Below are 121896 nucleotides of genomic sequence, written 5' to 3' on the forward strand. Positions count from 1 at the left end.
TATTCTTCTATGATTATCGGTATCTAGATATATTGAAACTGACAAATGAAAACAGTGAGTTTTAATTCACATAACTTGTAGTTAAAATGTTTTTTGGTTTGCAAACTATTTCTTTTTTCATTTGACCTATGCTGAAACTCAATCAGTCATTTATATAAAATATCTGTATTATTATAGATTTGTTTTAATGTAATTATCAAGCTGATAAGAAATGATCTTTAAAATGTATAATAATAATTTGCCAAAATGAGTTCAAATGTAATTTTGAAACACTTCATTCTCGTTCATTAATTGCTGACAAATCTGCTTTCTTAAGGACTTTCTTCTAAATATTATATAAAAAGTTGATGGAGACATATTGAGAGAAAAAGAAATACTGGAAAGAAATGAGAGTTGAAATTATAATCAGTGTTAAAATTATAATCATGGGGATTAGAGAATCAGGCAAAAAAGACCACATGCTGTTTTGAATAACAGATGAAATTCAATGACACACAAACCCATCATTTTAATATTTAAAGAAAGCTACAAAAGACAAATATACTGGAAATTTTAAAAGCTAAATTATTAAATAGCACAATATTAAATTGTTGCACACCATATTTCTGGATAAGCAGCAATAAATCATATCACACTGTGTCCCAAAATTAGACCAAAGTACAAATAAATTCAGGTTTATGTATGTAGACAGTGTGATATGTGGTCATAAAGAAACTCCCTCTATTTGAATGCACAAACTATTTGTTTATATTTGTCTGTATTTACTTATTTCCTCTTCATATTAAAATCGTGATTTTAAAAGGTTCTGTTTTTACAGAATAATTGCAAATCTCAGATATGGTTTACTTTCCTTCCCTCACTGAGGAAATCGGATAATTCCCAATACTTTTTTGAGCATTGTATATGGTATCATTATCTTTGTTTATTCAGTTATTATTCAATTGTCAACTTCATGGTGACTATAAAACAGAAGCTAGCAAAAAAGAGTTTTTCATTTTGATACCAAGAAGTCATTAGGATTAACAAATTAATATTTATCAAATTACTTTGAACACTCAAGTATACGGTTTTGCATTACTACAGAAGATTATCTGGTAAACCAAATTAACACAAGTGAACAGCACGATAAAACCAAAATCATGTACTTTTAGGGATTAGGCAATTATATATAATTAATGGAAAAGAATACACAGTACTTACACAATAATCAGTTAACACTTGAAAAATAATTAACTTCCTTAATGACCATTTTCAACAAAATTAATGTAGCTTGCATGAGTAGCTGGTGACAACTAAAACACTAATAGCTCCTCATTACAACACTGCCAGAGGGGGTGGAAAGTGTGGCGAGAGAAAACTTCATGTTTTTCATTAGGGTATTCCTTGTATTTGAAAATAAGTAATTCCCCTCCACAAAATTTAGCCTTGGTTGAATTTATATCATAAAAATACATGCATATACACATATCATACTATGTGTGATGTATACATGTATATTTACAATTACTACATTTAAACATTATTTCAGAAGTAATTTGAAACAATCTTAGTATCATCACTGACACTTTCCATTTCCATATTTAATCACACCTCTCCCTAGCTTTCTTATGCTCTCTCCCTTTCTCTATATGATATATAATATATAAATGTGGATAGATACACAAATAGGTAGACAGTTCGATAGATATCCCTCTAGTATCTCCCTCTAGACCTATTTCAATCTTTCCTTTTCATATATTCTTATCACTACATGTCTTCCCTCCTCTAGGTATCTTGCTTCAGTTTCTAACTCCTGCATTTAATTTTATAAAAAGCCAGAAATCTTTGTTCTCCTGTAAAATATAGTGTACGACTAAATCCAGTTCCCACAAAGCATCAGTGGCTTCCACTGCCTATAATTCAGCCCAAACAATTCAGCTTGACATACACTCTGATCAAAATATAACTCAGCTTCCCTCTCACATCTACTTCACTTTTCTATTTCTACATTTTAACTTTCTTCAGTGAATTGAAAGGATACCTCATTTTTCTAAATTTAGTGTCTGAGATATCAAATAGTAAAATGATGTTCAGATTCAGTAGTTTCTAAGTAGCCAGTTATTCTAACGATCTTCCAACCTAGGTTAAACTTTCTAATTAAATAAGGCACTATGCCAGAAGTTTCTATAGGAGTCAAATAAATAACTGATCACTAGCTAATTTGTAAAGAAAACTAAGTCCTAGTCAGGGAAACAATGAGTCAAACCCTCTCCCTATTGTGAGGATACCTAAGTGCTCTGCAATTATTGCCAACTCTCCCTAGGACGGTGAATATAATCTATGGAAAGTTTTCTTCTCTTTCATCCCTGACTTTTAGGTATGTATGTCAGGATCTTACCAATTAGGTGGCCCTGCTCTTAGCCATTTGAAACTCCCACATACTGTTTTTAGGAAAACATCCATTTTAAGTCTTTTGGAAAGAAAGAAATTTTGCTAGAATGTAAGAAAGTAAAAAGATTTAAATGACAGTGAATCAGTCCACAATATTGTTTTTAAATCTGTTGGACAACAGTACTACAATAAGAGAGAGAAGACAGTAAGAAATGTTTTTCCTGAGAAGGTGAAAAGACAAAACAAAGAATTCACCATTTTGCAATATTATATCCAGCAAAACCTCCAAGGTTATTTAGTCCAAAGACCTTATCTTATAAACAAACTCCGAGCCGATAAATTAGAAATGTAGAATGATGTACTTTCTGCCCAAGTAGTAGTTCACCTTGGTTTGTTATACTAAACTGTAAATACAACAGAGCATTAATAAATGTCTCTGGTATAGCACCTTTAAAAATAAAACAAATGCCTAAAAGTATGGAATCACTAGTACATTATTCTACAGGGAATTAGTATGATAAAGTGAAAAAATAGTCAATGTTCTTACTGCTAGTTGGCTCATAAATTTTTAGCCAGTTCACGCTGTAGGTCAGGAGTCTTCAAAGTGGAGTTCATGCACCCTAGGATGTAAGTGAATCAAGTCATTTTACCAAACAGAAAATATTATTTGCACTTTTCATATTTAAGAGAGAAAATGAAATATTAAGCTCTACAGGATTTTATAAACACATTGACAATTGTACCCTCATTAGGGTCACCTTCACCTACTGTGTTCAAGATGTGCTGAAGACAGGTAATCACAACTACAAAAATGTTACAGGAGTAACTTCCTTTTCGTATTTACTTTTATCTTAATGATACATGGCACAGTCTACACTTGCACCACAAAGTGCATTTATATATTACATTAATAAATTTAATCAACATTTAAATTCACAAATTATGTTGTCTAGTTTCAACTAAATTAAACCTTCATAAAATGCGCAAATAGCTTTCAATAATGTCTTCAATTAAAGCAAAGACTGAAGACATACTAATGATGTAATTATTTATTACAGCAAAAAGAAAAAAGAGAGAAGACAGTGGGAAACAACAGAAAGGAGGCACAAGAGAATGTTCTAGGGTAATGAAAATGTCCTGTCTTGTTTTGGTATTTGCTACACAGTTACTTATATTTATCAAAACTCACCAAATGGTACATTTGAGACAAATACATGTGACAGCATATAAAATTACCTCAGTAAAAATGCTGAAACACGAGAGGGCGTGTGCGGCGGCCGCAGAAGCCAGCTGTTCCTCCAACGTTTGCAGGGTCTGCTTGCTCTCTGAAATATGCAAGCCCTGGTTTCTGCCGGCCACGTTTGGGGTGCCCCTTTTCTGCCTGGCTGCTCCATGTTGTTTCCTATGCGCCCCAGAGGTCCCAGCCTCGCACGGTAAGTAGGCCCTGCAAGTAGGCCCTGAAAAAAGCGATGGCGCCAAGGGCTGGGTTCCCCCAAAGGGCGGGTGCGGGCCTGAGGGACCCTTAAGGCTCCACACGGGGTTGCAGTGTTTCCCAGGCCCTACACAATTTTAAAGAGTGAGTGTGGAGTGGGAAGGTCATTAGGCGTTATCTGAGTCTGCTGATCACAAGTGACTGTTCTGGCCTCCAAGGGGGAAGGCAACAAAAAATTTCAAATACCGCACTGGGAGTGGTGACTGCAAACCTGTAATCAATCCCAGCCTTTGGGAGGCTGAGACAGGAGGATGGCTACAAGTTAGAGACCAGCAGGGGCTACAAAGTGAGCTCAAGGCCAGCCTGACTGCATAGTGAGATCCGGTCTGGAAAAGACCAACAAAAAAAATCAAACAATGCTAAAACATTTAAATATGTAACACCAGCTAGAATATGTCGCATTTCAGTCTGAGGCTCTGGTAGCCTAGTTCTTTCTATAAAACATTGTAATTTTCATTCATATGTTTGTCTTTCCTTCTGAGCATTAAAACACTTAAGTTTTCTATAATTTCTGGGTTTTCTTCTGCCTCACATAGAATTGCAGGGGTTGTTGAACAAATGAAAGAGGCACTAATTTTTTATTTATTAGTTGTTTAATATACTTTAATTAATGAGAAGTTCCCCACAATAACTTCATAAGGAAGCTGCTCATTGTTTCTAAGACAATAGTAAATGATTTTTTACCAGGTCTCTGAAAACACCTTGACTCTTAAGTCAATCAGTTTTAATTCACAATTCCAGACAGATGGGCTTCTTATTACCTACGAGGTCTTAGGTAAATCAGGTAAACTCTCTGGACCTATTTTCTCAGCTATGTAAAGATAATAAGATTCAAACAAAAGTTGTTGACAGTTATAAGTGAAATTTTAAAAAATACTAGCACACACAATGCACAATGCTTAAGCACGCCATAAATGTTAACTTTATTCCCACATCCTATAAAATCAGTGTAGTTTTCCTATAGTCATGAAAATAATTCAGCCTACTGCTTTTCTCAAATTTTTAACATGTGTACAGATGGCCAGAGAAGTTCAATAATTAAACTCTTGTTCCTGCATAATTTAGAGTTGCCAAATTGCTTCTCCCCAGTTCTGTTTTTAATTTGGTGTGATTGGGTAAATGGAAGTGTTAAACCCCACACATTTTATGACTCTTGTGTCAAAACTCTTTTAAGCCTGCTAGGAACTTCCTCCTGGTGTATGCCACAACTCTTTCAGGATGTGACAATTTAATCAGACAGCTCCTTGTAGAATTCAGTTTTATGAGCCTGCTGAAATTTCTAAGGAGCATCTCCCCTTGCATTTACTGTTTTACTGCCTACCTTACCCAAGAATGTAGTGTCAGTTGTTTCCTGCTAAGTGCCTCATAACGTGTCCATTAAAAAGGCAAAAGCTAGTGGGAGAAGAACCAGCAGTTTATATTTGTTCTGTTCCTTATGAGTATCTTGTTAAAAAATAAAGACTAGGCAATGTTTTTATTTAGTGTCATAAAACTGAATTCTAAACTGGGAGAAAATCTAAGAGCTATCATCTAATATTCACAAGTCTCTGACAAGTCTTCCTTTTCTACTTCGGGTACTTTATAACTAAGTTTACAGACCACCCTAAAGTTTTAACTCCTGTAAAATAATACTTAGCAACTCTTTCATTTATACAACACACAAATTTAATATGTGTGAATTCAAGAAAGAAAGGTGTGAAATAGGAAATATCTCTTGATAAGAATAGATTTTACTGTAATGGAGAACAATTTTTCCTGAATCGTTCCAAGTCCACTATATTTTTAAATTGAAATAAGAAAATAATTCAATTAAGTTAGCTAATTTCAATTAGAAAGATGATCTTTGTTTAATGGAAAATGTTTTTACTAGACATGCCTGATGGAGGGAAATCCACATAACCTCAGATCACTGCCAAGCCCACAGTGTTCTGGTAAGGAAACAACCTAAGCAGGTCCTGCCCTGCCTATGGTGCTTTCCAATGTGTACTGAGTGAAACCAACCTTAGTCCTTTGGCCCCAACTCTGAGATGGCTGAAACAGTCAGTGTAACAGTTAAGGCAAACATTAGACTAAGAGAAAAGTGACGCCAACCATCTCTAGCGCGCTTGAAATTCTACCCAATCAAATCTCTCCCTGTTGAAAGAAGTAAACCAAGCCAAACAAAATCTCTTGTTTTTAGAAATACAAATGTTAAATGGTATTTCTTGTTCCAATTTGATCCTAAATAATACTTAGCTAAGGCCTCAGTTCTCCAGATGGATAGTATACATCAATCTTAGAATTTTCAACCTAGTATTTCTGTATAAACTTAATTAGTCCCGTTTGTCAAAGGCATCTTCTTTGTGCCTCTTTGCTGCAATATTATGTAACATAACAATAACAGAACTGGGATAATGCATTTATTTTTGGTTTAATATAGTAATCTATATATATTATAGATCATATTTCTTTCTTGCCAGTCTCCTTACCATTGGGAACATGTTTAAAGAGAATACAATTTGAAGGAACAAAGGAATTAATTTAGCAAAGCAGTTGACTGTGAACATTGTATAATTAAGAGAAGAATTCTAATTGTAAATAAATAAATGGCCTAGTTCATTATACTAAATTTCCATTTCCCTTAGGCTACATAGAGGTTAAAAGTGGAGTTTTCTGTATTAAAATAAGTTGGTAAATAGCAAGTAGAAAATTCTCCCTAATTTAGTTTATAAACTAATTGTGATCACTAGTGATACCATACTAACAAAATCAGACAGCCAAAAATAAGAAAAACACAAATTCCAGCCCAACAAAGATAAAGAAAAACAATGAATTATAGCCAAAATTTTTAAAAACTTAGAAGGAAGTATAAACTACAGTACAGATCATATCAAGAACTAAAATGAATAGTAATTAGGCACACAGGCATTTTTAGTTTAGCTTAACTAATCATTATTGCTGCCCTAACTTTATTTTTCTCAATAATGTAATCCCTGACACAATTTGTGCAAATGTCTTACACTTATCCAAAATAGACACTACGCTATTCATAATGCAAATCTAATTGCAAGCCTTTTTAGTTAACTAGTTACCTTTCTTATTTGTCCTACTTCCCTATCTCCAATGGCTGGCATCCTTTTCCTCCTTTTTACTTGATTGTCCTAACCTAAACTCTGAAAACTTGTGTACATTTGTTAGTTTCTGTATTGAAATGGGTTGATTATTTCTCTTGAGGTTGTTTTTTGTTGTTGTTATTGTTGAAGTTATACTCAAATTGCTGAGTGGATTTATCATGGGCGGCAGAGAGAAGCTAAATTTCTCAAGAGAACTGAAAACACAAGGCAAGTGTCAAAATCTTGTTACAAAAAGCCTCTGATTCTACTTGCAGTAAATTAAATGAATTAAACTATTTGAAGGCACCAACCTAGAATCTGAATTAGTGTTAGACTACAAATTAAAAAGCAAATTGGAAAAAAAAATAATTGCCCAAGGGGCCAGGGATTTAGCTCTGCGGCCTAAGCGCCTGCCTGGCAAGCACAAGATTACGTGTGAACTCATAGTTCAATCCCCAGTACGCGGGGGATATGATTGCCCAACTCCTCCCAAAATGGCAAAACAAATATAGTTTGGTTGGTTGGTGAATATTAAGCGCTCTTCACCTACAAACTATCTATCAAATGGCAATTTAATTCCGTCAGCCTCATCAAAGATTTAAACTTAAACTTCTGTACGTTCTGGTCATCCATGCTCAATTCTGTCAGAACAATACTTGCAGTGTAAACAGATATTAAGCATTCTAGTGGTCTTCTACATTTAAATTACAGTCTCTTTTCATGAAGAATCCGATACTGGATTTTAAACGCAGTTAGCTGAAGTTGTATGTCTTCCTTACTTTTCTCTCATTGTTGAGACAAAATACGGAAAGCCCAAAGTGAAGTAAGGAAAGGGTTTTTAGCGTAGTTTTGAGAGGTTTCAGTTCACATTCGGCTGGTTCCAAGGCACAGTGGCTTGGCTGAGGGGCGGCCATTCACGGCATCCGCAAGCGATAACAGCGAAAAGAAAGGCAAAAAAAGAAAGAAAAGGAAAAGCACTTCCGTCTCCTTTCCTCCCTTATCCTGTACGCAGGCTCCCTGCCTCTGGGCGGGTGCAGCATTCACGCAGCCAATCAGAGCTAGATAATGAACCAATCACAATCGCTAGATCCAGCTGCCTCTCAGACTGCATGGCCTGATAGACGGGCTGGGGGTCGAAAGTGCCTTGGACCAAGACAAACCATAACAGTGTTCTACGCCCTGGATCTTGACAATCCCTAGTACTTAGTGATGAGTGATACAATAAGAAATCAGACTTCAAAACAGTTAAGAGTGTAATGGAAGCACCAAGTAATCTTTGTTTTCATAGGAATTAACTAAGAAAAAGGCCATCTTTTGAAATTCTAAGGTCCTGAAATGCGATAAAACTAGAATGTTCCTCAAAAATCAAGAGTTCAAGATACACTGAAATTTTACCATTTTAAATGCAACATTTTGGCTTCATTAGTAATAAATATATTTTTCTCAAAAACAAGACAAAATGATGGGAAATTCCAGTGGTCACCTCAGAGTCTGAAAAGATTGATGTCTGATTGAATTGGTTTGTTGTACTCATGACTTTTGACACATTCTCTAGATCAATATTCCTAGAAGAAGCAGTATGAAAGAGGAAAGAAACCATGGAAATCATCTGCACATGGTTTAGTGACAAAAAACTGAATCTCTTGACTAGTTCAGTGAGAGAAGATCCTAAAACTGGTTTTTTCTGCCTGTTGGGCAAAGATTTTTTCTTGTACTACACCAAATACACACAAAAAGCTTCCATCAGGTAAGGAAATGAAGAGATAAAGATCAGAGTGTAATGTAGCACATATATGTCAGATGAAGAAGTATAAAGATCTAATGTAGGACATGAAGGCTATCATTAATTTTAAAAATACATCATGTTTGGAACTCCTGCTGAGGCTTTTTAGCAATATTTGCCACAAAATTTTTAAAAAGGACAACTATGTGGCATGATGGATGTGTTAATTGGCTTCACTGTAGCAATGATTTTACTATTATATTACTTCCTGTTGTATGTCTGAAATATACACAAGTTATTTTTTAAAAAACTTTGTCTGCTTGATAATTTCATTTATTTTTATGAGCCTAGAACCTTTTGCATCTGGTCACTACTTTTCAGAGAACTTTAAGCTCTGTGGTAATGTTCAATGTTTTCTGCTGAAATTACTATTCAAACAAAAATAATTTTAATTGACTATTTTTAGGCTTGTAAGAAAATGGTACACTTTGGGCTCATAAGAAAATGTACCATTATTTTGAAGCATGAATGTTTTATTTAAAGTAAAATTACATTTCTTAAACATATTACAAATGATTATTCCAAAATGTGATAGAAACTCAAAACATTACATATTCAAAAGAAAATACCTTTTTTCTGCAAACGCTCCAACCAATCTAACAACTTCCACACCAATATTGTATTAAATACTTTGAAAATATACTCTTACATTTTTTCAGATGAAATATATAAATTTTCTTAACAATTATTTTATAAAACGATATGAAAAGAATACATATAACAAGGACAGTATTTCTGTCATAAGGAATTGCCCATAATAATAGACCTGAGGGGAAAAAATAATCAATATAGAAAAGACAAATGCAATAGAACAATTAAATCTAAGTACAAATTTTAAATGTGTTTCACTTTCCTAGAAGCAAAAAAGTGAATACAGATTTCAAATTCCCCAAATTGTCAAGCAATGTAAATTTAACTGAAGTACAAGGAAAGGCCAAACAAAAAGCATGAAAGGAAAAGATACCAGAAAAAAATACTTTTTCCTAAAATTCTTATTTATCTGATGATGAAAACCTTGATTCTCCACTGTATGTCTGTTTAATTTTGCCATTTCTATCTGACAGTAAGAAATCAAATGAAGAAAAAAAATGTATGAGAAGTCTTCTTCTTAGCTAAATTTGAGGGAGGAAATTCAAGGGAACCGACAGGAAGAATATGTGAATGGAATGGTAGCTGGATTCAAAAAGGCTCAGTCAGCCTTTTTGATCATATCCAGTAATGACTAATATCACTCACACTGGACCTGCAAACCTTCCAGCCCTGCTGGGTAACCATCTGAGTATTGAACTAAATGACCCACTATGATTCTCAAATACTGTCGTAGATCAATTGTGTTTTAGCATTTGCACAGCTGGTTATTTGGTTAAATGTGGGCAATTCCCCAAGTCCTCATTTGATTTTGGAATGTATCTGTTCATTTCATGCACACTGCAATGTGCTGTGCTGGATAGTGTATTTGTACAGGGAACTTAGCTCAGCAACTTTGTGCTCCCACAAAGACATTCCCCTGTGGGGAGACAAGCTCTTTGGTGAAACTCTGAATGCAGGCTGACAATGGTTATTTTTAAACAGACTCTATTAAGATTAACAAAATAATAATGTTGCCTGAATTTTTGCACAAGTAAAGAGCAAATCTATCAAAGAATTGGATCCCAAAATATCAGAAAAATGGATCATATGTTCTAAAATAATTTAGTAAATTAAGTCGGGTTGTTTGGTGGTGAAGCACTAGGTTGCTGAAACAGTCATGCTTTGACCTGTATTGTTATATTGTTATGTCCTGTTTTATCTCAATCTCTCCCTTATTCCTTAAAAAAATTATTTAGTTGTTTCTTATGTTTGTTTTAATTAAGGGGAAAAATTTTAAAAATTGGCAGGATATATAATGGTAACTTTTTTTGATTTCCTATTAACTTGTTTTGAAGTCCTGTAATACTCCCACCATCTTGTTTTGACTGATTAGACTCTGTTCCATTCTGTATGATAGTATCAAGTTTGAGGGTATAGGCAACTACTTTGAAGGCAATAAGATTCACTAAGATGCCCATTCTGGTTTGACTATTGTCTCCTTTGGAAGTCCTGTAATGTTTACAATGCTTAAGTTTTATTGGTCTTGTTCTCCACTATTTTGTTCAACTTTATAATATCTAATGAGATAGACAATTCTTTTTAAGGAAACAAGAGACATTGTTGATAACCATTGTTGATAACCTTGTACTCTGTTTTACATCATGTGCTATGTCTATCCTTGGTTTTGACTGACAGCTCTGTTTTGCTATATTTGACTTTATTCTCTCCCCCCCAAAAAAGTAATAAGAACTAAGGAGTAATAAAACCCAAAATGTGTAAATTTTGTTGTAAAAAAAAGAAGTAAAAAAAAGAACTCTAAAAGATACAACAGCAAGTGTGTTTAGGGGTGTTAAATAGCTGACCATATTAATGTTTTTGGTTGGATCATTGAACACAACTGTTTGCAGTCTCACTGTTTGAATGTCCACTTTGTATGCTTTGATACTGTGATTTGAGCAACTATCTCTAAGATGATAATATGTAATCTATTAACTGGTGATTTCTTACTGTTTTTTTTTTTTTTTGTAGTTCTATATTACTTGTACCCTTACACCACTTTGTTTTGTTTTGTGTTTTTCTCTTTTTCCTTTTAAATAAAATTTTAAAAAAAGAAAATAATTTAGTAAAGCACATTACAAGATTTGTTACCAATTAAATGTTAATATATGCTATTTAAGTTTATTAAAAGGACAATTAAGCCTTATTTTTTAATGTACGCTATTTATAAATTCTTATTAGGTAGGTACTTCTTAACAAACCAATAAGTAAACAAAACCAATCTTTTCATCCCCCTCTAGAACAGAAAAGTGATGCGATTATAGAATCTGTTTAATTTAATATACACTCCATAGCTGCTCCTAGCAATAAGTCTCCAAATTTTGCTCCTGCTCTTGTTGCTACTATTTAACAGCTTAATGTCTGGCTCTAGTTACAATTTTCTTTTCCTAAGACAATAATTACAGTGTCTTTTTCCTCATTTGCTTTAGCTTCAGAGGTTTTGCTTAGAGAAAATTTCCTGATAACGCATTAATGTATTTATTTAATTATTCTTTAGGATACACTTAAATGCTGTTTATTCTTAATTGCTCAATTGCTCTAAGTTTCAGAATCTCTCTGCATAAAAGGAAATGAAGGAAAATATAACTCAGTCTTCGCTCAAAATAAGAACTAACACAGGTAAAGTATATAGCACAACATTTGCCAGTTAAAACATGTTCCAAGGATGTTACTATAAGTGCTCCACTAAACAACAAAGAGGCACATTAAAAATCTAAAGAGGAATTTGTAGCTTAATAGCTAATGAAAAAAGGAGAAAAACACCGAAGGTAAGAGACAGTTTAATTCACTTTAATTCATGGTACTATACCTGCTTGGTGATCTGCTTGAATATAAAAAGAGTGAAATTAGAGTTCTCCACTCCTTCTCTTTTTCCCTAATACAAACATTCTATATGTTTTAAGCAGAGTCTAAATAAATATTCCATTTCTGAATGTAATGGAAATTGGCTACATCTATGATTTTTTTTTCTCCACCAAAAATAAACAGTAAATACAAAGTTGGTACCAAGGTGATATCACCAGTGGGTAATGAAGAACCTTACAGAATTGGCAACAAATACCTAAAAGAACTCTTTAAAAAATCTCAAGTGGATAGAGACAGGTGTACACATGAGGATTTTCTTTGGGCAGTGGGATGCTTCAAAATTCATGTTTGAAAAAGTAGCTGAAAATGAAGATAGATATGGTTACATGAGTATGAATTTAAGTAGGCTTCTGTAGAATTATTAGATTATTTTCATTTTTCCATTTTTTTCTAGAAAAGCCTGGAAATTAAAGTTTTGTTCCCTTTTCAAAGAAGTAAAAAAGATACAGACAGTAGAAAAACTGGAACACATCCCAAGTGGTTAATGAGGATTTGGGGAGATGGAAGGGAGTCAGGACTAGGTAGCCGCTACAGCTGGGGATCGTTAATAGCAATCAAGGGCCACTGTAAACACATCAGCAGGAAGTAGAAAGGCTCTACATTTTCCTGGCTTCGTAGTAGGAGCCATCTGGACAGAGGGAATTTGGCTTAAAATCCTCATAAGAGAACTTGGATTTTTTTCCCCCGTTTTAAAACCACTCCAATATAGTAGGTCACAGAAGTTAACCAGTTGAACCTGCTTATGCTATAAGAGATTAAATTACTAACACAAAATATAAAATGCACAATGAATTATGACAAATTTAACATAACAATATAGGAAGAATTTTATAGCTAGGGAAAATTATAGCTAGGGTGTAATTTTAAAGTGGCCAGAGAAAAATTAAATAAAGAATAGGACTAAAGGAGGAATTGGTTTATAATATACATATGCTGTATTTTCCAGGAATCAAAACAAAATTGCTTGTTGTTTAATAGTATTTAGGTCAGCAGAATCGGTTTACATGATCAGCTTTGTTTGGAAACATCTTGTAGACAGCACTGGGCAGCAGAGCTTTTAATGAGAGTGGAAGTTAAAGGACAATCTGGAAAAACAGAGATAAAAGGCTTTCACTCCAGCAAAAAGAATAGCCAGGCACGTTAAAGACAGCAGCAAACAACCAAATGGCGTCTTTTTCCAAAACTCTCCCACCTGCTTTTCACTCCCAGATCTCCATCATCTGTTTCATTTCCAAATGTTTACTACATCCAATCCAGATTGAAAATATTTTACGTATTTTTTTAATTTCTAGCTTGAGGTGCTCTACTTCTCTATGGGTTCCTTTGCTTCTATGTGGAGGATGGAAGATCTCACTGTCAAGGGGATATCTTGGCTAATCTCCTGGGGCCAAGGGGATGCTCTATGAATCATCAGGATTAATTAACTGTCTCTTTTAACTTCCCTTCTCTTCTTCTCTTTTAGCAACCCTTTCCCCAACTCTTTGTGATTCCTGCAAACACTGAATCAAGTAGAAACTTTGATTTCAGAATCAAGATCATGCAAATAAAGAACTAATGCAAACTCAACATAGTATACATCTGATGAATATGAAACCTGGATGTTTAAACACTGTTGTGAGATGCATTCAGTATATCAGAACCTATTGAGTAATGTGTTCTTCAGGGATACTCCAAATGTGTTGGGATATTCCAAGAGTAAATAGTCAAAAGTGGCTATGTGCTTTAGCACCATAATGATGGACTCCACATACAGCAATGTATTGAAGGTAAGATTTAGTTAGCTGGGGCAGAATCTCTATTCTACCATTAAGCATCTGGGTAAGTAAGCAAATTACATAATCTCTCTGACAATCAATCTTCTCGAAGGTAAAATGGAGAAAATGATAGTCACCTCACAGTGTTCTTGGAAGATTTTGTATTTTCATGTGTGTAAATTCTGAAGCGCCAGGCAAGAAGTAAAGAACGTGCTCAGAAAGCACTCAACTTTTAGTATTATATCAAGGAACTTCTTTTGAACAATGTTATAACTTCCCTTCATTTTAGGAACACTGATATTTGACTTGTACTGAATTGTGAAACAATGAATATTTTGCTATGATCATTTTATACTTAGTTTGTCATTATTTTTGTCAAGTGCATTATGTGCACATAATTCCCACTAAATAAAAACAGAAATAATTTCTTTAGTTTTTGTTTTTCTCTCCTGGGCAGCAATTATAATTTGCTCAGAACATAGTTTATTGGAACTCATCAAATACACTTCCCAGTGGTGTCATTGCATACCACTTATCTAAATATTTTTTCTGCTGACTTATTTATTTATTCCCCAGTAAAACAACAAAGAAATCCATAAGACAAAAAAAGTACTTACCCAAAAATTTTAAAAGAAAATGCATGTACATGTTTAATACAGTGCCCTTCTATTTACCTTGACGATTTCATATACTATGCGATAGAAGTTTTAAACTAACTATAATTTTCAAAACTCCTTTGTATGGAATTACCAGTAGAAGGATTTAATACTCAGTATTACTCCCTTAAGGAAGGACTAACTTAAATATAACATAATCATTCTTTTTTTTCAATCATTATGTTAACAAGATGTAGAATACCTAGAATTTTCAGCACATTGCTAAGCATTATGGACATGAAAGTGAACAAAAATGCACTGCTCTTGTGCAACTAAAATTCTAGTGTGGAAGATAGAAAATCACTCAATAAGTAATATTTTTGATGTGTTAGGTTATAACCAGTGCTAAGGAGCAAAAGATAAACTAGTAAGAGAGAGCATGAAGGATGGAGTTGGAAGGGTAAGATTCAAAATATTGCCCAGGGTGACCCCACTGTGGTGGTCAGTTTTAGAAAAATATGAAAGCTCTAAGGGACTAAATCGATGGATATCTAAAGGGATAACTATTTAGCAAAAAGAAGCAAGAACTGCAGAGTCCTGAGTCAAGAGTATGTCTGAGTATTTGAGGGAAGAATATGACTCATGAAAAGAAAACAAAGGGAGAGGAGTGGGACAATGGAAGGGAAGTAGGAGCCAGAGGCTATAGCTTACCTACTTTTCTGATCCCTCAAATCAGAAATCAATACTGTATATAAAATAATAAGTTTTATTGTGGTCCTGCAAAATAAGAACCCGAGGCTCAAAAGAATGTTTTTTAAAAAATAGACTTCTGACTAATCATAACAAATTCTTTTTTTGTATATATATTCCCTCTACTCAGATAGATGACAGATAGACAGATAGATGATAGATAAGTAGATATTCACTCCTTGATTTAACCTAAAGCTAAAGAAATGACCTGGGAAAAATCAGGTCATTGAATCTTCTTTCTTATCTTCTAAAGACAAATCACACCTTTAAATTTTACCTGTAGTTTAAAATATGATAGTAGAAATTCAGAGACAACAGACTGATTCCAAGCTCAAAATAGTTAAAAGCACAGTTTACTACACATAATTAAGGAGTCTAAATCCGTAATGCACAGTACAGATTCCTTCAGAAACTTTCTGAATTTACTGTAAAATACAATCCTTATCAAGGGGACATATACAAGGCCATAAAATCATCTAATTCCTTTATTACAATTAAGACCAAGCACTGCTCAAACTGAGACATGAGGACTTTTAATGAAGATGAGACTTACATATTGAACCATGATTGTAAAGACTGAGCAGCTAAAAAGGACAGTTCAGGGGACATCCTTCAGACAATCATGAAGAGACATGCTAGACACACGGAGCTCATGACATACCATTTAAAGGGGATTTCCAACAGTGAATTTTTAAAAATGAGTTCTTAACTGAAATGAAAACAAAGGTCTTCGGTATTATTTTTCTAACTTCATATATAACTTTTCTGAGGTAAAATAGAAATCTTCAACTAGAATATTTAAAGATACAACTTCTTCACCTAACCAACTCTGTACTCACCATTTTGGAAAAAGAGTTTTGTTTTGTCAATTATCTTGAAACATTTAACCATGCTATAGTTTGTAAACATTATAAAGGCTACTCTTCACATACCTGATTGTGGCTAAAATTTTTAATAACGGTTGAAATATAATTATCTTGATTTTTACTAATATTGATACTGGCCACTCAAAGGGAAAAATAATAAGAAAGACTGGAAATTTTTTCTTCCTCAGTAGGAAGATAAACCTTTTGAAAATAAAAATAAGACGCAATTTGGCTTTTATTGATTCTAATCCTTGTATTTCATGTAGACAGCAGGGCTATTCAGTTCACAAACATCACCACTCATATTACTTCTTCCTGGTCAGTACCTATCAGGATTACCTACTTGAACTATTCAACATAGATTAGTGTAAGATTTACTGCAAGCCAAACCCAATAGAAATGTATCAGTCCAAATCAGTAAATATAGAATCAAGAGTACAATAGGATCCATGTATCAGACTATATATATAAGACTTAAAAAGCAATCTCAAATTTGTTTTGTTAACATGGTAACAGAGGAAAACCTACACATGTAGCTCTTGCCTTATGCTTTAAGGCAAAATGCACCACGATCACAGAGTATCCTTCTCATTTCTCTGTCAGCACTATAAGTTACCAATGTTTTATTCAAGTCTCAAGGTTTTAGTTCAAGGGTAGACAGGAAGGAGAGAGTGAGATGATTAACAAAATGGAATCCTTAGTCCTTGCAAACTCCAGTTTACAGTTTCTTATCTTCACCTAGTGGATGAATTATGCTACTGAGATAAAGGCAAAGAAAACCAGCTGAGCAATTGAGTATGACGTGTCAGTTAAAGGGACCTGTCCATCATAGTCAGGACACTTGTACTGAGCAGCTTCACAGCCCCGGGAGGGATGGCTTAGGCCTGATGTCAGAAGAATATAAAAGAGAGCAGCCATTGGCTTTATGGCCACAGTCTTCTTGTTCTTTTCTCCTCTTTTTTCTTAACTGCTAATGTTAAACTTCTATGTTCCTTGGTTGTTCCATCCAGTTCTTTAATCATACCTCCAAACTTACCTCCTGACTTCTGAAACTTGCATACAATATCAATTATAGTAAATGTAGAACCAAGAGTACAATAGGATCTAAGAATCAGACTATATATATAAGACTTAAAAAGCAATCTCAAATTTGCTTTGTTAACATTTGACAGTTTTATGATCATGCCATGCAAATATCAAGGTTGCAATACAATAGAAATTATGATTCAATTATTTGATTATTTAGTAATATAATTACTAAATAATATTTCCCCAGAAAAAAACTTAAGAGATTACTTTTTATAATTTATCAGGACATTGTAATTTATCTTCTGCCTCTATCACTCAACAACAGCAAAAATATAGTTGCAAAATTTTTTATCAAAGTCCGTCTGCATCATGGAATTTGAGTCTTCCTAGAGTCAATTCATGCCTAAACTTAATCCAGTTGGGTTTTTCTCAAGTTCAAGACGTAAGAGTTACAAAAAGAAACAGCCAAGTAACTTGATCTTAAAATCTGATAAATAATTGTTATAACTATTTCTACTCATATATAACATGTATAATCTGTACCTGTGATAAATATGTGGCATTACCTATGTAACATTTATGTACTTTGTATGTTAAAAATTTCATTATTTCTACATACACACTCTCTATAAGTAACTGCTATATAAAGAAGTCTCATTATGAGTCACAGTGAATCCTCTCATCTTTGCAGCATGACATCCTATTCTCTTAAATAGCTTCCCCTAACATTCCTGGCTGCACGTAAAACTGATATATTCATATGCAACATGTGACCTTCCCAGTCTTGTTCCTTTCCTTCAATCTTTCCATTAGTAATAGAAAGAAGCTGACATATCTCCCAGCCACATAACATCCACAGTCCTTTTCTATACTTTTGCCCAGTTAATGTATTAACTCCACTCTTTTGCACAGACTGTCTATTCAAGAATTTTTCTAATTCATTTTTAAATATAGCTAAAACTTGCACATATTACATGTGTCTATTACTTAATCAGAATAATTACTCCACAAAACAAGTACAATATTAGTTCCATTTTACAGGGAGAAAAGTGAAGCACATAGGATAAATTGTTAAAGGTTCCACATTATGAATAGCAAAGCTTGATTTGAGTAAAAGCATTGTAGTGTCAGAGTTAATACTCTGAACCAGCGTGTCAGTCTCCTCCTGTGTGTTAAATATTGTCCTTTTATTTATATTGTTAAAGCCCATGCCATTGCACTGTCTGTTCAGGTGTTTTAAAACTCTATTACTATAAGGAGCATGCCAGTTTAATTCAATCTATATTCATTTTTAAATGTTTATTAATAATTAGAAGTTGATACATTTGGAGTCTAAGTAAGTTGGATAGCATTATACAAAATGTTAATACATTAGGAGAAAGACAAAGAAGAGAGAAGTATGATGAACTCTATAAATAATATATTTGCTAGATTTTTAAAGGAAATTAATCATCTCCTTTCAAAGCAGTCTTCTGCTTCAAACCATTGCGAAAAGATTAATACTCTAGTCCCCTCAAATAGATCTCTTGCTTTGTCACAAGTATTTGCAGATTTGGATTTTTTAAATTGCGTATTTGGAAAATGTTACCCAAATTTAAAAGTGATTTGCTGTTTACAGTGTACGTTTACATACATTAGCTCATTGATCAATATTACCAACGACTTCTTTTTCTGACCTGCAATGGAGTAAGCAAAAATCACATAAATATAAGAAAGAATTTCTTAGGAAAAAATTTACTTTTTGCAAGTGAAAGTAATTATTCATCAAGAAAAAAATATCTTCAATTCCCTAAGAATTAAAACTTTATCTTAGTCTATTAGAAAGTTCATATTAGTAATGTAGAAAGGTCTTTTTTGTGTTCATTTTTATGAACTAGAAACGAAGGCAAAATAAAGATCTGAGAGCCAGCACCAGCATCAATCCCCAAACACAATGGTAACTCACGGACAATTCTACTTTAACCAGGCTCAAACTTCTTACTGAAAGATATGCGTACCTCAGTTACCACCAAGAACTAAAACTCTGTCTCTGTCTCTGTCTGTCTGTCCGTCTCTCTCAATCTCTCTCTCTCTTTCTCCTTCACTATCTCTCTGCCTCTATCCTTGTGTTTCTCTGACACACACTTACAAAATAACAAATATCAAAGAGAATAATTTTCTCAATTTTATCAGTTTATTTTTAAACTAAAAGAAAGTAAGTGGTATTCTATCTGGTATTATTTGCTTCTCTTGCAGTGGAAACTTATTAGGGCTTACGAAATTCAGGTAAATTATTTATGAGAATGAATTTATTTGTGTATTTTGTACTTGGTGGGGTTTCTATTATTCTAAGAGATGTTCTATATTTTTTCTTGCTTTTTTTTTGTTTTGTACTCTAAAAGCACTCTTCCAATGAGTTTAAAACAAAAGCATTAAAGTATGGATTTTTACCTGTCAGCAAATAAACAGTAGATGAAGTTAAGCCCTTAGTTAAGGAAAAACTCACCAGTGCTATTCTTTAATTCTGCAACCAATAATTTCACAATTAACAGTAAATAAGCCAGCTGTTTCTCCAGGATAGACTTTTTCATAGAATTTCTTGTGATGTGATTGCCAAGAATAGATTTCTACATCTGCCTAATGTATATTGAAGAAATGATACATTTTCAAAGTGAAGCAATCAATTTCCTCAGAAGTGCTCTTACCCTTATCTTATCCAGAACTATCTTATCCTAATAAAGATAAAACATTTAACAAAGGGTTCCAAAACATTTTTAAAATGTTCAAAAGTGTAAATTGTACCCATAATTACAATAAGCACCAAGTACCTCTCAACTGAAACAGTTATTCTCGTTGAAGTTGAGACTAAATCATTGGATGTTATACATACCAAGTTTTATCTGTGAGTTTTCCTTTCATAGGAAGAGAATTATTGGGCAATACTGATAGCCTGAAATTGTATTAAAGACAAATCCTTATTGTGAAATCAAACAATCATTGCTCTATAAAAAGGCTCAAGAAACACAAAGGTCATTAAATCACAATATCAATCAGATTGATGTTTAAGGTCCACAAATGCATCACTGTAGCTGTTCTTCAACTCTTGCTTTGATTTCATTTTTCTTTTACTTCTTTTCCAAAAATCATAACCTGATATTTTTAATTCAACCAAGCGGAAAAAAAATCTGTCACAGAGGCATCTGTATTTGATACTGCATACATAGTCATGACCAGACCGCCAAGTTTAATTACACATAAAAATCACAAATAGAACAGAAAAGCTTCCAAAACTTAAATAACATGATGAACATCAAATGTATTCACTCATATCATGTTTTATAGGTCTCTGAATTTAACAGGCATATAATATAGATACAGCGTTTTTCTTTGCAATATGCACAATGCTACTCATAAATGAAAGCATGTAACAATTGTTTTAAAACCTTCCTAAGACTGTGGGTGTGTTTTCCTACAAACAAATACTCATTGACAGTTTACAACTCCATTAATGAGAAAGCTTAGGTAGGGCCAGGGTGGTAACATGAATCCAGAAGAGCTCCTTGTCACCAGCCAGAGTCTGCTCATTGCTTCTTTATGCTTAACACACACACACAAAAAAAAAACCTTGTTTTTTTTTTGTCATTTAGAATTTTTTTCTAATTTGAGATGTTTTTCAGGAGTCTATTTTTGTTCAAATTCTGGAAGAGTAGTAACTTATAAGCTTATCGTTTTGTTAGCAATAACTTTTAATGCCTAAATAGATCACTGATAAAAAAAAAAATAGCAAGGGTCTCAGCAGTAACCTAGCAACATCAAAAGCATCTGCCACATCAACTAATATTTGCAAGGTAACTTTGGGTTATAAACCTTTGAGCAGAGTACCTGAGGTCATCAGGTTCTATTCTGCCACTGTGACTTTGGTCAGATAACTTAAACCTTCTGCATTAGGATTGCCTCAGTTGTTGAAGAAAGATTATTAAAAGGTTATTATGAGGATTAAATGAGTTAGCACATATATTTGTAAAATTTTGAAAATATTTACTAGTTATCATCGGTATATTTCACAGTTTACAGCTACTCAGAATACATTTTGATCATTTGCCACTGTAAGTATCTTCTTTCATGGCAAAAACCATACCTAGTTTATCTTCACCACTAGTTTGCAAACTAAATTGCAAATTAGACTCACCTAGTGTATTTTTCACAAAAACACTAGCATAACCAACCACAGAGGCATTTGAATTTTTCAAAGTTCCCAGGTTAACCTATTGAGCAGGCAGGTTAAGAACCTCTGATCTATACCTGTTCTTACTCAGAATAGATAATCTCTAGAAAATGTAGTCACAGTAAGTTGCAGGTAGCAACTGAAATTTATTTCTCACTGTTCTAGGACCTGGGATGTCTAATATCATGGTGCCAGCAACTTCACTATTGAAGACTTATTATCTCTTTTCAAGTGGTAACACATTGCAGCATTCTTACATGGTAGAAATTGGAAGAGCAAAGATAGGCCTTGTCAGTTTCCTTGAGCCATTTCATAAGAGTACTTATCCTTACATAAGAGCAAAGCCCTCATAACCAAATCATTTTCAAAGGGCTCTTCCTTCTAATACCATTATTTAGGGGTTTAAGCTCCAACTTACAAATTTTGGAAGGACACATGCATTCAAGCCATAACTGTTGTTCTCAGTCTTTAGTATAATTAGGAATTCCTGGGAAGACTCATTAAAACGAAAATTCCCAGCCACATCCACAGAGTATCTGAATTTGTAGGTTTAGGAAAAGTCTTAAAGATTTGCATTTCTAACAAACTCCCAGGGGATGCTCACGTTGCCAGTCTAGTTAAAAGTTGGTGGCAAACAATCACACGTGACCACCAGATTTCAATATCTTTACTATGGTTGTATTATTTAGGTCTCTTCAGATACACACACACACACACACACACACACTTTTACAATTTTGAGGCTCACTCTTTGTCCCCTTAGCAACATGTACTTCATGTAGATGACAGAGTTACAGTTCTGTTCAAGTGCTCTAAGTTTTCTTGCTTTCTTCATTGAAGTGCATCTGTCCTATTTCATGAAAAGCATCCTAATGTCAGCTATAAATTTTATAAAATATCCAAGTGCTGATATGTCATGAAATAAAGAGATCATATCCTGACATGGACTTGAGTTTTATGTGGCTTAATAAATCAAACTCTTGCTGACATTATCATTCAAAAAAAAAAAAAAAAACTACAAGTGGGTAACACAACTAAGTGAAGGAAAAACATTTTATAACCTGGCATCTGTTGCAAGCATTAGAATTAGTGGGAGAGGCGTTCCAAAACATATGCTATATTCTATGCACACAGGATATATTAATATTCCCAGTAATGGGATTGTTCCAGATAATTTAAATAAAACACCTCCTCCTATGAGTGGCTCTCAACCCTAATGGTGTGTTAAAATCACCTCCTGATCTTGTATTGTGTGCATACACCAGGCTTCTCCCTAATCCAGTTAAGAACCCTGTGTGATGGCGAAGGAATCAATGAGTTTTAAAAGCTCCCTAGGTGACTGTAATAGGCAACCAAGACTGAGAAACACTGCCTTATTTTCAAAAGAAAGCACAAATCATGAGATCACTGAGTTTGTGAGGCAAAAAGACTGCACAATTTACCATAAAAGAAATAAAATCTGTACAGTATCACCATTGTATTATATAATACACAGTCAAAAGCTTTATACTTAGAACAGAAGTGGGAAACAGCCTAATACAGGAGGAAACTGGGAAGGAACAGGTAGTTGCTTCAAGCACATTTTCATTTTTATCCTGTTACCTCACAGTTTGTACTCACTGAAAAAAAGAAGGCTTATTTCACTGAGTGCTCAGTATACTAAGTCCTCAGGCAATTAATAGCTTCTTTTTTTCCGTTTTGGTTTTTTGTTTACTATTCCAAAGAGATTGAAAGATAAATGCCTGCAACTATTCTGAAGTGGAATTAATGTGGAACATTTGATCAACTAATACAGAGCTTATGTCCTAAATTTACTTAAGGAATCTCTACCATTCTATCCTTGACAGGAGCATAACTATGTATTGACTATCTGACAGAAAATGAATTATTTTAATCTAAGTGCTTATTTTTATTCCTACAGTATTTTAAATACATATCTTTTAATATAACCATTTAAATAAGATATACTTTAATTTTAGATATTCAGCCTCCATCTTCAGAAAATATTTATGGTGCCAAAGTTTTTTAGTCTTTTGAGAAACAAGCTCCCCTCATCTTTGATCATGCACAATGGGCAGATTGGGCCACCCACCAAGAGCGCAGCAGAAGTCTGGCTTTTGATTTCTCAGTGTTGCGAGGAAGGGTGCTGGCCTAGCAAACAGGCTGACACACCAGAGTCACAGTGAGCAGTTTCACCCCTAGCGCTGTCTTCCCTCCCCACGGGAGTACAGTTGCCCTCTTCCTTTCCTTTCCTCGTTGGCTGGTCCTCTGGCAGGTACAGTCTTCTTGGTCTGCACTTAGGCCCTTGGCCTGCTCCCCCTATAAACATTTTGTGGGTTTTAAAAGTAGAGGATTAAACTACAGGGAGTACCTTCTTAACAGCCAGTACTTTTCCAATCAGAGTTACATAGTGAAGGCCGTATTTTATTATATAACCCTTTTGTGTAGCGACTCATTCAGAAGCATGACTGAAGTCACTTCTGCAGGCTGAGTTTTCCCGATCAGAGCTAAAACCTTTATCCTACAAAGAGATCACCTTAAATTTCTATTTCTTATAAGTCTCAAAGAAGTACAGGCAGGTTCGAAATTGTGAATAGAGTTATGTGTAGAATGGATAATAGAAGCATCTGTTTCAAATTAAATCACAACTAAAACTTCATCACACTTGTTTCGATTTAGGTCTAAAAGGTTCCCCGAATAACTCTGGTGTTTCAGAGATAGTGATGAAATGGCAGAAGTGCTATGCTGTATGCTGTGTCTGCTGTAGTAAGGGTGTGGCTAATTGGAAGAAGTGGGTCACTGGAGGCAAGATCTGGAAGGATCTATTCTTCTTCTTGGCCCTTTGTCTGTGTTTCTTGGTTGCTGTGGAATGAGCAGACTTCCTCTCTCATGACTTTCTACAATGATGTTTTTGCGTTAGAGCCAGCCAGCATGGACTAAATCTTCCGAAATCCACAAGCCAAAATAAACCCCTCCTCTTTTAAATTGTGAGTTGAGTATTCTGTCCCAGTGATAGGAAAACTAATACAGAAAATTGATACTGAGATACTTGTTGTGAATTGATACTTGCTGTGAATATATCTGACCATGCTGATCAGCAGCCTTTAAAACTGGTTTACAAGAAAAGTGTGCAAAAGTTTGGAGAAGCAGGCTAGAGAAACTGAATTTGCTGTAAGCAGAACTTGATAGGTGATTCTGGTTGGAGCTTGAAAGACCAGAAATGTAGAAGTTTCTCACATGGGAATGAGGAGTGTATTGAAAGCTGGAGTAAAGGCCATGAGTGTTTCATTTTGGTAAAGAATTTTCTACATTTTGTTCATGAACTAAGATTGTGTGAGGCTGAATTTAAAATTGATAGACTAAGTAATCTTTTGAAGGAAATTTCAAGGCAGCCCAATTTTCAAGATGTGGCATAGGTATAGCTGGCTGCTAATTAGCTGTCTTTCAAAAGGATGAGAAACACCATTAATCAGTCAAATCTTTCTGGAACTTCAATTTCATTGCAACTTTTGAGAGGGAAAAAGTAGGTAGTTATACTCGCATGCAATTTATACTATTTTATATTAAAATATATGCTAAAACCATGAGGATAAAAAAACTAAGAATTATTAGGATTAAAAATGATACATCAAATATATTTGCGATATTATTGTCAGGCTACATGATGAACCACCTATATCATATAAAAGGGCTACTTAAAAATTGATGTGTTTAAATTTTTAAAAATTTATTGCAGTAAAAGACTGAAAGCTACTAGTTCCCTCAGGATAACTCCATTTCAAGTGAAATGAACTTACTCGATCATTCGTGACACTTTGTGGAAGTTCTCTTTTGTTAGTAACTCTGCAAGGTATGATTTTTAAAAAGGTAAATACTATGCTGAGTGTCATTCAACAGAAATGCAGGCTCATAGAAACATCATGGTCTGTCTTTATCCAGCTTATTGGTAAGATCTGGTATTATGAGACTCCTAGATCTTCCCCAAATACTAAGTAAACACAAAAGGTGGTCACCAGGTAACTATGACAATGCCACTAAAGATTCCCAGACTGTCTCAAAAAGATGGCAAAAATGATGGGATGTTTGTTTGAGTCAAGGGTGGTATTTCAAGGGAGACTAGTGACACTATAATTTACTGTAATAAAAATTGTTTTAAATTTCTGTAAATTTTTATCATATCTCATAACTTTGATATAGAGGAAAGGTAACTTCCAAACTGCTAGACATCCCATATGAGATCATGGTCTCTAAGTCAAAGAATGATTTCTAGGACCAGTGGAGGTTAAGAGCAGAATATATTTATTGGGGAAAGAAAGCTGCTAAGAGAGACAGAAGGGAGTCCCAAGTGGGTTGCCAAGGACCTCATTTTTCAAGGGAATTTTATAGAGCAAAACCATGACATGCAGTGGGTCTAATGTGGGAAAAACTATAATCAACTATTAACACTATTAGTATAGTTGCTTAGGTAATGTTGATCTGATAGGAAATCACAAGGCAGCGTGAGGTGGGACAAAACAATGGCGAACCAGTAAGATTATGGGTATAACTGCTTAGCTAATATTGATTAAATGGGGAAGCAAGTCACATAGTAAGTGTACATGGTATGGAACAGGGACTTTTCCTGGAGGGGGTGGGTCAGTGGCTCTTCCTGGCCCTCCACCCAAGCTGCCAGATACCTATTCAGAAAAGCAATCACTGCTGTTTATCCCTAGGGGAAGTATATGAGGTAGTCATTTTATCTTTTGTATTGAGGTCTAGCCTTTATTGAATATGTCTCCCCTATAGTTGCAATATATTCTCGTCTTCTGTACTGACTTCTGAGGGTCTATCCCTGCCTGACTACCTATAACATTTCTGCCTAATTTACTCTCTATTATAACTTCAAGGGAAAATTTTAGAAGTGTGACTGTGTTCCCTTCTCTGTGTTCACTGAACTGTCAGCTTTATCTCTTACCCTGCATTGTACAACCACACATTTATTCATTTGATTAAATTCAACAAGTAATCAGAATTCATTTGTACACAGGACTTCAGTATGCATTCAAAGGGATAGTCAAGGATCAGGCAGTCATTGAGGAAAGAAAGTTTTATGGCTTATAGAATAACATATGTAGGGCAGATGGAAATGAAATAATGAATTTTAATAAACTCTATATACAGTACAATAACTGCTAAGCTCATATGGGACAAGGATTGAGGCCTGGGTGCTGGTATAAGAATCAGACACTAGGACAGGGAGTTCAGATTTGCTATTAAAAGAATTAGAGAGGAAGAGAGCAGGATTCTCTGCTTGAAAGAAAACTCTTAAAATTATATCACTGGCAATAAGAAACATCTGAGAAACATCATAAAAGAAGAGGTTATTTCTCATGCAAGTTTGGACAAGAGTGAAGATGAAAATAAAAGATTACTTTTAAATTCTCAACCTGTAAAAGGAGGAGAACAATGCTTAGAGAGTTCAGAGGAGAAATTTGAGGAGGGAAAAAAAGCTTGAGTTTAGTACTGGATGTATTGAATTTTCAATCATTTTTGGCATCCAAAAAAACATGAAGACCAATGTAAAAGCTATATCAACATGAGAAGGCAGATAAAAAAAGTTTGCTAGCACCATTTTTTGCTACTAGGAAAAGCACAAGAACTAAAACTATTTATTATTTTGACCATGATCTCTCTTCTTTCCATACAAAACACAGGACCACAGAAAGTATCAACGACAAGTTCAGTGAAATCTCAAAGCATCAGTTTTCAGCCTCTCAGGAAGCAAAGTTTAGCTCAAAGATACTGAGTCACAACCTCCTCCCAAGGGTTTTCTTACAAGCTCTTCTCCCATATTCACCAAAAGTCTTCCTGATTCTTCCATGAGTCTCCTAAATCGTCAAAGGGGACTTTAAGCAAGGGAGTCTACAACACTGACATAAAGAAGAACATTTTCACATTCCCATCTTTGTAACTGTTAGGGAGATGGCATGGTACCCACCGAGGAATAAAGAAAACGACCTCATGTGTTTCCACACAGAGCAACTTAATGTCTCCTATAAATAGACAGCAACCCAAATAATAACCATGTCTGTGTGATCGAGTCTCAGCTCAGACTTGCGGTCAAAGACACAGTAACCAGAAGTAATTGCAAACATTCAAATCATTTAAAGACGTCCTTTTACAAATAACAACAGAGTGGAAGTACACTTTAAAAACCACAAATCATTTAAATATTCATTCTTCCCAGCCCTGTTACTTTGAAATTCCTCTCTAGGGTGGCAGCAGTTGTTAAAATCTTCCCCTCTGCTATCAGCTCCAGGAGCCAAGTGGTCTCCTTGGCCCAAGGAGGCCCTCAATGGCCTCCTGTCTAAGGCCCTCAATGTCTATGCCTTTCCCTCGCTTCTCTGGTTGTTTGTTTGTTTGCTTCAGAAAATAAATATCTTCCCTTTCTTAATTTTTTAAAAACTGTTTGCCATTTATTTTAATTTATCTGTTCAAAGCAACAGCCAAGTGCCACAAGGACTGAAAGGATGCTCTTCAGATGTCAGGGTCAGGAGATAAAGCGGGAAACATGGAGAAGAGTAAGTTTGTATATATTACATTTTTTTCTGGTCACAAGTAAATATTAATTTCAAAACAACTCGCTCTTTCTATGTTTTATTTTGTTCACAAACTCCAGGCCTTTCAGACAACAATTAGAATTCTCAGGTGGTCTAGAGATCCTTCTCTTTTATGATCCCTGGGCCTTCTGGAATCAGTGGGAAATTTAATAGAAATCTCCATAGTTATTTCAAATCACAGAGACTGTGAGACTCCTAAAGTCTTGAATGTTTTTCTGGTCCCTGAGAAGACACAATGGGACCCAGTAAATGAGAAGTATTCAGGGTCTGTAAGGTGAAAATGCAGAAAACACATCTTTCTCTTTTGAAGCAGCCAAGACCTTTAGGGGCTTTGGTAATTGAATGTCTAGTTAACCAAATATTTTATATCATTTTATATCTCACATATATATTATATCTCACAAATATTTTATATCATTATATATCTCACATAAAATAAAATGACACAAAGAAAGCAGCATATTAAAACCAATTCCAAGATATACTTTTGTACTTAGTGACACCTCAGTATTAATAAGTGCACCATTCTTCAAAGGATTAAATTACTGGAGGTGGTTGCAGCTATTTTCTGCATCAGAAAACTGAAACACTAATTTGTGTTTTCAAAAATAGAGACATTTTAATTGATACTTCTTTTAAGAACAAATCTAATTTCAGGTACTTTATTTGAATGATGATTTCTCTAATAATAGTTGAATTTATTTTAATAATTACCGTAAGTGTCTTGGGAAGTGCTATACTTTTACCTCCATTTATGGAACAAGAAACCACAATAAAATGCGGTCAGAGGAATGGGGTTAGGGACTATGGCAAAATACGTACTTCCTTCTCAACTGGTCTAGCAGTACTTCAATTATGTGATGTGTAACTATCCATTATACGTACTCTGTTGTTTATTCAGCTGAGTGAAGATGTATCAGCCTAAGTAATATGAAGTGACTTCAGGTTTGCCTTAGTGCTAAATTGCTTTAAAGACATTATTGAATTATAACTAGATACTAGACAACAATTATATAAATAAATGAAAATCATTCAGAATGAATGAATTTTTACTTAAAACATATTCGGTATCACGTAAGAGAATTGTTGAATATGTCAACTGGGATGAAAAATTTGAAATAAAGTTTCTTAGTCCTGGATAGCTATTCTGTGAATGTGTGTGTTTAATAGCATTATAAAATATCACTTCCAATGCACCATTAGATTTGCAGACACCGTATTCTTAAGTCACAAAGTTATGATTCATATATATCAAGTCACTTAGCACTCCTGGCAAGTGTTGCCAGCCTGAAATATAAAACAGAGAGGATAATAAAACTTTAACAAGCAGCAATAAAACTAATGAAATATAATCTCAAATATACTTCACTAATTCATCCAGAGAGGAAACACAATCACCCAATCCTGGAGATGTGGAAATGCAACCAGCTCCATAAAAACAAATATTCATCATGGTAACATGGATGACTTTAGAAGAAAATTCAAGCTGGTTATGATAGCATAATTATCATGGCCAAATAGATGAAGATGACAGAATGAATCAACAGTTCACATATGCTTATTTTGGCTCTGTATTTAAAGCAATTGAAATGAAAATATTGATGTTATTTTTAATAGGGGTAATCTTTCATGCTAAGGATGGAGAAATTGCAAATAGGCTGAGCTGCATTTAAGAAGTTACTTATAGCTTCCAAAATCAATATGTAAGTAGGTCACAAGTTTATTTACATACAGTTTGCATGTGCCTATAATAACCACGCAATCTAGTCCAAAATAATTTGATTGATGTTTATTACTGTGTCCCCAGAGATTGTCTAATTTGACAATCATGCACTTCCCCACTTACTTTTTGTTATTTTCATCTGTTTTTGAGTACCTGGAATTCCAAATTTTGGAAAAAGGAAAGGGAGAGAAAATATGGTGGGTGGAAGAATGGGATGGGAAAATAGAAAAAATGTTTTGGGGTCCTTTCTCTATATCATTGATTTCCTGCACACAAAAATGTTAGAGATCAAACTAAATAGCAGAGAACAGACTTACCCAAAGATGAAGTCAGAATGGACAAGACTTCTTTTAATTGACAACTTCTGTGATTGTGCATATGGTAGAGTTTATGCATCCATGTAAATTAGTAAAGGGAAACAGATGAATAGATGGTCATTCTCATAAGTATTTACAAAGCACTCTTTGTACTAAGTTTTATACTTAGTTTTCCACCACTGGAAGATTTTTTTAAAAGGAATTTAAGGAATTCATATCAGTGATGGACACTCCAGTGAGGCTCAGGAAACACCTAATGTCAAGTAGGGGCTGAACAATGAATGGGAATCAGAATACAGAACTCCATTCATTGATCTTTGAGGTAAACAAAAACATTGAAGAAGAGAAAAGTAATGTACACCAAATATGCAGAAGTTTCTGTTATTCAAAGGGTAACTCAAATGAACTGGCAGAAATGTTTTCCCAATTGAATGAACTTATAGACAATGAGATTATTTACCATAGGTAGAAAAAACTGAAGTTTTTCGAAAAAGTAAGCTAACAAAGTTATTGTTTAAAAAGAAAGAAGAGAGGAAAATAAAGTGCTCTAAAGGATATAACTGCTGTATGTTTTAGTGTGTAGGATTGATAACCATATTACTAAGTTTCTGTTGGATTGTTGAACTGAACTGTTTGCAGTCTCAACTATTTGAATGTCCACTTTGTGAGATTTACTTTTGTAACTTGAACAACTGTTTCTAAGAAGACAATATGTAATTTATCAACTAGTGATTTCTTACTTTTTTTTGAAATTATGCATTATTTCTACCCTTTTTCTGTTTTGTTTTTTCTTTTTTTCTCTTTAAATAAAAAAATTTTAAAAAACAGAAAGAAGTTGTCCAGAAGAACAGCATGAATAATAAGAATGAGGTTTTTCTTTTTTACCCTTAATTTTGAGTAAATAGAATGAAACTTAACTTTAATATAAATAATAAAATTCACCTTATTTACTTTGTTTTCTCATTTGTATTTTAAAATATGCTTCTATCTACTGATTTCATTTCTATTTAATTGAAAGGGGTACAAAGATTAAGCTCAAAGTTGTACCTTCTAAAAGATAACTTTCATAGTCTGGTTTCTTTTCAGAGCATGTAAATCTTTCACTTTTTACTAAAAGATAACTTTGACTGTTTTCCACCTCTCCTAAAATTTTAATAATTAAATAATTTTTCCATCATTAAATTGATAGTTTTTTGATATGTTATCATTGAGAGGTGTCACAAGAATTAATAACAGAGGAAAACTATATTCTAGGAATGAGTTTCACAAGAGTTATGTATTAGTAAACTTCCAATGCTAATATTCTTCCTCGAATATAAATGCCTAATTATTCTTTCCACTAAAAAATAAAAGCAAACAATGTCATTAGCATGTATCTGCTTTCACTGAATTCTAACAACTTTATCATTCTATGGTGGAAAGGAAATCACAATATAATGACTGTAAATTGGCAATATTTGTAATTTAGATAAGGTTCCATGAAATAAAAGTACTAAATGTTATCACTTTCACTTTCATGTTTAAGAGAATAATTTGTGTTGTTACACAGTGTTAAGATCTTTTCAGTGTGCCAGCAGTTATAAGGCATTCGTGTACTGCCACCATGTGGTAAAGTAGCCACATACCAGCTTATTTGAAACTATGCAAGGCACCATGGTAAAAGAAATATGCTTAGTTTCAGTCCTTGATTGTAACTGTCAAAGCCTAGCAAAAGATACCAGTAGTAATTTAATGTCACAGATATCAGACCAAGCACTTATTTATTATGGGCTCAGATAGTGCATGTTTGACATCAGAATCAAATCAAGCTAGCTGCTAAGATCACAAATAAGATTTCCAGTTTCAGAACTGTTTAATATTTTTGACATCTCATATAAAAGGTCTACTGATGTTCGAAGTTGTTTTCTTTATAAAATTACTTTCAAAATTCACAAATTGCAGTTAAAATAATATACTATAGCTGGAGAACCTTTATTATCTAAATAATCTATGTACATGAATGAATAAATATAAATACATATGTAGGGAAAATTAGAGCAGTTTAAATTTGAAGTGTAAACACACAGCATCACTTTTTTGGAGGGGGGGGCTGGATCATTTTTAACTACTTTTGATAGAAAAAAATCAAAGTTAGGTCCAATTTTATTATACTTAGTCTTCAATAGCACCTTTAATATTGAAAGAGAAATTAATTAGTCATGATCATAATAAGACTATTTTAATGGATTTATGTCTTATAAGTTAAAATTTTTCTTTCAAGATCAGAACATGAAAATTAAAAACTCACTTTGATAAATAGATTCTGGATTTAAATATAAAAATTCATATTCTTGTAAAACCTTTAAATCTTTTTCCAGGAATAAAACATTTCTAAAATTTAAATGTAGCAAGAACTACAGACAAGTGCAGTTCTACTAATGTCTCCCTCACCTTGAGAAGCTGATGAAATTTTGCTCTTAATTAATAATGCGAGAAGCGTGATCATTCAAAAATTTCAAGAAATATTTTCCAACACATTACCTCGGAATGTAAAATCCAAATTTATCAACCAACTTCAGAGGCAAAGTCCTAACATATTCCTTTATTCTCTTCTCCATTGAAGATGAACCACAAATGACTTATGATATAAAAGTTATAAAATTATCAGCAGATATGAAGTCAGCATTAATGTAAATAAAAATATGAATCATTGGTTTTACATTGTCACTAATTCGATAATTTCCATTTAACATAGTAACTTTCTACAGCATGTTCATGTGTTTATACTAGTTTTGCATAGAGAAATTTTGTTCTGATTACTTTGTTCTGATTTAGTAGACATTAATATACAGTATGTATGAGGGAAAATAGGGACCAAAAGAAAACATGACCTAGTAAGTAACTACCTTCATCTTAATGAAAAAAACAATCAATTAATTAATAGAAAAGTAATTCTCTAATTTTGTCTCTGAGTAGAGACAAAAATAATCTAGTCTGAAGATTAGATAAATACTTTTATTTTGGTCATGAGAGTGTAATATAGCAAACAAAACATATTCAGTAAATAGACTTAACAAGTAGAAAATCTACCTGAAGTTTGTGATTCTTAAAGAACTTAATTATTCAAGGAAGTTAAACCACAATTAAGACCAGTCCACAAATTATTTAATTACCAGCCAGCCCCATAAAAGTTTAATTTATTCACCTCAGTTTTGCATTATCAGGAATGTCATGGACAGTTCCTAATGGTCAAACTACAAACGGAAAATCTCCTGAATCTTCAACACTTGTGGAAACAGTGAGGGGTATCACTAAGGAAGGAACACCGGACAGCTTCAGAGATACACTGTGTTGTCTTAAGGAGGGAAAAGAATGGAAACAATCTTTTTTTATTCAAATAGGGATACTTACTAGAGATAAGTTAAGCAAAGATGGAGCCCTTTAATATGGACCTGAGTACTGTGCTACGTAATGATCAAAAGATGCCTTTACTTATAGAAGTTGAAATGAAGCATTTAAGAAATTGTGAACAATTTGAAAGAGAACTTTTTTTTGGTCTGCTGCTTCTTTGATGAAAAGATAGGGTTGTGTACTCATCTCCTAGGCTACTATAACAAAGTGCCACAAGTGAATGCTCTTTAAAACCATAATGTTAAGTGAAACAAATCAGACACATAAGCATAAACAGTGTATGGTTTCTTTTACATAAAAATAAATATTAAAGAATAAAATAAAAAATAGATTTTAAGAAACAGGGAGACAGATATTTTGCAAAAGGAAGGAATCAAGGGATGCAAGAAAGGGAGGAGGAGGGAGGAAGAAGATGAGGAAAGAATTTTAAGAAAATTACTTAAGAAAACAAATCAATTCTCTGTTATGAGGTGATTTCAGCCATCTTTGGATTCAGTCATAAAGAAATAATATGAGTTTGTTGAATTTATAAGAAAAGAAGTTGGGAGCCGTGCTGGGTCTGGGAGGAGTAACAAAAAGCCAATTCGCTCTTTCTGTGAGACAAGCACTATGCAGACAGGGAGACAAGGACAGCCCCCACCACCTGTAAGCAACCTGCTGAATTAAAGGGCAGGCTAAGCTGATAGCAACTGAGGTACAAAGGCAACTTAACGCTTGTATTATTTGATTGACTTTGCAGGCCTAAGGCTGGTGGTCTGAGCATCTATTAAAAAGATTACAATATGCAACATTGCAATATTGATGATTTCCTTCTGTCTTGTTTTTGAAATCCAATATTGTTCTGTTTTGTTTTGTTCCATTTTATTGTTTTACTCAATATTCGGTTTTGATTGGCATTATTTTGTTCTGTTTTGTTGGATTTTATTATGTCTGATGGAATGGGTAGCAGTTGTGAAGATAACAAGAGGCATTACGGTAGTCATTATTGATTTCCTAATATCTTGTTTTGAAGTCCTGTATTGCTTTAATTGCTGTTTGATTAGCTTTATTGTTTTGCTTTGTTCTCTCTAAAATAAAAATAAATAAATAAAAACAAAAAGAAGTTGGTTAATTTTATAACCAACTACACTGGGTAAAGGGATATACAGAGTTGGTAATTTCTGGCAGACCTTAACATTAGCATCTTAATTGGTACACTGAACAAAGAAAGTCCTCTCTCACTGTTGTGGACAGCAGAACCCATTTCACTGGGGATCCAAAGATCCAAAAGACAGAGGAAGAGGAATTCGCTCTGTCACCTGCACCTGTGACACCATCTTCTGTTCTCTTTAGGACTCCAAAGTCTCTAACTTTTGGACTCCAGAACTTGTATGGTGACCACTCCTGCCCTCCCTAGGTTCTTAGCCTTTTGCCTCAACCTGGAAATTATAATACCTGTTCTATTCATTCTCAGGGTGAATTACAAACTCAGACTGAATTATGCCCTAGCTCCGTGATTTTCCAGTTTGGAGACAACTTATCACAGAAAGTTTTGGCTCCTTTAGAAATTGTGAACAATTTCCCATAATAATTCCCATAATAAATTTATTATCGATTGTATGTCTCTGTAGAACACTAATACAGGCAGTCAATTAGAGGAAAAATAAAGGGATTAGTGAACACATTATGAATGTACTGTGATCCAATGACTTAAATGTCTAAAATTTTGTTGTAAGAATTTTGCCTCAATTAAAAACTGCCATAAACAAAAGTGAGAGACCAAAAGGCAAGGCTAGTGTGAGACAATAGAAATGTAGAAAATAGGGTGCTCGAGGAAAATGAGCATGTGTTATGGTTCTGGTTTTACTTTCTGACATAAAACAAAATTAGAGCTGAAATACAAACTTATCTTCAAAGACGGAGAAAAAGCAGTATTGCAGGAAAAAATACAAAATGTGCAAAAGCAAGAATGTAGTTGGATACTAAGCTTTTAAGCTTTCAAGGGGAAGAAAACAGGTCTGTTAAATGTAAACATTGTTTCTTTATGGCTGAATAGAATTCATTTCATTATTCCCAAGAATGTCAAAGTAATTATGAAACACTCCTTTTTCAAGAGTATTTGAAAAATGATGACATATCCAGGTTGATATAAAAGTTGAGGATTTCCTTTGAGACAGTTCTGGCATGTTAGTGGATGTGGGATGTTCTACACTAATATGAGTCATCTGTTTTGTTTGGGACATGAAATTATAAGAAGAAAAATAAGGTACATTGTTGCATGCCAGTATTTTTCTTATAGAATGATATCTCTTTAGAGTGCAGTATCTTTTTCCCTAAATCACCTCTTTGGGTTTTAAGTAGGGATAGCTAAGTCTCATTTTTTTAATGGACTGAACACAAATGTAAAACCTTCCATGTTTCTCTTTATATACTGCTAATACTATACTATACCTACTCAGCTTCAAAATATTTTGTTGTTGAGCTATTATTTCTTTTAGAAGACATGATATAAAAGCACATTGTACTTGATACTAAAAAACTTTTCATTAAAACTCATAAGTCTCATTCTCTTTTTCCTTATTCTTCTTTTTCTTCTGGTCTTCACAGGTTCTTCACGGATTTTAATGAGCCAAGATTTTTTTAAGTATCCATGAAATCATTGGTATGTAACTAAGCAGAGAATGTCTAAACAGGTAGACTTTCCAAAAGTATAATAGGTATTTTCCTATACTTAAGTGTTTTCAACCAACATAGTGAAGTAAAGCCAAATGTGTATAAACAATAGAAGTTATCTATTCAACAAACAAGTGTTGCTTACTAAACACCAACAGGGATGTAGACAATATCCAGTATTTCATTTAAAATTGCCAGACATATAATCAGTATTTATGGGATTATATACAAATATAGTCAAGTGCTACAGAGGAGAATGGATGAACAAACTCAGAAAATCTGAATAAAAGTGGAGAAGGCCACCTTAACAACGAGCAAAAGCTGAACAAGGAAGATAAGCAGATTAAATGGCGCCTGAAAAGGACCACAAAGTAACGCGCCTGAAAATTAGAGATGATGGATGAAGATACTGTAGGTGGGGGGAAAGGATTGTAAAGAATTTGGGAACTGTCCAGAAAGGTCGAATATAAACTAAAGCATTTAGTCTGCTTCTGTAATGGACATAATTATAGGAGTAACACATTTTCTCTGTAATGAGGGTTTACTTTTTAACAATATGAAAATTTTTTTCAGAGAGGAAAAGAGGAAAAAAGAATTGGGGTCCTGTATCAATATCTCACATTTGTTCTTAATTGTGGAGCATTTTCTGTATGTACTAAATTGGAAGCATAAGTGGAAAGTTTATGTGAAATGCTTTAAAACTGAGTCATTTTACTTGTCAGTACTATTATCCAGAGACGAACCAAGGAGATAGATAGATAGATGACAGACAGACAGACAGGTAAGGATTTATTGAGGAAATAGCTTAGCAATTATGGAGACTGAAACGTCTCACTGGTGGTCATCTGCAGGCTGGGAACCAAGTTTCAGTCCTATACCAAAGGCCTGAGAACCTAAAGGGTCACTGGTTAAGTTCCAGAGGCTGAAAACCATAGACTGTAAAGTTCTGTTATCCAAGGGTAAGAGGATGGTGTCCTAACTCTAGAAGGGAGCAAGAAAATTGTCCTTTTTCCTGCTTTTTTGTCAGAGTTCTCTGAGCTCTGACTTGACACAATGGTATCCACACATACAAGGCGGGCTGACTTCTTTTTTGGACTTTCCTGGAAACACTTTCCCAGATACACTCAGAAGCAGCGCTTTTTCAGCCATCTCAGTGTCTCTTCATCCTGTCAATCTGATACCTAAGAGCATCACAGACATTAAAAATGAAAATAAAAAGCATCTACCCAATTTAATACTAGTACAACTTGCATAACCAGTATTTTAAGATTCTCAATCCTAAAGTAAAATTTACATAGTATATGTTGTATTTTTCAATTAATAGAAATAAATATTTCTTCAACTTGAAGTATTATTCAGTAGTCTCCTGAATACACGCAAGAGGGGATCTCCAGAATCACTGTGAAATACACACTTTTTTCCTCACTTTACAGTGTTGGGAAAATATATTTCTAGATCTAATGATCTGACACCTTCCAGTTTTTAATCAATCAAACTACATGTAAGTAATAATAAAATAGATAACAGGAGCTTTCCTAAATACCATTTTATTAATTAAAGCTGATTTTTCTACTTAATTTTGACATAATCTTCCATTCTATTGGCATCCAATAGATTTTATATTTGTGCTTAATAAAAAGAACAGTGCTATCTGAAAATTATATAAAAGAACTCCAATATATCAATGCTTTAAAGTAATTCTTTCAGGAAGCAATAAAGACATTTTAATACTTTCAAAGGAAATACATCTAAATGAATTATGCTAGCTAATTATTTCCTAGGTTACCTATCTTCCTCCTCACATAATTTACAAGCAAGTCAAAATCTATTTCTTCTGTTAAATGACTTTTTAGAAAAGCTAGTTAAGCATAGACACTTTTACTCCTTTCCTCTATACCTATCATGTATAAATATATATCTATTTAAGATTAATTTCATAGTTTTATAGATTCATTCCAGAGATTAGTTTCTCAAGCCAACAGTCATTTTAAGATTGTAAAATAGAAAGCAACCAAAGAAATCTGCCAAAATTCAGTGAAATGGTGGCAAATAAGAGAAATAATAGGTACTTGATATTTATGATGTACAACACACTATTACATTTCAATAAAACAAACCACCCATTAACAAAGTGTGCAATAAACAAGTAAATTCTTCTCTTGAAATAAAACAATTCTAAATTCCAAAACAACTACATACAGAACTTCTCAAACTAATTGGTATTAAAATGCAAATAAAATTTGAGATATCACTTTTCAAATCAGGTTGTAAAACATTAATAATATTAATAGCAGGAGATAAAGTTTAATGGTACAGCCATACAGAGTTGCCTCAAATGCACAAGGTAAAAAGCCACATAGAATTTATGAGATTTCTTCTTTTTTTTTGAATTTTATTTTAAAGATAATAACACCTAACAAAATAAAACAGAAAAAAGTCAATCAAAGCAAAACAATGAAAGTGATACAGGACTCCAAAACATGATACTAGGAAATCAACAATGGCTACCTTACTATATCTTGTTATCCTCAAAATAGCTACCCAAACCATCACATATAATAAAATAAAACCAAACAAAACAATGAAACTGTTACAGAATTTCAAAATAAAATAATAGGAAATTAACAATCGGTACCATGATGCTTCTTGTTATATTCAAAATAACTGTCCAGATCACCAGACACAGGCACGCGAAATTAACCAAACAGTACTAAGCTGCTTGTTTACTTCAGTTATCTTTTCAGAAATTTTAGGTGTGTGATCTCTAATTTTTACCACTTCTGTGTCTCCTGAACTTGTTCTGTGTAGATTGTAGCCCTGAGATTGTGTTCTGTTCTTTCCTCTTGACATTTTCCTGTGTACTTCCTAATCAGCCCACTGCTGCATCTTGATGCTTCCTGCATTGGCTGCCAGTCCCTTGGAGTAATGGATTGGACTAGGCATTTGGATTCGTAGAGTGGTAGAACAGTGCAGGGTGGTGGTGAACAGATCGTTCTCTTCCTTGGAGGCAGGGCCTTCCTTTTGTTCTTTTTGTTCCCAGGTTTGGTTCAGCTCTGATATATCCTTGCTGATTTCCTGTCTAGTTGATTATGAGATTACATTCAAGTGATATCAACTGGTCCTGCTGATAAGGTTTTTATCTAAATTCCATGCTAACCGAATACTTTAAAAAACAGAATACCACCGGTAAAAATTGTCCTAGAATCTGTTATGTAAATTGCTGATTAATGTTTACTGTTATTTTTTGGATCTTAAATGTCTCTCCAAAACCATGTGCTGGAGGTGTGGTCACACATCAGTGGCACTATTAGGGAGTGGAAACCTTTAGGAGGTGGGACCTTGTAGGTAAAATTCAGTTCTTTAGTGTCATTCCCTTGAAGGAGACGTGAGACCTCGGTGCTTTCTCTTTTATTTGTTTCCTGGCTGCCATAAAGTGAACAGTTTTACTACAGGACATACTGCCCCCCACCATAATGTTCTAACATGTTGCAGACTCAAAAGCAATGAAGTCAATTGATCATGCACTAAAATATCTGAAACTCTGACTCAAAATGAATCTTCCCTCTTTATATACTATGTATATTAGATATGTGTTCACAATGACCGAAAGTTGACTGACACATCTATCAACACATAATTTAAGAGAAGTCATTGAAGACACTTTTTTGCCTTGCAGGGTGCCTTCTGTCTCCATGGAAATTTTATGCTCTATGCTGTATTCCGACATGTAGCTCAAGGGCCCAAAACTGTGTAGTATGTAGTACTTTGTATATGATCCTCAAATAATTTTTGAATAAATTATCATTACCTTCTCTGTTATTGCTCCTTAAGATGATTGCACTCTGTATTAGAAAGTTGAGGTGGAGAATTGTGATGATTATGAAGCAAGTAAGAGACTAAAATCTAATAATTTAAATGATTGTTCTTCATTTCATATCTTAGAAAGTTCAGCCTCAAGGACAGAAAGTAATGATGTGTTCTCACAAGTCTTCATTCAATGGCATTTAGTTGCATAGTTCCTAAAATCACTCCAGAAAGAATCCACGTTATTATGCTTGTAGCTTTCTGGTAATCAAGGCCATTAAAACTCAAAGCTCATTCATAGACAGTAAGAAGTAGGGAAGGAGGTAAACAGTATTGAATGCTATGCTTTGTGCACAGAGCTTTTATGAATGAGCTAATGAATGAAAAAACATGAGTGCTTAAAAGTTGCAGATCCAGAGTCTCTTTGAATGTTTCCAGAGTATTTTAAACATCAGAGTTTGGATACCAGGTAATGTGAGAGCAGCTGGAATTGCCTTGACTTGAGGAAAAAAAAAAAAAAAACTCCATGAAATCTGGTATTTTGAGCTGGGTATACATTTAACACAAACTTTCAAGACCACCAAAATGTTACATCTGGGCGGGTTTTAAAAACATTTAGTGCTTTCAAGAAGAAACAGAAAAAATAAAGCCTCTATAATAGTAATTGTACTATTTTAAACTATCAAAAATCACAAGAGGTTTAAAATTGAGATAACTCCTTTTAAGGAAATAATGAGCACGTACTAAGGAAAGCAGCTATGGCATCATTTTAATGGTTGATTTTACTGAAAGTGCAACGTCAGCACGCTCCTTCCAAGGACCTTTTGGGATTGCTTCATCTCTTGTTCTTCTGTCTTTCTTGTGTTTTGTTGTTTTCTTTTCTGTTTTTCCTCTCGTCCTGATTTTGTATGTATACAAATACACACAACTCTTCTTTATCCTTCTTTCATCTATCTATTTCTCACTCTGTTTTGCTTTCTGTATACACACACACACACACACACACACACACACATGTGCATAGGACTCAGGAAGCGTGAGGGGGAGGCATAGGATAAGAGAAATTGCATCTGTGGTTAGTAACTTTGATATTTCAGGAGAAACTTCTGCTTCAGGAAGCTGCAGCATGTGTAAAGATCTACTAGTGTATTAATGAATCTCCTTGAAAGCCAGCATTAATTGCTTGGACCTCCTACAAAATCATTTGGAAGCCAGAAATGGTGGTAGAGTCCTATAATCCTCGCACTCATGAAGTACAGGTTGATCAGATCTGACCATGATGCTTACATAAATCTAATTGTGGCATTTTTTTCCCTGAAAATACAAAATTAAGATAGGTGTGGTGGCACGTGGTCTGATCTATAATCACAGATACTCAGGAGTCTGAGGCAAGATTATAAAATTGAACCTACTGTAGGAAATTGCAAAGCCCTGTCTCAAGGTAACACATGAAAAACAACCAATGATCTAGTTCAAGGTAAAGACCCTGGGTTCAATTCCCATTCCACCAACAAAATCAATTGGAAATGAAGGGAAATTTTTTTATGAATATATTATATAGTTATCTGTGTAAGAAGATGAACTCAAAGCACTGCTGAAAGGACAGGAATAAAAGTAGGGGAACTAAGCTATCATTTATCTTTTTGGTCCCGGTTTCAAACAACATCTCAATAAGCTTCTGTTTGGAATTTATTTTTCTCTTTCCAGAATTCTCTGAAAATGTGTAATTCTCTATTATACCCTTAAAAATCTCAGGTTCTTATCTGAGTTACTTGTCTATGTTTCTGCTGTCTCCTAAATTGTGATCACATAGACAGAAGGACTAGGGCATTTTTTCCATTGTTTTCCCAGGATAGCGTCCAGCCTATAAAACTCACATAATTACATGAGTCAGAGTCAATGCTGACATCTGCATAATTTGATTAAATTCACCTTTAAAACCACTAACGTGGGCCAAGGATATAGCTCAGCAGCATAAGTGCCTGCCAGGCAAGTGGAAGGTCCTGAGTTCAATTCCTGGTATCAAAAAAAATCAATGAAGTAATAATATTATCACACTGAGATTCAATGATACAATTACACAAAAAGTTAGAGTACTATCCAAGAAGTTGTTGGATGTATTGCACTGTGAATGCCAGTCAACATCATCAGTTACTAAGTACTGGGACAAGTAGTAACAATATAGAAATAGCGTAAGTTTCAAACTTAGACACATTCTATATTTAGAACTCCAGATAATAATGCTAGACTCTTAACTATGTCAAGTAACATTGGTTCATTTTACCATTTCGCTTAAGCCAGAGGATCAGATTTCAGATGCCAGAGTTTGAAACTTCAGCAGGACGAAGAATTTACTGGGATCAGCCTTAGTAAATCACAGATTTTATTTTACTATTTATTTGCTTTGCAAGTAAGATTATCTTTGCAGAAGACTTGTCCTAGCAAGCAGTTCAGAAAATAAAAATCTTCAAGTTCATAGGATCTAAAAGGAGTTAGGCCAGTTACTATTCCAGAAACCCAAAGCAGAGGAAATTAATTTGTGCCTTTCTTCTGCTCTTTCTGCAATTTTCTCACATGTCCCTCGTTTTTAGCCTTTCTAGCTTTTCTTCTGTATCAACCTAATTATCAATAGTCATTTGCTAGTATTCATCATCCATAGTACGTGGTAGCAATGTAGAGAAAAATTCCATCAAGCCAGTAAAATGATGTAGCATAATTTTTGCTTTTCATCTTTTTATCAGGTCTATTCCACAACCAATCATAAGCAGGCAGCAAATATTTGAGCTTTACCTGTCTGTCAATTAAAGAACTACTGTGTTAACTAAAGTTAAAATAGGGTATGTAACCTCATGTTTTGTTAGAGCAAAGACATTATTCTTATATAATACAGATAATACCCACACAAGTTGTTAAAATATACAACAATTTATTATATGTGATTTAAAATATCTGTAGTGAAAAAAGTTTATTTTCTAAAAGATCAGTGAATCATCTGATACACACTTGTCATGAATGGTAGTTCAGGAGTGAAAAAAACTGCCATTTCAACTGCATTGCTAACAAGTATGTCACAATCTTACCTTCCATCTTTGACTATAAAGCATAGTATTTCACTATGTCTGTCTGTGGTTATCTTCCTGTTAAAAATCTGTTCTAGCTTTCACAGATTCTTTTGTTCCTCAACAAATTATATTCAAGTGACTTATCTCAGTAATTAAAATAGGAACTGAAGGAAAACTGCAAACCACATTTGCTTATTCTCCTTTCTACCACTAAATACTGCTGCCTTTTCTAATCCAGAGCCTGTGAGACCTGTACAACCAAATTTAAGGAATGTGCCCAACCCTGATTTCCACACCCATTCCAAAATAATGGAGTATCTCATCGTCATAGATCTAGTTCCCAAGAAGCAAGATTCATGTGCTGCTCTCAAGGCAACATTTCCCTTTTATTTTCTAATTCATTGAAGATGCTGGTTGAAAGATGAAGCCATGTAAGAGAAAGCCATAGCCAAAGTTGTTTCCCCTTACAATTTATTTTGGAATAAAGCATTAAGATCTTCCACTCAACTCACATTCAATAAGCCACCATCTCTTCTGCCTTATCACAAGACTGGTATCAACAATAACAATTAAAAAATCTGCCTATGATCAATAATATTTAATCACATGAGTTTTTGTTTGATTTTATTGATTTGCCTTCTGAGAAAAATAGATATTTAAAATACTAGTCCAGTGACGGCGAAATTAAAATGTACATTTTCAAATAAAATCTAAAGCTATTTCATTTGGTAGCAAAAAATTAATATTTAAAATTTTTGATTCCTTATGTAATTTCTATATGGCAACAAAAGTAAAAATTTGTTAATATTACAGCAGAATTATTTTTCTTGATAAAAACTTCTTAAAATTCCAAGAAGCTTAAAGTACCACAAAATAACCAAGGACTTCACACCGTAGATAAACCCTTCCAACTGTTACAGAAACATAGGTATAATCACACTCTGAAAAGAAATACTGTCAGCAGATTTAAAAAGATGCCTTAAGAACTTTCTGTGTTATTCCAAACTGATGGACATGAGTGAGCTCTAATATCATTATGCTTAGAAACAGCTTCGTCCAGATCCAGTTGTACACCATTGACGTTCACTTCCATGCAGCCATTATAAAAGGCATTCACTGGCATAGCACTGAATGGAATGTCTGTAAAACAGAATATTTGACCAAGTCTTTTAGGATCTTATTTGCACAGCTACCAGAAGTGTTCAGACTTTCCATTTGCAACCAAACTCTTCAAGTAGTTAATACAGTTCTATTCAGTGAATATCTCATGGGCAACACATGCACATACATGTATGCATCTATCTGTATATATTTTACCATGTATAATACTGTGCTTCACACGAACTCAGTGTATCACGAGTTCCTCTGATTTTATAAACAAATTCAGTTCTATTAAAACTGAAGATAAACGAACATCCTTTAAAAAGTCTAAAAAAGCATATACCAATTTGTGATATTCTATATTTACTATAAAAATAATATTTATTATTTTCTTTTTTAAGTTTAAACATCACTTCAAACATTGTTCAATCATTTTATCAACTCCTAATTATACTTACTTGGAAATGTGTTTTAGGATAAATATATATATATTATTATTGCTAAAAATGAGAGCAGATTTTTACATTTTCCAAGAAATAAGTTTCTTGTTGAATACACCAGGAAGGCATAACAGAGGATTCATATTATGCAATAACATTGTTCTAAAAATAACAATTTTAAGAATTACAATTAAATAGGACAATTTTAGGGTCTTGGGTTTTTCCCTTTCTTCATAAAACAATACTAAAGCACAAACCTTAGATTCCTGAAAACTGTGGTTCATTAAAATAATCATCTTCTACTTGCTTCTTCTTTTTTGAGGAATCCTCATAAATGTTCACAATGGATATTTATTAGTTCTCACTCTTCTTTCTTAGTACTTTATGCCAAAAATAAATACTTCAACTTTCCTACTTCTAATTTGCCAATAGAATACTTTTCTAACTTGTCAATGAAGTCAATACTTTTGTATAATAGCATACTTTAAACATCCTTTTCAATTCAACTAAGCATTATCTATTATACTACTAATTTTTAAAAATTCTCTTATCCTTAGAATATATAATTACTAATCATTTACAACCAAATAGACTGTGCATGGTGGTGAATGTCTGTAATCCCAGCATTTGGGAGGCTGAGGCAGAAGGATCACCGTAAATTCAAGGCCAGCCTCGTCTACATAATAAGACCCTGTCTCAAAAGATAAAGAACTCTCAACACCAAAATACCTAAAAGTATTTTTTTAAAAATCCTCAGAATTTCTGCCATGTTCTACTTCTTAATCTGCAATTTAAGATGTCTATTTTTAGGTTAGTAATTTTTCCATCTGATATTTTATCTTAATTTTTCCTCACTCTTTGTTTTAACACTTCTTCCTTGAATTCAGTCTTTAGTATTATTATAAAGTGTCAGAATACCTAAAGTTTGGTATTTTTACATCATTTAAATGCCTTCATTGTTTTTTTTTTTTTTGGTTCACTAAAATTGGATGCCACTAGTTTGTGAATAAGGTAGTAGACAGTTTTCCGTACAGAACTTATTACTTTAATTGTAATTATGCTTCCTAATGATTAACTATGCTAACCTTAACTACTTGAATTCCCTCTTGCGATCTCTTTCTGTATAACTTTTGGAGTTTATTTCCTTTTACTGCCACCAAACCCTGATTAAATGACATATGTGGAAAATTAATAACCTGAGCACTTAGTGCAATATAATGAAGGTTACTAGAAATCCAGAAGGTTACTAGAAACTCAGAATTCTCCTCATGAACATAATCTGCAACTAGTACCAGAAAATGGTTCTAAGTAACTTTCTGTCTCTTTTTTATCATTGAAAGCATAATAGGGGGCTGGGGATCTAGCTCAGCGGCATAAGCACCTGCCTTGCAAGCAGGTAGTCGTGAGTTCGATCCCTGGTACCGACAAAATGGAAAAAGACAAAAAAAAAAAGCAAAATGGAGGCATTAATTTAACAATTGCCAATGTTAAATTAAAGATGAATCTGCTTTTGCTCTAGTTTCCCCCATTTTAATAAAGGGAATCCTCAGAGTACAACTGCTTATGCCAGATACGTAAGAGTTATCGATTTACCTGTCTTCCAATTATTTTCTTTTATTTTCTCACTTTTATTTCTAATCTACTCAGTGTGTGCTGTCTCCTCTGTCCTTACCCTAATTCAGCAGCTTCCATGTTTTTCTCATCTATAAAAGGGAGATAATGGTACCTTCCTCACTACTTTGAAAATTTAGTGTGTTGATACATTTGAAGAACATGGTATAGTCTTCAGACTCTCCATTAATTGATGATCATGTGATTATTGCTGCTATGATTACTACTACTTCATCTAATTGTTCAGCAGCCTCACAACTCAGTTTGTACTGCTTTTTGCCTTAGACCTCTATTCAGTTTTTAAAATTGTACTACTGAAATACAACTTCCTTGTCTAAAATATTTTAATGATTCATATATCTTTCATAATATGACCCTGCACTAGGTCTTCAAGCCTTCTACCCACCATCCAACTCACACGCTCACCCTGCAGGACCACGTCACTTGCTGAACATGCTTTACATGGGTGGACCTCTTACATATTTCTCATACATGTCATGCTTTGCCACTTTGCCTACACATGGACTTTTTACCACGTACACTAATCTCTGCGCCTATACCTAGTTAAATTAATTTACTCCTTCAAATATTAGATTTGTATCTTGGTGTCTTATTAAGGCCATTTTTCAGGGCCTCCACAACTGAGTCAAGTCAACATTTCAAGCTCTAAAAGCAATCCCACTTTCCCTTCATAGATGTGACCACAATTTTAGTTATTTTAGTTTTTCCTAAATCAGCTGTTTTAGATTGGCTGTTGTCACTAGATTGTAAAAGCTGAACTGTAGGAATCATATTCATTTGCTTATTACTTTAACCTTAGTAACTAGGATATAAATTCTTTTTTTTTTCTTTGTACCAGGAATTGAACTCAGGACCTTGTGCTTGCCAGGCAGGCACTGTGTCACTGAGCTATGTCCCTGGCCCCCATAAATTTTTAATAAATAATAGATGAGTTAAATAATGAGTGAAGAAATATTTGATAAGTTGATGAATAAGTTTAAGAATAAATATTGAATTGATAAGACTCTTGTGAAGATGAAATGAAATGAAATCCCCTCTGGCTGTGACAGCCAAATACAGCAAAAGCTGATTAGCTTCAGTTCACCACTGAAAAAAAGAATGAGCTTTTCCAAGGGTAATGCTGTGTGTGGAAGTCATAGTGGTTCCCATCTATGCCAAACCTGGCCTTTCTTTGCTTCTGCAAAGACGAAGAGTTTAAAAGCAATGGATGGAGTCAATCCAGGATCTGGGCAGTCCCCAAAACAGGAGAGATAGTATAATCGTCAGTCTGCCTTATATTTGTTCTAAAGTTAAATTCAAGTGTATGCAGCCATGGTGCTCTAAGGCCATTTAGGATTAAAGTTGTTGGCTGTGGACTGTGAAAACAGTCCATATGAAAATTCATCATCTTAGGATGTTGACATAAAGGATTTTCATGAAGAAATTTCCAAAAATGGTACATTTTCAGTCTAACTTTCTGAGGCTGGAAATGGACCTTGGATAGCTTGGACCTTGGATAACATTATGAGGGCCATCTTGGATAATGGACCTTGGATAATGGACCTTGGATAACATTATGAGGGCCATCTTGGTTCCAGACTTGGGCCTGGACCCAAAATGTATCATTCATGTATTTGTGGTATCAGACAGCATGCAGAACTTTTTAAAAGGTTATCTCCCAATGACGCTGGACCAGATCACACCAGCCTGCTTCTTCTAATGTCTGTAAAACCATCAAAATAGAATCATTTAAGAGTTCTTGGCCTCTGCTCATCCTGAGGTACTGACCTCCCAGCACCCTATCAGACATTACTAAATTTGTCTCTCTTATTTCATCTTTTCGCCATACTCCTCATAGACAGTTAGGGATCCTGGCCAGGCCCTCTATACCTGGTCCCCGAACAAGTACATCTGGATTAGGCCTAGAGGGAATATCCACCTGAGTGGAAAGAAGGGGACCCCGCAAGTCGAATTCTGGGAAGTCCAAATAGAAAGTAGAGGACTGTTTCTGACAGCGGTCAGCTTGTGTCCATGTGTCTGTGATGAGGGAGACAGAATGTCTGAGCTCTGCATGAGATCACCGTAGTGTGGAAAGGTCCCGAGAGGAGTGACCAGGAGAGCAGAGTATGTGGATGGGAACGAGTAAGGACCTATCTTCACTGTCGGGGGGAGTGGAGACCCAGGAGCTCCGTCTGCAAGGCCACACCTTTGCCTTGTGCCCCGCTGCTGGTTTTGGCACCTATACCGATTATGGACTAATGTGATCTTCATTTTATTATTCTGCATGTTAAAGCACTAAATTTCTTACAAAAAAAGTTCTTTGGGTTTCATCAAGGGAACCTTTGGCAGTTAGTAGAGTTAGAGTATAAGAACATTGAGAACCCAGTTCAGGTGGTCAGGGTATAACCTTACATACAGGAAGAACTGCAGAGATTGTAGATTGGAAATGACACATACTCTGTTGGGAGTTTAAAGGGAAACATGTTTAGCTTAGAAAAGCCTCTCTCCTCTCTCCATGGATGTCTTACCAAGCCAGTTTTAAACTGGCTTGGTTTTAAACTTCAAAACACAAATAAAGGTAATGTTTAAATTGGAAAAAAAAAGAAAAAACAAAATGAAGCCAAAATATGTCAGCACAATGTCAGTCCAAACACCTAGAAAGATAATAATGAACACTAGAATTCTATCTTCCTCTCTGGTACCTCTATATTAAAATTGTGGATTTAAAATATCATAAATTTGATTACAAATATACTTTTTAAACTGAAGAAAAAGTCAGCGCATACCTGGAATGCCTCCCAGATAAGTGGCCACTGTTCCTTTCATTGCTTCATCCAAGATGGCGAGCTTACTTTGAAGGTCTTCAGAGTAAACGACTTTTTCTTTAAATGGAGTCCAGAGCTCCAGATTATTTCTGTTGACCCCGAGTATCACTTGGGATTTTTGACTGGAACACAGACTTACGTCCTCTACTCGACTTACCACTGTATTCTCAACAGACACAATAATATCCTGAGGAATAGAGCAGAGACCCCATATAAGCAAGTAATATCAGAATAGCTATGTGGGTGACTTTTGAGCTTTGAAATTAAAAACTGAATTTAAATGAGTAAAATATAATATATGATAGGACCTCTCTAAGTTTAAATGAAAAAAATTTCTAATGCTGTATTAATTATAATCTACATTTAATTCCTTTATGGTATTGGCAGTTATTTTGAAGATAACATGCGTCCTTATGGCAGCCATTGTTGATTTCCTATTATCTTGTTTTGAAATCCTGTATCACTTTCATTGTTTTGTTTTGATTGACTTTATTGTGTTTCATTTTGTTTGGTTTTATTCTCTTTAAAATAAAATTTTAAAAAAGATTTAATTCTTTCAACTGCATGATTCTAATATTGAAGATAGAAATCCTATCTGTTTTAAAAAAATAAAACAAGCAAAAAAAAAAACCCACCTGAAATCCAAGTGAAGTAAGATCTGAATAGAACAGCAAGAACAAAACAGCAGAAACTCTTCAAATTGCTCAGGTTTAAGAAACAGATCATCCAAATCATCCATCTAAATTGTAAGTAGAACACTACCCCCTTTTTATTACTTTAGGCATTACTCAATTATGTCTCTTTCTAACAGCTACTGAGAGCTTCCAAGAAAAATCTAAGTGTAAACAATAAGCAGCCTGCTGAGATTAGTTGGACTCCACTGTGGATGACACAGAGATAGAACGGCCTCCAATAGAAGGCTGAATAACACAGATCTTCTAATAATTTTCATATTTCCTTATATCCAAGACTTTCCTGTTCTTCCTCCTCATTTCTAAAAGAGTTGTCAGTAAGAATTTGAATAGATAAAAGTAGTTTTCTCTCTCCTGATTCACTCATGTGAGAAAAGATTAAGAGTGAGAGGAAACACAAACCACTACAGTTGAACACGAAACACCTGAGAATGGATTGTTACCAGACTCACTTCTGTTTTGTTAGTACAAAGTAATTCCTACAATACTGCAAGGATTTTGCAAATTCTGCAAATTTGCCTAATCTTAGCTTTAGATGGTAAATTTATGAGTTTCTACTTCCTTTACTACTCCTTTCAAACCTAAGATAGAAGTAATAATATAAATAGTACTAAGGGACTTATATTAATTCTGGAGATTATGCCAAACACTTTTTATAGTTGTCATTAAAGCTTCAAAATATTCCTTCATGGTAAAAAATACAATGCCTATTTTAAAACACAGAGAGAAAGAGAGAGAGAGAGGGAGAGTGAGAGACAGCGCTTATATAGATCATAGATTTAAGTAAATTTACCTGAGAATTTCTAGAGGTGGAGTCTACCACTGATATAGCAAAAGGCACTGTGTTACCGGAAACCAAAGCAAACATAACACCTGTGCCCTCAGATGGGCGAATATTCAAGGTCAGATTGACTTGCCAACCCTCAGCATTTGTTTTGTTATCTGCAATGAAACAGAAGTACAATCAATGGACTTTTAAAGTGAACCAGAAAAATCAGTCACAGCCTGATTAACATCCAGAGACACCCTGTATTATACTAAAGGTTTTTTTTTTTTAATGCAGATAAGAAACATACAAATGAAACCACCCACTTCTGTTCTTCCTAGAATATTGGATTGGTTGGGAATTATGAATTTTTTCTATTTGCTGTTTAATAGCTTTATTTTCTCATTTATTTAATAGCTGCATATATTTAATAGCCGCATTTTCATCAATGTTCAAATATCACAGTGAACATATTTAAAAAACGCACATTTAGAAGAAAAATCAACAAATGTATTATAATAGTGGAGAGACATTGTGAGTACAGCTGTCATTACCACTCTATCATTCCTCATTCTGGAGTAGTTGAGAAATTAAGTATGATCTACACACACTGACCAGTGGGGAAGTTTTGACAGTACAGAAATATTAGCAAGGAATTACTTTTACAAGTAGAAAAGAAACTTTATCCTGTGACTCTCTGGTTACAATACCTCACACTTTTTCTCAATTACAAATTAGCTATCTACCACAATGGAGTGCAAATTAAAGAGGAGCAAGACATTTCTTCATTTAACCACCTCTAACAAACTATATGTATCATTATAATCCTATAATTCCCACTATGAATACATATAATCACCATGAAATGAATAAATTTAACACAAGTTATTAAATTGCATAATTATGCAAATGAATAGAAATTATAGAATTAAACATAAAGTAGGTCACTTTCAAGTTACTGATGAATAAACTTGTTGCTTACAGAAATAGTTTTAAGTGTAATATAAATATTTGCCATACATAGTGCTCACATTCATCATATGGAATTTGCACCTCTCTATAATATATCTTTATTCTTATTTTTCCATTCCCTTCCTCTCTCTGCAAGCCTTCTTCCTTTCTCCATTATAGAAGCTTTGTTTCATTTCAATCCCTATTCCCTTTCTTCTCTTCCTCCTCCCATTTGAATATGTTCTTTGTACTTTCCAATATCTATCTTTCATTTTGCTCCCTTTTTACCCTTTGGGTTTCTCACATAGGAGAAACAATGAAATATTTAAATTTGTGAATCTTATTTATTTCACTTAAAATTATGGTCTTCGGTTATACCCATTTACCTACAAATAATCCAAGTTTAATCTTAATTACTTTTGAAGGCAACAAATAAAAACTGTACTAAGTACTTTTTAAAAGCTACAAATAAGTACATTCAAAATACCATTTTTCTGAAAGCAGAGATATCAGATGTACACTAACTTAATTTATAATGCAGTGTTAATAGCTCAAATAATAAACTCAACAAAGAAAAAGATAATTTTAAAAATAATTAAAATGTATAAACAGCTAAAATATAAGAATAGATATTCACCAGAAATTAGGAAAATAATATTTAAAACTGCAAAGCTTCAGTTTTGAACTACTGGATTGGAAACAAATCTGAACTATAAGCTTTCTCCTACTGGTAGAAGTATTAATTGATTAAAAAAATTTTTTTAAAAAGAAAGAGAATATAATTTATCTTGCAATAATACAGAATCCACCAAAAAATGTGTGCACACTTCAGAAAAAAATCTTGTATAAATATTTTAATACTAAGTTTATTCAGACAACGTAAGATTAATACAAGTTACTTTCGGCTTCTATAATTACAAGAGGTGTCTAATGTAGTGGCTTCAAGACATTTATTAGAATGGCAAACTGCTGCTTGGGAAATCTTGGTCAAAGTATCCACTGAGATTGCTACATATGCATTTTCAGTTTCTTCTCTAAGGGCTGATAGTGTGATATACATAATCTTTTAGGTTCCCCACAGATAAAAGTGTGTATATATTTTTTGGTGGATTCTGTATATATTTGCATGATCTTTGATTGAAATAATCTAAGATTCTTCCTTCAGAATTAATTGCATAGCCAAGTGTGCTAGCACACACCTATGCCCAGCACTCGAGAGGCTGAGGCGGGAGAACTGTTGTGAGTTTGAGAACAGCCTGGTCTTCACAGTGAGCTCAAGGCCAGCCTGAAAGGCATAGTGAGACCCTGTCTCAAAAAGACAAAAAAAAAAAAAAAAATCACATAACAGTACCAAGATGTATTCTCAATGTTTACAGAAGGATTATCTGTAAAGATAAAAACTGAGACAGTCTGACAAGAGTTCCTGCTCCACTTTCCTGTGGAAAATTGGAAAGATCACCGTTCACACCTTTACTCAACAGGGGTCAAATTATCTATGTGATCACAATTTTTATTGAACTATCAATGTTCAATTGATGGTTTCTGAGCAACCAGCAAATCAGAAACCTAAAGAAAGATAAGTGTTTCTAAAGACAGACAGGATGAGACAGAATGAACTGTCATCAGATGACTGTCAACTGACGACATCAGATGGCAGCCATCAGATGTCAAAACATTTGAAAAGAATAATTAAAAATTGGGGCTGGGGATTTAGCTCAGCGGCATAAGCACCTGCCTAGCAAGCAGGCATTCGTGAGTTTGATCCCTGGTACCAATAAAAAGATAAGAATAATTAAAAATTACAAGTTGCAAGGTTCATGTAGGGGCAGGTGGGAAACTACAGAAGCCCTAAGAACTGCAGACCTGAGTGAAATGCCTGTCTACTCAGAAGCTCCCTTCCATGGATCTTACTCCAGAGAAAATCTAGGACAGAGGAAAAAGCTAAAAAGAACATCTCACAGTCCTGGGAGCAACACCAGCCCCAAGAGAGGTACAAAAACATACCCAAACCTTCTGTCTCCTCTACAGAAGAGCCCCAAAGCATTGCAGGAAAGACAGCGAATTTTGACCTTAGGACACACAAAAAGACCAATAATGCCTTGGAAAAATAAACCAAAGAAAAATTGTCTTCCACAGAGGAGGAGGAGGAAAATATCTTGAGTCCTAAGCATTAAATGTCTCCCCTACCTCTTTCAGTGGGATTTTCATACCAATGAACATTCTCTACCTCTGAGGCCAGGGTTATGACAACTGCCCAAGACTAAATGTGTATCAGAACAATAGAGAATGTATCCTCCACCTGTGGGCTCTTGCTACCATGTTGACAAAGGTCAAGTGACAAGAATATTCTTCTGGGGTGAGGAAGACCGTGCTCTCAGAGACCATTTCTTAAGATATACCATAAAAGAAATACCTAAACTGAGTTGCTATTAAGAAACATTTAATCCATGATCCATGATTAAAAATCTGATCCATGATTTTAAAAATGTCTAGCAAAACAGCCCCTACTCTAAGCAGAAACTTACTTGTATTAGCACATTTTCCATAGATATTAAAAACACTTAAAGCAGAGTAATGTACCAAGAAAAAAAGCACACGGATCAGTTTTAGAGGCCTAATGTCTAAGCACCATAGTAGTTCTGTTGAGGGCCTCACAGCAGATGCTACTATGGCAGAAATGCATGCAGGAGGAAAGATCTCCTGGGGAGAAAGGAAACCAGATATCAAGGAATGGTTATTCCTTGATAACTAAATCAGACAAAGGCTCAATTTGTCTGACTGATTCAATCCCTTCTCTCTCTACTGAGTGCTGAGCAAAAAAAGAGGTGTGGTCACTTCCAGAAATATATGTATATATCTCATTCTCTATTTGTTATGATTTATGTCTGGATGGTCCCCCACAAGCCTCATGTAGTCGTGGAGGCAGCTAAAGCTACTGCTTCTGATTGGTTTGTTGTGTAGCACGGGGAATGGTGGTGTGAGTGCTACATCTGCCCAGGGGTGGGTAGCAGACATACAATATAAGAGAGAGAAGGAGGTGTGCTTTTCCCCTCTTTTTTATGCTGTTCCTTCTTCCCGCTTATGGCCACAATGAATGGCTGCCCCTCAACCAGCTATTCAACCTTGGAGCCAGCTGAGTATGGACTGAACCCTCCAAAAAACTTTAAGTTAAACAGATGTTTCCTTCCCCAATCTTAGGCATCAGGTATTTTGCCTCAACAATGAGAAAAAAAAGTAACCAAGATGTTATTATTCTATGTAAATGTAAAGCTCTAAACTAAAACAACATTATCCACAACAACACAAGAAAAAATAACACATAGTTGAGCAACAAAGCATTCAACAAGTCCATGCTCAGAACTGACACACATTTTGGAACTTTAGACAGGAAATTTAAAGTAACTATGATGAATACATTGAAAGCTCAGGCAGACAAGTTGAACAACACGTAGGAACAGATGAAGCAAAATTTTAAGAAGAGATCTAATGGAAAAGGCAGAAATGAAGACAAATCTCTTTAAAGCAGTAGTTGGTAAACTCAAAACTAAGAAATCAGTGAACATTACAATAGGTCAACTGAATCAAGAGATGTAGCACCAAACTTTAAATAATAACAAAAACATAAACACATTCAACTGCTGTCATATTTTCCTAACATGCCAATCATTACAAAAAGTATATAACAATATACATAAGACTATGCCTGGCACACAGCAGATACTAGGTAATGTTTACTGAATAAACTATTGCTATTTGTCATTGAATAATTTAACCATTAATAAGTAAAGACAAAATGGGAATCACTTACTATAATCTATGTTAAACTGAGCAACTCCAGATCCAGGATAATAGGAGCCCTTCTCCACAGTGACAAGGCAATGCTTATTTTGTTTTTCTTGAATAATTTCCTTTGCTCCTAAAGCTCCTTGATTCATCAAATTCCAGCTTCGGATGCATCCATCCAGACGAGGGTTGATCTAACAAGTCGAGAAGGGCATTTTAAACTTATACAAGACAGAATGATAATTGGCTTAATTGATTCTAAGTGTAAGTTTTATTTAGATGGAAGATCCTTTGATGGAATTTTAAAATTTCAAGTATTTTGAATTTAAGCTAGATTTTTCCTTTTGATGTGTCCTTCAGATGGATAGTCTTTTTCAGTAAAAGTGAGTTTATGCCATTGTAGTCCTTCAAGGGGTTCCTAACAATTTTTAACATCTCAAGTCTCACTTGCCTCTTCTGTGTTTTCCAGAACTAAGTATTGTTCCCAGGAAGGCCTGGGCTTCTAAGCTGTTTTCTGCTCTTCTGTATTTGCATTTACAACACAGGTTCATTTTGCTAATCCAGATTCTATTTCTCTTCAGGAACAAAATTATGTACATTCTTTAGCTTTCATCAAAACATTCAACTACATTCAAGGCAGATATAAGCCATTTCATATATGGTTGACTTATTTGAATAATTAATTTAGCTTTAAAAAGTCTTGAATTAATCAATTTCAAAGAATAAGCATGTTCATTTTGACATGAGCTAGTTGATTTAATTCAGATTTAGTATCATATTACTATGGCTCATATCTAGATGCTCCTCAAACATAAGTGGAGCTATGGGGAGTGACTGGATCATGGGTGTTTGATACTGAATTAAATCGCTATTGGTTTAGCATAGTTCTGGGTGTGGTTGTTGGACTTACTAAACAGGGAAGGCATACTCTGGGTATGAGTAGTGCCGACTGATAGCTTGTAGCCTGAATGGAATAAAAAGGGGAAGAAGAAGGAAATACTTCTGCTTCCTGCCTGTCTTGCTATGAGCACCTTCTCCTCAGCATGCCCCTCTGCCAGGTCACCCTGTCTTGGAGCCAGCTGAGTAAAAATAAACATCTCCTCTTTTATATTGTGAGCCATGGATATTTTGCTCCAGCAATGAGAAAGCAACTAAAACACAGCATGTATCATAGAAATCTTTTAAAGTTAAAGTAACTATGAATTGCCATAAATAAAAGATGGTAAATATTTAAGTTAGAACAACAAGTGTGGTAAATAAAATTTTTAAAACCCTTAATCAGTGATTGCTTCTTTCATGAAACCTGTTCTGCAATTATTTGACAAATGTCTTATTCAGGAAATCATATATTATATCTAACTTCAATGTATAATAGTTAGTTATACCCTTGGTTAAAAAAGAAACCCACTTTCCTATAAATAAAGACCAAAATGTGTAATACATATTGTTGAACAGGAAGAAAATTTTCAAATGGGGAGGAGAACAAGGAAGAGGTGAGGAGAAAAGGAAAGAAAGGAAAAGTTTTAAAAAATGAGGAAACAAGAAAAACATGGAAACAAAGCTTTTGTAAATTGAGAGAGGTGGAGGAGACTTGAAGGGAGGGCAGGGGAATGGGAAAAAATACAAGTCATATCATGTACAAGTACAAATTCTCTATGATGAATGTGATCATCATGTAGATCTAAAATATACCAACAAAATCTGTTTGAAACAAATCCACTCTCCAAGCAACCCTGAACCTCTAAAATTAAGTCCGAAAATAGATCTGAGAAAGACCCTTAACTAGTTTCTACAAAAAAATCAGATTCAAATGTATGTATGAATATTTAATGGCTAAGTATGAATTATTAGGATGCTACTAGCGAACTGACACTTGAGAATTTAACAAATTCACCTCTCCATGAGTAATGCTGGGAATTTAAGTGAGCACAAAAACATAGCAATCATTTCATTTCCTTAATAAAATTTAAGGGTCACTAATGTTACTTCTTCATGTTCAATTCAAATTGTCACACTTGATGTGCTTACCAAAATAACTTCTATTAACTCTCAGGAAAACACATCTTGGAACCGAATACAGACAAAAGGAATTCATCCATGATGAATGATATAAGCTAGCTCATTACCGGTCTAATGAGTGCCTCTGCCACTTTCCGAGGTAATCCTGAGAAGTATATTTTAGTTTCCACAAATCCATTTGTAGCTTTAAAGAGGCTTGCAGGTTTATTTATATTCATCACAGCTTCTTTAGCTATTTTGATACTAATACTGTCTTTTAATTCTTCCACAGACACCTATAAAGACAAAAATTACCACATAAAGAGGTATCACTACATGACATTTGAAAGACTGTAGTGAAAAATCCTGTTTATTTTAATAAGTTATTTTCTAAAATAATCACTTAGTTATAATATTGATTTGTTTCAAGCCATTTGAAAAGTCAAACTATAATGTGATTAAAATGTTTTAAGATAACAGTATTCAATAAAAAAATTAAATGTACATCTAATTTTAAGATCAAAAATATTATTAATTTTAAATAGTCAATAATATAGCCAGGCGTGTTGACAATGCCAACATTCCCAGCACTCAAGAGGCTGAGGCAGGAGGACTGTCGTAAGTTCAAGGTCAACCTGGGTTACAAAGTGAACTCAAGTGAATTGAGACCTTGTCTCAAAAAGACAAAAAACAAACAAACAATATATATATATATATATATATATATATATATATATATACACACACACACACACACATATATATTATATATAATCAATGGCAGTATGCCATAAAATTGACAGTTTTAAAAAGAAAAGTAAAGCTGGATATGGTGGTGCGTGTTTGTAAGCCCAAGACTCAGGAGGCTGAGGTAGGCAGATGGTTGCCAGTTTGAGACCAGCCTGGGCTACAAAGTGAACTCAAGGCCAGCCTGAATTGCATAGCAAGACTCTGCCTCAACAAGACTAAAAAAAAGAAAAGAAAAAAAAAGTGAGCCACTGTAAGAGAAATTTTAAGTATTCTTATATTAATATTGCTTGATAGTACACATATGAAATCAATTTTGTAAATAAGTTGTTATTATAAATTAAGAGAAATCAGACTATTTCAATATTCCACTCAGTATTCTCGCAAATTATTTTCTTCCAAAATCTAGAAATAGTTGAAATCTTAAGGACACACATACATAAAAGTATTTTCCAATTTTGAACATAGTTTTAAAAATGGTTATAAGAGATGGCAAACTATGCAAATATTTTTAATGAGATGCCACAGTACCCATTCAAGAGCAATTGGAAAATCTGGAGACAGGAAGTAATTTTAGCTGTCACAATTAGTAGCGGACATGCAGTACTGCAAGATGCTACACTTGTACAATATGTAAATGCAAGATAAGTAATAATATAGCCGTAACAGACATTTATGTGGGCAATACTTGTACTTTTGACTACCTGAACTTGTGCATATATAAACACAAAATATTTGTTGCATCAATTTAGTACTCATTAAATTTTTCAATAATGAAACAGTCTTGTAAGCCAAGGCTACAGTTATGTTTTTCTTAGATCTTTATCATAAATTTTTCATCATTTTGGAAAATTAGCAATAGCAACACCATTTATGCATTTAGGATATTCGCTGCTAACATGACATCCCAGTGTAAGTCTTTGTTTGTAGCCTTCACATTATTCTATGTAAGTAAGCAGGTTTTGGCAAGTATTTTAGGTGTATTTGAGTATTTATATACTGAAATACATGTGATGGTTTTATAAATTACCTTCCCTTTATTGGCTTAAATAATGAGCACTGCATCTCTTAGGTCTGTGTGAATATATCTAATATATTATTCATGCATTTCGTTATATATTAAAGGAACATTCTTGTATATAATCAGACACTAGATGAGAAAAAGTTTAGGAGTGTTGATCAACACAAATTCATGGATTTAAAACAGTTCAAAAATTTGAACTGAAAACTTAACCTTAAAAACATATCCAGAATCTGACAACTTTTTATCATTCCTAATAACAGCAGTTGAGCCAAAGCTGCAGCCTCTTCACTGGGGCTATTTTTTTAAGCTCTTAATTCAGTACTTTAACAATTTATGATCTTCATCCATCTTCTTTTTCCACTTTATACTTTTACTTTAAAAATTACTATTGCTGCCTTATATTTTACAGGCCTATAACTTTGATGGTTCATTAATAAGTTGTACTGTTTCAATATACTTTATTAAGCATATAAATTATGTCAAATAAATAAATATTCTAGTTAAGCATTTTAACTGGCAAAAGTGATTTGAATTAATCTGTAAATCAGAGTATTTATTCAAAAGCAGTGTTTCATTTCAAATGTTTTAAAATTCCAAAAAATGTCCTGAAAATAAGACACCAAAATGTATAAGTACAATTATTATTATTATTTTTTGTCTTTTTCCTTTTTATCGGTACCGGGGATTGAACTCATGACTGCCTGCTTGCAAGGCAGGCGCTTATGCTGCTGAGCTAAATCCCCAGCCCAGTACAATTATTTTATAATTCAAGAAAAAATAGCTATGGCTCTCTGGCATGTCTATAACTCAGAAAAGTAAATATTAGCACTTTATAAGTGATTCTATCTCATGTTGGGGTAGTATGGTAATATTTAGAATAACAGACATATAATTTATCAGAATTTGTAATTGTATCGTCATTCTTCAACTAAGTTTTTATCAAGTTATTTATGTGCTGAATTTTTCTCTAGGTGTTAAATATAGAGTGATGAATAAAGTAGAATTACTGCTTGTATGAACCTTGAATTGTACTGATAAGCAAAGAACAAATCAGATACTAATGCAAAGAGGAAAAAGAAAATCAAGAAAGAGAAGGCAATACACATGTTGGAAATTAACGGCTTAAAAAAATAGCTAGCACCACAGTTCTTGGTATGTTGAACTTGTTCTCTGACCTGCCTGTATGCGAAACTGCCCTTTGTTTTTCTACTTTTAGGATGACATTTTAATTAAAATGAGTATGACATTAAGTAGTAGTTTAACAAGGATTATAAACACTGGAAATAAAGCATGGAACTGAACAAACTGGGTTAGCTTTCCTCGATCAGCAGTAATTTTTGAATAAACTATTATGCCTGCTAGTGATCCCCAACTTACATGAGAGATACCATTCATCATTTGCCCAAAGAAAGCCACAAACAAACAACTGAAAACAATGTTAGTTTCAGAAAATCACTACATATATGAAGTGAGAGTATCATTTCTCAGGCTGTTTCAGAGATTTACAGGATGGAGACAGAATATATAACATTAGATAATCCAACCACTTTTGTTTTCTATCATGAGAGAAATAAAACTTAATTTTATTTTAATTATATTAATAAAACTGCATTAATGTGGGAAGAGCCTTGTGAAATCTTCAAAACATACCATATTCCATACACCATCATTAATAACAGCACCTCCAGTTGTGATTTGTGTGGTAAACTCATTCTTCAGCTGAATTTCAAGCTTTCCATCACGAAGGGCAATCAGAAGCCAAGCGGAGTGGTCTAGGGACTCGGCAAACAGTATAACACCTTCCGAGTCATACGTCCGGAAGTCAAACTTAGCCGAAAACCTAAACAACGGACAAAGAGACGTCCTTAGCAGTAAAAATATGGACAGTCTCAATATATTACATCCTTTTAGAAAACAGTAATATGCTGAAAAGAGTCCAATTCATTTTGTTGTTTGTTAATAAAAATGAAAATATTGAATTAAAAGGCTCATGTATTAACTTTTGGTTCCTGTAGGTTTAAAATCCAGTTATATATGTTTGCTTATACTTATAATCTTTTTTTCAGTAAACAGATGCTTTGGTAATTTTTAATGTTTTTTGACACATTCTGAAGTTATCTCTCAAATGCTTGAATTAACACACATATGTAAATTTTAGACATACTACATCTTTCCTAGAACCTTTTGTATGCTACAAAACCTAATACTGAACTGTGTCTTTGGTGGGGGGAGATGTGGCATTCATAGGCAATTAGTAAAAGATGTTACAATTTCATGATTGATTTTTCTATTGAAAGTCACTTTCCCCTATGACTTCACATATGTCAGTAAGGGATCACCAGGAAAGCTTTACAGCATAGCATCTAGAAGGCTGCACATATAATTAAGCAGTCATGTGTGACAAGGATGGTAAAAATAAAAAACTTTGGGCCACAGATATGGAAGAGCAGCAGCCACGGCTCTCTACCACCCCATGGCCATGGGCCTCAGCAAGAACTGAGGTGCCCAAAGATGTGAGTGAGCCAAGGCACAGTCACACATGCCTCGCCAAGCACACAGTTCCTGTGGGGACCATCGCAGAAGTATAAGCTCATCAACAAAAGAGAGGGAACATGCTCTCCTGCTAAAATGAATTCAGAGCAGTGAGCAATGCTGCCTGCCATCCGGGCCCCCAAGAGAAAGGCATCTGCCCATATGACCTGAGCCCTTCTTCCTTCAGTGAATAAAACAGACTTTACCAAAAAAGAAAACTAAGTAAAACAAAAACTACTTCGAAATGAATCCATTCGATTTATCCCAAAAGTTCTCCAAAATCTCTAACTGCATAAAATCCTGCAGTAGAATACATGGAAAGAAAGCTTAACAAACATTGCATGGTCTGTATTGCGGCAGGGCTATCTGAGTTCTGACAATGCTTGACATTAATAAGACTCTAGAAGTAAATGCAGTATAGCTATGACAGAGAAGAAGAAATCCTAGGTGATACTGGATTTAAAATGTGTAGACTGAGTGCGCTTAGAACACTTAGATGGGAGTCAGTACTAAAATCTCCAAGAGATCAGCTAATCAAAATGATTTTTAAAAGACAAAGAGGAGAAAAGAAAAATAGTTGCATAAATTTTCAACATAAAGGTAATTTAAGTTAAAATTTAAGGGCTTTTGATAATTCTAAGGGGAAACTCACATGGTTATCATGACATTTAACAGTAATGATAACAGTGGCATCATTTACAATGGCAGCACAGATCTTGCTCAAAGGGAATAAAGACAACAGGGCAGAGTATACTTTCTGCCTTTTGGATTCTGATTAAATATGTGAAAGCAGGACAATAAGGAATAATGTTGAATAGATATCAGTGTAGCAAGAAATTCCACACTTCAGTTCTTATTTTTTTTCAGTTCATACTTTAAAAGAATCATTGTGCTTGGAGTGGAGACTTCCACCCCTTTTTATCATTATGTGAGCACTGTGCTAATGTGAACCTCGGATTATCTTGCCAAAATCCCTATCTGTGTGTGTCAGGATCTTCCAGAAGTTGATCTTATTATGGAGAAAAATTCCTTTTCTTTGTAAATCACGCTAAAATGGTATTTCAAAGAATTGTGTCTTGCATATTTTGTATCTTGAATATCATCAGCATAATGATTCATCACTCTACTTCCGAAGTAATACAGAATGGGGAAAAACAGTGAATTTGTTAACATTTAGGTAAGAAAAGTGATTTGTTTATGGGAAACAGGTGGAAGAATTTGCTTAGGTAAATACTAGCCTTTTTGTGTTGGTTATACAGGTGGTAATTTCTAAAATTCATCAAAGTATATGTTTAAAATATGTGTATGTTGCTATATGCCTATATATTATACTTTCAAAAAGTCCAAACTATATAAATAAGAAGGCAACAAAAATTACAGAAATAATTACTTGGCTAATTCTAATCCAGTCTTAAGTATCAAACTATGTATTGTGAATTGTCTGTTAGAAATAAATACTCCTAAAAGTAACTGATGACACACTATAATTAATATTTTTTTCTCTTATTTCATTATTGTCATAGCAAGAAAGGATTGTATCTCATCAACCTCCTAGAAGATATTACACATTATGAGAATTCATGGAGAAAACCAGATATTAGAAGAAATAGAGAGTTGAAGGGGAAGCATAACACATGTGAATCTTAGCATAACTTTCAGTATTTTTAAAAACACTATAGACTTCTGGGAGAACATGGAGGATAGATAACAGCAGCTATGGAGGCTCTCTGAGATAGCCAGCTTAGAATCCAGGAATGGTGCAGTGTGAGAAGTCCTAAGCAAGGGGAAATATACACTGCCGACCCAGGAACAAACTAAGCTGAGAGAAACCAACTGGAAATGCAATCCCAATGCTATGATCAGAAGATAAAATCTCAGCTCCGAAGCTGGAACCCGCACCTCTGGAAACCTTGACTTGATTTTCCTGCTGCTGCTGCATCTGAATCAGTACAGCAAGGATAGAGATGCAAAAGCTCTGAGAGTGGAAATTGGCGAACCTAGTTGAGAGCAGGCCTGGCAGGGAGCCCTGCATCGACCTGTGGTATGTGAGAGGAACATTTAGACTAGGAGGCCCCAATAAGGGCATTCTGGGACCGGGCAGACTAGCCAGAACAGGACACTGCAGTGACTTTAGTCACATATTCCCCTCTCAAGCGGGACTGGTGTGGAGCACCTAACCAGGGTGAAGCCACGGACCAAGACCCAGTAGGCTAGCCCAAACCAGGTTCCAGCACCTGGCAGTGCACCCTAGCAGTGAAGCCTTCAGTAAGTTGACCTGGAGGGGTGGGCCCAGCAGAGGCTGCCCAGGTTTGTGTCTCCCTAGTACACTGCAGTGGGCGGGAACATCTAGCCAGTGGATTCAAACAAACTGTAATCCACAAAGAAAGAAACTGGGCCTCCTATATATGCCTGTATGGAAGGAACAAAAAATATGAGAAGAGGAGGCAACAAGAAAGGGTCCTCGGTCCCTAATCCTGAGAACATTGATCCAGGAAAGGTAAATGCAAAGGAAAATGAGGACAGAAAACATGTAATATCAAACACGGCACCAATAGACATAAAGCAATATCTCCGGAGCCTGATAGACAAGTTCAAAAGTGAAGTATTTAATGAAGTAAAGCAAGATATAAGTAGAATAGTTAGAGAAATGCAGAAAAAACAGATGGTGGAATGGAAGAACAGAAAAAAAAGGGAAGAATTGTTTGATGGAGAAAATAGAGAAAACATAGAATACGTGAAGCAGGTTCAAAGAGATTACCAGGAAACTAAAAACTCTATTGAAAGCTGGCATAACAGCTTGAAAAAAACTACGGAAAGATTATCTGAACTGGAGGACAGATTTGTAATGTGGGAGCATGAAATGAAAAACTGCTTAAAAATAGCAAGGAAACAAACAGCAATAATACAAAGGCTAGAAGATAAGAGGATCTATAATTTAAGAATTAAGAACATAAAGGAAGAAGTGGAGACACAAACAAATGAACTACAAAGCCTAGTCACAGAAATAATCCAGGAGAATTTCCCTAATTTAGCAAAAGGTAAAGATACTCAGATGTATGAGGCATACAGGACCCCAGCCACCTACAACCCAAACAGAACTACACCCAGGCATATAATAATCAAAATTCCAGAAATTCAATATAAGAACAGAATATTAAAAGCCGTCAGAGATAAGAAACAGATCACTTACAAGGGAACACCCATCAGAATTACAGCAGACTTCTCAGCACAAACCATCAAACCATGAAGAGCGTGGGGGGAAATAAGTCAAGCTTTGAAAGATAATAACCTCCAGCCAAGATTGATATATCCTTCACAACTGTCCCTAGAAATTGATGGAGAAACAAGGTGCTTCCAGGATAAAGAGGAACTAGGGGAATTTGCAACCACCAATTCAACTCTACAGAGGATACTGCAGGACATTCAAAAAAAAGAAAAATACCAAGATTCCAGAAACATTGTGGCAGAGAGGCCACAATGAATGGAGAAGAAAGAGAAATGAAGACAAACTGACAACTAATGACAGAAAAAGAGCTCAACAGAAATGAGGCACAGAAGGTTGGATGGTAGGAACAGCTATATTGGAGAAAACAAGACATCATAATAGCTAGTGCTGATTTAATATCATCTTGTTTTGAAGTTCCATCAAGCTTTTATTATTCTATCTCCATCAGTCTTAACATGTTGTATCTTAATGGAATTTATTATATGTGATAATATAAACAAAAACTTTTATAGACAAGGAGATTATACAGAAACCATGGTTCATTTTCTGTTAGTTAGTTCTAAATACCCTGTAATACTGTCATTCTCTTAAATGGTTTTACATTGTCTTGATAAGTTTGACACTACAGTATACCAAGTTATACTCAAAGATTTCAAGGAAAGAGACACTATGGTAACAACTTTTATGTCGGGATATCTTGTGGTGAAACACTATTTTGCTTAAATGGTTATGTTCTGACCTGTGCTGTTTTGTTGTTATGTCCTCTTTTATATTAATCTTTTTTTATTATTTACTTTTTTATTTTTATCTTTTTAATTAAGGGAAAAAATAAAAAATAGCAGGATATATTATAGTAACCCACTTTGATTTCCTATTAACTTGATTTGAAACCCTGTATTGCTCTCACTGTCTTGTTTTGACTGATGTTCCTCTATTCTGTTTTGCTTGATAGTACCAAGTTTGAGAGTATAGGCAACAACTGTGAAGACAATTAAGATTCACTATGACGCCCATTCTGGTTTGAATATTATCTTCTTATGAAGCCCTGTAATGTCTCCAATGTTTTGGTTTTATTGGTTTTGTTCTACTGTTTTGTGCAATTTTATTATAACTGATGACATAGGCAATTCTTTTAAGATAGCAAGAGGCATTATGGTAACCATTGTTGATGGTTTTTACAGTATGTATTATGTCCATCCTTTTGATTTGACTGACTCTGATTTGTTATGTCACATTTAGTTTTATTCTCTTAAAAAAAAAGTAGTAAGAACTGTGGGACTAATAAAACCCAAAATGTGTAACTGTCATTGTACAAAAGACAGGAAAAGAAAGTGCTATAAAGAACATAACTGCATGAAGTTGGAACTTAGAACCCTGGGAAGCCAAGCGCCTCCCTTCCCTGGTAAGCGGCAGTAGTGTGGCCCACTGCAGCACGTCCAGGGGGAGAACTAGCAGTGTCTCCTGAGATCCTCGCCATGTTGGAACTTAGGACTCTGGGAAGCCAAGCCAGCATCTCCCCTCCCTGGTAAGCGGTGGTAGTGTGGCCCACTGCAGCCCTTCCAGGGGGAGAACTAGCAGTGTCTCCTGAGATCCTCGCCATGTTGGAACTTAGGACTCTGGGAAGCCAAGCCAGCACCTCCCTCCCTGGTAAGCGGCGGTAGTGTGGCCCACTGCAGCCCTTCCAGGGGGAGAACTAGCAGTGTCTTCTGAGATCCATGCCATGTTGGAACTTAGGACTCTGGGAAGCCAAGCCAGCACCTCCCCTCCCTGGTAAGCGGAGGCAGGGTGGCAGACTGCAGCCCTTCCGGGGCAGAACTAGCAGTGTCTCCTGAAATCCATGCCATGTTGGAACTGAGGACGCTGTGAAAACAAATGACCATTCTGCCTCCCTGCTTAGCAATAGTGAACCTACTGCTACATGGCCTAGAGTCAAATATCCCACTTCCCCTATCCTCCTTCTCCTCTTCCTCCCCGCCCATTAGCAAGTGGGAACCATAAATCTGAGCATCTCCTGGGACGTTGACCATAGCAAATAAGCATGATTTCCTTCTACCATTTCTTTGAAGGCAAATATTTTTATTACTGTTGTGCTCTTTTCTGATTAATGGTACTGCTCTATTCAATATTCTGTTTTGATAAGTTCTATAGTGTTCTATATTTCATCTCATTTTGATATACAGGATTGAAAGAACAACTATTATAAAGATAACAAAATATACTGTGATACCTATTACTGTTATCCCGGTAACCTGCTATGAAGTTCTGTACCAATTTCACTGTACGATCTTAGTTGGCTTTATTCTGACATGTTCTGTTGTATACTTTCAAAATAAAAATTTAAAAAAAAAAAGAACATAACTGCATGTATATTTAAGTGTATAAGATAGATAACCAACCATATTATTGAGTTTTGTTGGATCATTGAACAAAACTGTTTGCATGTCTACTTTATATGCTTTAATTTTGTAACTTGAACAACTATTTCTAAGATGACAAAATGTAATCTATTAACTAGTGATTTCCTACTGTTTATTTTTTCTGAAATTCTGTATAACTTGTACCCTTTTTCTGTTTTTTCTTTTTCTCCTTAAATAAAATTTTAAAAAAAAACATTATATTGTTAGTTGCATTCTTTAATGAATAACAGTTCATATATCTAACAAATTACAAACATTCATGTTTAATTAATTAGGATATCAAGTTTTAGACTCCATAACCAGCTTTACATGCATTTCTTTCCCATTAATCCAACAAAATTCCAATTCCTTTTTTCAAGTTTCAATAATGTATGATTCTGAGAAAATCTGACCATGTATTCAATCATAACTCAAAACATTGCTTTCTTAAAGTCAGTCTACCTGCAAGAACTACTGATAAAGTATTCAGATAGTAAACTAAAATTATCTAATCATCAAAACTACCAGTTAAGCAATCTTAAGAAATTTTCTTAGTAATTTTGAACATGTTGATATTCTGAAACCAATATTTTCAGTATTATTTATTTTGCATAACATGTGTAAAGAACAATGAAAATGTCACAAGTACAATACTAGGCAAATATATTTGCCCAGTTCCTTAATAAATATATTATCACTGGAAAATGAAGTTGGGGTAAAATAAAATGATCACTGAAGAATGACCTAGAATAATACAGAAATATTCTAGTGTGAAAATTAAATATGTACAGGAGGAAATTGTTTCTTGAGGGTTCTGAAGCCACAGATTGATAATATTTAAACTGTCTGATTGATAATATAATTCCCTACATTCTGCACTTTTCAGTCATTTTAGTTTTGTCTTTGTCTGCTTGACTTCTAGAGATTATCATTGTTATTCAGTCTCACCTGTTAGTTTCTGGCAAATTAAATTTTAAATATAAAACAACTCCTGCAAACTGTTCTGCCAAGTAAAGTAATTCATAATTTTTGTCAAGGTTCAAGGGAAGACACACTGGAATAACCTGGAAAAAAAGAAAAAAGAGTGCATACGTTATTTCTGGCTACTTGTGCTCTCTCTGGTTCTAATACACTGAAATAATTAAGAATACTGCTGGTAATAATAAGGCAGTATCTTTCACTTCCTGGTAAAGTCAAGGTATATGACCACCAAAAATACATGTTTTAAAGCTTTATTCAATGTGTATGGCTTCTGAGCTTCAGCTTTAGTACTTCCTCAGCAAATCTCAAGGTTAAAAAATTTCTCTTCAGGAATCAAAATGTATCTCTTATAGTGTCAGACATGATGCCTCTCACAATTGTATCTGAAAATTATTTTTATCGGGAGTTGGAAATAGATATAAGAATTAATGTACCAATATATTTACTATTGTATCTCGTGATACTCGTTTAAAACAAACAAAAAAAATTTCTGAACATGACTGTGTTCTCTAGACTGGAAAAGAATATTGAAAAATCTGGAAGGAATAAACAGAAGTTTAGATATCATCTAGTCTCCCAGGAGTCTAAGAGACAGTGATTTAAAGTCATCATACCTCTTATCAATTACTTGCTCTCAAAGATTGAAAACAAAATATTAAAATGAAGTTTTTAGGAATAAGTTCTCAGGCACATACTGTCGGGTCCTGACCTAGATCCCCAATCTTCCAAATGAGTGTACTGCTGATATTAAATAAAAAGAGACAAATTGTATGATTTTTAGGGCTCCAGGAGGTTCAAACCCCTTAGGGCTATGACAAAGCTTCTCTGGATTAACCCGCTTTTATTAGGACTAACACAAAAGGCAGAGAAATTGAGGAAAGCATTAGAAATGAGCAGGTCCTGGGGAGGAGGGTCACTTCAAAGACTTCCCCAAGTAGTAGGCTAAGCCAATTTAGGAGAAACATCGTATCTCCAAGATAACATTTATGGTAGGATTGAGACTGCAGGAGTGAGATGCCTGCAGCTGCAGTCTCTATACACTCAATTAGTGTTGGAGCCAAGGTGTCCACAGCTGTGGCCTTATCTTGCCCTTGCAGGTATCTCTGGCCTCACAGGCCACTACAGGCCTCAGCCAGGACCAGTGATTCATGCAGGTTCACTTACTATGAATCAGCTCCCATTGCCAGATAAGGGGCCCAGGCCTAGGGCAGACTCACAGATAAACATAGAAAGCCAATTAGTAAAACTTAAATCCTGCTCAGAGCTGCTGGGCAGTGGTCCCCAATAACATACAAGGATATTTTGAAGTAACTGTGTACATAGCTGGACATTAACTATAGCCTCAAATACAATTTCATTTTCTTATTTTAATGTCTATTCCAAGGTAGACACTGATACGTAACTACAACAAATACTGAAATAAGAAGAGATCACACTGCAAAATAAGATACACAGCATGACATTTTAAATAACCAGACACATACACCAACTGCTTTATCTTTCTTCATCAAGTAGGTAGCATGATATTGAATGTCAATTTTTCTAGACACAGACAACTCTGTCTTGGTAACACGTAAGACAGTAGAGGTACACTGCATTAAAACATTAGGAATTTTTAAAAATACCCTGCACATAACACATAATCATATAATTTTACCTTCACATGTTAAAAAAGAAAAAAGTATCACTAAACTTAGATTCTTATTTAAAAAAAAAAAGGTTTCAGATGTTGAACTGTTTATTTCAATGAGGGAAAAGCTACAACCTATGTGCAAAGTTCGATCGAATTCCTAAGTAAATTATGCATTAAATCTAAATACTAAAGTTGAGAGACACAGATTAACAAAGTTGGCCTCTGGAATTTGAGTATGTCGCACCCATTAAATTCTATTTTATCACAAAAAAAATTTAAAAATTCTATTCTATCAAAATTGTTCACACCTAAAAATTTATAAGTACTCTTACAAGTATTAACATGCCTTAGGTGAGATCAGACTTGTCAGAGTGAAGTACAGGGAAGTACACAGTAGAGAATGTTTTCACTACTAAACTTCCCATGTAAGTTTTTTTTTTCACACACATAAAAATAAACCTCAGCTTTTCTGGGTTTCTTAACTAAGCGTACACATGGCATTCTCTAAAAGTACACACTATCAATGAATACTTTCTGAACTGTTATCCTGAAAGCTTTATTTTTAACAAAGCCATTAGTAATTCCCAATTTTTATCATTTATACGATCACACTGAGTAAATATGTACTGTACACTTAGCACTATAACAATAAAGTATAGAAAATCTGTATTTTTTTCATTTATATCAGTTATGTAGAAATAAGTGCATAGAGCTATCATTTTAGAAAAGAGGCAAGAAGTTTAGCATTATAAAATGTTTACCTCACAGCTCCTCTGGTCTTGGGCAAGTTTGAATCCCTTCTTCCCATCACAATAACAAGAATAGCTCCCAGGATAATTGACACAAAGTTGAGCACACATATTCTCAGCACATTCATCTATATCTGTGGTAATAAAAAACATAAAGTTTACTATCTCCTAAATACTCAGTCCAACAGGCAGAAGAGTATTCTATTTTATTAATAATATAACAAAAATAATTCCATAGGGAAGATAATTACATGACATCAAGTCATACTTAAACACATGAAATTTCAAATGAGTTACAAATGTATATTTTACTTATTTATACACTTGAAACAAATTAGTAACTCTAATTAATGGTAGTGTAATAATTTACTAAATTTTTTATTTTGAATTTGAAGAAATAAATGAGCATCTCAATTTAAATGAATGGTATGAATTTAAATGGTTGTATGAATTTTCTTGAGATTACTTTCTAATTGTTTGCTTTGAAGAAAAAAAGAGGGAGGGAAAGAGAGACAAAGGGAGGAGAAATAGGAAAGGAAAGAGGAAAAGGAAAAGACAGAATACAGAGAAAGGAAAAGAAAAATAGGAAAAAAAGGAGAAAAAACCTTTTAACTAAACTGAAAATTAATGCATTGGGAATTTAAATCACAATCAAAGAGCATCTGACTTTTCAGTGTAATGATTAATGGCGGCAGTAAATGTAAGGACATATTTAATCTCTCATCTTTTCTTGATTCAGATCTCAGTGTGATATTACCTGCCACATTGTGAAATCTAGCGAGTCCTTATACCTACCCTACATTTAGAGAAAATCAACCTTGGAAATTTTGTGTAGTATGCTTAACCTGGAGTCCATTTCAGGAGTCCTTAACATTTTCACTGGATCCATACTTGTGATCTTTGAAAACTCCCAAATTCATTATCTCATACAAATTCTCATTGAAGTCTTTATAAAATTAAACCTCAAAGTTAGTGATCTCTCATATGCATTGAGATTATAGGATACATGATTAAATTTAGATGTTTACAGTCATATGTAAATATTTTTTGAAAATCTCTCACTTGTTGAATAAAACTGCAATATACATAAAGTTAGCTTACAATAAATCTGCAATTTCCTAAATTTACCACAGTAATTCTATCCGGAGTGCTAGGAGAGTAGAAATGATACGTACGGGGGTAGGGGCTAGGAGGAGTAAACAAGTAGGCAAGACATCAAAATGTCTTTATTTTATTCATTCATTCATTCATTTATTAATTTGTCTTTTTGAGACAGGGTCTCGCTATGCAGTTCAGCCTTGCCGGGGCTCCCTTTGCAGCCTAGACTACTCTCAAACTTGCAATGCTTCTCCTGCCTCAGCCTCCTGAGTGCTAGGATTACAAGAGTGCACCTTCATGCCCGGCTAAGACATCAAAATTTCAAGAGCAGCACATATAGTTGTAGAAAACCTATCCTAAAATTACTGATTTGGGCAAATGCATAGAACATAAAAACAGATTACAGGTTACCAGGGAGGCACTAAGAATAAGCTAACTAAGAAAGGGAACATATGGCTTAACAGTTATGGAATTTGTGGTTGAGGTGATAGTTTTGGGAACAGGTGATGGCTGCACAATAACATGAATGTAATTAGTGGCACCGAACAGTATAATTAAAATCGGTTATTAGGGTACGTTATGTGTCATATATATTTTTACACAATAGAAAAAGTACTGATTTGATTAATTTTTGTTTTTTGGTTTTTTTCCTTTGGTACTGAGGATCAAACTCATGACCTTGTGCTTGCCAGGCAGGCACTGTGCCGCTAAGCTATATATCCCCAGCCCCGATTTGATTAATTCTGGACAACATACTAAATTAATTTTGAACTTTTAAAACATTCAAAAGGAAACCAGAAATAATTTATGTATTAAAAAAAACCCTGTAACACATTGGAGCTAGCTGAGGCTGCTAAGGCAACACTGATGCATCTCATGGTGAAAATAGCACCTCAGGCTACTGATCAATATGGCTAAGCTTTGCAGAGCTTGGTTATAATTCACTTATGATAACTGAAGTGATACGTGCTCATGTCTTCCTTTTGCATCTATGAGTTTTTGCTTTCAGACTGAAATTGTCTTCGTCTCTGAATGTTACTTCAGTGATGTGAAAAAATGTGTTTCTCTTGCTTTAATTAAATATAGAGCTCTCCAAATTATACCTAACTTAAAGGGCTAATGAGTACCCTAACATTAAATTTAAAGGCTATTTATGTTAAATACTGTGAAAGGTAACCAGTGATTACCAAATTGATCAAGCTATATCAAAGATTAGAAAATATGACTTGGTGTGGAACAAAATGATGTTACTAAGTAACAATTAAGGTTCAAAAACTGCTCTCTCCAGCATCAGCAGTTACACTAGCAGCACAGTACCTGTACAAATCCCTGATTTGGGTTCGTATCTGTAGCCTTCAGGGCATTCACATATGTAGTCTCCTGGTGTGTTCTTGCACACAGCTTTGCCACAAACATTTGGCTTCTTAGAACATTCATCCACATCTATAAATGAAACCAATGTATTTTTAAAATTTTTCCAGTATGAGTGGATTCTATCAAGGAACATTATCTCTATTTCATGAACTATGTTCATTATACACAAAGAGATTAGATTAGCTTTGGCACAACAAAATAGTAAATCCAACATTACATTTTAGTCCACTAAATATTATTTCTCTATATAAATACATAGGAAGTTAGTTTTACATGTTCCTTTATCATCATAAAAAAGAAAGTTCTAGTGATTTTCTTAATTATCAGGTTAGAATATGAAAACAAATGGAAGAAGAGATTCAACTATATTCTTGATATTCTCCAAGTGTACTTCTAAATACATGTTTCTGAAGTATGATTTTCAAGTATATTCTCTTCTTACTGTATAGAAAATTAGGCTCATCTGCTTTACCCTATTTCCTTGGAAACAAGCTCTTACACTTGCCCCCATCAATACTTGAGTTCAAGTCTCTATTCTGCTCCTTATTAGTGTTGCTTGAAGTACTGAAGAGTAATTCACATTTAAAATGAGATTAAATAAGGTTTATATTTAGATAGTTGCAGGTATATATAGGTATTTATATAGCTGTAGTTAATCCAATATAAATTTTATTCATAGATTAATGCTTCAAAACTGTGAGACACATTTATTATATTATATAATGGGGGAGACAAAGAATTGATTAGAATTAGCTACTAGAGGACTTCCTGAGAACATGGGGACTTCCTGAGAACATGGTGGACAGACAGCAGCAGCTACTGAAGGCTCTCTAAAGGCTCGGCTCAGAGACCAGGAATGATGCGGACTAAGGAGATACGAACCAGTAGAGATATGCTCTGCTGACTCAGGAACGAACTGGGCTGAAAGAATCTAACTTAGAATGCAGTCCTGGCACTAAAATAGGAACAGAAAAATCTCGGTGTGGAGGCTCGACCCCGCGCCATTGGAAACCGCGGTTTGGATTTCCCGCCGCCCGGCGGCTGGCTGCCTCCACAGCGGCTCGGCAAGGAGAGACGCGCAGAAGCTCGGGAACGGGAGTCTGCGAACAGAGTCGGAAACAGGATGGACAAGGAGGAAAACTGACTGGTGGCAAGGTGAGCGAGAAACTGACTCCCTACCACAGTTTGACTCCAGCGGAGGTTTTTCTGGGCTCAGGCAGTCCTGTAAGAGCAGGGCGCGGTGACAACTCCAGCCGCACATTCCCCTCTCGGACGGGATTGGTGAAAGGTGCCTGGCCTGAGTGACGCTGCTGGCGGACTCCCTAGGCTGGCCTAGCCCAGATCCCAGAGCCTGACGGTGGCCCGGAGGAGCGACCGACTCCCGCGTAGGCTGCCTCCTCCGCAACTCCCTGGGGCGCAGCGGTGGGTGGGAACAACTAGCCAGCGCAATTTGATCAGGCTGTGGCTGACAGGCAGGGAAGCCGGGCCTCCTATGTAAGATTGCATTTTATAAGGAACAGAAAATATGGGGAAGGGAAGCAACAAAAAAGGCTCCTCGGCCCCCAATCCTGAGAAACAGGCAATAGTGGACACCGCACCAATATACATTAAGCGCCATCTAGAGAGCCTCATAGACCAATTCAGGAATGAAGTTATCAATGACCTGAAGCTAGAAGTATGCAGAATAGTTAGAGAAATGCTAAGCACCATCCAGGAAAAAGCAGATGGTGGAATGGAAGAACAGAAAAAGAGGGGAGAATTGCTTGATGGAGAAAACAGAGAAAGCATTGAGTATGTGAAGCAGGTTCAAAGAGACTATCAAGAAATTAAGAAGTCTATCCAAGACTGGCATAACAGCTTGAAAGAAACTAAGGACAGACTATCTGAATTGGAGGGCAGACTTGAAACATGGGAGAATTAAATGAAAAACTTCTTAAAAATAACAAAGAAACACACAGCAATAATACAAAGACAAGAAGATGATAAGAGGAGCCATAACTTAAGGATTAAGAACATAAAAGAAGAAGTAGGGACACAAACAAATGAACTACAAAAGCTACTCACAGAAATAATCCAGGAGAATTTTCCTAATTTAGCAAAAGGTAAAGATACTCAGATGTACGAGGCATACAGGACCCCAGCTACCTACAACCCTAACAGAGAAACACCCAGGCATATAATAATAAAAATTCCAGAAATTCAATACAAGAACAGAATATTAAAAGCTGTAAGAGACAAGAAACAGATCACTTACAAGGGAATACCCATCAGAATTACAGCAGATTTCTCTTCACAAACCATCAAATCACGAAGAGCATGGAGAGAAATAATTCAGGCTTTGAAAGATAATAATCTCCAGCCAAGATTGAGATATCCTGCACAACTGTCCCTGGAAATTGATAGAAAAACGAGGTGCTTCCAGGATAAAGAGGAACTGGGGGAATTTGCAACCACCAATTCAACCCTACAGAAAGTATTGCAGGATATTCTAAAAAAAGAAAAATACAAAGAACCCAGAAATAGTGGCGGGGAGGCCACAACGAATGGAGCAGAGAACAAAATGAAGAAGACAAACTGACAGCTACTGACAGAAAAAGAGCTCAACAGAAATGAGACAGAGAAGATTGGATGATAGGAACAGCTTTTTTTGGAGAAAATGACATCTTAATAGGTAATGCTGATTTAGTACCATCTTGTTTTGAAGTCTCATCTAGCTTTTGTTCTTCTGTCTCCAATGGTCTAAACAGGTTGTATCTTATTGGATTTTGTTATGTACAATAGTATAAGCAAAAACCTTTTAAAGACAAGGAGATTATACAGAGACCATTGGTCATTTTCTGTTAGTCGATTCTAAATACTCTATAATGCTGTCATTCTCTTAAATGGTTTTACATTGTTTTGATATACTTAATGCTACAGTATATGAAGTTGTACTCAAGGACTTCAGGGAGGGAGTCAATATGGTAACTATTTTTGGGTCAGGATTATCTGGTGGTGAAACACTATTCTGCTTAAATGGTTATGTTTTGATCTGCCCTGTTTCGCTGTTATGCCCTCTTTTTTCTCAATCTCCACTCCATTATTTACTTTTTTATTTTTATCCATTTAATTAAAGGGAAAAATATAGCAGGATATAATATAGTAACCCACTTTGACTTTCTATTATCTCGATTTGAAGCCCTGTATTACTCTCACCATCTTGTTTTTGACTGAGGTTCCTCTATTCTGTTTTGCTGGATAGTATCAGGTTCGAAAGTTTAGGCATCAGCTGAGAAGATAATGAGATTCATTATAACGCCCATTCTCGTTGACTTTTATCTACTTTTGAAGACCTACAATATCTCCAATGTTTTGGTTTTGTCGGTTTTATTCTTTACAGTTTTGTTCAATTGTATAACAACTAATGATATAGGCAATTCTATTAGAAATAGCGGGAGGCATTATGGTAACCATTGTTGATCACCTTGTATTATGTTTTTATATTATCTATTATGTCCACCCTTTTGACTTGACCGATTCTGTTCTGTTATGTCACATTTGGTTTTACTCTCTTCCAAAAAAGTAATAAGAACCGTGGGAGCAATGAAACCCAAAATGTGTAATAGTCATGGTACAAAAGAGAGGAAAAGAAAGTGCTCCAAACTATATAACTGCATGTATATTTAAATGTATAAGATAGAAAATGATATCACAGAGTTTTATTGGATCATTGAACAGAACTGTTTGCAGTATCATTGTTGGAATGTCCACTCTACAAGCTTTAATTTTGTGACTTGAACAATTATTTCTAAGATGGCAATATGTAATCCATTAACTAGTGATTTCCTACTGCACATTTTGTTCTCCTGTAAATCTGTATAACTTGTACCCCTTCACTGTTTTTTTTCTTTCTTTTCTTTTCTCCTTAAATAAAATAAAATAAAATAAAATAAAATAAAATAAAATAAAAAGAATTAGCTACTAGAGAAGCACTTATAAGGGAAAAAATAAGTGACAGAAATAGTTGGAGGGAAACGTAATTATTAATGAACGTTTTTCATCTGTACTAACAGAAAGACAAATTCAGAATAGAAAATACAATTTTTACTTTAAAAAAACTGGCAGGGCTTTCCCCCCATAGATGAATAGCCAAACTTTCAGATGTTATTCTGTTTAAAATAATTTGCACAAAACTAATGAACTCAATTCCTTGTGATGAGGGAATATTTCTGTAACTTGACTATACCAATGTCAATATTCTGAGGGTGATATTGTACAATGAATTTATTAAATGTTACCAATGAGGGAAACCAGGTAAAGGTTATCTATGATCTTACAATTTAATGTGGCTAATTAATCAAAGTAAACTTTGAATTTTTAAAAAAAGAATTATAAAATATGCATTCTTCTGGCTTGAGGAATATTGCAGAGAAACACATAGATCATATGAATTTAGCTTATAATAAATTGTTATGAATCTAAACTGACATCTATTGTCTGATGAAAAGTTTTATTCTTTCATATTTTACAATTACTGGCAACTTGATCTTTTGCATATCCACATCTTGGCAAATGTCCCATTGTAACAATTTTAAACATGTATTTCTAAAAGTTCTGTACTTTATTATTTCAGTCATAGTTAAAGGATTATTCAAATGAAGAATATAAGAGCATATGTTCTGGTCACTAGGGACCCCCTATTTTAAGAGAATTTTTCATAATTATATACATGTGTCTATCACAAGGGAGAAAAATAAAAACTTTTTTTTCTTTTTCTTTTTGGTTCCAAGGATTGAACTCATGACCTTGTGCTTGCCAGACAGGTGCTATGCTGCTGAGTTGTATTCCCAGACCCACATTCTTAAAAGTTTTTTTTCTTTTTTCTTTTTGGTACTGGGGATCAAACTCACAATCTCCTGCTTGCCAGGCAGGCACTTATACTGCTGAGCTAAATCCCCAGCCCCATATTGTTAACTTTTAAAAACATGAATTCTCTAGAAGGACAGACTTGAAGTATTCAAATGTAGAAATGTGATTGGGTATTATCTATCTATGTAATGCATATGGTATCAATAATGATAATGGTTTTCTATAACTGATATTCAAATATCTAATTATTCTACATACCCAAACTCAGATCTTTGAATAGCCAGATAAGAAAAATATATGGTCACTAAAGGCTAATGGTTTAGAGAAAACAAGGTTAGTAAATGAAGTTCACTCAGAGTCATTTAATTGTATTTTAGTATTACAGTATAGTAAACTGTAAAGCACTGAATAAACCTCACTTCACAATTAAATTCTTTATTTAAAATCATTTATAACAAAATGTGAAGCATGCACAAGGACCCTCTCCAACACACATAATGGGAAAACAGTAAAACATTTTTATTCAGTATTATAAACAAAAAGGCAGTTCTACTGTATCTATCACAGCGCTTCAAAGTGGATAAAAATGTGTATTATTATAAACACTTACGAGCAGTGTTCCAGGAATTCCTGGAGAAAGCCTCTAATGGAATTTTGTTCTCACACAGTAAATACATTTTTATCCTAATTTATTTTATTCTATTCTAATTTCTTGCTCTTACCTCTACAGTCTTTTTTATTTGAAAGCAAATCAAAACCACTTCTACAGGAACACTGGTAACTTCCAGGAGTATTATCACAAATCTGGCTGCAACCTCCATTTACATTTAAGGGATCTTTGCATTCATTTATATCTAAAATAAAGAAAATCAATTATTTTTAAAATAATGTAAGCCTCAGAGAATTTTTCATATGTCCAATCCAGATGAATCAGTTGGATTACACATACCAAATTCACACATGTTTCCTTGCCAGCCTGGTTTACAATTGCAAGTGAATGTAGCTTGGCCGTCTACGCAGCTCATATACCCATCTTTGTTGCATGGCAGAGGATCACACTGGTCTGGAATAGCTGAAGGAAGTAGACATCTATTTAATTTTTCATGCTGTGATAAATACTATTTGTCCTTCAATTAAAAAAAATTTACATGAAGCCTAAAACCAATGAAAAAAATTGTGACTTTTTCTTTCAAATATTTTTTTCATTAGAGGTGAATCTACTAACAAATGTTTATAATTATTTTATAAAAGAACACTACTTTTACCTTTTAAATATGCATAATACTTTATAATCATAATGTAGAAACATGTTATTTTATTTGAAACTTAGAATAATTCCATGAGTAAGACACATGAAACAAACTTAACTTAAAAAAAATCACATGGGGCTTGCAAATTAGGCTATGATGGAGTAAATGGAAACAGATTTATTCTCCTGGCTTACACAAGTTGAACTCTGGTAAAAATATGTGGAATAACTGTTTTCAAACATTAGAGAAAATTATGATTTCTACAGGAAAGGAATAAACATTACTAGTCTTGCAGTTGTACCACGTTACTGCCTGGAGACCGTTTCAGTGCAACAGTGCACAACTCAGGTAGAGGGCAAGATCTCCTCAGGTTACAAAGACAAATACCAGTGTTTGAGAAGGTCCAAATAGAACTTTGCTAGTCAGGAGACAGTGCAGACAGGAGAGGACTGCGTGAAGGGGACACAGAGAAAGCTATTGACGTCATCAATCGAGGGTTTATGGTTTAATAATGATTGGCACAGGACAATTTCCAAAGTTCATTTTGGACTGCGAATGCTTCATTATATTTCATGCCAAGGCTGAAATATGATACAGAAGACATCAGATAGAAAGCTCACAAGATTTTAGCCCTCTAATTAGAGATACATAAGTTTTAAGTTAATGGTGCTTTAGACTACCCTAATCCACTTTAGAATCTAACCCCAGAAATTTGTTTTTAATTTTCTCCTAGTTACCTAGCTGAGCACCAGACCAAAGTCTCTGTTTGGAAAAGACAACAAAATTCAAAACCTAACAAATGAACAATCTGTTTCTTTCCCTTATTTTAGGAACTACAGTATCTATCACAAACTGTCTAATATCCACAGCTCCATATAGTTGATCAGTTATTTAAAGCAGAAGGGTAAATCTGGACCCAGTTATTACACTTTAGTCCACATTAGTAGTACAAAATCCTTTTCCCTACTTGTACTTAGATCAGAATTGTTTGTTTTATCCATACTATAATTTAAAATAACTAGCACACAAACTGGAAAGAAAATATGACCCAGAAACAGAAAATTCACTGATGGAAAGATATCCAGAAATGAGGTAATAAGCAGAATAAATTAATGTAGCTATTATAAATATATTCCATATATTCTAGTAGAAAACACATGGTAATGGAAAAAAATATATACACATATACATGGTGTAAAATATCCCAATGAGATTTAGGCATGAAAATTGCAATATGTGAAATGAAAAATATGTAAAGAAGGATTAAAAGTAAACTACACATGACAAAAGGAAAATAAATTTTAAACTACCCAATTTATATATAATGAAGAAAATACCAATAAGAACAACCAAAAGATAAATAGAGTATCAGTAACTTGTTAGAAACAATAAAATGGTTTGAAATATCTGTTACTAAAGTCCCATAGTAAGGAAAAATAGCTAGGGAAAAGAAAAAAAAACTTTAATTTTTATAAAATTTTCCTCAAATTTGATGAAAATTATTAAATTATATAGATCAAAGCACTTTAACAAAATCCAATAGAATAAACATAAAAATTTCAATCTGAATGAAAAATAAGTAACAAGTAGATAAAAATACAACATATAGACCTAGGAGATAACCACAGAAATGACAGCATATTTCTCATTAGAATCTACTTAACTGAGTGAACAATGGATAAATATCAATGTATTAAAAGAAGATTATTGACAGCATGGAAGAATTTACTTAATGAAATGATATGCCCCAAATAAAGGCAATATAGGGTTTGGGATGAACAAAGAAATGTGAAAAAATTCATCTCCATCAGATACGTGTTATAAAAAATACTAATAGAAATTCTTCACAGAGCACAAAAATGTTATCAGATAGAAATCTGGATCTACACAAAAAACTGGGTCCCAGAAACCATACCTAGTTGAGAAAATATAAACTAATATTTTCTCATTTGTAAATATATATATTAATGTATTATGGATTTTTGATATGTAACATTAAAGAAGAACAAGGATAAAATTAGAGGAAATAAAATTTTATTTTGTTTATTATACTACATGTATACTATTTTAATTTAATGTGTAATTTTTAAACTTACAGGTTTATATTATAAATTTCATGTCAAAGAGCAAAAAACTTAGGAAGTAATTAACAAGCAAATGATGAAGATAAAATGGAATCAACTATTTTAAAGAAACAATCCACAGAATTGCAGGGTGGACAGGAAATGACAAAAAAGCATATGGAATCAGTAAATTTATAAATGGCCTATGAGTTACACATAAAACAGACTGTCATATAAATTGAGTAAAATCACAAAATTCACACAAAAAAATATGTAAAATTGAAACTTACAGATATGTTAAAAATTAATGGGTGGAAAATGAATGCTAAAAGCACTAACCAATAGAAAACACAGGTCTGTGTGGTGGTACGTGCCTGTAATACTAATCCTAGCACTCTGGGAAGCTGAGGCAGGTAGATTGACATGATGAGCCTTGCTTGATTGAGCAACTTAGTGAGACAGTGTCTCCAAAAAGTTTTTTAAAGGGTTAAAAATTTAAAAAAAAATTAAAAAGGGCTTACCTCAGTGTATAAATCCTGGATTTAATCTCCAGTTTAAAACAACAAAATACAAAAAAAAAAAAGATAGCAGAAATGACTATATTAACGTAAAGTTGACTTCCAAAGAAGGAATATTACCAAGAAAAGATATGTCAAAAAGCATAAGTACACTCCATTACAGAGTCCTGTTTATCTTCTTCATCAAATGTCACAGCACACTGTCTTACATGACACGCTCATTGTTTCTCAATCTATCTGAGCTCTCTCTGCCCTCAGATGACTCTGCCGTGTTCCATTCGTGTGTCCTTCCTAACCTCTTTCATTGAACTGTAGAAGTTCCTACAGTCCTCTCATGTATCCCCCTTTAAGCTAGAGAGAAGAAATTTCTGCCAGTAGATCCATAAATAACTAAGCTAAAAACCTATTTAATTCAATAAGTTTAAAAAGTTCTTCATAAGAGCAAGTTTTTTGAAAAGCAGTGATAAAATAGATATTAGTTAAATGATAGAAAACAGGCTAGTAGGACATTATTACCAAACCATAATTATTTTTCCATCTTTGGTAAGTGAAAAAAAACCAATGAAGTATGAGCTCAATATATATGCTCAATTGTTTTACCCATGTGATTACAACCATTTTAAATGAGAGAAAATGAAGATAAGTGGATATCTTGATGATGCTAACACTGAGTGTAAAATGTTAACTGAAAAAACCTTCCAATTTATATCTTACAGTTTCACCTTTTCCTTTTTCACCATCAGTTAGCAAATTGGAAAATTAGATAAAAATAATCAATTAGAATTATCACTACGATTCTTCAGAGCATCCAAGCTAATGCGATTCATGTAACAGATTTCACATTTATACTATTGGTTCCAAAAAGTTAAAAGAATAAACATGGCTGTACTTTGATCTATTATTCAACTGTAACTTTGGTCATATTATACAATTATGCAACCACAGAGCAAAGCAGTTAGAAATACAGCTTCTGAAGTCAAAGACCTAGACTTTAAAAGGAACACTATTCAGCATAAACATTAGTAAAAATCTCATTGTTGGTATAAGAACAGTATTTCCAACTGAACAACATTCTTTCACATGGAGTCTGAAAACACTTCCCTGCTGGAGACACAATCCTACAAGGACTCACTTATTGATTTTAAACATCAATTTATCTTAACAGCTTTACTTGCAGGATTTCTAATTTGTTTCACTGTTTAAATGTATGGTAGAGGAGCTCACCTGTGATACAGCTCCTTAGGTCAGGGTAACCATTAGTGGACAGACGCGCTGAGGTAAATAATCCAGCTCGGAAAGAGCCAAGACAAGCTGAAGCAAAACAAAACATAACAAAACCTTATTAAGAGTAGTCAAAACTAATTGGTCTGAAATCACGGTAGAAAATTGTCCCAAAGAGATCAGATATTTATGTTCCTGTGAATTTACAAGATTCACAAGTTGTAGTATTCAAAAAGTCAATCCTAAATGTTTCCATCTACCTATTTTTCGGTTGACGTTTAACAGAATATTTCAATTAAACTGATGAATATTTACAAACTCTAGGCAAGTGTATTGCCTCTAAACTTTCAGATTGAGACAAAGTTTACATTTTTACACTGGATGATCATTATATAAAATATTCCCACTTCTCTTGTGAAATTATCATATTTAAAATATACTTCAATGAACACTGGATATTAAAACATGTCACACTATATAATTAGATTGAAAAGAAAATGCAAATACATATTTTGCTAATTTGCAGTCATCTATGAATATATCACAACACTGAAAAATGGAGATGGTCACACATGCAAAATTCTCTGGTTGTTAAGGAAGTGAGGGACCTTAGAGATGAAAAAGGAATCAGGTTATTACCAAAGGAAAGGCATCTGGTATGTTCTTGAGGTTCTCCTTTCATGTGAAGGCATAGAGCACTGCTGTTTAAACTAATCAAGAAGGCAGAATTGCATAACAATACTATTACCAAATAATATCAATGAGACAATGTCAGTTTCCTCTTGTTGAGGGATGTTATTTTTGCTCTTATGTTTTTTTCAGTACTATTCATCAAAACATCCTGTAATGTAATGGAAGCAATTATAGTCCTGTCCCTTCTACAACATCTAAAATTTCTTTTTTCTTCATATTACTATCATGTGCTACTCCATCAGTTAGAAGAGTCAAACATTCTCTCGCTAGATAAATTGATGCATTTCAAATTTTAGCTTATTTACACCATGGTTTTCTTCAATTAAATGTTGTAATCCAGGAAAGTGAGCACTTTAACCAGGCTGCACCTGCTCTGGGGACTATTTGAAAGCAAAAGTTTCCTTGCTTTCATCAATGTGTTCGTCCCCTTTCATGACTCTGAGAATCAGGATGAAGTCTGACATAGAAGGGCCACTTCAGTCCAGCTCAGACAGCACTGATGTCGGTACTCTAAATCTTTGAGAAAGACATTCAGAACAGAATAAAGACAGAAGAATGATTTCATGGAATGTTTAACTGCTAAATCTAGTAACGAACACTAGTCCTTTACAAACTTCCTTTGTTATATCATGGAGGCTGCTGCCTCTGCATGTTCCTCCTGGTTAATCCTCTCTCCCTCTATTTGCAATGGCAGCTAGGCAGCAAATAGCTGCAATCCTTCCTTCATTGTCCTGTTTGGCCTGCTCTCTATGCTTGGGATGACTTTTTCCAAAAGGTTTTTTTGTTTGTAGCGTTTTGTCACTCAGATTCCTAAAGTTTGCTCAGTGTGCTGAGTTTCTGATTCACTTCTAGTAGAAAACAACATATTTCCTCAGATTCACCCAGATCTGTACATATAGGTCATCTCCTTTTCTCCTTGTTTTTATTGACAATCATTCACTGGACTGTCAAACTATTTGAGCCTTTCCTTCACAAGGAGGCTTATTTGACCAACTGTTGTGTAAGTAAACTTTTTTTTAATCATCTCCAGTGTCCACTTCTAAGTTTCTGTCCCACTCAATGCAGGATGAAGCTAATTTCTCAGTTTCTGTGTGGAAGAGATTTCTGATATGTGGAACACCATGCTGTGGCTGAGATATCTAACCTTCACTTATTTCAGGTGATGCGACTTCTTTTATTGAAAGGCTTTTTGAATTTTTAGTAATAGTTTCATTTCAATCTAAACATGGTCTTTATTTCAAACTGTTAAGTGAACCCAAAGGTCATTGAAGTTAAATCTTACTGTACTGTCTTAGTAAAAAGTTTTACATTTTTTTATTAAGCATAAAATTGGGGGGGGGCCCTAGGGATTTAACTCAACAGCGTAAGCACCTGCCTGGCAAGGTCATGAGTTCAATCCCTGGTACCCCAAAAAAAGAATAAAATTTTTTTGTTGCTCAACTTCTATTTTTAAGGAGGCTGAGGTATACCTGTGTTTCAAAAAAGCACTGACACTTCTGACAGTCATGCTGTGTTAGTCAGCTGCTTACTGCTGGACACAATACCCAACACTCACAGACAAAAGGAGGAAAAGTATAATTTGGGATCAGAGTTTCAGGAGATTTAGTCCACACTCAACTGATCCCAAGTGAGAAAGATCCCATGACAGAAAGGCATGATGGGGCAAAGGGTCTGAGTTCACAGAAGCCAGAAAGCAGAACAGAAGAAATAGTGCCAGAAAGGAAGATACGACAGACCAGATAAAGTGCTCAAGGTCACACTTCCATGGCCCACTCAGAAACACCAAAAACTGTGATCCACCAATGTCTTGGATGGCTCCCAAGGCATTCAGGTTGACATAACCAATTTTACAAATAATACATGTGTATTTGTATACAGTCTTTAAAATACCCAATGGTTGAAATACACAATTGTTACGCATAATGGAATTCATCTGGTTTTTGCTGGTGGAAACTTCAGTTGTTTGCTTTTTTTATATATAAGACTTTTGTCTTAGTTATTTTTTATTTGTCGCTGAGACAAAATACTTGATGCCCAAACTTGGGAAAGGAAAGGTTTAATTTTTACAGTTTTTTGGAGGTTTTAGTCTATACTCAGTTGGCTCCAAGACAGGGTGGCATGGTGGGGCCCCAGTTCCTGGCTGCTGCAAACAGCAAGGTGGAAACTGGCAAGAGAAAGAGACACACCTTCTTTCTGCCATTACATTACATCCTTGCTCTATCCCTAGGCCGGTGTAGCACTCACACCCCCAATCTAAGCGCTACACAATGGATCAATCGCAAAGGCATAGGCATGAGGCCTAGGGGCCACCGACATAAATTATGACAACTCTGAATTCTCTGCATTTTTTATTTTCTTTTTTTTTTTTTTTTTTTGCACTAGTTTGTAAATATAAAGTATTTTCTTCACTGTCGACATTAAAAGAAATGACTTTGGTAAACTTTGTTTCTATTTTTTGGCAGCTTTTCTCTTTCTGGGGGCTTTTCTTTCTAGCATATCATCATTTATACTTCCTGTGATTGGCATTCTTATTGCGATAGTCCATATAATTTTTGGCAAAATTTAAAATTTACATGCAAAATTATCATAAAGATTAAGAAAAATAGGTATTTGGTAGCTTCTTTCTAAAAAAAATTAAACATGAAGTGAAAAGGACCTTGGGTTAGCAGAAAAATGTACTGCCACATAAATCTGTTTTTAATTCTGTAGCTGAGAAACACATAAGCTGCAGACCAGAAGATGACGTAGTGTTTATAATTAAATCAATACAAGTTAGTATTTCTCATCTCAGCAAGCAACTTGAAATTCTTCTAATTCTGCAGAGAGACTGATACAATATTTGTAGAGTTCTTTCACATCACAAAGTGGGTTTACTCCATTCCTTTTATTCCTGACTACAACTCTGTGAAATTAAATATAGCAACCCGGCATATATTGTTAGTAAATTAAAAAATAATAGCGGACATAATAGAGATATAATACTTAAAGCCCTATAGTAACTAGGGATCATATAATTCAATGTTGGAAACCACTATGAAGCAGCTCTGAGCAGGATTTTAAATTAACTAATTCGCTTTTTATGTCTGTCCTTGGCTTCAGCCCCTTGCCTGGCAACGGGAGCTGATTCATAATAAGTGAACCTCTACGAATCACTGGTCCTGGCTGAGACCTGTAATGGCCTATGAGGCCAGAGATACCTCAAAGGGCAAGATAAGGCCACAACTATGGACACTTGGCTCAAACTTCAATTAAGTAGATAGAGACTGCAGCTGCAGAAATTATTCCTACAGTCTCACTCCTACCATGTCTTCATGATAAGACAGTTCTACTGTTGACTTGATTCATTACTTGGAGACATCCTTGAAATAATTCCCAAGTTCCTGCTCATTGCCTGCACTTTCCTCAGTTTCCCCGCCCCTCGTTCTTGGATCTAAGAAATAAAGTGGGTGGTGCAGAGAAGTCTTTGTCTTAGCCCTCAGAGTCTTGAGCTCAACTAAAGAGTTTTGACCTTCCTGGAGCCCTAAAATTATATGATTTGTCTCATTTTATTTAAACCTCCACCATACACTTATTTGGGAGATCAGGGATAGAGGTCAGAACCCAATAATTCAAAAAATACAGTATTTCCTAATAGCCCCTGGAGACACATGTACCATGATATATTAGAATACAATATTAGGTTAAAGAAATAGTACATCCTATCATGGTTGTCTTTCAGTAGTGCCAAGAATTCTTAGCAGGTTTAGGTCTTGAGTGTTGTTACCTCTGATTCATTTGTTTCTTCTACTGCAAGATTTAGTTTATTCTAGTGTAAAGATTTATTTAAGATTATTATTTTAGAGAAAGTGACATTTTGTATTTCTAGACAAATCTGACAGTGAATGACAGCCAAACTTTGAAAGGCCTGTGGTGAAAGGTCCAAGTGAAATGCTTCGTTTTGTGAACAGGATCCCTAGTCACACTGCAAGGCAGATTTAACCCACAACATGCCTTATATGTAAGCCTACTAATGCAGTATGTGTGTGATAATGTCTTTATGGAAAAGCACATTTACAATTAAGGTGTGGAAAGCCAGTTACATGGTTACAACAAATCAATACAATACAGAACACTCATTTACCCATTTCTCTTTCTTACTGCAAAACAGGAATGCGTAAAATAGGGGAGAGGGAGTAGAAAAGAGGAAAGAGACTATTTCAGCTTTTGTAGCCTGAAACAGAATTTTCCATGAGAAATAGGATAAAAACAGAAATTAGAGCCATCATGGAAGAAAGGTTAAAAAATGAGCACTTTAAGGAGAATAAAGAAATGGGCTCGTTAATTAAAGAGAATAAATGGATACAGACAGTATGTACTAGGAACAGGATGTTGATTCTAGATTTATTAGGATTCCTATATATGCACTCTTTATTCCCCTTTATGCCCACAGATTTTGTTAAAAATGGAACTCTGTTATCCCCTTTTTCCATTTGCTCTGGGCATCACTGTCCTAGCTCTCTTGATTTGTCAATTCTAAAAAATAGTTCAAACATGCACTGCCATCTAATCAAAAGTGGTCCTGGGATTATAGTGGAGTCAGAATAGGGTAAAACTTTCTTAAGAAACTACTTTGTATCCTTCTGCAAGTAAATCACAGAACAAGCAATCACATTACATCCTGAATGTTCACTTGTTTTGACTTCAGCAAATGCTGAAGTGATTCATAACCTTTCTCTGATCGTACATGATTATTGTTACACTTTGCAAAGTGCACCACTTACCTGTTAAAAAATGTATAATTACGTTATCTCCCTATTCCCACTAATATTCACACCCCTTTAGAAACAATGGGTTAGGGTACTTCTTTCAAAAGGTTGCATGTGTTCTTATAAAATACATATGTACAACTTTGTGTTAATTTTTTTCACTTTGTAAGTGGCTTCATATTGTATGTCATGTTCTCTGACACACTTAACTCAGCACTGTAATTTTATGATTCTTCCCTCTGGCTGCACTTAATTTGTTGCTTCTAAATGCTAATCATTTCTTCAAACATACGACCTTTTTATAATCCTTTCTACTATTTTAAACACTTTAGATTGATTCCAAATTCCCACTGCTGTAAAAAATATCTTCATACATGTCTTTCCAGCATCATGAGGATTTCTTGGAAATAAATTCAAAGGTATAATTGTGGGATCATCAGATCAACAAATACCCACCCAGTGGCTCTCCAGAGGTGCTCCCTACCAACAGAGCTTAAGGACTCTTACATCTTTGCTTTCTAATGTTTGCCAGATTAATAAGCAATAATGTGACAGTTCATGCTATTTTGTTTTCTCCTTTGCTTTGGAATAAGCTCATGGTAAGGAATCTTTTCTCACTTTGCAGAACAATTTTAGAGAAAATTTGTGATCCTATTATTTCTCTAGGGATGACTTGATTAACAACTTAGCAGCACCTAGAAACCAAAAATGATTTTAAAATTGGAAGAAATCATCTACAGAAATGATATCTGGGTTCTGGATTCAGGACCAGGAAGACAAGGAGTTTGAGGGTTTAACTTGCTTAGCACTTAATTGTATAACCAAATTCCCTATTGCTTCCTGTGCAGTTACACATTTTTGAAACTTTTCTAGCACACATCCAGTTTATCTAAGTTTCCAAATAAATTATGGTAATAGCTTTTTTGGAATATTTTATAATTACTTCTTTTAATCTAAATGGGTTTAAAATATTTCTTCTCATTTACTTTGTATATTGGCATTTCTTTCCTTTTTTGTTTTTACTTCATTGTGCTTGCTAGATTTGCTTTTATTAATACTTTCTTTTGTTTTTCCATGTTACTTATTGCTATGTCTGATTTTTCTTCTTCATATCTTGATATTCATGGTTTGCTTTGTTGTTTTTTGTTTGCTTGCCCTCTTGCTTTGAAATCTTAGGTCATTTTAAAAATCCTTACTCTACCTCTGTCACAGAAACACACACCAGATCAAGCCAGCCTGCTGTCTATCCATGGATTTCTCATGTTTCTTGTTACTTACATATTTTATTTTGCTATAAAGGGTCAATGATTCTATTGTTTCTCTAGGGATGACTTGAAGGGACAAAATGAGCAGTCTAGATTAATTCAACAACTTGGCAGCATCTAGAAACTATAAATGATTTGGAATATTCATATTTAGTTTTAGAGTTTAATAATAACGAAAAGTCTTCTTTATTAATAGAATCATCCATGGCTAGTTACAGTGGTGCATGCCTGTAGTCTCATTATGTGGGAAGCTGAGGCAGGAAGATCATTGCAAGTTGAAGGTCAACCTGGGCTACATAGTGAGTTCAAGAATGACCTGTCTTACACAGCGAGACCTGGTCTCAAAAAAAAGAAAAAAAGAAATCACTCACTATATGAATGGTAGAGTTATTTATCCTAGTTCCTATAAAATATGAAATATCCACTATATGAATGGCAGAGTTATTTATGCCATTTCCTATAAAAAAGAATGAAATATAAAAATTTAGGTTTATGTAATAAAAAAAGGTTTTTCAATTTAAAATTTCATGTTGTCAAGACAGCACTGGGGATATGTGGAGTGAATGAAGAATTAGAATTTTACAAGACCCTGAACCTTTAAGTCTAAACACTGACCAAAACTTACGAACTATAGTAATCAATTTTCTCAAGTGATTTTATTGCACTAAAAAGAAGTGACTACAAGAGTGTGGTGCTTAATAACCCTACCAGGGCCAGGATTATAAAAGTGATTTGTTTTTCTAATTAGGATCATTGCCCATAGAATATAACATCAAGTGACAAAAGTTTAATTTTGGTAGGGGATTTTTTTCCCATTTTCAACAGTGGAATGTATCACTTATAATTATATACAAAGGCCAAAATGTAAAATTGAATCCAAAAAGTCATGTCTAAAAATATATTTTTGTTTCATGTGATGGATTGATCAATACTATATGTTTAAAGAAAGGTTGACGGTGAAAAATAGCTATCTATATATTGTATATATAATTTGATGCTCCCAGAGCTCTGAAGTTATACAATACAATTACTATGTATTGTATGTTAAAATACAGAACCTTGGGCCAGGGATTTAGCTCAGTGGTATAAGCACCTCTCTTGCAAGTACACAGTAGTGAGTTCAATCTCTGGTACCAAAAAATAAAATAAAATTAAATTAAATTAAATTAAATTAAGAAAAATAAAATAAAATACAGAACCTTGCTGAGTGTGATGTTGCACACTTGTAATCCAAGCATTGGGGAGGCTGAGGTAGGAGGATTGCTGTGAGTCTGAGACCAGTCTGGGCTACAAAGTGAGCTCAAGGCCAACATGGACTACATAAACCCTGTCTCAAAAAGATAAAAAAAAATTTGCTATATTGCATATTGTTATTCTCCTAGTAGATGCTCAGACAATCAGCTATAGAAAATATGAGGGATTTCTTTCTGTCTTGTTTTGAAATCCAATATTGTTCTCACTGTTTTGTTTTATCCTGATTTATTGTTTTGCTTCATTCAATGTCCTCTTTTGATTAGTTTTATTCTGTTTTGTTTTATTTGATTTTACTATGTCTGAGCATATGGACAACTATTGTGAAGATAGCAAGATATATTATGGTAGCCATTGTTTATTTCCTGTTATCCTGCTTCAAAATTCTGTACCACTTTCACTGCTTTGTTTTGGTTGGCTTTACTCTGTTTTGTTTAGTTAGGTTTTACTTTCTTTAAAATTTAGAAAAAAATCAGAATCTGAAAAATTAAATACTTTGCTTAAAGTGAAATAGGTACAGATTTTTAGGTCCAGGACTAAAATCCACATCTTGCTTTTTGTTTTGTTTTGGTTTGATTTGGGTGTTTGTTTGTTTGTTTTCCTACTGTTTTCTGCCATGTTGCCACAGAAGATAAAGAGAAGAGAAGCCTAGATGGGATCAGAGAAGAGGGAGATAAGAAGGATAAAGGAAGAAAAAAAGTGTATCTAAGGGACTTCTCCCAAGTGCTGCATTAAAATGTGGTGGTGTGCACCTACAATCCTAGTGTTTAGGAGGCTGAGGCAGGAGGATTACTTTAAATGAAGGCCAGCCTGAGCTGCACAGTGAGTTCAACTACTGAACTGTGAGCCTGAACTATACAGGCAGACCCTGTCTCAAAAAACAATGTTATTTATGTTTATTGCTCTGTACACTGTGATCAAAGAAATGTATCTTCTAGAATGTTGCTCTTGGAGAGACACAGCCTTATTATACAGCCCTGCGTAGTAAGGATTATTGCAATATTTTGAGGCAAAACATATAATTTCCAATAGCCAAATACTATCTTATAAAAACTTTAAATTCTAATCTAAAATTGAGATGCTAATATAGTCGTTCCTCTACTTCAACAATACAAATTCTTAGTTTTCGGTTTGGAAAGTGAAGAGTCACACATAACTTTAAAAAGATTTCTTTTTCATGAATGTCTGCCTATTATCCTGTCACTATAGATAAAGAGGCAGTTCAGCTGCGTCCTGGGGTCAAAAGGGGCCGCCCCTCCCCTTGTGAAATTAGAGATCACACAATTGAAATTTCTGAAATGATAGCAACTGAAGTAAAGAGACAACTCAGGGTTTGTATTGTTCGATTAACTTTGCATGCCTATATCTAGTAGTCTGAGCAACTACCTGGAAACTAACAATGCACAGTGTAGTAATTATTGTTGATTTCCTACTGCCTTGTTTTTAATATCCAAGGTCACTCTCGAATTGTTTTGGCTCATTTATTGGTTCTTTTTTTTTTTTTTTTTTTTTTTTTTTACTTTATTCTCTTTAAAATTAAAAAAAAAAGATAAGGCAAGGGAAGATTTTAGAAAACTCTGTTGCATTTTCATATCAATAGATACAAATAATATTACCTCACAATTGATACTGTAATGGCCCCTTTCTAAATTTGTAGGAAACTGCCAAAGTTTGTTATTAGTAGGTAGAGAAGGGATTACAAAGGAAAAGCAACACTGTTAAGAAAACAGCAACAGAAAGATTAGGGAAAAAAAAATTAAAAGGACCAGCAAGAAAGCATTCTACACTGGGTGTGGTGGTACACATGTTTAATTCCAGCACCCGGGAGCTGAGGCAACAGCATCTGTGAAAATTTGACACCAGCCTGGGCTATAGAGTGAGAGCCTGCCTCAAAACACAAAACTGCAACTGAAAATAAAGACAAAACAAAACAAAGAAAATACGCTATGAAGTGCTCTAACAGTACTATCTCATTTTATTTCTTCCTGAAATTTATTAAGTAAATGATTTTATCCATTTGCAAAATGAGGAAACTATATCTCAGGGAATATCTTTTAAAACAAAACAAAAGATCTTGCAGTGTTCTAAAGAGACACCACTAAAATGATGTCCTACCCTTGGTAATAGGGTGAACAGAGATGCAGTCAATGACAGATGAGTTTCCCTAAACTCAGAATGAGGCTTTTAAACACAACATGTTCACTGTCATACATGCTTACAAAGAGGAAACCATCTTGAGCTGTAAAACCAATGACTGACTACAAAAATGGGTCTTCTATGCTGTACCTTCAGCTTTTTTTTTTTTTAATTTTTTTTCTTTTTCCTTTTTTTTTTTAATCAGTACCAGGGATCGAACTCACGACTGCCTGCTTGCAAGGCAGGCTCTTATGCCACTGAGCTAAATCCCCAACCTTGTACCTTCAGCTTTTAGCCTGCTAATTGTGCTAATTGTCCTAAAGGACACATGCAAATTCGTATCACCATTTTAGCTTTAAGGTTTCCTAGGAAATGGGAAAAGTATTAATAGTCCCTATTTCAATATGGTCCCTGGAACTGCTTCTCTGATACCCAGAAGACAAAATAAAAACAAATGAAAAATAAACCCTTAAATTATAATTAAATTCTCAAATTTTGAGAGAAATGAGTTTAACTGACATTATTATTATTATTATTTTCTTTTTGTCTTGTTTGAGATAGGGTCTTGCCATGCAGTGCAGGCTGGCCTTGAGCTCATTTTGTAGCCCAGACTAGTCTTAAACTTGCAATGATCCTCCTGCCTCAGTCTCCCGGCCATACTGACACTATTGCTCATAAATTATAGTAATAATTCTAACCTGCATGTTATGAACATATATCTGAGTTTATTTCTATATTTTTTCAAAGATGTCCTTTGATTCACGCTGGGAAGGGTGACAATGAGATGAAAAGATGCATAATGAGGGACATTCTGAACCTAAAGTAGGAGGAGCCCACATTATGGGATCTAGATTGATGGAGAATCATATCAGAAAAATGTACACAAATTATATTCCACTTTGACTGCCTACAAATGCTGATACCTGTCCCAAGTACTAATATAAAATATTTCTACATTTGCTTTAAGCAAACTGAAGCCTTGTGGTTTATGTCTGTGTCCCCCAGGCCTCATGAGTTTAAATTGTGCATTTGTTATTCGTTCATTGTCTAGTGCTTGGATTGATGGTGTCAGTGCTCCACCCACATAGGGGTGGAGCCAGGATGTGATGTAATGGCAGGAAGAGGTGTGTCTTTCTCTTTGCTGGTTTGAGCTTGCTATTTGCAGCCACCATGAACTGCAGCCCAGCCATGCCTGCCTGTCTTGGAGCCAACTGAGTGTGGACTAAAAACCTCTCAAAACTGTAAGAAATAAACCTTTCCTTTCCCAACTTGGGCTTCAGGTATTTGGTCTCAGCAACGAGCATAAAGTAACTAAGACACCTTGCTACTTTTAGATGGTATCTAACTGAAATTATTTAATTTTTGTGAGTGAGCAAATACTATTTCATTTCTTGAGAGTCCCAAATCATACCCCAATCCACAAAAGAATGGTATACTACAAGGTGTGATGACATGGTGTCACAAAGAGAGAAACAATTAATGATTTGCGTAAATGTCTAAATAATAGTTGTTCATGCCATAATCTCTGAAGAGATCTTCAGACCTCTGACCTTTTGTTGAAAGGCATTTTCAGAGAATGCCTGGATTTCTAACATAACTGAGGATCAACCCAAAGCCTCTTTAGGAGAAGAACCAAAGAATGAAAAAGAATAAAAGTCAAAATGTCCATATGGTAGTTAAAGAACTGTTTTAAATTTGCTTACATATCTTTAAATAAAAAAGACAAAAAAAACTCACTCCCAAGAGTGGAGAGTTAGAGACCACCTGCCATTCCTAAGATTTCATAATTGATATATTTTTGAACTTACCTAGATATTTTGGATAGAAATAATCCTAGAAAGAAAGAAAAGAAAAAGATACATGTTACCAAACTTAATTTAATTCAAAAGATAAGACTTAATTTTGTAATGCTCTTCTAATAAAGATGGAAATAAATTATATGCCACATTTTCCCATTATCGTTTTTCCCACAATAAAGTATATCAAGAGGAAATAAGGAATATCAAACTTATAATATGTCTAGGCTTAGAGCATCATTAATCAATTAAATGATGTTTCAAAAACTTCTAATCTGAAAGTGGATTCTATGTAAGCAGATGGGGATAGGGTAGACAATGGCTGGGGATAGAAATAATAAACAATAACAAATATATTTTCTTTCTCTTCATTTTTCCCATTTCTGCCTAACACCCTCTTCCATCTCTTTCTCTTCTGTCAAAAGAAAGCAGTGTTAGAATTAGTGGAGGTAAAGAAATGCATTAAAGATTTTTCCTTCTCCAGGATCTTGCCCCCTCTCTCAGTCTTTTACCTACTTTCTTTTTGTTCCTTAGAGGCTAAACTCTAGAAGTTGGGTAAGGTAGTACATGCCTGTAACCCTAGCACTCTGGAAGACAGAGGCAGGAGGTCTCAAGTTTGAGCCCAACCTGGGCAACTCAGTTACTTAGCAAGGCCTTCTCATGAAGTTCAATTCTCACTACTACCTAAAAGAACTGAGATTAGATAATCCTGTTTCTATAGCTTGGCAAAAATTAAGTACAGAAAAATAAATAAATAGACAAAGTATACAAACATGTAAGATGTTTTAAAATTTTATTATTTTTTTTAATCTTTTGAGACAAGGTCTTGCCATGCAGTTCAGGCTGGCCAGTGCCCAGGGTGGTCTTAAACTTTCAACAATCCTCCTGCCTCAGCCTTCCAAGTACTGGGATTATAGGGCTGTGCCACCACACCCAACTTCACATGAGATATTATACTTGTGACTCTGGTTCTTCATCAGTACTACCATATTCTAGTTAGGAAAAAACATTTACAAACCACGAGTCAGTATTATTTGCTGATAATGAGGTATAAATGAATTATAGTTCCATCAGAGCACACTGGTATTGGCAACAGCAGCCTACTGATTAGCCTCTTGCAGAATGTGTTATACAATATTATTAAACTGGAGGAATACAAGCTAGACATGTTCAGTCTGTAACTGAATGTGTAGGTGTATGAACTTGATCGATTCCATGAATTCTTACCGTTTCAGGGTTGTTCTCAAAGACCTCCCTGGCTTCTTCTTTATTACACAATTCTTCAATGCATTCTCTTTCGAGATTACCCTCTTTGGTTTCTTCAAGCAAAGTATTTGCACGACGTTTCCGCACCAAGACTTGCGAAGCATGTTGCTTTGACAAAACTGAAGGAAAAAATAAGTTTTCATGAATAATTTTATTTTCCCTCCACAATATATTAAATAATAAGAATTTAAATATGCCTATGAGTTACATGACATTTAAAATCAGTACAGTGGAACTAAGTAAGATACAGATACAGAAGCATTTTGGTTAAAAACACAGCAACTTTTAGTGTGCAGCTACAGCACTTCTATAATTGTCCCAAATTATTCAGGTTCACACTTGAGTCCAAATGTGCCAGGGATATTCAGTGTTTAGCATATTATGGCTACAATGGAAAAACATCACACTGACATGCTATGTCAGAAGTCACTGGCATACCATTTTAAAAGCAAAAGTAAAAGCTTTCCCAAAGCCAACAGAAATAAGAGTCATAAACTTTTGGGATCTCTGTAGAAACAGAGAAAAATATGTACAGTATTTGAGAGGTAGCAAACAGGCTAAGATATTCAATTATTAATACAAATAAGAAGATTAAAAACTCAAGAAAAAAGACCATATTCCAAGCACAAAATATACAAGATAAGAAAACTGCAACTTTGACTGCATAAAAAATTTTAATAGTTAAACAACATTAACAAAAATAACAGTGAAGTTTAATACTAATCAAAGACTGGAAGACCTACATCAGCTAGAACCGAAAAATTACATCCAGAATTTAAAAGAAATTTCTAGAAATTAAAAAAGACATAAACTAACCAATAAAGGAATATATTCAAGGTTGTACACAAAATCACTCAAATGACACAACAGGTGCTGAGGATGTAGCTTGGTGACAGACTACTGTCTAGTATGCCAAGGCCCTAGGTTCAATCCCCAGCACCAAAAGCAAAATAAAACAAAATTATAAAATCAAAAATTAGAAACAAAAAGGAATAGGAAATTATACTATTTCTTTTCTCCAGTGTGACATAATAAGTGATTACCAAAAGGAAAGATGACAGTCTTATACTAAAGATTTCTAAGACGCGTTATTCGTGCAAATAAAAGAACTCTGTGTCCCAATATAATCCCATACTGATCATCCAAAGATGCAGATCTGTAAATATATGTCAACAAATACATAAAGAGTGTAAAAAGACATTCTAACTGCTAAGAGGAAATACATTTTAAGAATATAATGGATAGTTTGAAATTTTTGTTTCTTATGTTAGCATGTTGACTACAACACAGTTTTACTTTCTGGTAATTTTTTCTTTAAACAGGACCATGCTATGTAGTTCAAGTTGGTCTTGAATTCGATTGTTAGGCCAAACTTGGCCTCCTAAGTGGGATAACAGGCATGTGCCACAATGCCCAGCTGAACATAGCTTTTAATGAAAAATTTTAAAGGAATAAATAAATTTTGCAAATAATTTTCCTACAGACTTTATCACAAAAAAATTATATTATTTAATTACCTAGTTTTCCCTAAGCTATTAAGTAATACAATAGATAAATGTAGTTTCCTTTCATATTGTGGTAAATAATAATGTGTACTCAAAAATTGACCAAAAAAAGGAAAAGAGAACAAAAAAGAGTCACCCAGGGCCACCATACTATTGATTAAATAACTGAAAATATTATTTCTCTTACTAGCATAAAGAGAAATTTAAATGTGATGGGCTAAATAAACCATGTGGATTGTACTTATAAGCCCCACCTCTTACCATCAGCCATTTAAAAAAGACTACATCAAACTGTGTGTGTATAAAACACAGATGCAAACACGTTACCTGTCACATTTATTACTGACTGATAAATGGCAATTCTGTGGAAAGTAAAGGAGTCATATATATATATGATATATATATAATATATATATATATATGATAGAATAGCTATGGTACTAATCTCTATTAGTTCATTGAAAAGAAAGGTTTGTGATTACATTGATCAATTTCTCGAATGTCTTTATCTTGTAATCTGAGCAACTACCTTTAAATGATAATATGAAACATATTAACCATTGTTAATCTCAAAAAAAAGAAAGATTCAAAAGTCAAAGTAGTTTTTATTGAATATGTTAGTTTTGCAACATCAAGTCAACAAATTATAATTTGAACCATTGTGAATTAGGATCCACCTGTATATACAATCTTTTATTTTAGTGTTGTTTCTTTTGTGAACAGTTGCTCTTCAATATTTATTCGTTCTACATCAGCAGATTATATATCTGTGGATTTAACCAATCATAAATAAAAAATATTGAAGGAAAAAAACCTTAAAGTTGTTGCTGAATGTTCTGCGTGACTAGGTATATGTTGGTTGCTTCTGTAATGAATATATAGATCTTTTTGTTGTCATTATTTGCTAAGTGATAAAATTTACATACATAGCATTAACACTGAACTAGGCATTATAACTAATCTAGATATGATTTGAAGGATGGAGAAAAGTCAGTACAAAAGTTATATGTAAATATTTTGTCATTTTATATAAAGAACTTGAACACCTGTGGATTTTGGTATCCAAGAGGCTTCCAGGAATCGATCTTTCTATAGACACCCGGGAGTATTTCACTTGGCACTGAAAGAAGGAAAAATTGCCCCTGAAAGAATGTGTCTAAGAAGAAAATCTTGGCTAGCATTTAGATTGACAGTTTATTCATCTTTGTGCTTCAGTATTAGACAAGATGAGGGAAACGGCTTTCACTGTGCAAACAGAATAGCCACATAACAGTTGAGGCACAATTTCAGTTTTTGAAGTCACGTGTTTTCCTTAAATAAATGCTGTGGAAAATGAATTGCATTAGTATACATGAATATTTAGCTAGTTCAAGACTATACTGCCCTGAACACATTCCGTTTCTTCTGATCTAGGAAGTAAGCAGGGTCAAGCCTGGTTTGTATTTGGATGGAAGAAAAATATTTACCTAACAATGTGAAAACCAATATCAAATTTTTTTTTATTTTAAAATATCACAAATGAATTGTAAAATAAACTTTTTTTCATAAATATTTCTATCACAGATGATTTCTATCTGGCAAATAGAGCAAGTCTTTTAAAATGTTAAGGTTGCAACAATTAGGAAAAATCCAAAGAAAATTTAGGTAAGCATTCATCACCCTACATAATTATTACCAATTTTCAAAAAAGCTTGTGTTATCCTTCATAATGAAATGCACTGTTTATCTGTACATTGTGCTTCTATCTTCTTGTTTCCTCTTTTATTTTAAACAAAATCATTATACTTGGTTTTCCCTAAGTTTGAAGTTTTGTTTCATATTGAGGGTTACAAGGCTGAGCAACTGATTCTTGTCTTATTACTGTTAAAGGTTTGGAAAAGGTTTTTTTTTAAGGAAAAAAAAACCATTCTACAACAATAAACTATGGATAAATCCTCCAAAGGACTGAGTGATAAAGAAGCTGATGGAGAAATATGTAAGAGGGTCAGAGATGCTAAAATAAAGCTGGGCAAAGATATAAATCCAGGGCTAGGGATTTAGCTCAGCCTCACAAGCATGGTACCAAAAAAAAAAAAAGATAAAAATCTAGGGAGTAGATGTAAATTTTCTACAGCAGAAAAGGTGGAAAGTAATCTTGTGAATTACATGGTACTCATACAAAGGTGAGTTGGAAAATATTTAGATTAGAGGAGTGAGAGTAGGCATTTATTTAGAAGCACAAAGGCCATGGAAGCATTTTGAAAATGTGACCACTGACCCTGCAGGACAGATCAATGCATAAACAGAGAAACAATGCCTGAACCATGCAGACACAACAGGAGTAAAATGGACATCTACTTACTCCAGGATTTAATTATAGCTTTAGTTTATGGCCCTCATTCTAGAGAGTAAGAGGAGGGTGGGGAGGATCCTTCCGTCATTGTCGTAAGGTTAAAGACTTTGATATAGTCATATAAAGAGAAAGCGTCACACATTGAGTATTCTCTCCAAAATGACAAATACGTCTATTCAAAAGAAAGGACAGTCAGCTCCTTACCATCCCTCCAAATTATACTGGTCACTTGTTTTATTTGATTTATTTCTTCCTGGTGAGTGATAAATGAAAGTACTTCATTTGAAGGAACTCAGAGTTTAGAATTTGGCAAGATAAGAAAAAGACATTTTTTATAATCCTTTCTAGTCTTTTCTTGATTGCTAGGCTGCAAACTGGTTAGACTACATGAGGATACAACAGGTCTCTTTCATAACTCAGCAAAATTCAATGTCTTTGTGTGTGTATGTGTGTGTGTGTGTGTGTGTGTGTGTGTGTGTGTGTGTCTCAGCCTCCTACCTATTACAACACCAAACATCATTTGATTTTGAAGTAATGTACCACGAGGTTACCACTCAGGAAATGCTTTGTTTTCATTCTATTTGACCTATTTTGTTGGGATGACATTAATATTGTTAGTTCACTGGCCTGTGTCTGTTACTTATGCATGGAAAGGAAATAAACTGTTTTAAAAGGCAACAGTGAAAAGCCGGCCTCACTTACAAGAACCCACCTCTTGAAGCCTTTCTCACATCTCTGAAATAGGCAAGTATGGAGTGGGCTGAGATGCTAACGAAGAACACCTCAAAGGTACATTTCACAGCTAGAGTGCACAGTTACCATGTGTAAAGACCTGGATTCCATCACAAACTATTGAGAAAAAGATATTTTTAAATTCCAAGACTCAATAATGTCTCTTTTGATTCTTAGAATATTATTCATTTTTAAAGTGCTTACATATGCTGGGTGTGGTGGTCTGTAATCACAGCACTTGGGAGGCTGAGGCAGGAAGTTCCACAGGAGTTCAAGACCAGGCTGGGCTACAAGTGAGTTCAAGGCCAGATTTGGAATACTGGTATATTGACAAGTAAGTATTTACAAGTTAATATAAGCTGCTCAGAATTCACTGCTGGGCAGCCAACACCTTTTATGACACAGTCTATAAGTAAAAATGGAATAAAATGATAACTTAATGATACCTGACGTAAGGAGGTAGCAATGGGGTTGTCGCGCCACTCCCTACATCTCATCCCTTTTTATATTACTTAACCAGGAGTATGGCAGGCCCTGTGAGGACAGCGTCTGTCTTAGGTCAAGGACCTCATTACATGAACCCAACCGGGCCTTACCCGTCATGGGCTTGCAGGACAGCAGTTGCTCCTGTGCCTGTCTTAGGCAGCCAGTGGTGTACCATGTATATTGCTTCCTCCCTACAACCTAATAGTGACTGGGATAATTGAGGCCTACCTGCAAGAGGAAGTGACCACGAATACAGTGAAACGGCTGCTTATCTCTGTTCATAATAAGCAAAATAACAAAATAATCATTTGTTCTGTACTTGTTAATCCATTATACATTGAATGTTTGTGTTCCCCCTCCTCCAATTTCATTTGCTATAGTCCTAACACCCAGTGGCAGTATTTGAAGATGACTCTTTTAAAGAGGTAAAATTAAGGAGATCACAAGGTTGAGACCCTGATTCAAATGATTAGCCACCTTAGAAGAAGAAACATCAGGTGACTGGTGAAGGTGGTCTCTTTACATGCATGAACTGAGGAAAGCCACGGGAGAACATACTGAAAAGGCAAAAAGAAAAAAAGAAATCTCTCCTGAATTTGAACTGGTCTTGATCCCTACAGCCTACACATCAGTGAGAACATAAATTTCTATGGTTTAATAAATAGTTTGTGGTATTCTGTTATAGACACTCAACGAGACTAGTACAGATTTTGATACTGAGAGGTGGGGTATTATTCCAACAAATAACTACCGGTGTGGAACTGTACTTGGGCCTGGGTTCTGAGTGGAGCCTAGAAAAGTTTGGAGGTTGTGCTAAAAGAGCAGACTGCAATGAACGATGTATCAGTGGACTACATGAAAGAGGACTCAGAAAAAAAGAAGAAAAACAGAGAGAAAGAACATGTTCTTTAGAAGACTGTTCATCTACTCAGATATAACATAAAAAACCATGAATACTAACTAAGTACATTGTTAGAAATATGGACTTTAAAGTGCATTTAGGTAAGCTTTCAGACTAAAGAGATGAGAAATTGGAAGAAAGCATAAACTTAGCCAGGAAATGGCTCAATTGTGTGGTACTATTTTGTGGAAGGTAGAATCGTGATGATGAAATTGGGCGCTTATGCCGCTGAGCTAAATCCCCAGCCCCGAAATTGGATTTTGAGAGGAGATTTCTAGCCAAAGTATCAAAGATGTGGCTTGAGCTCTTCCTACTATCTCAGAAAAGTATAAAACTGAAGAAAGAGTTGTTAAGTAAAAAAGGACCCAGCATTTGAAGTTTTGAAGTATTTTCAGCTTATCCATATTGTGAAAAATGAAGAAGCTTGTTGCTTGTTCTGAAAGGAAACTAAGGGTGTGGTAGAAAAGCCATTTGCTAAGGAGATTAATATGGTTTGTAAACGAAAGATCCAATCAGACACTGAGATGGAATTGTACTACTAGAAATACGTAGCCTGCTGGGAATAAAGGAAACAGACAAAATGGGGTGGGATGATGAATGACCTTCCACATGCTTATTTTTTGAAGAAAAAGAAAGTAGCCTAAAAGTAATGCAAGAGCATCAGGACTGTCATTTCCATGATAAACCCAGGGACATAACTATTTCCTCTTTGGTTTCTGAGAGCAGCTGTGGTTATAACAGGATGCCACTGGCCTTGGAGATACAGGGCCAGAACTCAACAGACCTTTGGGAAATACTTGAACCCAGCAATACAGTAGGGGAAGGGTTGCCACTTAATCCAGAAGGCAGAACAACCACTTGGATGGCTCTATTAAAAAGACAACTGTTGGAGACCACAAATTATAAATTTGTTCTAAAGCTAGGAGATCTTAAGGACTCTCACTACCATGGTGCTCACAGGGCAGGATGAGGTCTACTGAAGACAAGTACCCTTGTGTGGAGATGGATCTTAACTTGTTTCTTTTGTGATCCTAAATTTGTTCCTCATTCTACATAGTTCTTATTTCCAGAAAAGTACCCTCCTCTTCTCCCTGCACTACAGGTCATTTGTCCTTGTCTCCTTCCTTTATAAATTACTGTTTACTTTTTCTCCATCCTGTGGTATACTCTCATACAGCCAGTGAGGGATTTTAGCCAGGTCCCGAATAGACCACCACCCTACTAAGCCAGAAGGAAGAGCACAGATGAAAATTATTCTCAGCCCTCAAGATCTAATGGAATTTGCTTTGTTAGCATTGAGATTTGTGTGGGACCTGTAGCTCCTTCTTTCTAATTTCTGCCTTTTGGATTTGTGAAGGTCTTGTCCTACCAATATACTTTAGAAGTATATAATTTTTCTGTTATAGTTTCCCAATCAAAGAGAAATCTTGCCTCAGGAATCACACTCATATTTGATTTAGATGATATGTTAGACTTTAAACTTTGTAGATAATCCTGGACTAAGTTAAGCGTTTTGAAGTTGTTTTGGATGGAATGGTGTATTGTATTTGCAAGGACATGAATTTATGTGGTCAAAACCAGAATGTTGTAGTCTAACTGTCTGTGCCATCCAAAAATCTATACAATGGATCCCTGGTCCCTATTGTGTCCCCATCTAGAAACAGACTCTCTAAGAAAGTAATGAGATTAAATGTGGTCTTATAAGTAGACACTTGATCTAACAGGATTAGAGTCCTTATTGCAGAGTTCTCATGGTTCTCCCATGTTGTCTCTCCCTGTGCAGACATCAATGAAAAGCTATGCAAGAACATAATGAGAAGGCACTTGTCTGTAAGCAAGGAAAAGAACCCACATCAGAAACAAAACTGGTCAGAACCCTGATCTTGGACTTACCAGTTTCCAAAAATATGACAAAATAATTTTCTATCATTTAAGCCACAAAACCCAATGCCATTTTATTATAACACTAACACAAAAGGCAAAGAAGTTAGCAGCTATATCTAGCTGCACTTTAAAGACATAGAAAGCAATGTTTATGGTTAAAGATGGTAGAAAGTTTTTACATGCTATTCCTCTGAGTCTGTAAAAATTATAGTAAATACTTTTTAATATAAGGAATAACTTGCAACAGTTAACAGCATAGAAAAGGTGACTGTTAGATAAATGATTCCAATCATTGCTTCAAACTGGAGAGCTAATATACACTGCTTAGTGAATAAATAAAAAGAGGAAGACTTGAGCCAATATAGACTGTTACAGCATAAGTCAGAATCTTCCTGGGTAATAAAACCTCAAATGGACTCTTCTACAGCATTAGTAGGAGGGTGGGAGAAAAGGCAAATAGAAGCAACAGGATTGATTTGAAATTCCATCAATTCCACAATAGCACTGATGTTATGGTTTGTGTCTGGATGTCCCCTCAAAGCCTCATGTAGCATGGGGTGGGGCAGGCTTTTTGAAGGCTGCTGAATCTGGAGTTTGTGAATGGTTCATTGCCTAGTACTGGAATTGAAATTAAGGGAAATTCTGTTAGGCTTTCCTAAACAAACCAGAGAAGAAGCCTAGGCCAACCGCATAATTTATCTAATTTAGGACCTCCTTCAAAATACATAAAGCCAGCCAATGCAGTGCTGTTCATTTGTAATCCCAGCTATTATGAAGGCTGAGACAAGAGGATCAAAAGTTTAAAGCCAGCCTGGACAAAACAGGGAGGTCCTGTAGCAAAAGGAAAGTAGATATCATTAGGGATTAAGTAATGATTACAATGTCAAATTAGCTGCCTAGAAACCACTGGACAAAAACAGAAAACATTTCTGATTTAAGAAGACTGATAATAAAAATAAATGTGTTAGGAATCAAAAAAAGAGCCTCATTTTAACATGACAAAGACTACATATCAGAGATGAATGGTAAAAAGAGATGGACCAAGGACACGAATTATGGAAACATCCATTAAACACAGGAACAGAACAGAAAGACAAAAAAAGTTTTGCTATGTCACAGCAAAAAAATCAACCATATACTGTCCCTCAAAGTAGTCTGTAATTCTGATATAATTTCACTCAAAACCCTAATTGTTGTAGAATTTTATAAATTGTTTAAAATGTTCATTTGGAAGAAAAAAATTTCTTAGAAAAAAGAAAATAAATGTAAGTAATATTTTAAATCTGAAAACTGTATTTCAGTTCTCTAATTTTCCTTTTTGATATTCTATTTTTGTTTCATGGATACCAGATCTCAAATTTATTTATGACATTAGCTATCATATTTTTAAATTTGTCTTCTATGTCTTCAGTTACCTCTACTTCCTTTGCAGTCAGTAGCTCTGTATATTCTTAATGAACGTTTTGTACTCTACTGACTAAATCTGGCAGTGCTTTATTATGTTTCTACTGAAATGGGAGAACCATCCTTCTACCTCACATTTTCTCCAAATTGAAAAGAAAAAATATGAAGACAGGTTGGGCTCATAAGTAGCACAAATATCTGCTCCTTCCCAAACACAATCCAGTCCAATAAAAGTTAAGGTTTAAATTAGAAAAAAAAGATGCAGGAGATATAGCTTGGTGGCATAGCATGCCTGCCTGGCAAGCGTGAGGTTGTGAGTTCAATTTCTGGTACCAGAAAAGAATAAATATGTAAAATAAAACAAGAAAAAAATGATGCAATTGTCTAACATTTTTAACATATTCAGGGAACTTAGCATACCATATAAAAATTCTACAAGAAAAATGGACTAAAAGTATCAGTAAGCATTTTATGAAAAAAATAAAGAGACTAGTAAATATATGAAAAATGAAGCATAAATGACCAGAATTCTTTAAGGCCTCACCAGACAGTGGATAGTATAGTTTACATTAACACTTGTGGCTGAATTTTAGTCTCCTTCTCCTTATTTTAAGAGGGGAAGAAACTCTAGTCTCACCAAGTATGGCTTAAGCATTTTCCAAAAGCCTTAAGTCAAGCTAAGGCTACCCGTACTTCCCACTTACTCCACCTGTCACTATTTTTTTAAATAATGAACTGACAAAGATGTCTTTAAGTTAATGTCCCATATTGACAATAAGAGGAATAAAGAATCCTTAAAATCTACTTTTAAAACCATTTTTTAGGGAAATATCTAATGATACGTTATCTAAAACCTTTTAAATCAGCTGCATATCTAGATAATCAGTTTACAATTTTGTTTCTATAAAATGAACATGAAAAAATGAATAAGGACCTATATAAAGAAATATTCATGAATATGTTCCATGCCACACTACTTGTATAGACAAACATTGCAAATAACTTAAATATAGTTCAAAAATATGAGGAACACTTACAATGGGAAATTATGAGTCTATTTAAAAGGAAGATACAGATTTTAATTTTTTTCCTTTTTGGTATCAGGGATAAAACACAACTTCGTGCTTGCCAGGCAGGCACTTGTGCCGCTAAGCTAAATCCCTGGCCCAGATTTTAATTTACTGACATGAAAAATTATTATTCTTCTAGGTATAATGTCAAGTTAGATATAATATATAGAGCACATTTTCATTCTTGTACTTATATAGTTTGATACATGTAGGCCAAGAAGTTTAGCAGAATATAAAGCAAAAGGTGTCTGGTTAGTGGTAACACAGACATATTTTTAGTGCACATTTTAAAAATTAGATTGCATTAAACTTCAGTTGAGTAGTTTTAATATACAATGCATAATGCATTATATTTAGGACTGAGTAGAATATGCCCAGTAGTTTAACCTATAGAACATTTCCAATGAGATAAGAATACCTAGGTAAAACTCCAGGTAAATAATAATGTATTGCATATTTCAAAATACCTAAGTAGGTTACTTTAAACGCTTTCATCAAAAAAGAATGATGTTTTTCAAGATATCCTAAATTATCCTGGTTCGATCATTTTAAAATGTATAAATGTATTGAATTATCACATCATACCACATAAATGTATGCAGTTATTTGCTAATTAAAGGTTAAACTCCAGCAAAGTCCTACTTTAAAGGAAAATAAAGATCAAAACATAGAAAGAGAATTAGTAACATATATGTAGAGAGAAGTGAAATTTACAAAAAACAATGGACAGATATATAAAAAAGTAAATTTCAAAATGATTTTCCACAATACTAAATGTTGCAAAGAAGTTATTCATAAGCCATAAATATTACTGTTAGTAAAAAAAGATTACTATTAACATCAATTGCCAGTAACAAATAGTAAGAAGGAAGCAGAGATAGCCAAAATAAATTATTTCTTCCAGAAGTTCACCCGAAAATAGGCACAAAATCTAGTAAAATGCTTTTTTAAAAGTCTAAGTTAGGAATGGTGAAGCACATCTGTAATTTCAGCACTCTGGGAGGCTGAGGTAGGAAGACTACCATGATTTGGAGCTTGGAGATTGTTAGGGTTGGATTGCTCCTTCAGCACCCCTATGAATGTAACCATATGTGGAAGCAGAGCTTTGGCAAATGATCAAGTTATACCGAGGTCATTAAGACAGACTCTAATAATATTAGTTATTGAAAGGGAAAATATAATCAAAAACTTAACAACAAAGACAAGCCCAGAACCTGATGGATTCACAGCTGAATTCCACAAGGAATTTAGAAAACATTTAATACCAATACTCCTCAAATTCTTTAATACGATTTAAAAGGAGGAAATTCTCCCCAAATCATTCCTGAAGGCAAGTATTACCCTAATACCAAAACCAGAGAAACCCAATCAAAAAAGAGGACTATAGGCCAATCTCCCTAATGAAAACATATACAAAAAAATCTCAATATAATACTAGTAAACAGAATACAGCAAATCATCAAGAACATTGTACACCATGACCAAGTGAAATTCATTCCATGAATGCAGGGATGGGTCAACATACACAAATCAATATACATAACATACCATATTAACAGATCCAAAGACAAAAATCACATGATCATCTCAATAGATGCAGAAAAAGTTTTTGATAAAATCCAACACTCATTCATGGTAAAAACGCTACAGAAAATCAGAATAGATGGTTTTTACCTCCATATGATAAAAGCTATTTATGAAAAACCAATAGCCAACATCATACTAAGTGGACAAAAACTGAAAGCTTGCACTCTAATATCAGGCACAAGACAAGGATGTCCTCTATCACCACTCCTACTCACTATAGTTCTGGAAACATTAGCCAGAGCAATCAGAGAAGAGAGAGAAATATAAGAAATAATATAGGAAGAGAAAAGTTAAATTATCCTTATTTGCAGATGACATAATACTCTACATAAAGGACCATAAAAAACTCCATCAACAGACTTCTAGATTTAATAAGCAAATTCAGCGGTGTACCTGGGCACAAAATCAACACTCAAAAGTCAATTGTATTTCTGTACACAAATAAAAAACTTGCTGAGACAGAAATTAGAGAAACCACACCCTTCACAATAACATCCCAAAAATGAAATACTTAGGAATCAATCTAACAAAGGAAGTAAAAGATTTATATATTGAAAAAAGGTATCGAAGAGAATATCAGAAAATGGAAAGATATTCCTTGCTCATGGAAAGGAAGAATCAACATAATGAAAATGGCCATACTCCCAAAACTGTTACACAGATTTAATGCAATCCTGATAAAAATTCTCTTAACATACCTTGCAGATCCAGAGAAATTACTCCTAAAATTCATCCAGAACCAGAAGAGACCTAGAATAGCAAAGGCAATTCTAGGAAACAAAGGCAAGGCAGGAGACATCACAATCCCTGACCTGAAATTATACTACAAAGTTGCTATAATAAAATCAGTATGGTACTGATAAATAAACAGACATGAAGATCAATGGAATAGAATAAAAGATACAGACACAAAAACATACTCAGCCATCTTATGTTTGACAAAGGGGCCAAACATGTTCATTGGAAGAAAGATAATCTCTTTAATAAATGGTGCTGGGAAAATTGGCTTTCCACATGCCAAAGTAGACCCATGCTTATCACAATGCACTAAACTAAAGTCAGAATGAATCAAAGATCTAAACATTAAGATAGAAACACTAAATTTACTGCAAGACAAAGAAGGTAGAAATCTTGAAGACATAGGAGTAAGCAGAGTGCTCGTGAATAAAAACCAAACTGCATAGGAAGTACTTCAAAGAATCAACAAATTGGAACTTTTCTTATTAAAAAGATTTTGCACAAAACTTTTAAAGACAAGGAGATTATACAGAAACCATTGTTCGTTTTCTGTTGGTTGATTCTAAATACCCAGTAATGCTGTCATTCTCTTAAATGGTTTTACATTGTTTTGATATATTTGATGCTACAGTATACGAAGTTATACTCAAAGATTTCAAGGAAAGAGACAATATGGTAACTACTTTTATGTCAGGATTATCTTGTGGTGAAACACTATTCTGCTTAAATGGTTATGTTTTGCTCTGCGTTGTTTTCCTGTTATGCCCTCTTTTATCTCAATCTCCACTTCATTATTTACTTTTTTATTTTTATCCTTTTAATTAAGGGAAAAATAAATTAAAAATAGCAGGATATATTATAGTAACCCACTTTGACTTTCCATTATCTTGATTTAAAGCCCTGTATTACTCTCACCATCTTGTTTTTGACTGATGTCCCCCTATTCTGTTTTGCTTGATAGTACCAGGTTCGAAAGTTTAAGCAACAGCTGTGAAGATAGTGGGATTCAATATGATGCCCATTCTCGTTGACTATTACCTACTTTTGAAGACCTATAATGTCTCCAATGTTTTGGTTTTGTCAGTTTTGTTCTTTACTGTTTTGTTCAATTTTATTATAACTGATGATATAGGTAATTCTATTAGAGATAGCGGGAGGCATTATGGTAACCATTGTTGATCACTTTGTATTATGCTTTTACATTATCTATTATGTCCACCCTTTTGATTTGATTGACTCTGTTCTATTATGTCACATTTGGTTCTACTCCCTTCCAAAAAAGTAGTAAGAACTATGGGAGCAACAAAACCCAAAATGGGTAATTGTCATTGTACAAAAGAGAGGAAAAGAAAGTGCATGTATATATAAGTGTATAAGACAGATAATGATATCACTGAGTTTTGTTGGATCATTGAACAGAACTGTTTGCAGTCTCACTGTTGGAATGTCCACTTTACAAGCTTTAATTTTGTGACTTGAACAATTATTTCTAAGATGACAATGTGTAATCCATTAACTAGTGATTTTCTACTGTTTATTTTTTTCTGTAAATCTGTATAACTTGTACCCTTTCTCTGCTTTTTTTTTCCTCCTTAAATAAAATTTTAAAAAAAGATTTTGCACATTCAAAGAAATCACCAAGAGAGTAAAATGAAAACCCAAAGATTTTTGTCAACTGTCACTCTGACAAAGGACTTCTATCTAGAACATATAAAGAACTGAAGAAACTCAGGCCCAATCCAAAAATGGGCATCTGAAATGAGTATACAATTCTCAGATGATAAAATTCAATGGCAAATAAATGCATGAAAAAATGTTCAGCATCTTTGGTCAATTGACAAATGCAAATTAAAACAATACTGAGATGTCATCTCACTCAAGGAAAAATGGCTAACATCAAGAAATCAATATATAAAAAATGCTGGAAAGCTGTGGGGAAAAAGGAAACCTTCTACATAGTTGGTAGGAGTATGGACTGACCATATAGAAATCAGTGTGGAGATTTCTCAAAAAATTAGGACTACATGTTCCATTCAATCTAGCTATTCCCCTCCTGGATATTTTCCCAGAAGAACTGAAAACATCATACCACACATGTGGACCTGTGTTTGTAGCTGCACAATTTGTAATAGGCAGAACTCGGAAACAACGCAAAAGCCCATCAACTGTGGAGTGGATAAAAAGATGTGGTATTTTTGTACAATGGAGTACTACTCAGCTATAAAGAATAAACTAAAGGCTTTTGCATGTAAATGGATGCAACTAGAGACCATACTCATAAGTGAAATAAATGAGACTGTTTTGCCTTGTTGATGTAAGAAACTGAAAGTAAGTAAGATCCAAAAGTTACAACAGATATAGTGAAAGAGAAAGAAAGTGTTCAAAGGAAAATCATACACTTAATCTATTTTCCATGCCTGTATCTGGTAACCTGACAACTATTTTGAAGATAACAATATGCAATATAACACCCATTGTTAAATTCCTATCATCCTGTTTTAAAATCCTGTATCACTCTTGTTTTTGTTGTTGCTGTTGCTGTTGATTGGCTTTTGTTGTTGTTTTTTTGATAGCTTTTTTATTTTTCTGTGCTATTTTTCTCTTTAGAATAAATTTTTTTTTAAAAAGATAGGCTCTAATCCAGTATAAGCAGTATACTTACCAAAACGGAAATTCAGACATAAAAGAGGAAAAACAAAACAAAAACATAAGGGATACGCCAAAAAACATGTCAATTTACTAGATTAGGAAAAAGGCATAGAACAGATTCTCTTTCATATGCCTCAGAAGGCATCAACCATGCTTATCTCCTGTCCTAGCACTTCCAGTCTTCAGACGGATAAGGCAAATTTTTTTTGTATATAAGCCATTTAGTTCTACTTTCCAAACAGCCAATGAATGACCTATTCTTAAATTTTTGTACTCTTTCCTCAGCTCTGGGCTCTATTCATTTAGAAATTTGAAAACCAAAAAAGGAAAGCATTTATTATAAGAACTAATTATATTTTCCACTGAATTAGAAATCAAGATTGTTATGTAGCCATTTGAAATTCTTTACCACACTTTCTTAAGTAAAGAATACAATAATCAAGGCAAAGAGTATTGGTATTGCATTTAAGCCAGGGTTAGCATAATAGAAACTCTCCAGGATGAGTATTGTACACAACAGAAATCATAAAAGAAGAAATGGATGCACTATGTTAGAGGTAGGAACAAAGACTCCAATCCTTCTTGAATAATAGTGCGTTTCATTTCATTAAGGAGAAACAAACATTAGGAGCTTTCTCAGGATAAGAGATAGGAAATGGGTAGTGATAAGTTACTACCAAGGTCTACACTGTCCCAAGAGCAAGATAAGCAATCCCCAAAGCCATTGTATATATTTGCTTGTTTGTTATTTTGTTAGAGTAGGATGCATACAGGATGCTTTGATGCAGTACAATGTATCATTTCATTCATTAATTGTAGCACAGAACCAGTGGAAGCATGGTCATCAAGTGACAGCAGGAAACAGCAGTCTCATCTCATCTCTGAATATGGTCAAACCTATTAAGGGGGTTATTTCTACTATACAGTATTTATTAAATTAAACAAAGTTTCCTTTTTTATTTTTATTAACTGATTAATTTTTATTATTTTTGAAACAGAGTCCCACTATGTAGTGCAAACTGGCCTTGAATTTGCTTATGTAGCTCAGGCTGGCCTTGAACTCATGGAGATCCTCCTGCCTCAGGCTCCTGGGTCCTGGGATTACAGGTTTGCACTTCCCATGCCTGGTCCTAGACAAATAATTTCAAATGATGTGTGTTGGTAACTTTTTTCATTGATGAGACAGAATACCCAACACTGGAAGTTAAAGGAAGAAAGCTTTATTTAGCTCAAAAGTTGTAGAGGTTTCCGTTCACAGTCAGCTGGCTCCAAGGGAGGGTAGCATGGCAAAGGGGCAGGGCAGAGCATAACATTTGAAGTCTTGAAATAAATTTTAAGAAAAGTCAAGAATATGCATCAAAATAACAGAAAAAAAGCACAAAAAGAGAAAAATATATCTCATTATACACACACATATACACAATATCTAACATCTTGGAATAACTGAATTTCGTTAAAGTGAAGAAATTGAACTACCTAACTTCTGACAACTCAAAAATAAACCTGTGATTTGTAAAACAGAAGTTTCTATTTAAACAACGATTACATTCCTATGAACTCTACAATGGATTATAAAGAAAGTATTTAGAGTTCTATTTTATCTTCAATCTAACATGTTACAGAGCTAGGGGGATGGGATAGGGCTAAGAAGCACAGCACTTGCCCAGCTAGCATAAGCGAAGCCTTGGGTTCAATCCCCAGTACAAAAAAGAGAGAAAAAGGAGAAACAAAGGAAAGAAAGAAAGGGAGGAAGGGAGGGAGGGAAGTCTAAAGCCAAGAAGCAAGGAAGCAAGTAAAAGAGGGACGTAGTGTAAGACACCCCATCTCTAGCCATTGTATCCATGTTTCTTCATCATATATCAGAGATTTTTAATCCAATTAGGTAATCAAAAAATGTTAAATGTCTATTATAGGGCCATGTCAGACTTGTAGAATTTATTTATTTACTCTTATCTGTTCCTGTATACAGTAAGGTAATTCTCCACATACTATGTAAGACACATAACACAACACACACATATTTACCTCTTCTAGATATCAGTCCAAATGTAACAATCTCTATTAAAATGATCTAGCAAATTGTGCTACGACAAGCAGTAAATGTGTAAGCTGATTTTATCTCTTTCTCTCTTCCAAAACACGGGTTAGCAGGATTATTGGGTTGTCCAAATAGACTATACAGACAGTGAGTTAGTCCATGTAACCACATAGGTATAGTATTAATTTTATAGGATTATGGATTGTTTTGCAACTGCAACTCTTTAGTATAAGACCAACAAATAGATTTAGTCTTTAAGTTAGAAGTTAAAATTACCTCATTCATCCTGATCACTAATTAATAAGACTAGTGGAATTTTAATAATGTTAATAATAATTTAATTATAATAATAATAATTTAATTATAATAATAATTTAATAATGGAATCTTAATAATTACCATCTTTCAAAATTTTACTTTGGAATTCTGAGCAGCCTAAACATTAGTTCAAAATTATTGCTTCCAAGTCAGTTCCCAAGAATAAAACAGCATGAGAAAGCATTTTTAATCATGAACATTCTTAAACATTAGAAAACAAATTAACAATCAAAGTGTACTAAAACCATTGATATCCTTTATATATTTTTCAGAGAAAACTCAATGTGCTTCCTTGAATCTGAATATGGAAATACAAAGAACTGGAAATTCAAAGATAAAGGGCAAAGAATTCATGTCACCTCAGTTCAGTGGCACAGTGTCCAAAAAAATTCCTTAGTGCCAAATGATCTGAGAAATGTAATATTTAAGTCTTTTTTATTTCAGTGCAATGCAAAACCTCGATCATCGTAGAACAGTTCGTTTGTTAATGTGAGACAGGCAAACCAAGTTCAAAGTTCAGATATTGCAAAAGGGAGGGGGGCGGTCTTTTACAAAGGGAGGAGAAAGTGGTTGACTTCGTTTCCCTTCTAGATTTGTAGTGTGCTCATCCTAGTCCTCCGATTGGGAACTTCAGCAGTCGAGGGGAAAGGAGTAGGTGTTCTAATCCCTTCATTGATAATTATGTCTGTCACCCAGGTTCTTGCATCAGTTCGGTAAACCACACATGAACTGCACAGCGGGGCAAACATTGATCCTGCCCACCATTACACCGCTCGCTAGATCCACGGCTGCCTCCATCGGCTGGGGGCGGTCGGGACTTCGGGGAAACTTTCTAGGAGGCTGCAGCCCTAGAGAATACAATCATGCCAACCACAGCACGTAGCTCCGTCTGCAGCGGCGGGGAAGGGAGAAGACGCGTCGCTACGGATTACTCACAGTTCGCCTCCGAGACGGGAAGCACTAGGGCTAGGCACGCCAGCAGCGCCCCGCAGCGCCCCCCCAGAACCCTCATCGCGAAGCGGGCGCGGGGCGGGCGGGACCGTGGCGCGGCGCTCGCTCGGGGACCTGAGCGCGGAGGCAGCGGCGCGGCGGCGGCGGCGGGGGCGCGCGGAGCAGCGAGCCCAGCGGCGGCTTCTCGGAGCGCAGTGCGGGCGAGCGCGGGAGGGCGCTCGGCGGAGGGGCCCGCCCGCGCCCACCCCCGCCCAGAGGGGAGGTGATAGTGGGGACATTTCCAGGAAGCTTTTCGGAGCTGGGGGAGGGGTCAGGGACAGTGTTGGAGGCCTAGAGAAAACCGGCGGCTCCTCCTTCCTCACCCTTCCCAAACTCTGCCACTCCAGAATGCTAGGTTTCCAAAGCGGAGGGGAACGCAGGAAAACCCTGCCGCGAGCTGGGTTGGGGACTTGAGGGACCAGGAGCACTCTGGGCACACAGAGGTCAGGATCTCCAGGATTAGGAAGAAAGCGTGAGCCATGATGTTGGCGATGAAGATGTTAGCCGACGCCTAGGAGCTAGCTAGGGAGGACTTTTTGAAGACTATATAGAGCGCAAATAATGGAAGAAAATTGGGATCATTTTGACCATCCACATTTTGGGTTGGCTGTTGTTTGTATCTGCTGTGTAAAATAGCAGCAAAAAAAAAAAAAAAAAAAAAAAAAAAAAAGTTTTGAAAAAAAGAACTTATCAAATTCCAACAGTGATGCAGCTTTTTATTCTTTGCAGTGGTTTTTGTCCATAGGGATACACATGTAAAATATGTTTATAGTTGCTTATGAAGCTAAATTGAGTGAGTTCAAATCATATATATACTCAGCTATTTATTGTGTAATTTTAAATTGTGTTACTTGCCTTTTTGTTTTTAAAAGAGGGATAGTAATAGGTTTTCATAGTGTTAATAGAAGGCTTTCAGTAGATAACATCAAAACAATATTTTCTGCCCAAATAAAGTATCAGCAGATTTCCTAAGCGTTTAAGTGAAATCCAACAGAAAAATAATACTTTAAGTATGTCTTCTGCTCGAGATTTTGTTTTGTGATCCAGCTGGCTGGATGTTCATTAATATTAGTCACTTTCCGTTCTTTCTTTCTTTTTTCTTTTTTTTTTTTTAGGCAAGGTTCTACTACAGGGTTCAGGATGGCCTTCAACTCGTTTTGTAGCCCAAAGCAGCCTGAAATTTGCAGTGATGCTCCTGCCTCAGCCTCCTGAGTGCTGGGATTACAGTCATGCACGACCACACCCAGCTATGCTAGTCACTTCTGATAAGAGTATGGGCTGGAGAATTGTCAGTCAGTAGGGACAGAAAATTTCCTACTATAATCTTTTATGTTCTATGTCATAAACAACCAAGTTAGGTAAAAATATTACAGGCAGTGAGACAGGACTAGACCCTCTGAGGAGTCAACAGAGAAGATAAAAACACATTTCAACTGTGGCTGAAGGCACATCTGTTGGAGACCAAGCCTCAAAGATAAAATGACCAGGCCTATATGCCTCCCTGAGAGGTAAAGAATATATTCACATGTCACCCTAGTGAGTGACCAAGACCCCCAATTCATCTCTTCCTAAAAAGTCCTTGTTCTTTCCAGGTACACTTGCTACATGCCCTTTTGCCCCATTGGATCACTGTTACTTAAGTGGCTAACCTTGTAATCTTATTGGTTGATTGTAGTCTTATCCCACACTGTACCCACCTCCTGAAAGTCCTCTATAAAATGAGTTCCCCAGCAACCCAGTTTTCAGGTCCTCTCCTGTCCCAGGAGCTCTCTCTCTCTTGCTCTCTAACTCTTATCTCTATCTCGCTCCTCTTTCCCTCTCAATAGTTTTTTTACTGCTCTTAAGCTCCATTGCTCCTTAGAATGCATTCTTCAGCTTTGGGGAATAGGAACTCAAGAGTATCTGCTATTGAGCAGGTTGAGAGGAGTTGCATTTATTTCCCCTATATCACCTGCACTAAGAACTAAATTGACAGGAGATAGAGTAACAGAAGAAATCAAGGCATAGTCACCTACGTACAGGGGAATTTAACAAAAATCTAAGACTGAGGAGGTGGCTTAGGGCTTGAGATATATATCATTCTGAGCTGTGGAAGGCAGAGATGTTTGAGGTTTCTTGGCAGTGGGGAAGGGAAAAGAAAGAAGTACCTGGTCTGGAAGGATTGCCTTGTTATGCTACTAAGAGTAAGGAAATAAAAACTGTCTTTAGGAGTAGCCCTAATTAGCAGTGAAATTCCCTTTATAAATGTAACTTTCTGTTATAGTTTGGATCTAGACTGCCCTCTAATAATTCTGTATTAAAAGCTTAGTCACCTGCCTGTGATGCTACTGGCCATGAAAACTTGAAGAGGAAGGGCCTAGGGCAGGTTATTGGCTTACCCTTAAAAAGGACTTTGGGAGCCCTAACCATTTCCATCCTTTTTCTGTGCTTCCCAGCTGCTGGGAGGTAAGCAGTTTTCTCTAGCCCAGAAGTCTCACTATTACCATGATGCTCAGGGCCACCATCTGCCCAAAACAACTGAGACAGGGAACCAGGGAACCTCTGAAATCAGCATAAATTTCTCCTTTCAAGTTGATTTTCTCAGGTATTTTGTATAAGAATAGTTACCTCACACAATTTCTTTTCCAAAAGAGGAAATTTCTCCTTTAGTTAGTTGAGTTCTCTGGTTCTGCTGGTTCTTGATTGCTTTTATCTTATAATATCTATTTATCAAAGTAAAATATTTTAGAATGGCACTTTCTGAACCTTGTCAATTGGGAAAAAAAACACTAAATATATCTATGACTCCCTTTTCTTTTCTTTTTCTTTTTGTTGTTCTTTTTTGAGACAGTTTCCCTATGCTGTTCAGACTGGCTGTGAACTCACTTTGTAGTCCAAGCTGGTCCAGAACTCTCATCAATCCTACTGCCTCAGCCTTTTGAGTGCTGGGATTGCAAGCTTGTGCCATCTCACCCAGCCTATGCTTTCCTCTTTTAAATTCTTTCTTCTTTTAGTATCTCTGAGTCAGTGGGTTTACCATTTTAATCTCAAGCCTAAGTGATTTAAATATAAATGTAATTCCAGTCTCTGTAGAATTCTTTGGATTACTTTACATACTATATTTAATTGATAAATACTTAAAATATATAAGTCATAAGCCTTCAAATAAAAGCACCACTTAGGAATGTCCTCAGGTTTTGAGGAGAATATCAATTTTTAAACCTCAAAAATTCTTAAAATAGGAAAACTTCCAAAATAATAGAGCAGTAACATTCATTTAAAAATCTCTAACACACATTAAAAATATACAGTATGAAGAAAAGAAAGGCATGTTAATAAAGTACTTAAAAGAAGAGAAAGGAAGAAACCGTGCTCTTCAAAAGACTTCCAGTGAATAAAGTTATCTTTTTAGTCTCACAGTGGTATATTATAGCAATGAGTGCCACTGAAGAAACAGTGAATCCTATACAATAAAGTCAAAATCTGAAAAAAAAGATCTGAAATGCTTATGCAAATTGCTGGCTTTTAATTTATCTCAGGATTTTACTCTATGATGATAATTTTTTTTTTTTTTGTCTTTTTCATTTTTTATCGGTACCAGGGATCGAACTCACGACTGCCTGCTTGCAAGGCAGGCGCTTATGCCGCTGAGCTAAATCCCCAGCCCCCTCTATGATGATAATTTTTGATTTAGCTCATCGTTTATCAATATTCAGGCAATATCTTTCAGCCACAATTTGTTCTGAGCATATTTCTAAATATACAACAAAATCTATCTTAGTTTAATTCTTATTCTAATCCCATTTTTAATCCTATACCCTTACCTGAATTTACATTTTTCCGTACCATTGTCTAGTAAGTCCCCTAATATACTTACTTTTGTGTTTTCTATCTTCCTCATCATCCTTCCCCACCAGTAGGATATAAGAGTCAGGAAGGCAGCAATTTTTTTTAATACGTTGTTCACAACCATATTCTTAATTTTTTTTGAGTTCTTTATATATGCTAGGTTTTAGTCCTTTGGGGAAGAGCTCACAAAAATATTTTCCCATTCTGTAGGTTGTCTCTTTATTCTATTGGGGTTTTTGTTTGTTTGTTTCTGTGCAGAAGCTTTTTAATATGATCCCATGTGTTCATTCTTGGTATTATTTATGTCATTGAAATTCTGTTCTGATAGAACAGAATATTTTCAAGAGTTGTGCCTATTTTATCTTCCAGCAGATTTTTTTCTGTTTTAACATTTAGATCTTTGATCCATTTTGAATTTTGTTTAGTATATATTGAGATATATGGCTCTAGACTCAATCGATTTTTTGTGTGTAGATATCCATTTCTCCCAGCTTAATTTTTCAAAAGATAAAATAGCTGAGTATGTCTCAACTTGTTTCTGCTTCCTCTACTCTGTTCCATTGATCTACATCTCTGTTTTGGGGCCAGTACCATGATGTTTTTAATCCCTGTAACTTTTTATGTGTTTTGTTTTGTTTTATTTTTGAAATGGATATCAAACTCACAACCTTGAGCTTTCCCGGCAGGCCCTGTGCTACTGAGCTATATCTCTGGTCCCACAATGCTCTTGTAATAACTGCAATTCTGGGATTATGACACTTTCTTCTTTGCTGTTGTTGCCCAGAATTGCTTTTCCTGTTCTGGGTCTTGTCTTGTCCCACACGAATTTTTGGATTGTTTTATGTAGCTCTATGGGGAATGTTAGTGGTATTTTGAATTGGATTGCCTTCAGTCTATATATCAGTTTTGAAAGTATATTGACTATACTGGCTCTGGCTGTCCAGGGATATGGGATATCGTTATGGATTAAAAACTGGTGGTCATTTTAACACCAGCTGGATTAAATCAGCATAGTGCTGATCATAGATGTTCCACCTGAGGAAAGTTGTCAGCATAGAGACCCAGAGAAGACGAGTGAGACATTATGGGTTTCTCTAAGTGTTGTTTTGAGCCATTGGTTCTCCTGGAGGAGCTTGTCATGACTAGCTTCCCCAGCATGAGTTCCACCATTGTCATCAGAGGACTTGGGACCTTGTTGGTGAGAGTGGCTGTGATTCACTTTGGGTCCTTACATCCAGCATTGCTTCCTGGCTCCAGAGAAGAGGACGTGTGCCATTTAATCTCCAGGAGAAACTCATCACGCTGGCTTTCTGGCATGTACTCAACTGTTATCATTGGAGGAGCTTGGGACCTCCATCTCCCTGAGGATGGCTGTGGTACTTTTTAGGGAAGCCCTGGTTCTTGAGTGTGACTTCTTGGCTCCAGTGTAGAACCCTCAACCTACCAGCACAGCTCCTTCACCCTCCTGGCATAGACTTTCTAGCTTTCACTGCTGACCTTTGGGTCTTCCCAGCACGGGTCCATAAAGCAGACTGATGTGAGTCCTTCTTGTGGGCTCTAGACCTCCAGTTGAACTTGTGGAAGGCATTGTCATGGGCTCTAGGTTTTCATCTGGACTCATGAAGACATTGCTGTAGTATCCAGGCCCTTGGCTGAATATTCTGAATCTGTTGTGGACAGATTTCCTGCACTTTCTGTGTTTAACCCTGGGTGACCATCATAAAATATTATAAATTCTGTGTCTCGATTCTAATTGTTTTCCTCACAACCCCTACCTATGACAGATATCTTTTCATTTTCTGACATCTGCTTTTATCTCCTTTTTCAGGGTGGTATAATTTTTGTTGTAGAAGTCCTCCATATTCTTAGTTTGGATAATTCTTAAATTTTCAATTTTTCTTGATACTACTGTGAATGTTTTTCTAATTTCTTTCCCAGTAAGTTCCTTAATAGTTTACAGGAACATTATAGAGTTTTGTGCATTTATTTTATATACTGCTATATCATTGAATTTGGTTACCAGTTTTAAAAGTCTTTTTATTGGACTTTTTTGGGGTCTTGTAAGTAGAGGATCATGTCACCTATAAATAATAATAAATTGAATTCTTTCTTTTCTATATGTATCACTTTTATTTCTGTCACTAGGCTCATTGCTCTGGTTAATATTTTAAGGGCTATGTTGAGCAGAGTGGTGATGGTGAACATTCTTGACATATTCCTAATTTGATATGATGTTGGCAATAGATTTGTCATAAATAGGTTTATCACAAATGGCTTTGTCAGATTGAAAAAGGGCCTTCTATAATCATTTTTATGTCTGCATAACTTCTAAGAAGGTGTTTTCCATGTGTTCGCTCAACATTTCATGCTGCTTTGATTTTATAGTTCCTCAATATCAACAGAGTCTGCACTATTGCAAGGGAGGAGAAAACATGGAGAATTGTGTACCAGCTCATAAACACATTCATCAAAAGGGGACATGCTATTTACATTTCATGGGACAAGGCAAGTCACATGGCATGCTCAATTCCAGAGTGTGAGAATAACTATTTCATGCACCTACAGAGAAAAGAGAACTAAAACTGATGGACAACTTTTCAGAGAGCCTATAAAGTGAGTATGTTTTCCCAAAAAAATAGTGTTGAGTATGGTTTCAGAAATGCTCAAAAAATCTTCACATAGTAAGACACTTTAGGCACGGAAGTACTAGTTGTAATCTCAAGAGAACTTTTTCCTTCACCCCCCCTCTCTCCTCCCCTCCTCCTCTTTTCCCTGCCTCTTAGTCTTCTCCTTCTCCTTTCCCTTCTCCTTCTACTACTTCTCTTAAATAAAGAAAGCAGAGAGATATGGCCAGATCATAGAGAACACATATAGAAAGCCAGAGGAAGAATGGTCAGGGAGATAAAAGAAGAGAATAGCAACATCATAAAATTGTGACAGGTCAAGGCAAGAGTTTTAGGCAAATGTCAAGAGTTTATACATTTAACTGCATTAAATGTATAAAAGCTGCAAAGGAAAGGAGAACCAAGAGGGTGATTAGTAAGACAGAAGTTATATCTAAAAAGCATGTTTTTGAGTAGTTTGATAGAGCTGAAGCCAGATCATAGTAAATAACTACAATTGTGAACATCAGTAATAGAGATTTTAAATTTGGGACCCGCTAGCTTTACAAACAATGTGGTAAAAATAGTCAGCAGAAACAATAACTCTTAGCTACTGAAGAATTTTGACCTTACCCTCCCCTACTATCCTCCCACCATGGAGAATAAGAGCTACAAGGATATATGACATGCTATGTTTGTGAGATAGATGATACCAATTTCCAAACTGCTATTATTTTTGAGAAAGTATATTCAAATTGTATTTCCCTCTTTTCATCATTTTAGTAACTGCAAAGTAGATATTTTCATTTCTAGTCTCACTGATGAGTTTCAGAGGAGCAGAAAATAAGTTCTAATGTGCTACTAAAGAACAATAATT

General features: G+C 34.8%; 1 protein-coding gene across 1 annotated transcript; it reads right to left on the reverse strand.

Moving 5' to 3' along the window:
• Positions 1–42819: 42819 nt before the first annotated feature.
• Pros1 (protein S) lies at positions 42820–114763 on the reverse strand. The gene is made up of 15 exons (XM_003469335.5): positions 114535–114763; positions 95916–96073; positions 94701–94725; positions 82806–82892; positions 78700–78822; positions 78473–78604; positions 72846–72971; positions 70443–70564; positions 68016–68131; positions 60564–60753; positions 57271–57438; positions 55170–55338; positions 50438–50586; positions 48914–49139; positions 42820–44115 (listed from the first exon to the last, which is right to left on the reverse strand). The coding sequence occupies exons 1-15, from the start codon at positions 114608–114610 to the stop codon at positions 43955–43957; spliced, it is 2028 nt and encodes a 675-aa protein (XP_003469383.1). The 5' UTR covers positions 114611–114763; the 3' UTR covers positions 42820–43954.
• Between the last annotated feature and the right edge of the window lie 7133 nt (positions 114764–121896).

This window comes from Cavia porcellus, unplaced genomic scaffold (genome assembly GCF_034190915.1).
Source record: "Cavia porcellus strain 051 isolate PalLab524CR breed Dunkin Hartley unplaced genomic scaffold, mCavPor4.1 scaffold_15, whole genome shotgun sequence".
Taxonomy (NCBI): Eukaryota; Metazoa; Chordata; class Mammalia; order Rodentia; family Caviidae; genus Cavia; species Cavia porcellus.

What these genes read in the sequence shown, in the direction of transcription:
- Pros1 (XM_003469335.5), bottom strand. Translation starts at nt 114,610, where the DNA reads ATGAGGGTTCTGGGGGGGCGCTGCGGGGCGCTGCTGGCGTGCCTAGCC. An exon ending in TTTCTATCCAAAATATCTAG is followed by an intron (nt 82,893 to 94,700) that starts GTAAGTTCAAAA and finishes GTTTTGCTTCAG; the next exon opens with CTTGTCTTGGCTCTTTCCGA. An exon ending in ATGATGGTGTATGGAATATG is followed by an intron (nt 57,439 to 60,563) that starts GTATGTTTTGAA and finishes TTGTCTTTATAG; the next exon opens with GTGTCTGTGGAAGAATTAAA.